This window comes from Neofelis nebulosa, chromosome 6 (genome assembly GCF_028018385.1).
Source record: "Neofelis nebulosa isolate mNeoNeb1 chromosome 6, mNeoNeb1.pri, whole genome shotgun sequence".
NCBI lineage: Eukaryota > Metazoa > Chordata > Mammalia > Carnivora > Felidae > Neofelis > Neofelis nebulosa.
The window spans coordinates 77,593,025-77,737,203 of record NC_080787.1 but is presented as its reverse complement, the minus strand read 5'-3'; the positions used below and the strand labels follow the sequence as shown (position 1 = coordinate 77,737,203).

At 37.4% G+C, this 144,179-nt stretch overlaps 1 protein-coding gene and 1 pseudogene across 6 annotated transcripts; one reads left to right on the top strand and one right to left on the bottom strand.

Moving 5' to 3' along the window:
* Positions 1-61,669: 61,669 nt before the first annotated feature.
* LOC131515436 (proto-oncogene serine/threonine-protein kinase mos-like) lies at positions 61,670-117,358 on the top strand (annotated as a pseudogene).
* TPBG (trophoblast glycoprotein) lies at positions 116,750-120,581 on the bottom strand. 6 transcript variants are annotated; one of them, XM_058734560.1, is made up of 2 exons: positions 120,123-120,581; positions 116,750-119,037 (listed from the first exon to the last, which is right to left on the bottom strand). In XM_058734560.1, the coding sequence occupies exon 2, from the start codon at positions 118,696-118,698 to the stop codon at positions 117,439-117,441; it is 1,260 nt and encodes a 419-aa protein (XP_058590543.1). In that variant the 5' UTR covers positions 118,699-119,037; positions 120,123-120,581; the 3' UTR covers positions 116,750-117,438. The 6 variants fall into 6 exon arrangements, with proteins under 6 accessions (XP_058590543.1, XP_058590544.1, XP_058590540.1 ...); XM_058734561.1 differs by lacking the exon at positions 120,123-120,581 and adding an exon at positions 119,797-119,892; XM_058734557.1 differs by lacking the exon at positions 120,123-120,581 and adding an exon at positions 119,757-119,869.
* Positions 120,582-144,179: the final 23,598 nt, after the last annotated feature.

Sequence of the window (144,179 nt, the reverse complement as noted above, 5' to 3'; positions counted from 1 at the left end):
TTTTCTTTGTTTTTTGGTCCTATAAATCAAGTTTCTGAGGCAAAATAAAATAATGGAAAGTTGCCTTTTTAGTCCGAGATCTTCACTGTGGTATTCTGTTCTTTCCAGAGGGGAGAGAAAACAAAACAAAACAAAACAAAACAAAACAAAACAAAACAAAACAAAACAAGAATAACCTGGCTGTTGTCATCAACAAAATAGATACAATTTTCCAAAAATTCAAGCACAAACTTACCTGTTACCTAAATGATGTGCACAACTGAAACCCAAAGTGAATTTGCTTCATCTTTTTCATTCTGTTCCCCTTGTGTTTTTTCTTCTCAGTTCCATCTCCCTCTTTCCTGCTCTTTCTCCAACAAACACCTAAAGTAACCTTTGTCCCTTCTCCTCGTACCCTGCTGTCAAATGTAGTAAAGAGAACAAAGAAAAACCAATTTGACTCTGACTGCTCTGAGACCTTCAATAGTCATCTCAGTCACTAGGGGAGAAGAGAAAGCCTGCCCACATATGCCAAGTCGCTCCACTCCCACGTTCCCTGGGCAGTGTATGGAGCTGCCACCACAGCCAAATTTCCGGAGTGTGCTCTCTGTGGTGGAGACAATCCAGGGTAGGAGGTCACTTCACGAGGAGAGGGCTGTTTCCTAGGTTCTGTTTTTGAGAGTAGATCAAATTCCGAGCCTTTTAATTAAAGTCAGCTATGATATTTTCCACTGTGAGGTGGAAAGCTTAAATGCCAGGCAGTGATTCTCTACAATCACTGCACACGAAAATCACCTGGGATGTTTTAAAACATACCCAGGTGTGCGTGCCAACTTAGACCAAATGAATCAGAGTCTCTGGGGGTGGCTCATGGGTACTGGTAAATCAGATGTGCAGCCAGGGTCATGCCCCCCTGGGCTGGGATCCTCATTTATTCAGTCTAGCTCTTCTACCATAAATTGAGTCAACGTGTTTAGTGTTACTGTCAGCCATCTACTGTAACAGATGTCAGGAGACTCTTATCTGTTTCTAATGAGACTGGCTTATCTGTCAGCTCTGATATTGAAAAAGAGGAGTATAGTGGTGGGATTATTTCTTTTTTAGAATGAGACCTTATTATTCTGTTGTTAATATGGTTTAATATTGAAATGAATGAATTTGCAGGCATGAGGCACCCTTTTATTTTATATTGCTAATCAAAACTACGTGAAAATCCCCCACAGTATATCTTACTAAAACACAAAGCTGATCAGGATATTTCTAAAAACTGATTCTCTAGAACGCTTTCCGAAAGGTAAGACAGTCAGTAATAAGAGTGTAAATAAATATTACTTTCAGAGTTTAACTTAGAAAAGATGTCAGATTTTGATCTCAATTACATGCTTCTCCCCGGTTGTATTAAGTAATTAATTTAGAGAGACTGGAGAGCAGTGACTCAGAAGGAAGGCTGGATACTCTTCTTTCATGGGTACAAACATGCTATATCTCCCATCTTTAAAAAAAACAAAAACAAAACTTCTCATCAATCCTATATCCTTTCCAGGTAACATCCTGTATCTGTATCCCTTTAGAAAGAGTAGTTTATAATAGCTGTTTTTCATTTTCATATTTTCTGTACCTGTTCTCACTTTAACTCTTTTGAGCCAGGTTTTATTCTTATTTTTCCATTAAAGTGTCTTTTGGAAAGGCCACTAATAACTTCCTTGCTTTCAAAAACAACGGTTACATCTCAGTCCATATCTTACTCATCTCATCAGTGTAATGTAACAAGGTTGTTACTCCCTTGATCCTTTGCTTGGCATCTGGGATGCCACTTTCTCTTGATTCCCTTCCCATCTCCCTGAATGCTCCTCTGTGTCCTGTGCTGGTTCCTCCTCATCTCCTTCAACATTCATATCAGATTGCCCCAGGGTTCCTTCCCCTGCCCTCTCTATCCTCTTCCTCTAGAGCCTAGATTTCCTATCTCCTAAAATTCCACACATATGTTAATGTCTACCCATTTATATTTCTGTCTTCTGTCTTTTTCCTCAAGCATAGACTCCTTTGTCAACATGTCCTCTTGGACATTAATAATCATCCCTAGTTTAATACATACAAAATGAACTCTTGGATTTTTCTCCTCCAGTCTATTCCTCCCACAATCCTCCCAATCTTAGTAAAAGGCAACTTCATTCTACCAGTTGCTTGGTCAAAAATCTTGCCTCCATCCTTGATTTCTTTCTTCTATACTCCATATCCAACTTATTAGCTAATCCTGACAGCTCTACCTTTGCTCTACCTTTGAAGTTATCCAGAATGCTACCTCCTCCATTGCTACCACCCCATCCCTGATTACCATCACCTCCCATCTGTAGATTGCTGGCTGTTCTTTATGTTCCCATTCTTGCCAGTGCCTCTCCTCCAGTCCTCTCACCCCTACTGCACACAGCAGCGCACAAATCCACACGTAAGCCAGGTGTATCATTCCTTGTTCAAAACCCTGGCAAGCCTCCCACATGGTTCAGGATAAAGAGCAAATCCTCACAGTGACCTCCGAGGCCCCACATGGCTGGGCCCTACCACCTCCTTGGCCTCTTCTCTTAGCACGGTCATGCATGCTCACTGGTCACAGCACACTAGTCTCCTTTCTGTTCCCAAACACCCCTAGCATGTGTCTTTCTTTATGGAATGTTCTGCTTCCGTGCTCTTTCCTTTCCAGAATGCTGTATTTCTAGGAGCCACATAACTTACATCCTTGCTTCCTTTTCTGCAAGTGTCACCTCCAGAGAAGACCACTCTGACCACCTTGTGTAAAATAGCAATATTTTTCTACTTCCCTCCCTTATCTCATTCTTGACCACTTTGCCTTTTCTCCCCAGCGCTTATTATCAGCCGACATTAAAAATTTTTGTAAACATTTTTTGTCTGTTCCCCCCACTATGTTGTAAGCTCCACAAGGCTATTTTGTTCACTGCTTCATCCATAACACCAAGAACAATGCATGGCAAATGGTAAGCGTTCAGTAAATATATACTGTTTGAATTGTAACTCTGATTTCTTTAATTTCTAGAAAAATTTCTTTCCCATCCCATGTTCTGAATTTCTATTATTTGATCACTTACTCTTTGTATTTTTAACCAAATTACATTGATAGATTCCCCAAAACTCTGTGTATCTCTTAATAGGTACATTTCAGCACCATATTTCACTGAATATAAGACCTTATCAATTATAAGATACATGATTATTTTTATGCCACTAAGAAAAAAAATTGCTGCTGCCTATATAACATGAACTTATTGTAAGAAACATCTTTATGATTTATTAAAATTTAAGAAGTAAATGTCTCTTAGAATTAGTGAAATATGAAATTAAGCATTTATCATGTGGCAGATATTACCCCTCTGTATATCAAGAGTTATAGAGGCTAGTAAGAGGAGAAACAGGTGTGTGTGTGTGTGTGTGTGTGTGTGTGTGTGTGTGTGTGTGTGTTCTAATAATGTGGGCCATGGTGAGTGTATTAAAGAAAGGAGGAGGGTAGCCATAGAGATTATTTTGTTGTGTGTGCTTGGTATACTGGAAGACAGAGTGAAAACTGATTTTATCTTAACAAGTTTCTTATTTTGTGCTTTTTTTAAATCTCATTTTGTGGCTATTGAGAAGCGTCTACTTTTTAAGGGATAGGCATAGGTGATAAAAATAGCACAAAACACAAAGACCAAGACAAATAATTTCCAAATTAATCCAACAAATTTATTTTTAAACAAATAAACAAAGTCTGGTGATATCTTTTGCAAAAGTACCAATTTCATTTGCTTTCATTTCAAAAGCATTTAAGCTTTCCCAAAAGGATGTTTCTGGTGAATAAAATGGAAATCCCAGGTGAAAAACTGCCAGCTCAGTTATCAGAGCGTTTGATTTAAAATTGCTGAGAGGCAGTTGACTTCAACTCTGCATGTCTGCAAGACATTGTATCATCAGTAGAGCTTCTCTTGAAATTACTTGTACATAGATACTGAATCACTTTACATGGCAGCTGGTCATAAAGGATCCAGGGCTTAAGACACCATGCAATATTAGATTAGCAGTAGTGTTTTACAGGGACATTATCACTGAGACCAAACAACAACATTGAAGGACAAAGAACAATTCCATCCTAAGCTACACATTGGATTCCTACCCAATAAGAAGTGCTTTCAATGACTAAAAAGAACATCTTTTCTCATAAGGCAGACCATTTTCCATAGTGATTTGTTCATGCGTAACTCTAACCTCACATTTAATATTTTTAGATTCATTTCCATCCCGAAAGGCCTAAATTATGTACACTGAAAACTTGGGAGAAAGCAAGAAAGAAACATTAAAGTAAACAGTATGTGTAAATTTCCCTTCTCTCCTACCTCTTGAATCTTTTGTTGGACTCTTTACTAGGTCTTTATTGGACTTATCAGTATACTGTACTGTGGGAAGGAAAAGTTTCAAAACAAGTGGAGTATAAGGTTTTATGTAAGAATGGGCTTAAACTAACTGGAAAGGGACATCCAAGATCGGGGAGGAAACTGAAGGCTCACAGAGAAAGAAGAAATGAGTTAGAATTTGACAGCTGGTGCCTGAGAGAAGGTTTAAGCAGTTTCCATGAGAAGTTGACCTTTGGGGAGGGGGATAGCACTAAAAGAAGGGGGATGCTTTGCTATGTTGTATGTGCTACACACTCACCTGTATGCCGCTCTGCCTCTTGAAACTTTACTGAAAGTGTGTAATCTTTTCAGTGCTTTTTGAAGTTAAGCTTGTAACTTTTTGGAGGGGTGTGTGTGATAGGATACTGAGATTGGCCACAGGGTGAATGCAAATCAGTGTAAAAACGCTTAGCTTTATTTGACTCACATTTACTTACCTTCCCAAGACTCGATGGAAGAGTAGGCCCATCTTGGCTAAAATGCAAAGTATGCACAGTGGGCTTGTTTTGTCCAAAGGCCTCCCCCTCACTCTGTATCAGCAGATCCACGGAGGTGCCCCTGACCCCTGAGCTGCCCACTTGTACTGGCCCATGTGCTCACATCTTCCATTCCATCCACCAGAAGTACCATGTCCTGAGTCCTTCTCCATTAGAGACACAGTAAGTGAATGGCCAGTTAAAGGGTGAGTAACTGGTAGGAGAATGTAGTGGTTAAGAACATGGAGCATGGAATCAAAGAGACCCAGGTTTGAATTAGTTCTGGCTCTTCCTAGTTATACTAAATTAGAAAAGCTTCTTAGCTTTTCACTTAGCCATTATTTTCTTCAGGTGAAAGAAAGTGAATGCCTACCTCTTGATGGGGGTGAGGGAATTAAATAAAATAGTGTCTGCACAGTGGACACAATTGTTTTGATCTCACCAGCACCCCATCTTTTTTTTCTTCTGGTGACAGAGTCTGTCTCTGGTTCAATGCCCTATATCCCGGCAGCAGTGAGTCCATCTGAGTCTATCCCAGGGTTATGTTTAATCCTGGACCTAAGGAGAGGATAACCCTTTTATGCCCTTGTCATGATCCAGACCTGCTGATGGCCATGTCTTCTGCTCTGTGGAAAGACCAGTTTGAACAAATCAAGCTGAAGACCAGTTTGGAGTAATATGGCTGGTTAGGATATTTAGATCAATTCTTACACTTAAAAAAAAATGCTGTAAACTGTTTTTTATTTTGTTACCTTAAAATCATCAAGGAGCTAAAAAGATAGTAAGGTTACAACCTAAGAATGGGAACAAGGGGAAACTGCTTAAACCCATAGAGGATCTCAAAACTGGACTTCTGTTTTGATTAAGTCAGCTGTGTGGAGGGCATAAATCCAATCCTAAAAATCCATCCAAGTTGGAATGTTTAATAGCACACTGGTCCTCGTAAAGCTACAGCCCCTAAGGGCAAAGACCTTAGAACAGGATCTTGAAGTAAATCTGACTCCCCATCTCACTATCACTACCACCAGAAGAGACTGCAAAATGAGGTTCCCTCGGAACACTTTAGAACAGGAAGGGGAAAGTCCCTGGAAATGTATAACTACAAACTAGCTTTCCTGCAGTTTTGCAGCCCCAAATCATATCACTTAAACAGCCCAAAAAACCTTGAGACCAAATTTAGTTTGAAGTGGTTCTGGGCTGGTAAAGTTGTATGATAAAAGCAAAAGAAAAGCCTCACTAAAGAATTACTTTATTGTAGGCATCAAAGACTTTTCATAAATGATTTTCCAGTAAAAACATGTGGATCTCACAGTAAAAAATAACAAAGCCCAGAAGGAAACAAAGCAACATGAGTGAAACTTCCAAATAATAAGCAAGAGAAACAAAACTAAAGACATTAGATGTTAGAATTAGTAGACAAGGTTTATTTTTTAAAATGTGTAACATGGTTAAGCAAAAAAAGGCAGGCTCGTAAACATCAGAAAGCAAATTTCAACAAAGTTCAAAAGACTGAATCCATACAGTGATGTTCTTGCACTGTGATTTATAATTACATTATAAATTACATTATAATGTAATTTGTAATTACAACACAATTATAAATTTGAAATAAAAATTAAAAAGACAATAATGTCCCTATATATTTGATTTTTAAGAAACACATTTGTAAACTAATAGAAAACATATGGACATTAGAAAATATTTTTAACAGGATGATATTGTTTTCAAATGAAACAAGTAAACAACTAAAACGTGTCAGGTATATTGTAAGTCAAATTTGGAGGAAATTTATATTCTTAAAATATAAATAATTCCAAAAAATGAAGACTAAAAATTAATGAGCCAAGCATACATCCCAAGAAGTTAGAATAGAGGAAAATAAAGCCAAAGAAAGTAGAAAGAAGGAAAAATATGAAAACATAAATAAATAAAATATGAAATAAACATATGATAGACAAAGCCAAAGGATGGTTCTTAAAAATGCTAATATAAATTATAAGCCTCTGGTAAATCTTGTGAAGAAAACAGATTTCTGAGTCCAAGATGGGGCACAGAATCTATATATTTTTACGCTCTATGGCTTAACAGACACATGAAAAGATGCTCAATATCACTTATCATCAGGGAAATACCAATCAAAACTACAATGAGTTATCACCTCACACCTGCCAGAATGGCTAAAATTAACAACACAAGAAACAAGTGTTGGTGACGATGTGGAGAAAAGGGAATCTTCTTACACTGCTGGTGGGAATGCAAACTGGTGCAGCCACTCTAGAAAACAGTATGGAGGTTCCTCCATGCTAAATGTTTAGACATCCTAAATGTCTATCAACTGATGAATGGATAAAGAAGATGTGGTGTATATAATGTATTCACACAAACATACACATACACACACATATACAATGGAATACTACTCAGCCAAAAAAAAAAAAAATGAAATGTTGCCATTTGCAATGACATGGATGGAGCTAGAGGGTATTATGCTAAGCAAAATAAGTCAGTCAAAGAAAGGCAAATACCATATGATTTCACTCATATGTGGGATTGAAGAAACAAAACAAACTGTGGGGGGCGGGGATGGACAGAAGAAAACCAAGAAACAGACTAACTATAGAGAATAAACTGAGGGTTACTGGAGGGGTGTGGATGGGGGGACGGATTAAATAGGTGATGGGCTCTGGGTATTGTATGGAAGCAATGAATCACTAAATTCTACACCTGAAACTAAAATTACACTGTATGTTAACTAACTGGAATTCAAATAAAAGCTTGGTAAGAAAAAAATAAAAAGCTCTATGGCTTAACAGTTCATGTCGCTTCAAACAAAGACCAATTATAAAATTGTGACTTTACTTACCAACTTTATGAAAAGGTTATAGTTTAAATAGACATACTTACAATAAAAAAAATAAAGCCTTGGTGGTAATTATTTATACTTCTATGGTCCCTAATATCTCTTATCCCCTTACTTAGATTCTTCTTATTCTAGGGACTTCCAAGATTTGAAAGTAGAATAGCCAGTATGACTGGGCCATTCTCCCAGATTTTATCAGCTGCGTTTCAAAAAAGGCTCTCTGACTCCCTTAGAAGTCCTGGAACGGTGGGGCTCCGGCTCCCAGTCTTCTGTTCTCAGAAGTGGTAGAATTTGAAAGCAGGCAAGATTTGCCTCCAGGACCATCTCTCTTCCTTAAAGTCTCCATCTGTCCTCCACATGGAGGCCCAGCCTCCAAGATGCTGCCTCCACCTGTTAAATACCTTCTTTTTCCAACACCCTAGTCTGGACTGCTGTACTCAAATAATTTTGGGGGTTCTGAACCTCTTTCGATAGTCCAATTTCTAGAAGGATCCTAATCTCAGCTAGCTGTTGATAAGCTAATTTGTTTAAAAAGCTAATAACCAAAACGATTTAGGTGTTACTTCCTTGAGGCTGGCAGTTACTCAACTTCTAGGGAAATGAGATTGGTCTGAACATATGTAAAGTTTTATTTGGATCTTGAAAAATATAGTGTTAAATGACCCAATTTCATCTTTTTATTTATTATTTATTTTTTTTTTAGAGACAGAGTGCACACACGAGTGGGGGGAGGGGCAGATGGTGAGGGGACAATCTTAGCAGGTTCCATGCTCAGGTCATCACGGAGCCCAACATGGGCTTAATATCAGGACCATGAGATCCTGACCTGAGTTGAAATTGTCGGACACTTAACTGATTGAGCCACCCAAGCGCCCCCAACTTCATATTTCTAGATGCTTTATGGATACAGAATCTTTTCAAAATTGAGGCTTGTAAATGTTCTGTTTGCCACAATCAAGAGTGACTGAAAAAAAAAAATCTAATGAAGTTTAAAGAACCCATCTCAATGGTTTTATGAACCAGAAATGTGTAATGATTTACTTTTCTTATTTAAAATAAGCATTTGGGGGGTTATATAATCTTAGTCCCTAAAATCCCTAATCTGATATGTAAAATTATCATGACTTGAATCTTTACCAAGAACATGAAGAATATACAAATATGACAAAAATATTGTCCTAAGAAAGATTTGAAGGTTAGCATAAGTGAATAAAATAGCAAGTCTTTGCAAGAGTGCTCAAGTTAGTGATAGCAATGGATTTACTCTCACACCAAATCATACTGTTGCCTCCAGACTTTTCAGTTGCCAAAAGTGACCTTTGATGGTCAAAGTTAATACATATGCACATGACTATTTTCTCAGTTCTAAATAAAGGTTAAAAGGCTAAGGTATTTTAGTTAACACTTTTAGGTATTTTATTTATTTTTTAATTTTTTTTTGACACACACACACACACACACACACACACACAGCATGAGCAGGAGACGGGCAGAGAGAGAGAGGGAGACACAGAATCTGAAGCAGGCTCCAGGCTCTGAGCTGTTAGCACAGACCCTGGTGCAGGGCTTGAACCCACGAACCACAAGATCATGACCTGAGCTGAAGTCGGAAGCTTAACTGACTGAGCCACCCAAACACCCCTGGGTGTTTTATTTATTAGGTATTTCATTAATTAAATTAATAAAGTGAATAAGAGTCTTTTAATTTCATGAATAAGGAAATGGAGACACAGCAAGGCAAAGTGACTTTCCTGTAGTCACAAAGGAAGACAGTGGCACATTTCCAATATATTTGATCTGTCCCTTCTTGCTAGTCTATGCTTCATTTAACCAGCTGAAGCATAGCAAACTCTGGGATTTGCTCACATAATTTTTTTTCTTTTTCAAAAAGGTGTGAAAACACTCAATGTGTTAAGGTTGGGCAGTGAAGCCAGATGTGGGCAGATGGCAGACTATGTGTGAACAGCCCTGACTCTTGCAAGGTCAATAGAAGGCAATGGAGCATTCATCTGACATTATACTCAAGTCTATAATCTCTCAAGGCACAGTAGGGGGAAGAGCCTCCCTGCCTTCCCAGGACAACCCAGTGTAAGTGAAAATATGTGTTTCTGAAGGTCACTGAAGGATCTGCAAAGAGAAGATAGTTGATACTGACACATTCTCTACTTCTTGCTGTCTGTTTGATCATGATCAGGCATGTAGATTCACACATGCACAAGGCCACAATATACAAAGTTATTCAATGTAATATTGTTGTAACATGGGAAAAGGAAACAAGCTTTCTGTCCACCAGTAGGGTTGTGGACAGATTGTGCCTTTATTCATTAATGGGAAACTTTAAGGTAGTTAAAGTAAATGAATTAGATCTACAAGAATTATTAAGTCTTTTTTTTTTTTCAACGTTTTTTTTATTTTTATTTTTGGGACAGAGAGAGACAGAGCATGAACGGGGGAGTGGCAGAGAGAGAGGGAGACACAGAATCGGAAACAGGCTCCAGGCTCCGAGCCATCAGCCCAGAGCCTGACGCGGGGCTCGAACTCACGGACCGCGAGATCGTGACCTGGCTGAAGTCGGACGCTTAACCAACTGCGCCACCCAGGCGCCCCAAGAATTATTAAGTCTTAAAAGCATAATGTAGAAAGAAGTAAAATGACATGGAAGTTGCTGGTACCTTTTGACCATCTATGTCACTCCCTTTTGGTTGTGCATTCGTAATCGAAGCAAGATAAAGATTTTCTGAGAAAATCTGCATCATCAAAGTCTTTGATTTTATATTTTCTAACATATCCTTCTATAGGAAAATAATCTATAACCTATATTTATAGAGTAATTGGTTTCTTTTCTACTGTGCCTCTTAATAATACTTCCAGTTCTGATAAATTCTATGTGCAGAATTCCCATGAAGATGTAGTACTGGACCACATACCTTATATGTGTTTAGAAAGAAAACTTATTTTATTTTATATATAATTTATTGTCAAATGGGCTAACATACAGTGTGTGAACTATGCTCTTGTTTTTGGGGGTAGATTCCTGTGGTTCATTGCTTATATACAACACCCAGCACTCATCCCAACAAGTGCCCTCCTCAATGCCCATCACCCATTTTTCCCCTCTCTCCCACCCCCCATCCACCCTCAGTTTGTTCTCTGTATTTAAGAGTCTTTTGTGGTTTGCCTCCTTCCCTCTCTGTTAGAAACTATTTTTTTTCCCTTCCTCTCCCCCATGGTCTTCTGTTAAGTTTCTCAAGATCCACATATGAGTGAAAACAAATGATATCTGTCCTTCTCTGACTGACTTATTTCACTTAGCATAATACCTTCCAGTTCCATCCACATTGCTGCAAATGGCCAAATTTCATTCATTCTCATTGCCAAGTAGTATTCCATTGTATATATAGACCACCACTTCTTTATCCATTCATCAGTTGATGGACATTTAGACTCTTAGAAAGAAAACTTAAATGTAAACCCTTTATTATAAAGCATATTTTCCAATGAAAACTTATGCTTTTAAATTAGTTTTTAATAAGCAATACATGTAAATAAACATCAAAAAAGTACAAAAGGGTATATAGGAAATGTTTGCCATACCGTTTTCTGTCTACTCAATTTTCACCCCTCCAACAGGTGAAAACTGTTATTATTTTCATGTTGTAAAATATTTTTAAGCCAATCAAAGAGATGTGTAATAGCTATGTAGTCCAAGTGATTTGTTTATTAGGAAATTTATACAAACATATTTATAGAGAACTGGTATGCATAAATCAATATGCCAGTGCAAGATAAGTAAGACCCATTTTTCCCACTGCAGAGCCTATCATCTAGGAAGAAAAACTAGCAAATTCATTTGTTTTTTTATCTTTTTTATTTTTTAATGTTTATTTATTTTTGAGAGAGATAGAGGCAGAGTGTGAGTGGGGGAGGGGTAGAGAGAGAGGGAGACACAGAATCCTAAGCAGGCTCTAGCATGGAGCCCAACTCGGGGCTCCAACTTAGGCACTGTGAGATCATGACCTGAGCCGAAGTCGGATGCTTAACGGACAGAGCCACCCAGGTGCTCCATCAAATTCATTTGTAAGAAAAGCCCCAGTTTGGGATGCATCCCATTGTTATAGTCCACAACAGATCACAAGTTCTGATCTTTATTCTGGAAACATGGTCATATAAACCATAACCATAAGAATTGTATGAATAAAAGAATACAGAATTACATATGACTTGTTAAAAGACACATTTGCCATAACCTCAAATGATGAGTATGATAGCAACATTGAGAGAAAGACATTACAAAGAGAAGAAACCACATTAGCAAACACAGAGAGGTAGGAGGTTTATGGCACACTTAAGGAATTACAGGTAGCCTGTTTTGGTTGAAGGGTCATATGTAGCTGAGATTTTGTTTATATTTTGGGAAATATTGAATGGGAAGCCAGGAAAGTTTAATTTGGAGGCAGACGATGGGAAATCCCCAAATCCTGAGGTAAGCAATTTGTGTTTAAATCCACATGTATAGTGAAACCGTTGAAAGTTTTTGCACCGGCACATGGCATGATCAGGGCGGGCTGTCAGGATGAGTAATTTAGTGACAATGTAAACTCGAATTGGAGAATGTGAAAACTGTACTCAAAAAAATGAGTTAAGCATATACCGGGTTGATTATAGTTTATACCTGGTTTCCTTATATAATCATTAATAGCACATTATTTCAGTCTCAAAAAATATTTTGGCCTGGAAGATAAATTAATACATTCCTCCAGTTAGGAGAATTTTACAATATTCCAAGCATATAAAAGTTGGAACTGGAACTTGGGAAACATTTTCAAGACATGGGAATTAATATTTATGATGCTTGGTAATGAGATATGAAGGCAACAGAAGAGAACCAGTTTAAGATATTGAGTCCATTAAGCGAGAGGGAGACTTGTGGTACCAAGATACAAACTAGGATAGTTAGCGGTAGGAGCAAATTTACAGGTAATGTAAGAGATATTTTTGGTGGTCTTTCCCACGCTTTCCCTCACCTCCACTTCTTTCTTGTTAGAATAGATCCAAATTTGACTATTCACTTTTTGCTATATAACCGTATTCTTATGGTAAAGGAATCCAGGTTAGTCTAAGCTAATCATTGTAACTAATCACTGCTGTGATTGGTTTAGGAAGGGTCATGTGACCTACTTCTGGCCAATGAGATGCTGAGGGGAGGTTAATAGAAAGTAACACATCTGGAAAAGATTTATTAGTTCTTATAAAAAAGCCCAAGGAAAAATAGGGTCTGTTTTGCTACCTTCAGACATTGGTATAAAAAAAAAAAAATAGCTGCTGAAGCTGCTGTAATCATCTTGGGATCTGAAGTGTATGCCTGGTGATATGCTGAGATGGGCAGAGTGGTAACATAAAGGGGGGCGGTGATGCTACTGACCACTGAATTAATCACTTCTGGAGTCTCTCTGCCTCAGGACTTCTTGTGAGATGAGGTGACAAATCCCCTGTTTGGAACATTTTCAATTGTGTCTTCTATTAGTTATATTTCCAAAATTCTCTTAAGTGATACAAAGATAAGAGAAATCTTAATGTGGGATTTCATAATCCCACATTATGGTGGGAAATCATAATGTGACCCCGGATTAATATCTCAAGCTGAAGTAAGCCCTTCATCATTTAACCTTCCATAGAATTTCATCTATACATCTCATTTGTTTCTTTTCCCTTTCTAACCAATACTATAACCATCCGAGTAGATGTCCTGTGTCTTCCTTGAGATTGTAAACCCTTCTTCATGTTGTATCTTTGCAGCACACATACCACTGCTTATATAATGGAAGTCCTGAATAAGTAGGTCTTTAAGTAATTAATGAATACATTGAACAACTCTAAGTAAGGCACTTAGAAGGTACACTGCCCAGATGTCAAAAATAAATGTGCTATTTAGGCAATATTAGAGAGTAAGCTATTAGAGATGTTTGATAAAAGGTTATATGTATATGTACCATTTTATAGCCTGAACCATCTGGATAATTTTGGTATAGAAAATTTTTTCAGTGTAACTGATCAAAGTGTGTAAAAGTGTTTTAATAACTAGTTATATTTTCCAGGAGATGTGTAAGAAACCTGAGATTTGACCTCAAAAGAATGTGCTTTAAAATCTACTTCACTAGAAATGATAAATAATCTAATATATGTGAAACCACTTTGAGCTCTTTGGAAACTTCTATATGAATCAAATACATTGTAAATACTAATGATCCATATTTGCAATATGCAAGATTGTTAGCAGTGTTACATTGATGCCTAAGTTACAAAAATACAATTTCTTTCATCCCAGAAAGCTTTTTTTTAAAAAAGCAATGAATAGAATTACAAATAATGGTTATTGGTTCTCATAATTGTTCTTTCTAAGCATAATTGTTAATGCATTACCACAGAACTCTAACACTTCACATTATGTTGACCTTGGAGGCAATTTCATGCTTACTAACACTTGAAGCTACTAACACTAACGCTTGATGCAGTGGAAGTTTGGATTTGTCACATTATAAACATGAAGACTGACGGAGTTCCAAAAGAAACAATCTATTAGTAGTTTCATGAAGTAGAGATTTTTAGAGGCTTAGAGGGAAAGAGCTGAACTTGAAGATGACTATGGGCCAAAGGTGAGAAAGAACCATAGATAATGTGATTAATGATCTAAATCAAGAATGTGTTTTACATTAAAAGGGCTCAGTAAAAATAACTGAAAATATATCATTTTCATAATGTTTATATAGTGGACAAAAATTGATTATATAGTGGATCCAAAAATAGTTATGTTTGAAACATTTTTGAAATAAGTATATTTATTTCATTATATAAACATATATGAAGTATATTTTATGCTTATAATAAAATTTTAAGATAATTAATACTAAATTAGTATTTCATTATCAACTTATTTGTTATAATAACTGTTATATTTATTATTAAGTTGGTTTATTTTTATAAATTTAAAAATCTGTTTATAAATAAAATAAAAATATTAGCATATATTATATCCATATGCATTTAATAAAGATTTCAAAACCCTTCTTTATATCAATTACTTCAACATTAAAACTACAAAAACAGGTAATAGTACTTATAATGTATTTATATAATTTCTCCATTTCATTAATATTATTTCCTGAAAAACCATTTTTTCAATATAGTATTCTTTTCTTTTTTTCATAAAAATGCCTGAAATCTTCAGAGGTTCAAATTATGGTTAGTTGTATTTTCATTTGGTTCACTTCTATAGATCATGATCTTTTCAATAGAGAAAATACTCTTTCTTTAGGTACTGATGTAACTGATAAATTCAGAGAAAATTCTGAAAAATGGAGGACATTGCTAATGATATATTTTTACATTACGTGTCAAAATATTTCCTCAAGAACTTTTTGCTTCCATTTAGATTAGCTTCCTTCAGCAAATATTTTTGTAAGACAAAACTCACCAGTAAGCTGCCTGTACTCATTATTCATGTAGATGTTTTGCCAAATTTAAATACTATAATATGTTTAAGCTTTATTAATTTTACTTCATTCCAAGGCAAAATATAAATTTATATGATTGAAATATAAGCTACATCAAAAGTTTCTTTTTTAAGATATTCCAAAGTACAATTATGTAATTTCAAAATTATATCCTGTACACTGTGAGAACTCTCTTGGCTTACCTCATTTATTTTCTGTTTTGCTTTTGTAGGATATGTTATTTATAAATTTTGTTTATTTACTAGAATTTGCTAAAAACTTCAAAGTTAATCTTTATTTACTCCATTTGCTGATTATTTGACTAAAGATATCCAATTAATCTGAAACAAAATACAACCCCAATTAATATAGAAGATTTTGTTATCATGGTAGAATATCAGGTTGGTACATTAGGTTTACCTAAAAATCAGTCCTTTAAAGTATCAAACATTTTACAATTCCAATTTTTGATGGGAAACCAAAAGAGAAATTTCATACTACCCTGCTAATTTTTTTCAACATTAGCTCTGAACCACACCCACACCAATTCCAAGTATATTTCTGATCTATAGTTTTCTTAATTTAGTAAAAATATTGTTTTCTCCATTATGCCTTATTCACCAAAGTTTGAATTTGTATTTTTACCAGAAAAGCAATTAATTTTCCTTCAATGATGAACTTTTAAAATGATTTCACATTCACAGTAATGAGATATATATTATTTTTGACAGAATGAAATTATAAAAGACTATAATTTCATGAATTAGAGTAAAAAACAAAGTTATTACTGATTTAATTGATTTTCTATTGAAGCCTTTGATGATACTAATGTCATTCCACTATTTGTACTTCTTTTTCTAGTACTGGAACCAACATGTTAGTAATAATTCATTTCTAGGATGCCTGGGGGCCTCAGTCAATTAAGTTTCCAACTCTTGATTTTGGCTCAGGTCATGATCTCACAGTTCATGAGTCTGAGCCCCACTTTGGCTTTGCACTGACAGCATGGAGCCTGCTTCATATTCCTTGTCTCCCTCTCTCTCTGCCCCTCCCCTGCTTGTGCACGCGGTCTTTCTCTCTCTTTCTCCCTCTCTCTCTCAAAAACCAAAAGTAATAATAATAATTCATTTCTCACATGTGCACACAAATTTGGGTATATGAGTGAAGCAGTTATTGGATCTAAATGGTAAGTCATGCTTTATGAAGTTTTATGTAAACTTAACATCTGCAGCTTTGTGTGTTAAATCATTATCTTTGGGCACAGTATTTCTAAAATCCTACTAATTTTTAGGTAGATACTGAATCTTTTTCATCATATATGTATCTTCTAGTTCTGAAATAGTGATGGCATTGTGGCTTCAGTGGGGTTAAATGTTAGCAAGTGTCTTATCTAAGTTCCATATTCATCATAGTCATGAAATTTTTACTTTTGTTTTTAATGTTTATTTATTTTTGAGAGAAAGAAAGACAGAGTATGAGTGGGGGGTAGGCAGAGAGAGAGAGGAAGACACAGAATCTGAAGCAGGCTCCAGGCTCTGAGCTCTCAGCACAGAACCAGACACAAGGCTCAAACTCAAGAACCATGAGATCATGACATCAGCCTAAGTCAGATGCTTAACTGACTGAGCCACCTTAGGTACCCCCTAAGTCACAAACATTTTAAAAGTCCATTGCTTCTTTGATTTATTGCAAAAGAGAAAAGTATTAGCAAAAAATTAAATCAATACTTGTAGAACTGCTTAGCTTCTAATTTCTACACATACTTCATACTTGCCTAATCTACTTTTGTCCATGTCTCTCAGCAGCCTTGCTGGGTAGAAGTCCAGGAGCTTTGTGCTTCTTAGACTCCTCAATGCAGAACAAGGTACAACCAGCTGGTTCATCAAGTGGCCAGTAGAATTAACAATATCAAATGCTTCTCTTAGGATGCCTGGGTGGCTCCATTGGTTAAGCATCTGACTTCAGCTCAGGTCATGATCTCACAACTTGTGAGTTTGAGCCCCGCTTCGGGCTCTGTGCTGATAGCTCAGAGCCTAGAGCCTGCTTCAGATTCTGTGTCTCCATCTGTCTCTGCCCCTCCCCCACTCATGCTCTGTCTCTCTCTCCTCCAAAGATAAATAAATATTAAAAAAAAAAATTTAACTATTAAATACTTTTCTCTCCACTATTAGAGAACAGAATGAGGTAGGTGTCCCAACTACTTGTATCTAAGCATACTTCAATTCTACAGCAAGAGCTGTACGTGTTATCCTTTAAAGTAAGGTGTGGTAGATCAGTAAAACAATGGTCTCCCATGAATCCTGCCTTTCAGTGTAAAGGCCTTCTGCAATGGAATGTTGTCACTCTTCCATCAAGAGATGGAATATGTTTTTCTATTCTCTTAATATAAGTTGACCTTATGTCTTGCTTTGACAAATAGAATATGTTAGAAATAATGTTGAATGAATTCTGGAGCCTAAACCTTAATAGGAAGTCTTCCAAGTTCTACCTTGGAACCCTGAGACCATTATGCTATGAAGTCCAGCTCAGAGGCCACATGGAAGAGTATCACAGCATGCCACTGATAGCCAGCACCAAGACCACAGACATATGAGTGAAGCCATTTGGGGCCTTCCAACCTATTCCAGTTACCAACTAAATAAATATAGCCACACAAGTAACCCCGATGAGGTTAGTAGAAGAGCCACTCAGTCAATCCACAGAATTGCGAAAAATAATAAACCATTCTTATGTTTGGCCACTATATTTGGAGTGGTTTAATATGTAGCAATAGATAGCTGATACAGAAGGTGTTAATTAAATTCTGTCTGGAAAGGGTCAGCCAAGGAAAGATGAATTGTCTGTCACTGGTCATCCTTCACATTTAACTACATGTTAAGTGTGAACTGTGATCACTACATGTGTGTTTTACATGCTACTAGATGAGATTGTATCAGAAACTGAAAGTATAAAATGGAGGCCTATGAAACTCACTCTGGCTCATTTTAATGCCACCATTAATAACTTATTATTGAAAAATGCTTTAATGCATTCAGAACTAATACTAAAGCAAATGAGATACCAAGATACCAGGCACAAACCATGACTGCCCTGGGAAAATGGAATATCTGGTCATATTAACCATAGTCCAAAGTGAATTTCTGATTGTCAAAGAATTAGGGTTCTATCAATTCTATGGAAAGTCTAAATAGAAAGATCTTAAAAGTACTCAAAATTCTATTGGCCCCAATCTGGGCACACAGGAAGTTGTTTTCTTATGCTTCCTTAACAAACTAACAGTTTGTGTTAGCCTGTAAGATTTCACCTACATGGTGAGAAAAGTAAGATATTTTCTTAATAGTAAAAGTATTTAGATTTTGTTCTTCATGAGACTGATTTTGTTAATGTTTATTTATTTATTTTGAGAGAGAGAGAGAGAGCCAAGGAGGGGCAGAGAGTGAGGGATCCCAAGCAGGCACCATGCCCAGCGCTGAGCTATGACCTGAGCCGAAATCAAGAGTCAGGCACTTAACTGACTGAGCCACTGAGGTGCCCCAAGATTGATGGTTTTTAAAACCTATGATGATATGTTCTTGCAAAGAACCCCTCAGAGCACTGGAATATCTGCTAGCTGAAAATTCTCCTGCCCCCATATTGAGAACTATTTAAGACATTTTGATACACTCCTTACCACATTTTTGAAATCTTACTTTTCATATGCACTCTTTACTTATCCTAGTGTGTGGTACCAAAATGGAAGGTTAATTGACTTTTGAATGGTGGAAGGAAAAGGGTAATATCCTAAGGCTGTTTATAATTCCGTTTTCTCTAAGCATGTGATTTTTTTTTGTATTGGTGCAGTAATCAATATTCAAAGAAACTAAGGGGTTTTGAAATTACTTCTGCCTAGACACAAGTGTTAAAAAACCAGTTTTCTACAGCATGCTGGCTAAGTACATGAACCCATAGTTGCATGCACATACAACACATATTCTTCAAATAAGTATTTGTAGGGTGGTTAGTAGAATCTCACACAGGGCTAAAACTGATCTTGGGAAACATGTTGGAACTGTTAATATGGTGTGTGCATCCTAAGTGTAGTGTTTTAACAAATGTAAGTCACCAGGAAGGCAAAGGCAACACCCTGCAAGTAACAGGGTTATGCAGATGAATGCCTGCTCTGCCTGTGACTGCTTGAGCAAAGAGAGCAGGCATTCCCGGCTTAACCATTGGTTGATGATCCTCATCTACTCACAAAATGCTTCATCGTGGGTTACTTCTTTTTTTTTTTTTCCCAAAGAACTTTGTAGACTTTTATTTTCCTGATTCTTGTTAGTAATAGAATAATGTGAAAGTTTCTTTGCCACAATTCATTTGGCGAGTAGCATTTATCCCATAGGGCTGTGTCAAAATTTCTACATGGTGTAACTCCTGGCTTTTGCAATTTGAATTCTTTCTTATACTGTTGTAAATCTAAATAGTCTTTAAATATACACACACCCAGTCTCACATATGGGCGGGGGGGGGGGGGAGGAGTGGAATCCTGAACATTAAAATCGACTGATCTCATTTTTGAAATTCAGAAATCCTTAACGTTTCAAAATCCTTCATGTGACCAACTTAAATTCTTGTACAGATTATAAAATTTGACTTAAATAGGACAAAGGAAAGGGGAGGGTAAAAAGTGGGGTCTGGTGTTAACAACCCATGACTAGATCCAGTAGTTAAATTGAAAGGAGATCATCGATTAGACAGAAATCCTCACCAGGGAAAAATATGGGAATGAGTTCTTTAAGCCTAGAGGAGGAACCGGTGTGATCACAGTGATAATGACCAGACACAGTCACTCCTAGTTACTGACAGAATCAAGGGCAGCTTAAACCTTTCTTGGGAGAATGTTAGAAAATTCTTTTTTTTCTAAAGGAAACATGTTATTTCATCAACAGATTACAAATATTACAAGCTACAGTCTATTAAATAGATTGTCTCTTGGTTCTTATTCAGTTCTAGTATCAATTGCTCTGTATATCTGAACAAAGATGCAATCCCTGGTGTGTGTCTGTCCTCAGAACATGGAATTTGTGTTGTTTAGTTCACGATAATAGTCATCCTGAGCACATACCACAAGAGCAATGTTCTAATAGCCTAGTATTATACACGTACTTTTTTAAGTATTGGGTTGTTTGAAATATTAAATTGGTTTTCACTATGTATGAGATCCCTTAGTTGTAGTAGCAATAACAATTACTTTTTAGGGCTTTACATCCCACTTGTTTAGGCCACTATCTCATTTGTAGTCCCTAAACTATCATCCAAAATATTATGACTCCATTTTACACACACAGACACCAGGCTCAAATCGGAAATACATGTTGCTCTATTTTATACTAACAATGTCAATGATTGTCGGCCTACCTACATCCCTTCCTAGGGAAAATTGCCTCGTCCACTGTCCCTTTTGCATTGATGATCATGTCCTGTGCCTGGAGATCCATTCTCTACTCCCTTTCAAACCCCCTCACTCTTGGTCACACGCAGCTGCTTGGTCCCAACTTACTTAACTGACCAAGGGATCTCCAGTGAATAGGCTTGCCAGCAACCATTGAAATATCCTGAATAAATGCTATCTCTCTTGGAAATCAGAGTTAGGAAACACAGAGAGAAAGAGTCATAGGAGTAGCAAAAGTGGAAGTCACGACCAGCTTCATAGCGTATGATCTGTGTGTAGGATCCCAAGCTTAGAAAGATCCTACCTTTGGTTTAAGGCGCTGCTGTTGCTGTCTTGAAATTTCTAATAATTTTTAAACAAGGGAACTTGTATATTCATGTTGCACTGAGCCCCACAAGTTATGTAGCCAGTCCCGGTCATGACATAGAAATTCGAGCAACAATTCTCACTTGGAGGAATGGGTTCTAAGAGAAATACCAGAATCTCTGGGGGATGGAAGGAGGAGGGTTGGAGAAGGCGATTGAAAAATTTTTGAAGACCTAAGCGGTCTTGTCATTTGTTTTTATTTTAGAAAAGTATAACAAAACTATTATTTTTATAATGCCAGCTTCAGAAAACAAAACACAACCACACCCGTTTTGCTGCTAGGTTACAAAGAAAATAACAGAGATTGCAGACTAGAGTTTCCCCTCCCCTAATCCTGAGGGACATGTTTGAGTTTCTGGGGGCGGCGTGAATGAGATGTTTATATTTATAAAAAGTTGGCATTGGTTGAAAGGGTTGAAAACTGGAGTGGGGGAAGTGGGCACTCGCGATGAGTCCAGGGAGAGTGGAAGGTCCAGGAGGTGCACCTGAGGAACAGAGACCACTGGAGTGACAGGGTTAACCTGGGAATTCAGGCCTTTCCCACTGCTCTGTTTCATGGGTATATGCAGCCAGCACAATCTGCAGATATCCCAGATCCTCCCTGGCCCATCTGCTGCTCATTTAGAGAGAAGAACAAAATGACTGCTTGGTGTTTAAATAAAGAACATGGCACTCATTCCTTTATCATATACAGACATAGCAGCTTATTAGTTTTAAAAATCAAATAATTTTGTGTTAAGACCTAATTGATGTGATTAGAACGTTAATATCTCAACTCCCTCTTTTTACTTAGAGGTCTGGAAGCTCTTTCTAATCCAGATACTGGCTTGCTCCCTTCCCCAGCTCTAGGAATGGCATTAAGAGAAAAGAGGCTTTGCATGATTTGAGAAAACTTTCTTTTGCAAAAGGGCCGTGAACCACCTTCCAGATCCTCTTAGTGACACCTTTTAACATTAATTCTTAGGACATTAGGAAAACAGCTTTTCACCTCTAAATATAAAAATAGTCTCAGATTAAAGAGAAACCATCATTTAGGGCTTTCAGCCATTACAAGCAGTCTGTTAATGAGATAATTAAGAATTGCCTGAAAATATGAGGTGTTTTTTCATTTCAAAATATGTGGGGCATTTTACATTTGATTTAGATGCCCAGTCTCTGTGGGCACAGAATACAACTTTGCAATTCATTCGGGAGCCAGCACAGAATAGAAGAGTAAATAGCATATCAGCAAATTTCCTTTTTTGTTTGTTTATTTCAATTCTAAACATCCCCCTTTGTCCCTTTCACCACTCTGGAAAATTTCTATGCAGAAAATACGTGGGTTTTTTTCCATTGAAGTGACTTAAAATGTTATTTTGAGAAACTTTTCAGGATTTCATGACACCTCTTGAAATAGCTAAAGCCCCCTGGGGTGCTGCAAATGCAAATAATGAAAGCATTAAAAAATAGCAGAGAGAAGTCATCTGAAGCAATGAGGGATGAAATGTTACTTTTTTATGGAATATGTGTGCACACACACACACACACACACACACACACACACCATTTTCAAATACTCTCATGCTCACTCTCAGCCAAAAAGTTTATCTTTCCAGAATTTTGAAACCCTTTAACAATATTCTCATTACATCATACTGGTAATAATTTCTTTTACAGCATTAGATTTTTTTTTTCAAATCAGATTTCATTAATCCCAGATCCTGGGAGATAACAAGGAGAGTGTCAGAAATTGTGTAATAATGAAGAACTGAGGCAAAGAAAAGGAAATTTGCTTTTTTGTCTGCCCATTTCAAAACTATAGCGTTTTAACTACTTAAAAAAAAATAAGAAAACAGCGTTTTAAGAAAGGAGTGAGGGAAAGGTGGGCATAGTAGCCTAAGTGGTTAAATCAATTGATATTTCTAAGTGATCTGATTTTTAAAAATTATTTTGCTGTTTTCAGGTCTTATTCTGAGGGAATGAGGATCTCTGTTTCTCATGGAGAAAAGTTAAGGTAGTTATTAAAACTTTGAGTCTTTAGCATTGATGTGAAGTTGAAAATATTCAAGATCAGTCATTTTCCAGTTGTGTTTCCTGAACCAGCAGCATCAGGATTACCTGAGAACTTGTTAACAATGCAAATCCTGAGGATCTTCTCTGGACCTACTGAATTAGAAACTCTGACAGCAGGACCTAGCAATCTGCGTTTTACCAATTCATCTATACTAGAGTTTGAGAACAACCCATGTAGACCATCTTTCCAGCCACTAAAGAATTCTCTACCATGCAATTCTGACAGAAGCTCACCCATACATGTGATAACATATGTAAAGTGCCCCATCAGAGCATGACATATAGTAGACATTTAATATATTGTAATGACAAGAATTATAATTAAATATTAATAAACATCATCTTCTCCTTTCATCATCCACCCAGTGCTTGCATAATATTCCCATTATCAGTCTAGGTATGAGCCATCAACACCCCGTTCCTTTAGGATATATCCCATTGTTAGAAAGTTCTATTATGCTTTCTTAAAAATTTTACCTCTTTGTAGCAGTTACCCATTGGCTTTGATTCTGCCTTCTTCAGTAAGAGGGATCAGATGCTTTTGCCCTTTACTATAAATTTTCAAATGTTTGGGGAGATGATGAAGCATGCAATTTAAGAGATTTGGATCATAGGGGCACCTGGGTGGCTCAGTTGGTTAAGCATACAACTTCAGCTCAGGTCATGATCTCATGACTCATGAGTTCTCACCCTGCGTCAGTTTCTGTGCTGACAGAGCCTGCTTTGGATTCTGTGTCTCCCTCTCTTTCCGCCCCTCCCCCACTTGTTCTCTCTCTCTCTCTCTCTCTCTCTCTCTCTCTCAAAAATAAAACTCATTAAATGAATTTTTAAAAAAGATTGGGTTCATAAAGCCCTTTCATTTTACACAAGAAAAATCTAAGGCCCAACACAGTTAAATGACTCCAGGCCACTCTCCATGTTTAACACCGCCGTTTAGTCTCCCAACTGAAATTCCAAACTCCCTCAGCCTTCTTCTAATGGACCTGATTGCCAGGATCTTCCCCCTTTCTTCACTGTTTTCTGAACATGCTCCTCTTTGTCATCATCTCTCCTAATAGATGGTACCTAGAATCTCACAGAAAACTCAAAATATGGTTGGTTTTATTATTGAAGAGTTGGGGCTTTTTCTTCTTTTAATTCTACTTAAAGGTTGTATTTGCTTTTTATTTTTTCCCCAGCATCATGGAGACATAATTGACAAGCAAAAATTATATATAAATAGGGTACAACAAGATGAGGAGGCCAGTACCCCATTCACCTCCCAAATGGCATTCACATTCACAATGATTGATCTTCCAGGTACCAAGCTATTTAACAGGGTAACCATGTATTATTTCCTGTTCTACCATTGCATCAAGTATATTATGAAAGTCTGTTCAGTGCTTTGCTGAAATAAAGATACACTATGGTTTTTTTTAACATTTCTTGATAAACACATTAGTAAACTTATCAAAAATGTTAATGGAATGATTTTGGAGTAACTTACATTTTTTAGCAGACCCAACTTGCCTATGGTTTTTCATTATATCATTCTCTCACAAACTTCTTCTATGAGTTTCCTGGGGATTGATGTCAAGCCTACTGAGAATTTGCCATTTTTTAGCCTTTTGAAAAGTAGGGACATTTGCTCATCTCCAGTTTTTCTGGAGACATTTCCCCATACTCCATGACTTCTCAGCAATGCCAAAAGTGGCTCTGAGGTGTAACCTATGCTATTTAGTTAGGCTACAGTTTCAGTTTTCTGGGTCTAAAGAATTGACTTTATTCAATTATTTTTCAGGGTCTTTTACTATCCCTCTTTTTTGAGAGAGAGAGGGAGGGGAAGGGGCGGGGGGGGGGGGATAGAAACCCAAACAGGTTCTACACTGTCAGCATAGAGCACGAAGCAGCTTTCAAATTCACCAACAAACCGTGAGATCATGACCTGAGCCAAAATCAAGAGTTGAACACTTAACTGACTGAACCACCCAGGCACCCCACTATCCCGCTTTTTGTCTTGATTTTCAATGTTCTCTTAATTATACTTTGCCATTTCTAACTTAGTAAAATATTACATTTTCTGGAAAAAGTATCACAAAATAACCTAGTAGTTCTCTCCATCATCTGTAAGCTTTATTCCATCTTACACAAAATATATGCAAAATGATATTGCTAAGTGGTTAGGAGCTTGGGACTGAGATCATACAAAGCAAGGTTTTGTTAAGGTCTTTGAGAGGTCCATATGCTGAACAAGCGAAGAAACAGAACCTCCCCAAAATGAGGCCTTTGGGAATAAAAATACCATCTATATGATTGATAGAGCTGATATGGGAGGATTAAACATATTTGGTACCTAGTGAGCTGGAGTTTGACTGCCCAGGATTTGACTGACCTTCCCAGTTAGTCACAGGCAGCTCTAGACCACTGTGGACCTTCTCCAAGGGGGCAAGCCCTCATCTCTAAGTTGCATCAAGGCTAGAGTGAGTGTCTGAGTATTGCTCAGAGAGGCATCTCTTTCCTGAGAGCTGGAGAGAAGAAGAGGAAGAAGAGAGAGTGGGGAAGAGGCTGACTAGAACAATTTCTCCTTCTAAGCTTACTAATCATATATCTACAGTGGAGAGGCAAGAGAGATGGAGAAAGGCCAGGATTAAAGGGTGTCCCTCCACATGGAAGCAGACATGAGTAAAGAATAAGGGTTGGTCCCTCGTTGGAAATCTCTGTTCCACTGTTTAAAAGGCACATGATATCACAGAAGCTACTTTACTTCTTTGCATCTTAGTTTTATCCTCTATAAAATGGAGGAAATAACAACATACAATTCATGGTCTGCACCACTCGGCATATATCAAATGCTTTAAACAATACCACATTTTCCTCAGTGCTTTTTTTCCTCAAGTGTCTCCTCACTTCATTCTTTGACTTCCCTATCGTTCATGCTATCGTTTATACTTGCCTTTGTTTTTCTTGATTTCCTTCATACTTGACTCATGTCCTTTAAAAGCCTGAGCTTGTCAGAGGGCTCCTTATACAGCTATCCTAGTTTGTCCTGATGTCCAACTCCTCACTTCCAGCTCTTATTTGAATTGTTTGAATGTTTAGTCAGAATTTCGTTGCTCAGGATCTGTGATCTTCATGAGTCGTTTTTTCCCTTGTGTCTCTGACTGTGGGCATATGCTAATTATTCCTGGAACTTTTTGAAGTCAGCTTTTAAGTCAGTCTGCATATCCAGAATGTCCAGTACTTCTTTCCCTTTCTTTTGTGAATTCCCAGATAACATGGTCTTTTTTTCCTATTTCTGTCATTCCAATGTTGCTACCAAGTCCCTTTGTTGATTGAAATTAAGTTCTAAGAGCTACTTCATGGCTTCTCTTCCTTTATGACTTTTTGCTGGAGGGACTAGAATTTAAATGAATAATTCTGGGTGGAAGTAATTTATATGACTTTGTGCTGTTCAAGTGCCAAATATTTACTCATCTTTTAGATTTTTATCTTGCTTCTTCTTTTTATCTTGGCAGCCACCATAGTTCCTTAAAAAAAAAAAAAAAAAAACCTCTGTAAGTTTCTCATAATTCATCTCCATACTCATTCATTACTTTAATGGCCTGTTTTTTAAAATAAAGACGTGATATATAAAAGATCTGAATTTTCTGGCAAATAGGATTAGTACTCCTGAAACAGTACAATGATTGATAGAAATTTTTAACAAGGTGAATATCTCTTTTGTTTGTATTTGTGAGCATTTATATTTTTCCCAAAGTGAATATCCTTAGAAGGAAATACCATTAAGAAGGGGGGCGGGGGTGGGTGGGTAGGTGGTGGAAACCCAACCTGTTCATTGTTAAAAATGGATGAGAATTTTTTTGTCAAGCAAAATAGATAATAATGCTCAAGGATATAGTGTACTAAATTAATGTCTGCATATCTCATTTTTATTGCTTTAAATAGTCATTAAAATTATGGCAAAGACCATGTTACTTATTTAGGAAAAGTAAAAGATTGCATAATGAAATGACTAGTGCTTTAATATGTGTGTAATATTTAACACAGATTAAAAGACATGCCATACCCAACTCTGGTTGTTGCTAACCTTTTTGGGGAAAAAAGTCCATTGAAAATTAAAATAGATTCTCTCTACAGAAAAGGTATATATGAAATTATACTTATTTTTTTAAATAAAATTCTAGCTTCCTCAAAAACCATTTGAGCATTTACTGTATGCCAGATACTTAGCTTATGAATGTTGATTTTTCATTATTTGAGAAGTTGACCTATTATCTGTGGGATTCAGATTGTATACAAAAAAAGTAGCTGGTTAGTGCTATACTTTACATTTGCATAGTTATTTAATATACATGGCACACAACTATTTGAGAGTAGGCATGGGAATAATCAAAATATCTAATTCAAATTTCTCAGTTTTGCTTTTGGTTTTATGCCTTTTGTCAAACTACAAAAACTTAGTAGGTGGCAAGAATATTGGATGATTTAAAAATTATAGCTCTTTATTAACTGTATATTCACTAATAAACAACTGATCAAAATTGAAATAGACAGGGGTGCCTGGGTGGCTCAGTGGTTAAGCGTCTGACTTTGGCTCAGGTCATGATCTCACAGCTTGTGAGTTTGAGCCCCGCATCAGGCTCTGTGCTGACAGCTCAGAACCTGGAGCCTGCTTCAGATTCGGTGTCTCCCTCTCTCTCTGACCCTCCCCTACCTGCTGTCTTTCTCTCTCTCTCAAAAATAAATAAAAACATTTAAAAATAAATAAATAATAAAACAAAATAATGAAAAAAGAACAAAATTGAAATATGCAGGCAGGTTGCCACTCTGCCTGGCCACCGATAGATTTAGAAGGTGTTATATCATAGCACTTCTGTAAACTTCTCTCCTTGTCATCCTTCCTGGCTCTTTCATGCACTATTTTATCTATTAAAAAGTCTCCTGGAAAGCTATTCACTTGCTAGGTGGGGGGAGTCCACTTTGGGGTTGTCTATTTATAGAAGTAGCTTAGCACTATTCTGATCCCTCAGCATCTTTTGAGTGTGGTGAATGCTACATCAGGGCATAGGGGGTTAAAATAGGTCAGATCCCACAGAGCTGCTGGGTATCCAGAGCTGGCTGAGTAGGATAAGGGAGAACCATGGGCAGATGCCACTCCTGGTAGGGAACAAAGAGACTGCCCTGCTCCTTCATTAAAGACAGTTAACATCTGAGGCCTGAGAACCTTGGTGTGGTGTTGGGGGAAAGTTCAGTGTCTGTGCCAATTGGCAAATTTCTACATTAGAAGAGTCCTTGTGTTAAGGATGTTGGCAGTGGCTATTAGAACTTCCTCAGAAGTTCTGTCACTTCCTGTGACATTAGCTAGTGGTTTCATAATTAGACATCCTATTCCCCAGAGCTGTCCATCAAGCTTCTTGGAGGGTAAGACTTAACCAGGAGGCACTTGATGATGGAAAAGCATTCCTAGATATGGCACCTTTTGGGCCAGTGGAATCATCAGTAAATTGGAACTTTGAGAAGCTATCAATTTAATGTTGGTTGCTGTTTCTCTGTCCTGGTGGACATATATCTTTGCTCAAGAGAGTCAGGAGATTGCACCTCTGACTTTTCTCAGTGAAAGACAACTCATTTCCCTGGCACAAGGGTATATCAGGAACTTGCATAGTTCATAAAATCTTCCCCTTTTGGTACTTCTTGATTTATGAACTTAGAGGTGAGTAGGGGTTAAGGAATTTTGCAAAGATGGCAACTCCTTGGGAGAAATAGGGAGACTATGACCACCTACCTTTTGAGGTTCAGGATGATAAGATCCTGTCTGTTGGGCTGGAATATTCCTGCCTGAGGTTTGCTGGCAGGAGAGAACACAAGAGCCTCTTGGGGAGATACTTCAGGCAGTGAAGGGAGTTTAGCATAATGCACTTTCACTATGTTCTAGAGTGGAAGCTGGCCATCAATTTGCCCATCTGCAGAGGGCACAATACCCTTCTCACCTGTCAGACTGACTGTCTTAGTCCATTAGGGCTCCATAACAAAATACCATAGACTGGGTAGCTTATAAACAATAGAAATTTATTTCTAACAGTTCTGGAGGCTAGGAAATCTAAGATCATGATGCCAGCAGACTCGGTGTCTGGTGAGACCCAGCTTCCTTTTTGATGGCCGTCTTCTTCCTGTAACCTCATATGGTAGAAAGGGCAAAGGGGTTTTCTTAGGCCTCCTTAAGATTGTTTTTTAAGTAAGCTCCATGCACAACTTGGGGCTTGAACTCATGAGCTTGAAATCAAAAGTCTCTATCACCTGAGCCAGCCAAGTGCCCCTCTCAGGCCTCCTTGATAAGGGCACTAATCCCATTCATGAAGCTTGGCCCTTGTGATCTAATCACCCCAAAGGCTTCACCTCCTAATACCATCACATTGGACATTAGGATTCTGATATATGGATTTACTGGTGGCCAGGAGACACAATTATTCAGACCATAGCACTGGCAAATACTAAAATGTATATGGCAGCACATTCTGTTGGCAAGGCTATAGAAACACAGGTACTCTCACCCATGGCTGATGGGAATGCAAACTACTATAGCCATTTAGAAGAGATTTTGGCAATATCTAACACAACTACATATTCATGCATCTTTTGAGTCAGAAATCTCATTTCTATGAATTTTGTCTGAAGAGACACTTGAAACTTGGTAGAAAAATGCGTAAAAATATAGTTAGTTAGCAATATATATGGCTCTTAAACATAGGAAAAGATATTCAGTCTTACTCATACTTAGAAAAAAAGTAAATTAAAAAAATCATACAAAGATATCATCTATGACCTATTAGAAAACTAAAAAGGGGGCGCCTGGGTGGCGCAGTCGGTTGGGCGTCCGACTTCAGCCAGGTCATGATCTCGCGGTCAGTGAGTTCGAGCCCCGCGTCAGGCTCTGGGCTGATGGCTCAGAGCCTGGAGCCTGTTTCCGATTCTGTGTCTCCCTCTCTCTCTGCCCCTCCCCCGTTCATGCTCTGTCTCTCTCTGTCCCAAAAATAAATAAATGTTGAAAAAAAAATTTTTTTTAAAAAGAAAACTAAAAAGTATGGTAACACATTTGGTTGGCGTGATTGTGAAAAAAAAGGTACATGCATATATTTCTGGTAGAAATACAAATGATACAATCCTTTTGGAAGAAAATGTGGAAATATATATCAGAAATACACATAAATTTACCTTTTGGCCCAGCAATCCCATTTCTAGGACTTTACTCTTAGAATAAGCCTCCCACATGGGGCGCCTGGGTGGCGCAGTCGGTTAAGCGTCCGACTTCAGCCAGGTCACGATCTTGCGGTCCGTGAGTTCGAGCCCCGCGTCAGGCTCTGGGCTGATGGCTCGGAGCCTGGAGCCTGTTTCCGATTCTGTGTCTCCCTCTCTCTCTGCCCCTCCCCCGTTCATGCTCTGTCTCTCTCTGTCCCAAAAATAAATAAAAAATGTTGAAAAAAAAAAAATTAAAAAAAAAAAAAAGAATAAGCCTCCCACAATACACAAAACACATTGCAACATTGTAATTGCAAAATATTTGAAACAACCAAAATGTTCATGAATAGGAGAATGTTTAAATAACCTTGATGCACCCCCAAAGTTGAGTACTATGTAGCCATACAGCTATATAAAAAAAGAAAAAGGGAAATATCTATGAAATGGTATGGAGCGATTTCTAGAACATATTGTTGAATGAAAGAATCAAAGTACCAAAGAGTATAATGTGCTACTTTTTGTGTGATAAAATATGCTACATGTTGTGCAAAAAAGATACAGGGGGATAGAGGGGTGGGAATAGGGTAGAGGGAATGGGGGTAAGTATAAGGCTTTAAAAAGACCTTTTTATATAAATCAAACATTTAGAACCATGTTAATATTTCACATACTAAAAGTAAGAAAGAAGAAAATCCATAGACGAGAGTGACCCCAACTAGAATAGAAACAGAAACAAATGATCTTACTATATATTTCAGATGAGTAATACAACCACACTCAAGACAAGAGGTAGTTAGAAACTAGTTGCATTTCACTTTGGACCCATAGTTTCTACCTAGAAAGAGAGTAATATGCTGGTAGGAAGAATCCAGTCTGCAGAGCTTCAGGTATAAGGTGTTGGTATCCCTTTGTGGTCCACTCCCAAACACTAACAAGAGTACCACATGTAGGCAGAGGGCTTGAAAGGAGGGCTAGACATACCCAATTATTGTAAGGACAGTGAATTTATAGGGAAAAAGAAATGGTCTCTACCCTTTATATGGAGTCTGTTTCTTTCCATGCCCTCAAATGCCAAAATTTCATCTCTTCACTACCAAGATATTGACAATATTGTCACAATTGACACAGAAAGGGACAACATCTATATTTATGGCAGATTATTAAGGTTTTCTGAAATTGTCTTTCAGTTCTAGTGTCCCAAGTTTACCATTCACATTTTCATATTTTATAGTGTTGATGGTAACTTCTAGTTACATTATCTGGCTTTCAATGATTTTGAGCCCAACTCAGAATGGTGATAGTGTCTTCACATTTGCTTTCCATAGTCTTCAATTTAGATTAATGAGTTTCAACAGTCATTAAAGAATACTTTTTTCCTCCTTTATCCTTTTTGCTTGTTTACCTCCTCAGTTTAGCTGCTCTGTAAACACTTACTGTAAACATATTATGTGAATTTAAATCAATCCTTGAAGAATCCATTTTAGTATTTAAAAATTTTTGTTAACCTTATCCCTAAATATTTTCTGGTTTTTGCTTTATCTATTTAAGACATTACTTAACTGTGATTATCAAAAGATAGCAAGCTTGATTATCATTTGTTTGATTTTGGAGGATTAAAGCCACAGGGCAGAATCCATATCTATGTATGTATGTATCTATCCCCTATCTATCTTTCTCAGATAATACACAGAGATTAGAATGAATAAATACTATGAAGTCCTTGCCTAGGAACTAGTTCTAGTCCAGTGAGGAGACCTTAAAAAAATACTGCTTGATAAGTGTCATAATAAGGATAAACATTACAAGTGCTTTGGGGGGTGCCTGGGTGGCTCAGTTGGTTGAGTATCCCACTTCAGCTCAGGTCATGACCTCATAGCTGTGAGTTCAAGCCCACGTTGGGCTCTGTGTTGACAGCTCAGAGCCTGGAACCTGTTTCAAATTCTGTGTCTCCCTCCCTCTCTCTCTCTGCCCCTCCCCTGCTTGTCCTCTGTCTCTCCCTCCCTCTCTCTCAGAAATAAACATTAAAAAAAATTTTTTTAATAAAAAAAAGTGCTTTGGTAATACATAAGAGCATAAAAATAATAGCAATCACTTAATTATAAAAATTAAGTTCTTTGAATAGTCAGTATAATTTTTTGTCTTGATTATATATAAACATAATGAGATAATTATATTGTAAAATTTGCATAGTCTACTGAAACATATTAACATCAAATCATGATTGCATCTGTATCTTTTCCAAAGGAGAGGGGCTGTACTTCATAGATAAATATGAAATAAGCTTTAGTACATTACTTATATATAAGGCAGAAAAGTATAAATGACCATGATGATTTAAAATTATTTTAATGTAATGCAATGATTTCATGATTATTATACACAAAATAAAAGAGCAAAGGACACAGAGAGAAAAATGCTTCTTTGACAGTATGAGGATTGAACAGTTTTGAAGGGCAGATCACCTAAGATCAAGTTTATCATAATGCTTTACCCTTCAATATCTTCTACAAATGCCAAGAAACTTTTTGTCCTTAAGCATTTCAAGCATTATTTTTAAAATGCGGCTTCTTTAGAACATTGTTGTGCATTTCTCCTTTTTCTTCGTAGGTAATGGTGTCCCCATTTATTGCAGGTGGTGAGACTGTTCTGTCATGCAAAGCATTTTCAGTGTTCGCACATATTTGGTAGATGTGGCCGTGTTGGTGTAGATGTGTGTCTCTGTCTATCTGTATCTATGTGGGTTGCAGTCGGTAACTAGGGATTTGTGTCAGAAACTTTAGTCCTATAGCTAAATTGATAGACAATAGAACCATCAGCTACAGCTATAAAGGAAAGAGTAAGTTGTGAACCATTGATCTCAAGGCTACTAGATCATAAGATTTAATGACATAATAGTCAACTTATAAAACACTGTAATATTGCACAATCTGTGGGTGTGCAAATAATCATGGCACAAAATGTGACTTTTAAAATATTCAATTATAAATGTTAAATTCTCTGCAATAATAATATTGGTAAAGAAAATATATGAAAAATCACTCTGCTTCTGGAGATGTTCAGATACGCAAGTATTCAGAGACAATGAGAGCTGAACATTGTACATCAAATAAGACTATAAAATGTGGTAACTACTTTTCTTTAGGAAATGGTAGTGCCCAATGAGATAATGAACTCCAAAAGCAAAGACTGCTATTGTCACTGCTGCCCTTAAAGGAAGCTTGACGTAGACTGTGGGACAATGGAGTTGAGGATTTCGGAGGCATGTGAGACCTGGGGGCCTGAAACAACTAGACCGTTTCTGCATAGCTAGTTAAGCATGGGAAAGAGAAACTAGAACTTTGAGTTCTGGCCTATGACTGTTGTGAATTAGGATATTATTTCTCCTTTTCAGGAACTAGACATTTTTTTTTCCTCTTAAAGGATCTGAAATTGAGCTAAACTGAGAAACCAATACAAGGATTTACCTATTTTTACATAATTTTACAAAGTAACTCTCCCTTAAAAGTTTTAAGAAACGTAAGTCAAATATGGCTCCCTAAAATATATATCTGTAATATACATGAGATAATGTGCACCACGGCTTACTTGAGACTTTGCAATAATTTTTTTAAATTTCTCAACACACTAATCATAAGTAATTTTGATATTAAAATATTTAAATACAGTATTGCATGGAATTTTAAGTTTACTTCATCACATGACACATTTGATATGAAAATTGTCTTCTAGGGATTATATTTGGACAAATGAAGTTCACACTCCCACCCTTTGGAATCTAGCTGCATTTATTTAACATGAATTTTTAAAGGTAACTTAGAATTGAAAATACATGACTGGACTAATCTATAAGAGTGCATTAAAAATGGGCACATATATTATGAGTTCGAATTGTGTAATTACAGAGGAACAGATGTTAGAAAAGTAACAGCAAATCATCCTTTCTGCCAAAACAGTTTAGACACAGGTGCCTCTGTAAATTCCTTTCATTCATCCATTGACTCAATCAGCATTTATAGAATCCTCCCATGCTAAGTATTATAAGGATGCCAAGTTGGACCAAATACCTATTACTTAAGGAGCTTACATGCTATTAAGGGATAAAAGGCTCCCATCCAAATAACTTTATTAAGAGTTAAAAGGAGATTGTCTTTGGAAAGGTACAAATGGAGTGGAAGGAGAGTTCAAAGAAGAGATGGGTTTGATCTCAAGGTGTTGGAGAAGACTGTGTGAAAGGGTAACATTTGAGCTGTATCATCAAGGATGCAAGGGACTCGATCATGTAGAAACAGCAGAAAATTCCAGGAGAAGGAAACAAGAACAAAGGAGCTAAGAAATTGCAAGTGTTCCACCAGGTAGCTTTCTCTGTGTAATTTCCCTCTGGGAAATGAAGGAAAAAGTAGTAATAGAAATTTGAATCCATTTCTGTCTTATATTAAAAGGATAAATTAGTATTTGAAAAACAAATTTTAAAAAGAAGTATGGCTCTCTGAAATGCAGTGTGGATGTTACTAATGCTACTGAGGAGAGGTGATATAAGGGAAAGCACCCTGTCTTTTCGGAGTCTGTTTCTCTGCTCCGCTTGTCAATAGTGTGTGAAGTGGGCGTATCACTCAAACCCTCTCAGATTCAGCTGTTTCATTTGTAAAGTTATACATTGCAAAGTCACTGTGAGCCTAGAGATAATGATATAATATGCCTGGAACATAATTGGTGTTCAGAAAATGGTAGCTAATGATATAATTTTGTATTCATTGGGATCAGTTTTGATTACAAGTAAAGAAACAAACCCAAGCCGATTTAAGCCAAAGCGACCTTTTGGGTCTACGTTGCTGAAAAATCCAAGTGTAGAGCTGAGCTTCTGGCACAGTTTGAGTCAGTGTTGCTATGGTTTGATGTTTGTGTCTCCTAAAATTCATATGTTGCAATCCTGTACTGTTGTGATGGTGTTATAAGGTAGGGCCATTTGAGGGCGATCAGGTCATGAGGACAGGGCCCCCATAAATGGGATTAGTGCTTTATAAAAGATTAGTACCCCAGAAAGCTCTCTTGCTCCTGCTACCATTCAAGACAGTGACTGTGCACCAGGAAGTGGACCCTCATTAGCTGCTGAATTTCTAGTGTCTTGGTCTTTGACTTCCCAACCTCCAGAACTGTGAGAAGTAAATTTTTGTTTCTTAAGCCACTGTATCTACGATATTTGTGATAGCAGCCTGCCCGAACCAAAGCAAGTACGTTATGGTATGTGCACTCCTTCTCTTTCTTCATCTTTCTTAGTTACTTTCCCCTCCATGCTCCATTCTCATTCATGCTCCTCCCATGAGAAGACAAAAATGGTACTGATGGCTCTAAGATTATAACCTCACATATTGGCAATTCTGGCAGAAGAAGATCCCCCTTTTCCAACAGCTGAAGTCAGATTGTTAGTGATGCTGCTTACTGGTCATGAGCGCATCCTGGAAGCTGTCACTATAGCCAGGTTGCTGGGGTAACTCCAATGGCCAGATCCCGGTTCACACACCCCTGTGTAGGTGGAGATTTGGATTAGCCCCTGAAGCTACATGGAATAGGAATTGGAAAGGAAGGTATATCAAAGAAGGTTTAGGCAGAAAAAGACATGCCCACTATAGGTAGTGACTCAGCTATTGATTTGCAGCTTAGTCATTGGCCTGTCATCTCTTCAATGGAATTTAAGCAGAGTATGGAAGTTTGAATGCCTTCAGATGCAATTCACATAAAACCTGGCTTAAATAATGAGGAGATTTGTTACTTAATATTAATGGAAAGTTTCCAAGTGGAGGAGACCTCAAAGTTCTTTGGCTTATTGGCTCAAACATGTCGTTAAAGGCCCAAATTCCTTCATTTCTCTACTCTGCCATCTTGGTGAGGCTTTCTTCCTCAAGTGGCAAGATGGCTGCAAAAATCCCAGGCTTTCCATTCAGACCAAACCAGATGCAAAAGAGGAACTATGTCTTCTGTCTCTCTGTGAGGAACAAGCACATATTTCCTAGAATATGCACACACACCCCCACTAAACTTCTCTCACATCTCATTGGACAGAATTTTGTTACACACCCATTCCTAAACCAATCTTTGACCTGGATTAGGATACTCATCAAAATGGAATGGCAATTGGGAAAGGACCCTCAATGTCTACTACACAAGGAATTGGATATGAGAAAGAAGTTTCAGAAGCTTGGTTAAGTGAGTGTAACAAATATAATGGAAGAATGATTCTCAGAGACTATGCTTAGAATCTTGATCAAGAAATTGAAGCTCTTTTGAATAAAAAAAAAAAGAGCTTTTTTATTCAAAAAGCTCTTTTGAATAAAAGAAAAAAGTAGATAAAAATAGACTCTGTCGACCCAACTACCATAGTGACATGCATGATAGAATGTGTAATGATGTCATTTAATGTGCTGATGAAACTGTTTGCTCAGCACCCCCTGAACTATGTGCCACTCAGCAGACCATTTGTGCCACTTATCTGAAAAACAGTCTAACATTAAGTAGTGATTACTCACACTAGATAGAACTAAATCCCTACACAATACGGAGTGTCTCATAGCTATTTCTTCATTTAAAAAAATAAAAACAGGTCCAAATTTATAGCAGACATTGCAAAAATGACATCGTGGCTGCTCATGCATACTTGAGGTGGGGTGGTAAATGGAACCACCGCCCCATCCTCTCGAGAGGAGCAGACCTAAGGTGAAAGTGAATTTGATGGGAAGCACACACTCCCATTTATCCTGTCTGAAATTAGGATTAGTGGACTTTCCATTAACTCTCCTGACGAAAGCTTCTAATTTCCCCCGTGAATCTGTCTGCCTCGAATGGCTCATGTGCTATTTATCTTCATCTGCATTTGTACCACATTTCAGAATTCATGAATTACAATTACTTTATTTGAATGGAAAGGGATTCTGTGGAGAGTTAAATTCAAAAAACCAACCGGAGGCCTCTTTTTTCCTCAAAAAGGTGTAGTTTTTAAATTCAAGAACTTTTTCTTATTTTACTGAGGCTGGGGGGCAACCAAATAGAAGTTGGTACATTCATTTATTTAATTATTTGGCTTCCCAATTTCTTCTGTAGCATATTTAAAAAAAATTTTTTTAACATTTATTTCTTTTTGAGAGACAGAAAGAGACAAAGTGTGAGTGGTGGAGGGGCAGAGAGAGAGAGGGAGACACAGAATCCAAAGCAGGCTCCTGGCTCTGAGCTGTCAGCACAGAGCCTGATGCCAGGCTTGAACCCACCAACTGTGAGAGCATGACCTGAGCCGAAGCTGGAACCTTAACCCGCTGAGCCACCCAGGCACCCCCTTCTGTAGCATATTTTAACATATGGGGTAAAACTAAAGAATGTGAGTTTATTTTGTTCCATACTTGCTTGTCTTAAGTATTTGAAATGTAAATATTTTCACACAAGAACATTGTAGATTTAATAAAAATGGAAATAAGCTCTATTTCATGGGAGGTATAAAAAATACGGACAGTTTCTGGTACCTCAAAATATTTACAATCCAGAGACAGACAAGTACAGTTATAGAACAGTGTCACCTGTACTATGAGAGCGAGAGGTGGCTATACAGCAGTGGGAAGCTCTGTATGCTGGTACAGAGAAAGGTTGTTAGCACAGTCCTTGAATGTTGCCTTAGTCTGGACAGCTATAACAAAATACCATAAACTGGGTGGCTTATAAACAACAGAAATCTCTTTCTCACAGTTCTGGTGAGAGCCTGCTTCCTGGTTCCTAGACAGTAGTCTTCTCTCTGTGTCCTCACATGGTAGAAGGGGCAAGAGATCTTTCTGGGGTCTCTTAAGGGCACCAATTCCAGCCATGAGGGCTCATTGTCATGAATGATCTAATCACCTCCCCAAGTCCCCACCTCCTAATACCATTCATTACCTAAGCAGTCAATATTTCAACATATGGATTGTAGGGGGACACAGACATTCAAACTGTACAAATATTATCTGGGAAGCAAAACCAGGGGTGGCAATCCCTGAGTATAGCATTTGTATTTGTTTGTGTGTGTGTGTGTGTGTGTGTGTGTGTGTGTGTGACTGCAATAACAAAGTACCACAAACTAGATGGCTTAAAATCACAAAAATATAGTTTTTTAGATTGCTGGAAGTTAGAAGTTCAAAATCAAGGTGTTGGCAAATGATCTTTTCTCACTGAAGTCTCTAGAAAGGAATTCTTCTTTGCGTCATCTCACCTGTGGTGACTACTGGCAATCCTTGGTGGATAGCAGGATGTATAGCCACATCACTGCTTCCATTGTCACATGCCCTTTATTGTCACACAGCTTTCTTCCCTGTATGTGTCTCCAAATCTCTGTCTCCTTGTAAAGAAACCATTTGTTTGGTTTAGGACCCACCCTAATCCCATATGACCTCATCTTAATTTGATTACATCTACAAATACCCTATTTCCAAATAACACCGTCACAAGCACCTGGGGTTAAGACTTCAACATATCTTTGGGGGGGATATAATTCAACCCCCAACAATGCTGTAGAGAGAGTAGGAGTTAGGAAGGTAAAGAAGAGATGAATGTGTCCATGCGCAAAGGCACTGGGGTGAGAAGGAGTTTGGATCTGTAAAGAGTTGAAACTGGTTAGGCTTGTGGGCACCCAGTAAACTCCATCTGTTACATGTTATCTAGGTAACTCCTCCACCCTAACTGTTTTTCTCTTTCTCCTTAACTGCAATCACATTTTATTTGTCCTTAACATTTTCCCTTCAGAGACTTTGTAGGCTGATTGGGTTATTGACTGATTAACCTGATTCTTTTGTGATAGGATCTTAAAATGGATGCTAGTGGATTAATGTATTTACCCCTGTGAAGTGATGCATGTATGTTTTAATAATACTTTCTAGTCTGTTTCAGGGAGCTAAAAGAGGGATCATAATTAAATAATAGGGGAAAAGAAATTTTGCTAAAGAATTGCCATTATGTTTCTTTTTTAAAAACATGTTTATTTATTTTGAGAGAGAGAGAGAGAGCGCTCATGAGGCAAGGACAGAGAAAGAGAGGGAAAGAGAGAGAGGGAATCCCAAGAAGGCTTTGTGTTTCTAGCATAGAGCTCGATGTAGGGCTCAGTCTCACCAACCATGAGAACATGACCTGAACCGAAATCAAGGATCAGACACTTAACTGACTGAGCCGTCCAGGTGCCCTGCTACTGTGTTTCTTAAATCATTTCCTCTGCCAATTATTTCTCCCACCCCAATACTCCTTAAAGAATTTACCCCCATAACCTTCACTAAGTGGGCAACCAGCCCAATGGATGCCTGAACCAAGCTGAGTCAATTAGAATCTCTCTTCTAAGAATTTGGATTTGGGACTCAGGGGCTCTTGTGAGTCTGTGACAACCTTAGAAGAAGCAGTGATGCAAAGCTGAGGCCTGTGGCCATGTTTGGCCTGTGGATCTCAAAACATGGAAAGCCAGTCTGTAGAGAGTAAAACTAAGTAGAAACATTGACAGGAAAGATAAGAGACCATGTGGTCCTGGAGAGACAAAGATCTTTTCCAGAGGTGGTTCTTTCTTTTGTGAGACCGGAACATACCTCTTGCTCTTAAGTATTTAAATACACACACAACACACACACACGTACACACACACACACACACGTACCTTTTTCTTAAGCTCACTAGAGTGAGTTTCTCTTATAACCAAACAATCCCTAACTAACTCCTTAACTACCTATATCTAGAACTAGCTCTGAATGGGCCCCTAAAACCTGAAATCTTCAACCATCCCCCTGTTTTCTTCCTCCTCTTATGGAATGTAGACCCTCCTCTGCAGCTGCCTATTATGCTTTCTTGTTCACACCACATCTCTTCTCCCCCATTGTGTAAAATGTTAACTCACTTGGGAGAACATTCAGCCTGGCTCAGAAGTAAGAATGTCACAGATAGATAAAGGTCTCCATAGGAGAATTGAACATATTGCATTATTATTATAGGTATCATGTGTATACTTTTATTTCTTCCAGAAAACAGCCCTTTTTATAGCTAAAAAAATGACTTCCAGGGCCTACACAAGTGACTTTAGAGTGAATTATTGTCCTACTTTTTACCTTCTTTAAATGAAGCTTGCAAGATTAATTGCATCCTTGAATGTTACTATATTGAAGCACATTTACTTTGCTTTGGCCTTCTAGAAATATAATATGAGTCATGTCTTACAAACTTAAACCTAAAAGGAAACACATGAAGTGGTAAATACACAGCATCTAACAGAGAAGTAATTTATGAAGAAATGTGTGCATAGTTATCGGGACTTCTCACCTGAGACCAGAACATTGTGACACTGTAAAGGACAAATTGAGTTCTCTCTGACAGAGTTGGCTGTCGTCTGTCTTAGAACTGCAGTAGGGTGGTTAAAATAAATTATGGTTAAAATCTATCTGACAAAACTATATTTTATGCTGAGGAATCAGCGTGATTAAACCGTCATCCTGTGAATAATAGTTCAGGTCCAAAAAATTTCTTAATTTGCAGCATATTGTCCACTTCCAGATTCCTTTTTCCCCTTCTTGAACATTCTTCTCTGGATTTGCAAGTCCAAAAGTCCAATTGATTCATTATAGACTAGTTCCTTGAGGGAGTCCAGCATAGGTTAAGCTGTATCCAATTAGACAGCTCTTTTGCATGTTCCTTATCACCACAGTTCCTCAGTCAAATCCTTAAATAGTTGGGTCTGTTCCCAATCCCTTTAGGGTTGGAGTAAGAGACAGCACAGGAAGACATGCCCGTTGACCTCAGTGGTTCTCCTTCCGTCTAATTTGCAAGCCACTAGAGGAATTAAGGTAGACAGTCTTAGAGATCTAGAACTGCCTTAGGAACGATCTGAGTGGCTGTATGAACTGAGATTGAACTCGAACCTCAGTATCATGTCTATTCTATTCTCTTTACTCAGATTCAATCTATTCCCATCCTATTCCCAGTATGCAAACAAAAGTAGAATGAGAATAAGTAATGTTATTATCTCTCGTGTCCATTTCCATCTTTATTTCCAAGAATTAGTACATAGTGGCATTCAATAGTGTTTATTATATTTATGAATGGTTTTTATATAGACTTGTATGATGGTACTCACACTCTTTTGCTCTGACTATTCCTGAATATGACTGTCTTTAAGACTCCTCTGACAGCATTCTGAACTTGGCCATCCCTGCATGTCTTCCAGCTCTACCCTGTCCTTAGTCCTTAACTACTCCTGTTCCCTCAACTTAGCTAAGGAGTCCCCATTGTAGCTTGTGGCCTCACTGAATCCCATCCAAGCAAAAAGAGATTCCTATGGCTGATTTCTCAAGAGGCTTTGGTTTGCAACCAGTTTAGTTCAGGATAATTTCTTAAACTTTGGTTTAACATAACATTAGATAAGCCTTCAGGCTCAGGAATGAGAATATGAGCAGATGGTTATTCTATTCAATTCTTTTTCATGCTATTCTTCCATTCTGAGTGGACTGATGTGGTAACCAAGAGCAGAAGCTAACCATACAGTGGGAAAGGATTTTTTAAAAACCCTCAATTTTTCTAAGTTCTTTTTTGAAAAGTATACATGTTGGGGAAAATTGTAATAAGAGTTACCGTGTTGAGTTACCATCTTACTACATTCAGGCACTATGCTGAAGACTTTCCTACAATAGTCTCCCCTGTGATCTGCACAAAGCTTGATAAATTAGACACCATTATCACTCTCCAGTCTTACAAATTTAGAAGCTTAGGCTCAGAGATTAAGTAATTTACCAAAGCCTGGCCAGCTACCTCATATAACTCTTTGAATGCATTCCCACTGAGGTATAGGGAGGTGGCTACACTGCTCTACTCTAGGGGGTGCCATTCATATAGATTGTAATGTGACTGTGTTTCTGGACTTGAACAACGTGGCTGCCCTGTCCACAGCTTTAAGGAGCAGAATTAGAGCTTGAACCCTAGGTCAGCTTGACTTCAAAATCCAGGCTTGTCACCACAGAGGTACACTGAGATAAACAATTCAGTTTATATGATCTACCCTTTTATTGAGCAATTAGAGGGACAAATGAGGATGTATTATGTTACAGTTGCAGGCGTTAGCCATTTTTTGCGTGTAACACTTAACACAAAGGACCCTAGGTCTTTTGGAGCAGAGCTATTTCAGGTTTAATGACAGTCAGTGGTGGAAACATGTATTTGACCACATTGGAGGCCAGAGGAGAACAATATATGCATCCAAAAATGGTTCTTAGGTGAATTTGGGCTTATATTTATTTAGGATACGTAAGTGTGACACCTTTCTCCACCTTGCAAAAATAATGGTGATCGTATTCTATATCCATCAAGCCTTTTACAGACTCTTTTTTTTTTTTAAGTAATCTCTATGCCCATCGCAAGACTTGATTGAACTCATGACTGCAAGATCAAGAGTTGCATGCTCTCCTGACTGAGGCAGCCAGGCAGCCCTATCCACTAAGCATTTTAAAAAGGCAATGTTTACAATGGAAGATCAGAAAGAATCTAAATGTAAAACAAGAGAATGGCTTAATAAGCTATGGTATATCTACTCAATGGAATTGTATATTATTGCTGTGTAAAACATATATGTTTGAAGAAACAGTGGAAGAGAGCACACACACATAACAATTGTTATATCAGGGCAGTGCTGTTACTGTGTGTGACTCATTTTGCTGTTGGTTTTACTTTTCATTGGCTCTGTAATATATACATTTTTTAAAAAGAGAAGCAAAAATAATTTTAAGGTGTATTTGGCATATGAGGGAAATATAATTGAACATTAAACATTTGCTTAGCAGCCTTATTTCCCTCTAAAAACAAGAAAAAAATCCAGTCAGAATTGCCCATTACCTAGAGTTGTCCCACACTCCTGCAATTTAAATAATCTAGGCAACATAATGGCAAATTCTTCTAAAGATCACTGCCCTTGTAAGCACACTATAAACCATAAATAATTGTAGTTTATGAAATGGAGTAGAACTGTGAGACTGGGTGTGCCTTCCTAAACATCCATCAAAGAAAATATTGGCCATTATTTTTTAGATAATTTTTATTTGGCCTTTGAAACTGGTGCTTCATTTGATGTTTGTTTTTTGCCCTGTTTGTTAAAACCCCCACTTTGCAAATACTGTATTCTGTAGTCATAGCCAGTCATGTTCTAAAATGAACTGAATTGCCAAGAAGTTTGCCTCTGAACAAAGTTGACAATTTTAAGACTTAATTGAAAGGGACACCTGGGTGGCTCAGTGATTTTGTGTCTGACTCTTGATTTTGGCTCAGGTCATGATCTCACAGTTTGTGATATTGAGCCCCACATAGGGCTCCATGTTAACAACAAGGAGCCTGTTTAGGATTCTCTCTTTCTCCCTCCCTCCCTCCCTCCCTCTCTCCCTTCCCCTCCCCTACTTTCTCTCCCTTTCTCAAAATAAATAAGATTAGTTGATTGATTGATTGATTGATTTTTTAAAAAGATTCAATTGAAAGATAAAAGAAGGGGCGCCTGGGTGGCTCAGTCGGTTGAGCATCCAACTTCGGCTCAGGGCATGGTCTCACGGCTTGTGAGTTCGAGCCTCACGTCAGGCTCTGTGCTGACAGTTCAGAGCCTGGAACCTGCTTTAGATTCTGTGTCCCTCTCTTGTCTTTCTCTGCTCTTCCTCAGCTCATGCTCTGTCTCTCCCTCTCAAGAATATGCCTTTAAGAAAATGCTTAAAAAAATAAAAGAAAGATAAAAGAAAATTCTGTCTTATTCTGTGGTGATTGACTTCGGTGCTGGACACTTGCAGTTTTAAATTAAGAATTTTTAAAAACCTGAGTGATAAATGTAGTGATCCCAAGGCAAAATGAATTGGTCTCAGCCCTCCAACTAATAGTACATCAACTCTCCTTTCTATTCCTTTTTGGTTGCTTTTTGGGCAAATAAGCATTATTGGTGAGTAGCAAGAGCCTACTGAAGGCAAACGTTTGTTTTGGCCTAGGGGTCACAGGGAGAGGTGGGAGAGAGTAGAAAATAACAACACTACGACAGGAGGTACAACTATGGTTGAAATATCAATGTCATTTTGGGGGTTGCAGTTGTTCCCATCTCCATTTGGACTTTCCTAAACTTGGATGGAACAGAGCAACAGAACTGTTGCTTCAAAGAAATAAAAATGTAAAGTATTTTGTAAACCACTGACTGTCCTTTCCCTGCCTGCTCACTATTCTAGTACATAATGGCCTTTCTCAGTCTACTGTGCCTTTTTCAAGCAGTTTCCTCAGATTTCCAGTCTGGCTTTCATTCTCTGTGGCACTCGGACTTCTGGCTTTGGGTCCCTCTGGTTTTGGCATCCAATCATACTCTCTTTGGTCCAGAGCTCACTTCAACTTGGCTATTAGCTGTGCACACACCCCGAACCTAGGTGTCTACCTTGGGCCCAATAAACTTCTCTTCCAGGCTCCTGTTTAGCCTGGGGCTCCTTCTCCCCTTTCGCAGCCATTCTCATACCTCTAAGGGACATGTGGAGAGTATTAATCACCAAGGAAGATAGGGAATTCAAGAAGAGGAATTTTATAAAGAAAGAGGCCAAAAATATTCAAATATGGTTAGACCTTGTTGAGTTGGAGATGCCTGCGGGACCCCCAAATAGAGACATTTAGTAAGCTATTGGAACTGAAAATCAGATCAGGAAGTCACAATCTTGTTAGGGAGAGAGTATGTCAAATGAGAAGAAGAAAAGAGTGTAAGAGAGACAGCAAGTAAAATGAGAACCAAAATATTTTCATTGGGTCAACTCTGCTGGGTCATGAGCAACCTTAGCAAAAGCAATTTCCAGAAAGTAAGATAAATCCAGCTATATTGCAGTGGAATCAATAAATTGGGGGAGGAACATATCTTTAGTCAATTGCCTACAGCTATCTGTCGGTTTTATGTATCAGCCAGTCATTGTGGCAGAGCCAGGAAGACTGCATCGTGTTCTTTACAGAAAATGGAAAGGTTGTGGTGGCAAGACTTAGGACATTTGGAAAAGCTCACCTTGAGATTTAAAGGAAATTTATAATACCTGCATTATATGTATCAAACTCTAAAGCATAGCAAACCTTTTGCACACACGGTGATTTTTTTAACATGTTTGCAAGATGCAAATAATTCAGATCAAGGAAACCTTTATGGAACTTTTAACTCTGGACTTATCAGAAACTCAGAAAATCCTAACTTTTGTCATGGTTTTTATGAAGGCATCATGGTGTCTATGTATGTGTATGGATATATAGTGGATGGTATAGGTGGACAGTGGAGACATGGAATGGGTAAGTAGAAGTACTTGCCAGCTCTTCTGAGTTCAGTGACGATGCTAATTATATGTGATTTCCAAGGGAGCAGGAAATGTATTCCTAAAGGAGATGAGAATACATGGCAGAGTCTGTGATATTATCTGAAAGATACCTCTACCCAAGTTAGAGGGTTGGACAAGTGTAACTCTGTTTCTGGGTAACCCCTGAAGAGGAGGGTCCAATGCTGCCTTTCCATTAGGAATTGCTCAAAGAGGAAACTATGTCAGGGCTGTGAGAGGTTGTGTCTGAAATAACTCAGGCAGTCAGTTCTGTCTTCTCCTTTAGCTGGATGCAGTTTCCCTTAGTCATCTCTCTTGGAAATCATCAAAATAGTGACACTGATTTATAATCTAACAGTTCAGGAGATCCACTTCCCACAGTTAGGGTTTCTTGCTAATTGAACAGAGAGAACTTAGGAGGTTGAAGGCAGAAGCTGTGTTTGTTATTAAAAATAATTTTTTTTTTCTAAAGGCAAAATCAGTGATTCATTCTTTCTGGGACTCAGGGTATTCAATATTGCAGTGTTATATTTAGGGGATCACTGAGAATAATTGTTCAAATGTTTCCTGTGAGGGAAATATAGCAAAGAAGTTTCCAGCTTTTACAAAGCGCTGCCCGAGAAAGGTTTATTAAACAAATATGCTTATTTACAAGGGACCAAAATAAATTCCTAAATCAGCTGTATAGAGGAGGCATCATTAATCTCTGTCCTCACTCAGAGGCTCTGGAGTTGCTCCAATCAAACTTTGCTGCTGTTGTGTGTGGGCAGCATGAGGTGCTGAGAGGGCGGCTGCCCTATCAGAGTGTGGTCTCCAAGCGTAGGGGCACAGACGAGCATCAGTCCTGGTTCGCAGCCTCTGGAGAGGTGCTAGGTGATGACACACCAATGAAAGGGACAGGAAACAATGTGTCTGGGCATAGATTGCCCATGCTTGCAGGGCCATGCTTGCAAGAATGAAGTGGTACCAGGGATGAAGGCTCCCTCCCTCCCCATTTGTTAACCCCTCAGGGTATCTTTCATGGCTTCATTTGCCTTACTTGGAGTGCAGGAGTCCCAGCAAAGTGGCCCATGGGACCACCCACCTAGAAGTTTCTCACAGTTTCTCCCTTAGGGCATTGCTGCTTTTCACTTCTCCTCGCCCCCCCACCCCACCCCTCCCCAGCAGGAGGAAATATTTTCTTGCCTGGAAGAAAACTTCCATTTCCTGTCTGCTTTTAAAAAAACATTTTGTCTGTAGGTACAAATCCCTTTTCTTTTAAGTCTTCTGGAAAAACAAACCCAGAGCCATAATCAATCAAAGCTAGTTCCCCTTTTTCATAGAGGGCAAAGACAACTTAAACTTTAAACCCTTCAAGAGCAGGGGAAAAAAAAAAACAAAGGAAAGGAAAAACAAAACTGCTAATTGCCGTATTAAAACAGCTTGTTTATATCGTGACAAAGTAGCAAAAATCTAATTTTTGTGTTTTTTCAGAGTTTAAGTTGATGGAAGACCCAAATCAACAGATTATTTAAGAAAGAAAAAAAAAAAGACACATTACTGAAAAACGTGCCAACATTTTCCCTTTATACCTCACAGGAAGGCGTTGTTCTGGCCTTCTTGAGTCTGTGAATTTGAGTTAAAGGTCTCTATTTGACTCACCCCTGTTGTCTTTTTACATCAAGATGTTAAAAGGTCAGATTTAGAGTTACTAAGCCTTCATATACCTGTTTCATTCATCGAGTCCAAAGGTTAGTGCAGGAAGGATCAAATACTTTTCATATTAAACATTAAATGTTAGTGTTTGTTGGAAGAGACCTCATCCTGGGGTCCCACCTGCTTTACTATTGATTCATTAGCAAAATTAACCTTTAATATTTAAAAGGTTGACATTTGAGGGGCACCTGGGTGGCTCAGTCAGTTAAGCAGCCGACTTTGACTCAGGTCATGATCTTGCAATCTGTGGGTTCAAAACCCACATCAGCTCAGAGCCTGGAGGCTGCTTCGGATTCTGTGTCTCCCTCTCTCTCTCTGCCCCTAACCCCCTCACATTCTGTCTTTGTCTCTCTCAAAAATAAAATAAACATTAAAAAAAATTAACATATTATCCTTTTTACTTTTGTATGTGCTTGCAATTTTCCAAAATAAAAAGGGTGGGGTTTTTTTTTGTTATTTTTAATTAGTCATAATTATGAGTGAGTGGTATTTCCCCCTTATATTCTCCTGTCTTTTCCAGATTTTTCACAATGGTAGTGATTTACTTTAAATAGTGGGAAGAATACTTTTTGGCAAGGAATAAGAAAAAATAAGTTACTGCCTAAAATATATACATACACACACATCCTATTGGTTCTGTTTCTCTGAAAAATCCTAATGCAACATCTATCTATCTATCATCTATCTATTAAAAGAGAGGAGCAAATGAATAATTGAGAGAGGTATGAAGAGATGATGGTGACATTGAGGTTATGGGTTACCAATCATGGGAATAGTTGCTCTAATGTGTGGAAGAAAATGACCAATTAAAATATTTATCTTTTCATGGTGTTCTTTTTGAATGTAGTCCCCTGTATGTAATCTAGTTAAATGACTTTATATACTGCATATGTGTTTTATATACAACCTTGCCAGATAGACATGTGTGTGTGTGCATGCGCATACACACAAACACACAATCTTGGCCAAGAATATCTGTCTGAGTCTATAGATCGAAGAGCATTGCTGACCTCTATTAGTTCTAGGGTGACATAGAATGAGAATGACAGATCAACCCAGGAAGACTTTCAATAGTAGACATTCCTTTACTGAAAACAGAGCCATGGCTGAAGGAACATTTTCTTATTTCACAACAAGTGACATCTTTGTTCTAGTGGTGGGAGGGTAAGTTGCCTCCTGCTAAGAACTTGGGAGGTTATATTGTGACGGCCCTGCTGGCTAGGCAAAACAGAGCATGGCAAACAAAAACGCATTTCATCTCTTCTAGCTCAAGTGGTTTCAGCTCTAGGATGATACGAAAGGGACTCAATAAAAGGATATTAAAAGACTGAAAATGTCATGGTGACATTATCTTTTGGAAATACCAGACCATCAGTTAAAGTGCTGTTTCCCAATAGTACAGTTTGCGAGATTTGTAGCTGGAATCTGTGGCTTGCCTATTGCAGTTTGCAGAAGATGCCTCACTGACTATTTTATGGCGAAAACTCACCCTGCCCCCAACACAGCGGGAATTGTTCTAATTGTGCATTCTATACACATCCTAGCAAAATTTTTAGTGTTGGTAAATGGCAATAAATTGGGGACATGTGACAACTAATTGCATTTAGTTATAGAAAGAAGTTTTAGAGTGAAAACACATGTGCCTCAAACTCCATGCTTCCTGTGAAGAGTACCATTGATTTTTATAGGACTACAGAGCATACTTGAAGTAGCAAAGATTTTTCTTTCTTTCTTGGAGCTTTACAAGGACTTTATCAATTGTGTAGATCCCCTAGCTACAGAATATACAGAATATAGGAATATAGGTATATTTTTGCTAAATGGTCTAGATGCCTTCCAGCAAATTCAGCTTTAGGGCTTATCACATTTCCCTTGGATGTCTTTTAAAAGTTAGACATGATTTCCCATAAGAACAAATCCTTTAACAATCTTATCTGCCAACTCTTAGTGAGACAGTGGATATCCCACTGGCATGGTAGATTATGGGTACTCCAAATATTTTGATGGTATATTGTTAGCTTCATTTCAGGAATTCACATTTTCCTTGTGTCTTCCTAGCTTTTACCTAATATTATCATTGGTTCCTTCAACTTAACTCGTTTTCTCCAATACCACAAGTATTTTTTTAATTATCATAATCAACTCTATTGTTCTTATTTTCATGTCACTTTTTATTCAATAAAGAGGTGATGATAGATAAGCAGAATGGAGGAATGTATATCAACCTATCAAGGAATGTAACCAACATATCAAGAAATAGGAGCTTACAATCTATAGAGGAACTTGCGATCTCTAATAATTTTTAACTTCCAATTCATACTGAAATTTTGTGTCATGTCACAGTCTATAAAACTTAATTCATATAAACTATCCCTTTTAAGCATTCAACAACTTCTTGCACAGTAGGTAGATTAGACATTTTTATGCATCTAAGTCTCAGAGAAATGAAATGACTCACCCAGTCCTTGCCCATGTCCTTGCTAGAGCACGCTGGCTCAAATCTTGTGTTCTTTTCACTATACTACATTATACATGGCTGTTATGGTTAATTTTGCATCAAGTTGACTGGGTCAAAGGATGCCCAGATATGTAGTTAAATATCTAGTGTGTCTATGAGAGTGTTTCTAGAAGGGATGATCATTTGAATTGGTGGGTTGAGTAAAGCAGATGGCCCTCCCCAATATAGGTGGGCATCATTCAATCCATTGAGGGCCTCAACAGAGCAAAAAGGCAGAGGATGGTTAAAATAACTCTAACCTGACTAGGCTGAGACATTGATCTCCTCTTTCTGTCACCATTCCTGAATATGAGGCTTCAGACTCAGACTGACATCTGCAGCATTGGCTTTCCTGGATCTCTAGCTTGCAGATGGAAGATCATAGGATTTCTCAGCTTCCATAACTGTGTGAGCCAACAGTTTTCAATGAATCTCTTTCTAGATATGTATTTTCTATTGGTTCTATTTCTCTAGAGAACCCTAATACACTAGCAAAGCTTTTTCTTTTTTTAACAGGACTTTGTATTTCTCTTTTGGTATGGTCCATGTCTAATAAAGCAGATATTCATATCACCTATAGCTGGTAGGTGCTATTATTTTTTAAGTTTATTTATTTATTTTGAAAGAGAAAGATCATGAGAGAGTACATGCAAGTGGGGGAAGGGCAGAGTGAGGGGGAGAGAGAGAGAATCTCAAGCAGACTCTGCACTGGCAGCACAAAGCTGGATGCAGGACACAGTATCACAGACTGTGAGATCACGATCTGAGCTGAAATCAAGAGTTGGACATTTAACCGAATGAGCCACCTACGCACCCCTGTCGGTACTATTCTATCAAAAATCTAGAGACTCTTAACTACATGTGATGGCTCACTGTTTTTCTCTCATTATTTCAACATTCTCTCTGTAGTGAAAAAAGAGATATGAGTGGAGCAAGAAAAAAAAATTCATAACAAACCTACTTAGGCACATAGGATGATGAATGATACTATCTTCTCTCAGTGTAGTACAGCAGAATACTATAAAACCAAACAAATGTTGAGAACCATCAGATTATATGGTAATTCCATCCTTACAATTCTCAAGTTTTAGAATGAAAATTATATACAATTAATTCATTCTCCACTTGCTCAATGTAGAGAAAATTGAAGTTGTCTTAACTATATCCATTCTTACCTTTCCCATTTTGTGGCTAAGGTGAGTTCAACTGTAATTGATCTCTTCACCCCCTCCCTACCCCCACAAAGATGGACTCTGATAACCTATCCAATCAGAAAATGCATGCCTTTGGTCAGTGTGATTGATAAAGGATGGCCCAATTAACTGAAAGGTCAGGACTCTTATTTCTTAGTTTGTGGAGAAAATATTCTTAATTCTGCAGTTTTCTTGCCCCTCACCCTACAAGCCACCATTGGTATGAATGAGGAAGCATGAGAGACATTGGTGTAAGAAACCATATTGAAACCATGGAGGAAGCCAGCCTAAAGATGACATCAGCATGGAGCTGGGAACATCTGAGCAAACTGCATAAAACGGGCCCAGAGTCCTGGCTGGACTATGCTTGAAGCTCACCCTACCTCTGGACTTTTCTGTTTATACATCAATCAAATTCTCTAATTATTTAAGCTTCTATCACAGATCTTCCTTGACCTATGATGGGGTTACATCCAGAAAAACCCACCGTAAGTTGAAAATGCATTTAATATACCCATCCTGCCAAACATCATAGCTTATATTAACCTCCCTTAAATGTGCTCAGAATACTTACATTAGTCTATAGTTGGGCATGGTCATCTAACACAAAGACTATTGTATAATGTGTTAAATATCTCATTTAATTTATTGAATACTGTACTGAAAGTGAAAAACAATGGTTGTATGAGTACAGAAGGGTTGTAAGTGTGTCTTTTCTTTACCCTTTGATCATGTAGCTGACTGGGAGCTGCGGCTCACTGACTGTCCAGCATGGTGACAGGATCCTACCATATATCACTGTCCCAGGAAAAGATCAAAATTCAAAACTGAAGGACAGTTTCTACTGAGTGCATATCACTGTCACACCATCATAAAATTAAAAAAAAATCATAACTGGAACCATCATAAGTCAGGGACCATTTTTATTGGGTTTGTTATCTACAATTAATAGTATCATCACAGAAATAATTCATTCAGAATATCAAGTTATGAATTAAGAATGACAGAATTGTGAAGAATGACAGATTAAATATTCCTGTACATTCATTTAAAAAACCCAGACAATGTGGATGTAGAAATTATTTATGGACATTCAAAAGTGAAAATTTCAAAAGGATTCTAACTAGGTTTTCCTTAAAAACCAACAAGATCATGTCTAAGATAATAAGGTTCTACCCAGTAGGTGACTTTACTGCTTAGCATTAGTACATCAATCCCACTGAAAAATGAATGCTTTAGGTCCATCTCAGTAGCCTAATCACTGTACAAATTGGTGTACTTATGAAGTGATTGATTTTCTGCCACCTTTGGGATAATACTCTCTAATAGCTATTCACAAACTAATGCCCTTGCACACAATGTTTATCTTTCTTATGAAAAGAGTCACTCATTAGGTTAAATAAGACTTATGATTTTCCTAAAACCTATGATTTTATAAAAATTGTTATAATGGACAGACCCTTGATTAAAAATTCAAGAAAGGTGTGGGGTGCCTGCGTGGCTCAGTCAGTTAAGCGTCTAACTTCAGCTCAGGTCACAATCTCTCAGTTTGTGGGTTCAAGCCCTGCATCGGACTCTGTGCTGACAGCTCAGAGCCCGGAGCCTGCTTCGGATTCTGTGTCTCCTCTCTCTCTGCCCCTCCCCCGCTTATGCTCTGTCTCTCTCTCTCTCTCTCTCTCTCTGTCTCACAAAAATGAAAAAATTAAAAAAAAATAATTCATAACATCACACCCTGTCTCCTCTTATCAGTCTGTAGGTGGACTTGCTCTGAGTACTACTCCTGCCTCCGTATCTTGAAGCATTAAAGACATGAGAGTAGAGACATCCTCTGACAAAAAGTTGTTTGGCTATAACTATTCTTGATATTGTCTATCTGAAAAATACATCTTACACTGCAAACCTAGGCAAGAATTTCTGTATGCAGTTAATCACAAACATTTTAACTGTGGTCTAAACTAATGCATTAAGTTTGGGGTACTTGAATCACATATATTCAAAAATAATATCCCCAAATAAAGTTAAGTTTTATCTGTTTACAGGAAGTTAGTATTTCTGTCTGGTGATATTTATGTTGGTTCTCATTATTGTATAAATTTGAAACTAACTTCGGATAAGTCTGAGACTTTGGGAGCCTCAATTTCTTCTTCTGTAAAATGAAATGTTTAGAATGATAATCACTAAGATTGTTTCCAGTTTAAAATAATAAAAATAATAATAATAATAGCATCAATAACAGAGTCCCCATCTCAATAATTCTACTAAATAAAGTGGCAGAACATATAAAGACTGATCTTCAGTCTTGCTATAACCACACCCAGCAAGTCTGCAATTACTAATAGGTTAAGATAGATTGATCATCTGAGACTGTACATCTTCTGGGTACTTAACTCAGAACCCCAGGGTCTTCCATCCTTCCTCAGAGAGAGGAACAGCAAAGGGACACCATTTCTCCTAATTACTCCTGGAACAGAAGGGAATATTCAGGACAATCCAATAAGTAAGTTAAACAGGCAGGTTACATTCCTAATCACTTTTGCTAAGGCTGTATCTGTTTGCTTGGTGATGGAAGCTGTATCCAAATGGTGGGGATAAGGAAGAAAGCATTCCAGAAGGAAAAATGAAACACATTTGTTGATTCTATTTATAGCCTCTAGCATTGCCACCAAATTGAAACCATCCAGAGACTGGTTTTTTTTTTTTTCTGGCTTTTTTTTTTTTGACTGAGGAATTATTTAGATTTCAGAGCAATTAAGTAGAAGCTTGACTTTGAAGCAGTAACAAAATCAAAACCAACACCAACTTTTAAATGAGTTGTTGAATTTCCTTTAACTACAACTACAAAGCTGCAGTGCTCCATTGTGGGGAGGGCAGTGTGGGGTAGGATGGAAACAAAGGGTTGATTGTTTTAATTGGATTTGGTTTTCACAGGGAGTCCTGGTTTGTTATACAATATTTATAAGTTTGTGGATATTGTTTGCTTAACAATAGATAATTATTCCATTATCCTTCTAAATAATAAGAAAAGTCATCTTGTATCCTTACAGAAAAAAATTCAAGGGGTGCCTGGGTGGCTCAGTCAATTAAGTATCCGACTCTTGATTTCGGCTCAGGTCATCATCTCACAGTTCATGAGTTTGAGCTCTGTATCAGGCCCTGCACTGACAGTGCGGAGCCTGCTTGGGATATTCCTCTCTCTGTCTCTCTCTGTCTCTCTCTCTCTCTCTCTCTCATTTCTCTGCCCCTCCCCTGTTTGTGCTCTCTTTCTCTCTCTCAAAATAAGTAAATAAATTTTAAAAATATCAATGACTTTAAAAAAAGGAGAAAATTCAAGCATAGAATACATTTTATATTTTTTTAAATCTTTGAATATAGCTAGCTTTTTAAAAGTGGGATGGTATTATTCATTTATTCAACAAGTATTCATTGAGCACCAATTCTGTGTACAAGCATGGTGGTAGGCATTGCAAATACAGGTGAATAATCCAGACCACATCCCTGTTCTTGTGGAATTTACAGTCTTATAGAGAAGACAGATCATTAAACAAGCAAGTCCACTCCAGAGTGGCAGGTACTATACTAAGTAATGAATATGGTGCTGCAAGAACACAAAGAAGGCACCTCTAACTCAATGTCAAGTCAGGGAGGTTTCCCTGAAAAGGTGGTATCTAATCCAAGGGGTCTGATTACTTGAGATTTGAGTTCAAATAATTTGTTCACAGTAGCAGACAACTCACTGTAAACATAGCAAAGACAGTGAGTTCCTACTATGTGCCAGGCACTGTTCTTTGTTTTTTACATGCCTTATTTCATTTAATTCTCACAAGAGGTCTTCAAGATAAATACTATTATACTTAACATAAGGCTGAAGCTCAAAGAGATTAAATGACTTTTCCAATGTTATATGACTAATAAGCAGCAAAACCAGGAATCTAATATTGGTCTGTTTGACTTTAAGGCCTGGGATATTTCCAATCTAGCCTTATAAAAGAAAACTTTTAGCTAAAATATGGGGTAAAAATTTTGAAATAGACTGACTCTTTAAAATAGCACAAAAAATAAAATAGTACAATAATTATCACTGGAAAACATTACCCCGACTGACCATTAAAGATGGTGGGCTGAGCACACACAACTGTGTCCTCTCTCTCCGGAAACTTTATTAAAATGTCAGTAAAGGAAAAAAGTCTCTAGAAAGCTACGGTGATAAAAAGAATGGTAGAGTCACCATCATTCATGAACCAGGGATGTCAATGGGTTTGTGGAGAACAAAAGGAGAAGGAGTCATGGTTGCTCATGAAACAGGGCAGAGGAAGCTGAAACCTTACTGAATTTAGAAGAAAATGACTAGGAAGGAGCAGAGTTTCCTCCTAGGACTTGGAAAAGGCTCGAGAGTGGAGTGAAGTGAGAGTGTAAGTGAAGCTTAGGACTGGAAATAATAGGGTCAATTAAAAGTACGTATTTGAAAAGTTGGGCAAATCATTCTGAAACAGAGATCATCTATAAGCAGAAATTGAGCTCCCAAGCAGAAAACTGGATGTATTTTATTTGGAGGAGCTGAATGGTTCCAGAAGCAGAACATGATAGCATCCTCAATTGAAAGGGGGCTCTCTGTCTGATTCACCTAAAGCAATGCCTAGCTGTCAACAAGCCAAATCAGTTTTTAGTGACTCATTCTTAAATATGAGGAGTCAACTAAAAATATGAGGGGTGAAAAATCCCCCAAGGTGAACAGCAGGGAAAACAAACAAACAAGGTAGATAAAGACAGAAATAAGAAGATCTAGGAGAAAACAAAGCCAGTTCGTAGAACATAAAAGAAGTTAAAAAATAAAGGAAAACACTCTAATTAGCATCTTTTGAGATATTTGAGAAGATATTGAATCCATAGAACAAAATCAGCACACATAAAAAAGGAACAATCAGGAACAAGAAAGAGTTCTTGAGAATTAAAAATGAGATTGGCAAAATATTAAATTCAATAGACAGCCTGAGAGATAATGTCTAGAAAATCTCCCATAATGCAGAACAAAACAGAGACAGACTGAGAAAGAAATGCTAAAAGATCAAATATCAATCTAGGAGGTCCAAAGAGGAATAAATAATCAAGGAATAAACAGACAAAAATTTTCCAGAGTCAAGGACAACATGAGTGTCCAGATTTAAAGGTCCCACTGATTTTTCAGTTCTCAAATGGGCAGACACCTGCACCAAGGAATTAGGAAATTCGAAATTTATGAAATTAGAAATTTCATAAATTCTAGAATGAAGAGATGATCTAAATATCTCTAGAGAGAAAAACACACATCACTTTCCAAGAAGTGAAAATCCAAATAACAGTGAACTTCTCACTAGCATTGCTAGAAGCTCAAGCTTTTAAGAAAAAAAAATGTTTTTATCTTAAAACTCTATACTCAGTCACTCATGAATTCTTTTTTTTTAACACAGTCATGCAAGGACTCAAAACTTAACCTCCCACGTACTCGTTCTTAGGAAGTTATTGGAAGATGTGTCCAACTAAACAAGGACATAAACTTAGAAAAAGAAAAAGCCAGACTAGAGGAAAAAGCAAATCCAAAATATGAAGTCCCAAGAGCACAACTGTGTATCAGGCCAACAGCATATCCAGTCCAACTTAGAGCAGGAGGAAAGGAAGCTCTGGCAACAAAAAGTAGGGACTCAAGACAATCTGTTATAATGTCTCACTTGAAATCTGAACACATGAAAATGGAAAAATATGCAGGAGAGGAAAACAACAGAGACCCAAGGAAAAAAAAGTTGTAAAAGAAAGTAAATGTAATTGGTGTATACTTCTTAGCCTTCCAGTAAATAATGTATATATTATCAACTTAATTTAAAAACCATGATATGATTGGTTTGTGAGGATAGTAGTAAGAGAGGCATCTGTGTGTAGGAACCATACCCTCATCTGACACAATAAAGAAGTTAGTACCTGATGTCTAGAATGGATAGATCAAGGAGCAGCCTGAGAGCATATTAACTGGAGGTTTGGGAATAACTACCAGGAGAAGCTAATAAAAGAGTAACAATAGTTGCCCCTGGGAAGCTGAGATGGGAAGTAAGGAAGACATGGGACCTAAGATTATTTTTGTTATTACAAGGATATTGAGGCTATTTGAATTTTTAGCTATGTGTATGTTATTAACACAAATTGAAAAGTTTATCAAAGAAAAAATATTATATGTCAGATCCTCTGTTAAGAAGTCAGCATAGGTCTCTGTTTAAATTTATTAGATGTCCCTGGTCATAACACTCAGAGTAAGGATCAATGACAAGTACACATATTCAGTAAACAATTTCAGTTCCTTGCTCACCATTCCATTCTTACGGTTTCATGTATCTCTTCTGTGTACTTTCTCACTCAGATATTGATAAGTAGGAATTATGTGTTACATAGTTATATATAGCACATAATTAAAAACAAAATATACTTAATTGTATGAGAATTTGTTGAGGACTATTCACCAGACTGGTCATTCAGTGAACTTGTTCAAACTGAAAATTACATAAGTGGATATTTTAAGGAATGAATCTCAAAAACATGGAAAATCCTTTGCCCCATTTACTTCGTGTCAATTTTCTGAGATTTGTTGGCATTTTTTTGTGTGACATTTTCCCCTCAGACTGCTTTTTGTTAAATAAATATATAAATAAACAAATGAATAAATATACAAACAAACAAACCACATAATAATTTTTCCTAGATAGGAAAACAAGTCACAGATGTATTCCTATTACCTACCTTTGAGGTCAACATTGCATTCTGGTTTTGATGAAAATAGAATAAAGTACACAACCATTATTTGATATGAATTAAAATTCCTATCATTGCCGTCTGTATTTGTTCTACTAACATCATTCACCTTACCTTTGAAATATAAAGAATGCCTGTGGCAACCAGCCTCTGCCTGTTGGTTCTGTTCTTTCCTTGAAGAGTATTTTCATTAATGATTAAAAGGGTATTTTGCTCTTACTAGACATGTGTACATTTCTCTCCATCTTGCTAGAGCTGGGAGCTGGATGCTCAGATATGATGCAGTTTGGTGGCTGAGTGCTCTGGGACCTAACTTGGGTTTGAATCGTGGCTTAGATACTTACCAGGTGTGTGGCTTTGGACAAGTTACTTACTCCTCTAAGTTTCTGTTTCCTCCCTTCAAAATGAGGTTAATTAAAGCATTAACTGAAGAGTTGTGGAAAAGATTTTTTCTTCTTATTTTTTTTTAATGTTTATTTTTGAGAGAGAGAGAGAGGCACACTGCAAACAGGGGAGGAGCAGAGACAGAGGGAGACACAGAATCTGAAGGAGGCTCCAGGCTCTGAGCTGTCAGCACAGAGCCCAATGCAGGGTTTGAACCCATGAACTGTGAGATCATGACCTGAGCTGAAGTTGGACTTTTAATCGACTGAGCCACCCATGCACTCTGAAAAGATTTTAATGTTTATTTATTTTTGAGAGAGAGAGAGAGAGAGAGAGAGAGAGAGAGAGAGAGAGAGAGAGAATGAGCCAGGGAGGGGCAGAGAGAGGGAGACACAGAATCCAAAGCAGGTTCTAGGCTCCAAGTTGTCAGCACAGAGCCCTACAAGGGGCTCAAACTCACCAACCTCAAGATCATGACCTGAGTTGAAGTCGTATGTTTAACCGACTGAGCCACCCAAGCTCCCCAAAATAATTTCATTTTTTTTATGTTTATCCATTTTTGAGAGAGAGAGGGAGAAAGAGGTAAATAGGGAGAAAGTGTAAGCAGGGGAGAGGCAGAGGATCAGAGCAGGCTCTGCAATGACAGCAGCAAGATGAACACAGGGCTCAAACTCATAAACCGTGAGATCTTACCTGAGCTGAAGTCAAAAGCTCAACTGACTGAGCCATACACGTGCCCTGAGTTGTGGAAAAGATTTAAAAGGTAATTCAAATAAAGTCCTTGGTAAAGTGCATGAAACATAGTAAACGTTCAATAAATGATAGTTATTATTGGTGTTATAAACTTTCTGTAACATGACATGATTGAAAAACTAATGGACTAGTGATCAGAAATACCAGATTTTTCCCAATGTCCCTTCCAATGGTGGCAATCTATAGGGTATGATTAGGTCCTTAATATCCATGACTTGCAAGACTATTGGGTGTATTTTAGTAATATCAAATAAAAAAATAGTTACTAAGGAGTTATCATGAATATTTATGTGTGAAGAAACACTAGATTAACCAGAAAGGTATAACTGGGAAAATGACTTTAAGAGCAAAACTATTGCTTCTTCTTAGGGGAGCAAGCAATTGTGATATAGGATTTAAGGCAAAGAAGACAGAACAAGTCATTGAATCATTATTATTGGCATTGCATGCTTCTTAGAAACTAAGCATTTCACAAAAATGCCTTCTTTGTATTTTAGAATCATAGATTAAGATGTTGCAAATTTAATTCAGCTTAACAATATTGATTATGCTCAATCATTTATTTTATTTATTTATTTATTTATTTATTTATTTATTTATTTATTTATTTTAAATGGGGAGGGAAAGGAAAAAAAGTTAGACAGGGAGAGAGCCAAACCATAAGAGACTCTTAAAAACTGAGAATAAACTGAGGGTTGATGGGGGGTGGAAGGGAGGGGAAAGTGGGTGGTGGGCATTGAGGAGGGCACCTGTTGGGATGAGCACTGGGTGTTGTATGGAAACCAATTTGGCAATAAATTTCATATCAACCATTTAGCTTCAAGGTAAATATGGTGCTGTTTTGAATGTTCTGTTGTAGTTTGGTTAGGATCCAAAGGCATCCTTCATTAGCTTCTTTATTAGTACATTTAAATACTCCCTTGGCTTAATTAAGCTTCAAATGATTTTATTCTCTGATTCAGCGGTGTTTGTGTTCAACAGATTTGCCAAGCTTCCTTATAAATCTTCCCACAGCAGATGTTGAGATGCATGTGGCATGGGGTGACTCAGGTTTTGGGTAATGGTCCATGCTTCTTGAATTTAGGGAAGTGATGACTTTTGTTGCTACCACACTTCTGTGGCCCTATGTATATATCTCTTTGTCTAAGCCACTTAGGAACAAGAGAATAGTTCCAGGTGGACTCAGTCAGATGATCTTCTATGGTGCCCACCCCTGAGGTATTACATTTGAGAGGTAACATTGGTAGCAACATATCATGAACTAATAACTCGTTAGGATTCACTCAATGCCTTCCTTCCACTAGCACTGAAAATCCCCCAAAGACTACCCCACATGTGTCCTGATACTAACCATCAAACTGATGTTAATGAATGAGATTTAAGTAGCTAATTCCAATTTCTCTCTCTAAACAGGCAAAGTAGAGGGACATCTAACTCCCTAGAATAGCACTAGAATAGAACTTTCTGTGATGGTGGAAATGTTCTATATCTATGGTAGCCACTTGCCATATGTGGATATTGAGCATTTGAAATGTAGATAGATAATTGAGAAATTGAATTCTTAAAATTTATTTCAGTTTAATTAATTTAAAAGCCCCAAAAAGTCACTGGTTACATTCATGCTTACACAATAAATGTTATAAAAATATATTTGGTCCCAAAGGAGAGGGATTTAGACTTACTAATGGGAAAATAAGTTAAAAAAAAAAAAAAGAATTCTGCCTCATCTAAGGGACTCTGAGCTGATTTTGTAGGTGGCAGGAAGGAAAGAGCCTCTAGTTTTTCATTTTTTGTTGGTTTACCTAATGGATTTGAGAAAATTCAACAAGTATTCTTTGTGAAGGACTGGAGAAACCTATAGGGAGTTATATACCATATATCTACACCCATATTTATCTATTCTCATGTGTTTAGAAGTCATTTCCATTTTATTCTGAGTACAATCTTCACAATAAAAATTAAAACAAAGGTTGACATACCTAAGATTTCTTTAATTTTATTTGTTTGGGAGAAAGAATGATTTTAGAGGTTGAGGAAAATATGTTTCTGGCCATACTCCCTCTCCCATTAAAACATATTTATTTTACTATGTATTATTTCACCCTTTTCATCATTACTATAATTTTCTCATTTTGAATCATAAGACATTTCATGTGATATGAGAAGACAATTCCCTTTGTGGAGAAAGGTCTCTTGCTCATTGTTGTATCCCCAGTGCCTAGAACAATATCTGGCAAATGATAGGTATCCCATAATATTTGTTGAATAAATGAGCGAATTAAAGACAGTGTCTTCTTTTAAAGTAGTGCTAGTTTCTGGCATCTCCTTGTTATTTTGATGTTGCTGTTTGGGCAAGGAATATGCAAACAAATAGACAAACATGAGCTTGGCTGGACAACTGAAAACTGATTAGTTCTCCGAGACTCAATTCAGCCCATGCTATTTCTCAGGCATCTGAAGTCTGGTTGTAGTTTGCTCAGAAATGTGTGTACTCATTGTGTGCAGAGGGATTTTTATATCAACTGGCATCTTCTCTTTTTGTTTAATGACTAGAAACCAAACCATGTTAAAGACTGGAAGAAATTAGCAACTGTTTAACATCTGAAGACAAAAGAGTTTCTATCTGGGGGAAATGAAAGAATTAGTCCTGGGGTCGCTCTTTCTCCTTTACCTTCCCTGTTCATTGCTAGAGGTGTCATGGTTAGTTAACAAGAGGAATTTATCAAGGTAGATCTGATACATTACATGATCTCCACCATGTATAACTCAGCACCATGGGAGTATGATTCACGAGTTTTTCATTTAGCTTTGGAGAATGTTCCATTTGTCATTTGCAGTATTTTCATGGGTTTCCTCCAGAAGTTTATTCTGCAGATGGACAATAAGACGTGTGACAGACTTGAAGAGAATGCTGCCAGCAAGAATTACCCAAACTATATCCTCTGGGGACTGACCATAAGCTCATGTCTGCAAGGAATAGAATTCTGGAGTGACTGGCCCACTAAGAGTCCCATAAACCACGCGAGAAGATGGGGGAAAGTGACAGTTGGTGGGAAAATACTTCCATTCTGCTGAGATTAAGTCTGACCTGATAGATCCTTTCAGTCTGCATGTGAATAAAAGCTGGTTCTGTTTTGCTGCAGGCCTTAAAAAGGTAAGGGACAAGAGAGTTAAAAGTAATCGTAAAAAGCCAGTTCCCAAGCACAGTAATTATGCAGTTCTAAGAATTATGACTCAATTATCATTCCCCTTGCTATACAAAGACAAAACCTTCAAGATTCGACTAATTTGGATGCCTGTAGGAAATTATGGTTTCTGAGTTACTATAGAAAGCAGCAGCTGAAATTTTGCTTGCTAAAAAACTGGTGTGAGGTAGGGTTGCTCCCAGTGGTGTTCTCTCAGTTAAAATGTGTCTGCATTTTCTGTTACTCATGTCTGATGTTTGGTTAACAAGTTGACTCTAACCAACAATGGGCCCAGCCTTATTACAATGGGTCTATCCTTAAGGTACTTTTTTTCCTGCAGCATAACCCAGAATCTTCATTTTTAAGTTTTATTATTTTTGTTTTATAAAAATAATAACTGCAGAATAACACAAATTTATTAAGGCATACAATTCCTAAGCGCAGTGTTCAGTACACTTTACACATGTACTGCATTTCAAATATCCTAGAAATTTCCCTCATGCCCCTCCTAGTCATTACCTCTGCAAAGATAACCACTACCACTATTCTGACTTCCTTCATAAAAGATTCCTTTTGCTTATTCCTGAATCTGCATTTTAATAAGAACCCCAAGGGATTCTTATGTACCTTAGAGTTTGAGAAACACCGACTTGAGGTTTTGAACATAAAGTGAAATAGAAATCTCTGATCCAGGCCCTTTAAATAAAACAAAACATAAAATCCATGTGTTTAGATTGATCTATAGTGTGGTGATCACAAATCAATATCTTCAATTTCATCACGAAAGCTCCTCAAGGAAGTAAAATACAGCTTTGTGCCTGTACTAATATTGATGCCAAATATCAGAGAGGTTCACCTGAAGCCAGGCACCTGCAAATTCCTATTATCATAAACAGACCATGATGCTCCCTGGTCTCGGAGTACACTTCATTTGCATAGGCAGGAAATTCAGATTCAGGTCATGTTTTTCCCCTGTCAGCTGTGGTTTATTTTCCTTACCCATTCTAAATCTGTCATTTTCAGTCTCAGGTGTAAACTTTATGGTTTACTGTACTGTAATTTTAATATTGAATGCAATCTTACCAAGTTGTAGGAGGTGGCACACTTTCAGTGAATCCAAATAAAGCTATAAATATTAAGATAGGAACCCTCCACATCCACTCTTTATGGTTTACAAAATCTTATTTTGGGTTGAAAAAGAAAATAATATTTTGCTTTTCTTTGGTCATCTTTCCCTATCCCTTTAGTAATATCTTATAATACTATATGATTCTTTTGACTTTCTGGGCCAGCTTCTGATGGCCTGCTTGCCCGATAGTCTATTCATCTCTTCTCGGCTAGCAGTGACTACTCAAATGCATTTAAATCTAGAGCTTGGGAGAGCATCACTTTGAATCAATATTTTCTAAGGAAATAGGCATTTGAACAAGGCTACATTAAATTTCTTTCATCTCTCATGTGGGTTGCAATAGGTCCAGCCACTCCCCAGAACATCTGAGGTGTGATGATGTTTGATAATGTTTGTCAATGTCTACAGGTGATTATCCAAATATTTTCATTGCTTGTAGTCCCCATTACCATTCTCTACAAAGGAGGTACAACTTCCATGGATAGCAGTGGCTAGAATTAAGAAGATTCACCGAATCCTATCAAAGTTTACTCTCACTCTAACTGACTCCAACAGTCTTTATGATTCATGCAAATGCAATAAGTCAGATCATGGAATCTGTGCTGTCATAATGACAAAGAGTAAAAATTTTGCACCCAAAATTTACATTTTATTCTTACCAAGTAAATCCTGTAAAGCAAAACCATGACTTATGAAGAGAGGAAATGAATAATGTTAATACCTATATTATATATTCACATGGGGTACCTGTATATCTATTTATGTATTTCTAGTTACTTTTGAACAGCATTATTCACATTATGATGCATGAAGTGAACTTGTTTTGCTGTTAATTACACCAGCTTTTTGTTCAGTAGCACTAGGCTAAATGAAGCAAGTTAGTATCAAAACACTTCTTTAAAAAGGAAAAGTGACTTATATTTTCTTATGTAAAAATAGTACAGATGTATTATAAATTATAGACTGCAGAAAAGTAGAAAGAAGTGTGGGGGGGGGGAGGGGCAGGAAGTATTTGTTTTCACCATGCCAACAACCATTGCCGTTGTGATATATTTCCTTGTAAGCTTTTCCTGCCTGTAATTTTGGCTCTGTTGTGATCACTTAGTAGTCTATTTATTTCATTTCCTATTATCGTGATATTCCACATTACTGAAACACAATTATAAACACAATTGTTATAACACAATTATAAACACAATTGTTTATAAACACAATTTTTAACAGTTAAATGCTTTACTTTGTGAATATAATATAGTTATTTATCATTTGTCTAATGTCGAGCAATTAGCCTGTTTCAAATTTTTCACCACTTAAAGTAGGTGGAGCGGGAAGAAAAAAAAAGAGGGGCACCCAGGTGGCTCAGTCGGTTAAGCATCTGACTTCAGCTCGGGTCATGATCTCATGGTCCATGGGTTCGAGCCCCACCTCAGGCTCTGTGCTGACAGCTCAGAGTCTGGAGCCTGCTTTGGATTCTGTGTCTCACTCACTCTCTGCCTCTCCCCTGCTCATGCTCTGTCTCTCTCTGTCTCAAAAATAAATAAAACATTTTTAAAAATTTTAAAAAGAATGAATAAACATTAAAAAACTTTTTTTAAAAAAAAAAGGAAAAAAGGGAAAGAAGGAAGGAAGGAAAGAAAAGAAAAAGAAAAGGGGGAAAAAAGCAGGCTGAAAGTCAATGAAGGGGAAAGGCATGCAGGAAGGCAAGGCAACACTTATCTTTATTTTTTAAGTTTATTTATTTTGAGAGAGAGCACAAAGGGGGTAGGAGGAGAGAGAGAGAGAGAGAGAGAGAGAGAGGGAGAATTCCAAGCAGGCTCTGCACAGTCATAGCCCAGAGCCCAATGCAGGGCTTGAACTCATGAACCAAACCATGAGATCATGAACTGACCCAAAAAGCAAGAGATGGACACTCAACTGAATGAGCCACCCAGGAGCCCCAGAAGGAAGGACTTTTATAAAGGAACCTGAATCTGCACCGTTTCCCCAGTCCAAAAGATAGTCCTTTACACTAGGTAGTTCTTCACCTCCTTCTTTTGATTCATGACTAGAGACTTAACTTATGCATACAACAGGTTCCAAATCTCAAAACCCTAAGCTTACGGAAACAGAAATAGATTTAAAATTAGCTCTCTTGTCCTTTTGCCAGGCCATATGAGCTTTAGCACACAGCATCTCATTTGACTCTCCAGTTAATTTTTGTGAAATAAATATTATTACCCCAAGTTTACAAATGAAAAAACAAACTCAGAGGCATTGAGTGTCTTCTCCCATGTCAGCTAGTAAGTTGTAAGGCCAGTGTTCACGTCCAGGTTTTGTGACTCCAATTTTACTTTGGTTCAAGTTTTCTATGGCTTCTTGATTTCTATTCACTTATTTGATTTCTCATGCCGGCAGTGCCCTGGCACTCTTGGATTTTGCCTGGACTTTGCTTCTTTGGTCTGGGCTTCTTGCCTAGTTCCTTCAACTCACTACTGCCCACGTCTCAATCTGTCAATCTGCCAACTTTGTTTAACTGAATTGTGTTCATTTAAGAAAACTTCCTTTGGTGTATTTTAGACAATGAGGAGACTTTATTAGAATATGTAGTAGATATATTTCTCCTTAAATGTAACCACTGCTTCCTCGTTCACTTAAAGGTCTGATATATTCCTCTGCCAATAGTCTCTTGTGTGCCTATATCACCATGCTCGGTACAGGAAAGCAGGTGTTCTTCCTGTAAATTCCCCATATTGATCCAGTTGCTATCCCATTGTGGAAGACACTACTAATTGTTTGTCAACCTCATGTCATGTTCCTGGAAACATAGAGTCCCTTTCCCATATGACTGAGTTCTGGCCATTAGAATGTGAGTGAAAGTCCTATGTGCCATTTCCAGGCCTGGAAAAGTCTTGCATGTGTATTCAATTCTTCACACTCATTTTCCCCCCACTGGCTTGAAGCAGACCTTTGAAGCCACATGTTGAAGATGGTAGAGCTACAGAAAAAAAGAACCTGGGTTCCTGCATCATCGCCTGAAAGAGAACCAGCCACCAACAAGGAAAACCCCTTTAGGACTTTACAAGAACAAGAACTTTTTTCTTGCTTGTCCCATCATACAGTTTGGGGTTTATATGGTTCACCAGTTAGCCTACTCTAACAAGTACAGCCATGAACATCTTTGTAATTGCTAATTAAGGAGAACCTCTTTAGTGTTGTGGTTTGACTAGATAGCAGAATTAAAGACATTCATTTTTTTTCTTTTTTTTTTAATTATATTAATTCAAATTCAAGTTCGTTAACATACAGTGTAGTATTGATTTCAGGAGTAGAATTTATAATTCACCACTTACATATAACACCCAGTGATCATCCCAACAGGTGCTCTCAATGCCCATCACCACTTTAGCCCATCCCTCCCACCTTCCCTCCAGCAACCCTCAGTTTGCTCTCTGTATTCAAGAGTCTCTTATGGTTTGCCTCCCTCTCTGTTTTTATCTTATTTTTCCTTCCCTTCCCCTGTGTTCATATGTTTTGTTTCTTAAATTCCACATGTACTGATATCATATATGTCTTTCTCTGCCAGACTTTTTTGCTTAGCATAATACCCTCCAGTTCACCATCCATGTTGTTGCAAATGGCAAGATTTCATTTTTAAATGGTAATTTTCAAAAGGAGTTTGTGTATGTGAGTGTGCATGTTTGTGTGTGTATATCAACTACATTTGAGGAGATAGAACTCTTACAGTTCCTTCAAGCTTTTAATCTATAAAACAAATCTCTGTATCAATATTTTGCTTTTTCAAATGGCATTTGGTCACATTCCATTAACAGAATCTACTCCCAGGGTTGGAAGGGAACAGATCCTTGTGAGAGTAAAGTTCATAACCCAGTACGCAGATGCAGCCCTAGGACAATGCCAACAATCTGCAGAGAAACACATGTGGTCACCTTTTAGGTAGGACTGCTAAGGCAGAATGGACCTGCTCCCTCTGTCCATTGTAACTGCCAGCCACAGAGTGTCATGAGCCTGACAGGTCATTCTTCAGGCTGTTGGAGATGTGATAAAGGATTATTTAAGAGGCTTGATAACTTATAAGGGTGTGAGAAGCATCAGAGGAAATTACATCAGTGTTTAAATCCAGCAGATTAGAGGATTCAAGGGTCCATTAACAGAAATCAGTCAGAAGGAGGAAGAACTTGTTTTGAGAAGAAGACTGTGTTCTACTTTGGTGGTGTTGATCCTGAGGCCAGCCAGCAGCCACTCCTGTTTCAGTTAGTAAATATCCTCTTTTCTCTCAGTAGGCCTGTCTGTTCTGTTAGATAACCTAATTCCCTTATCTCTGCCTTTGACGTGTGTTTTAGCACACTACCGAGTGATATCACATGGATTTCTAAGTATTAACATGTTTTGGAGATATCTTTCCAGAAACTGAAATTAAAAAAAAAAAAGAAAAGAAAAAGCAAAGAGAAAGAAACCAAGTATAATTTATCCATATTTTATTTCATTCCGTCCTGTTTCTTAAAGGTAGGGAAAAAAACTAAGGAAGGGAAGAAAGAGAAGGAAGGGAAACAAAGGAAAGAAGAGAATGAAGGAAGGAAGGAAAGATGGAAGGAAGAAAGGATGAGCGTAAGAGAGAAAGAGAAAAAGAAGAAAGAAAGAAAGCAAGAAAGAGAAAGAGATAGGAAAGAGAGAAGGAAGAAAAGGAAGAGAAAAAAGAAAAGAAAAGAAAAAATAAAAGAAAGGAAAAGAAAAGAAAAAAGGAGGGAGGAAGGAAGAGGGAGAGAGGGAAGCAGGAAGGAAAAGAAAGAAGGGAAGAAAAGAGAGAGTAGAGAAAGGCCAATATCCTTGATGAACATAGATGCAAAAAACCTCAACAAAATACTAGCAAACCACATTCGACAATGCATTAAAAGAAGCATACACCATGATCAAGTGGCATTTTTAGATTTATTTATCTCACCAGTTGGTCTGCCCTCCTGAGAACAACCATGAACATTTTTGCATAGCAACATCACTGAGTGAAAACACCTCACAAGTCAAAGTTAACTACCAAAAGATATTCACCAAAGTAATCCCACCATCACTTTAGCTGAGTTGTGGGAACAAATCCTCATGGTTCTGGATAAATGAAAAATTCATTTAAAATGTAATTTTAGTTTCTAAGTTACAGCCCAACTCCGAGCTTCGTATTTCTAGCGGCCTGTACCTTTGATCCTCTTCAGTCACCCTGTTCCCAGGGTCACATCCTGAACAACCATCACCTGAAACAACTGAAATATCCCGCTGATAACAGCCCTCCTCATTCCAGAAATCTCACTCCATTGCTTCTGATACATGTGATCTTTAAGCTCACTGACGTTTCTGATGCTCTGGCCACCTCTACTTTCTCACAGGCCATCATCTACTCCCCCACCCCAGTCCGACACCTCCCTGTCTGAATTCCTTCTGATCCAGCCTAGACTTCATGGCACATTGTTTCAAAAACTTTCTCATCAGAATTACTTCCCTCTGTGCCAGCTCTGCTAATTGAAGACCCTTCTCAGACCTATCACGTGCTCTCTGCTCCTGTGCCCAGACTCCTGGAGACACAAAGAATATCATGCTGCCTGTCACCTCAGCTGACCTCCCCAGGCCACTGAGTCATGCTTTGGTTAGCCCTCTTTCCTATTCCCTTCAGTGGCTGTCCCTAATGTCCATCACTCTCTCCAGGCAGCATATCCCATCCCCAACCCCTTCTCCTTCAGCAGGTAATTCTTCACAGTTTACAGGGGGAAAAAAAGAAAAAAAAATGTGTCGATCAGGAAAGATCTTTCTCACCCTCCTTTCTCCATAGAAATATGCTTAGCCATAACTGTGCCATCTTTTTCTCATGTCCTAAAGGAAGAAAACTTCTCCCTAAGCCTCTCTCCTCCATCTGTTCCTCTGTTCCTTAGATCCTATTTGCTCTGTGTTACTTAAGGTCTTTATACTACCAATGATCTCATGTCTTTCCTGCATCACCAACTTCCTCTCAACTGGATCCCTCCCTCAGCACCATATAAATATGTTCACCTTTCTCACATTTAAAGAAGAGCCTACCTTTGACCTATCCTTACTTCTTCCTTCTCAAGTACTCTGCCTGTAAAAGTTGTTTGTACTTTCTGTCTCCACATCCCTTTTAGCATCCCTCAACCTTTTGCAGCTTGCTACTACTTCAACCACACCTTGAGATTATTCTAGGGAGGATCATTTCAATGGCTTCCAAGTTTCTAAACTTAAAGTCTCGGGTTTTGTTCTCTTACTTGGCCTCCCTGCAGTATTTGATGCTCCTGGTCTATCTCACCTTTTCAAGTATTTTCTCCTGGCTCTAGAATAACATTCTCCCTTGTTCCTCCTTTTTACCTTTCTCACCAGTCTTTTTCAGTCTGCTTCCTGGACTCTTCTTCCTATACGTATCCAAAAAATATTTAAAAACGTATTACCGGCATCCCAGTGAACTTCTGGCCTGAGCTCAATCTATCAAGGCTCCGATGTGGCAATATTTTGCAGGTTGTGGCTGCCAGCACAGGCCTGTGGGCTTTAACAGTCTACACACACCATGATCATGAAGTTTGGTGGCAACGTCAGTTTACACCAAGTCATATATGGTGCTATCAGTTTCCCTGAGGAGGAGGAAGGGGCCCTCACTCCCGCACCAGAGAGCAATTAAATTTGGGAAAGTGTACACTTTCACATATCTCAGGAAATAAGCATTCCCTAGCCGTGTGAATGGCCTGGTTTTCTTTCATCATAAAGCATTGTGCACTTGTCCATGAAGCTGGTAAACATTTTGATCAGTAAGCAAGATGCCTATAAAATTGGTGACTGGTTGCTCTTAGAAGCTAGAATACCTCCTGTGCTTCCACAGACTCCTCCCTACCACCTAGATGACACACACAACCAACAAGCACCAGAGCTCCTGAGAGACCATAATGACCAAAGCTGACATCTGTTCCTTGGCCATTACTCTCTGGCAAGTGACCATCAAGGAGATGCCTCACTCAGGAGACCTGTACACTGTGATGGCCTATAATCTTCATCCATCTCTCTCAGCAGCCTCTCTTCACTGATTCTGTCTCTGGGAAAAGGCTTGGGAAGATCATCTAATGCTACTGGATGGCCAGTGCTTTCCAGCAGACAAGTGCGGCACTTATGGTTGACTTTAATTCTTCAAAAACTAAATTTGGGGGTTCCTGGCTGGTTCAGTCGGTAGAGTGTGTAACTCTTGATCTCAGGTTTGCGAGTTCAAGCTCCATGCTGAGTGTGAAACCTACTTAAAAAAATTGTTTTAAATTAAAAGCTGAATTTGGCTGACTCTAAACTGTATCAAGATAAGCTTTTGACTTTGTTTCTATTTATTTTTAAAGAAGTGAATATGTAGAAAGAAACATTTATAGGAGAGATTTTTAGAAAATAAGGTACTAAGATGTAAAGAAACATTTCCGAATTCTTGGAAACTTTATCATTTGTGATTCTACTTCCTCAAGGGAAAATTGTTTTTAAGTGGCCTTTAATTGAATTAGAAAACGAAGCCTATACCATATATATAACTTGTATGTAATTCCTATGATATGATTTATAAAGTATCTCAAGGCTTTGATTTCATCAGATAATGAGGGTGGAAGACAGACTGAGTGGGCTCACAACGTGGCATTGGAACTTGGCTGTGTGTGAGCTTGAACAAGTCACTGAATTTCACAGAGAACCTCTGTGCCCAGGTGCACGATCGCTCTCACAGCTACCCTGTGAGGACATGTCAAGTGCTCAGGACAGCACCTGGCCCATAGCAGTCACTCAGTATACAACAGGTATACTGTCTTTGTTATAGCTTTGTTATTATGCTGGCTTCTCTTGGAGCAAAAAGAAATAAAAATCTAATAATAACCAAAAAAAAAAAAAATGAATGCATCATCTTGAACCTAAAGTAAAAATTGTCTTAAAAAAATCTCAAAAAAATATCTCTGAACCACAAATTTCTATTCACCTTATATATTTATGTATGTTATGCCCCTAACACACACCCCTTAGAGTGGCCTAAATGGTTTGAAAACCCTATTATTCAAAAAGCATAAAAATGTCAGGGATCCAAAACCTATCTAGATTAAATAAATGCATTCAGGGCCCTCCAAAATTCCACATTCTCACAAAAAGGGATGAGAAAAGAGAGTAAAACCATATCTCAAATGTAGTACTGTCATTAGTCTCTCCTTATTTGTGTTCTTTATTTTTTCAATTTTTGGTGTGAAGACAAAGGTCTTATTCCTTCTAGTCTAATTCAAGAACTTTAATGGCAACAAATACACTGATTGTGCACCTATTGTGTGCCTGGCACCATTCAGGGCACTTGGAGCAGTCTCTGCTTTCATGGAGCTTGAAGTCGAATGTGGTTCTTAAAAAAAGGGCTCCAGTGCTATTTTAGCAGGTGTCGGTATTGTCTATGCTCATCTTTTAACATCGTATATTAAATTAAAATTGGCATTTTAAAGTCTAACTTATAGTAACATAAATATTAAATGCTGGAGTCAGGAATAAAATTATATCTCTTTGTGTATATTTTGATATGTATGTTTTAATTGATCAAGTGCCTACTCTGTGCTAGAAAATGTGAAATTTTAGTTTTCTTTTATGTAAAATTAGAAAGAATGCTATTATCATTATAGATCTTATTGAGCAGTTTCGGTAAGTGGCTTTTTTGGCTTTGCTGAAATTTAAATGCATTACATCCAAATTTTGGGCCAGTAGAGCAGAAAAAAAGTCCTAAACAGTTTATTCAAGGTAAAACATATCCACATGGAGTTTTTCCAAGAAGAAATCATATTTCATAATATGCATAATTGTGTTTCTTTCCGGAGCTTGAATAAACTAAATATTGACAAATTCGTCTCTAAGAAACCCATTACAAATACAATTAATAAAAGTCCCCTACTTCCCACACGTCTATCATACTATTACATGTGACACCTGATTAATATGTCATTAATAATTGCAACTATGTAATGTCCCAATCATCCAAGTGGGTACCCACTTCATTAAATTAACAATTATTTGTGTAATCCTCATAATGGTCTGGTAGGAAAAGCTGTGTACTCTTTTATTCTACACAATGGCAAAAAAGGAGGTATTTTATTTCATTTATTACTTTTTTTGTTTCAAGTTTTTATTTAAATTTCATTTAGTTAGCATATAGTGTAATATTGACTTCAGGAATAGAATTTAATGATTCATCACTTACATATGACACCCAGTGCTCATCACAACCCAGGCATCATCAAAAATGAGGTATTAAACGTGGTGTATAATATAATAATAGCTAATATTAGTTGCTTACTTAACAAAGTACTTATATAAATCTATTTAATCTTAATAAGTCTCAATGATCGGATACTATTATCCCCATTGTAAAGTTGAGGAAATTGAGACACAGAGGACAAAGAAACTCACCCACAGTGACACAGACACAGTAGAAGAAATGGAGTGGAGGCTTGACTCTGTGTAGTCTGGTTCAAGGACCTGTTCTTGTCCCCCATGCCACATTCTCATATACCAGTCTCCTTCCCAAAACAATTTGCTGCTGTCTCTTTTTACTTGCTAAAACATAAAAGTTTTCTTCCATTTTTTTTAATCCTAAGAAAAATGTTCAAAAGTATGACCTGCTTCTCTGTCTCATCTCAAGTAATAATGGTTCTGGTATTCTGGACATTGATTTAGATGCTTCTTTTTATCTCTAGGTTCTTTGAAAGCACCTATCATTATAATGCCTATGCACTCAGACAAATATATGAGACATGCTTTAAAAAAGAGAGAGAAATTTCCCCATGGTCTCTATTACATTTTAATAGTATGAAGAATAATGCAGTGGACAGATAATGGAGTAAAGCAAGGAATTGTGGGAGGAAGCTTCTTTAGTGTTTTTTGACTGAATCACCATATAAAAACTCAGACCTTGGCTACCCAGGCTTAGATTTCTGAATCTTGGACCAAAAAGAGAAGTAATGGTAACACCGTCCTGCAATAGTTTAAACCCCATGATATACATGTAATCCACGCACTGCCAGAGATTTACAGTGGAGGACAAGGCTAAATGTTAAAGCGTTTTAATTAGGTTTTCTTGTACTTCCAATAAGAACTGTCTTCGGATAAGATACACAGTGAGTCTGCCTTACAGTGAATTCTACAGTATAGTACAATCAGAGCACTGCGTGAGAAAGAATCTAAGTTGTTTGCATATCAGATATGACTGCATAAATTATTAGTGAAACAAAAATGCGACGTCTAAAGATACTAGAAACACATCAGGATAAAATCTAACTCTATGTTCTCATGTTTTCATATTCTTCTGGGCATGAGTGCCTTTTTTTCCTCATTTATTTACTTGTAAATAATGTGATTAATTTAATGATTTTAATTTTACTGGGTCTGTTTTCTCCAAGTTGGGAGTGTAACGGAGGCATATTCAGAGCCATGTTCAGGCTCTGCCCTTATGGGAGATATCTCAGATGGTAGTAATGGCCATTTGTCACTCTCACCTGTCACTATTTGTCAGGCCTCGAGTCAGCAGGCAGAGAGGTAAGGCCCTGTCTTACAAAACCCTTCTGAAATTGTTCATGCTAGTGGCAATGTGCCAAAGAGTTGCTGATGCCCTGGGGAAAGGCAGGGAACTTCCTGCTTAGAAACAGCTCTGTGGATCGCCCCAAAAGCGATTCTTGCTGTGGCTGCCAAGGGCGCAGACAGAAAACAAGGAAATCTGTTTAAATTCAGTATTGGTTCCAAATGTGACTTTTGGTGATATAATTTTGAAAGAAGAAAATTAATTATGATGGATGTTCAGTAACTTAGAAGACAAGAATTACAAAAGACAGATAATAATTTACATTACCAAAAAGACCTTTAACATTCAGAATTTAAAGTACTTTTCTTTCCTGAAAGCAGTATAGTTCCTATTGCCCAAAGAGATTTGTGGCTTAGTGGTTCCAGACTTTTTGATTTTATTTATGCTAAGTGAAATACACAGTACCTGATGCTTTAAAAAAAAACAAAACATAACAACACTTATTTTTGAATATGGTAATATTTATACAGAAATTTCTCACCCTATATTGCTTCAAAATATATATATAAGAAAAATTTACGAATTCATGGTGTGCTTACAATGAGACTTCATAAAAGGTGGATCTTTCACTTCTAAACCCATTTTCACTTACAAGGTACCTTGATCATAATTAGAATATTTTATTGTTATTTAATTTTTATTTTCTTACAGCAACTGCATTAAGCCTTTTTGAGTAACATTACATGATAATATCACATTATATTAATCTTCAAAGTGACTGCAAACAATCAGTGGTGATGGAGGTTAGTTTGTTGTATGCTGATTTCTTTTTGTTGTTGATGTTCGATTAAAAGCAACATACAGTAAAAGAAAGTTAGTAAGATAGATTTCCTGAATAAAGGATTCACCTTAGACATTGTTTTGTTGAACATCTGTGTCTTCTGTCTCTTTCTATATTGAGCCACCAGTCCTCACAGTACTGAGTTTACAAAAAGTAATTATTTATAATGTCTGTAATGTTACACTTTACTTATCATTACATCATACTTTTCAATATTATAACCACTGTACTATGGTATATTTCTCTCTATCCTTCCTTAGTCTTATTTTTACCTGAGCTTTTTAGTTACTAAAAATTTAAAACCAGTGTCTTTATTTTATTTTATTTTTTTTATTTTAGAGAGAGAGTGACAGAGCAAATGCAAGCAGGGGAGAGGGGCAAAGAGAGAGAGGAGAGAGAGAGAGAGAGAGAGAGAGAGAGAGAGAGAGAGAGAGAGAGAGAGAATCTTAAGCAGGCTCCACACTCAACATTGAGCCTGACACAGGGAGCCCACAACCCATGGAGCCCACAACCTTGGGAAATCAAGAGTTGGCCCACTCAACCCACTGAGCTACCCAGGCACCCCACAAGTATCTTTATTTCTGAAATCAAATCAATGCAGTCATAATTATCCACTATTTATATACTGTTATTTTTGAAATCTATAGCCATATTCAATGCCAAAAAAATAGTATTTTAAAAGCCACACAGCTCATGGCTGTATCTCAGTGTCTGATTTGATAGCCTTTGGTGTTCTTCCATAGTTTATGTGAAAACCTAGACAGCAAGTGATATTGGTATAAATAAAACCAAGACTCCTGAGTCAGAGAACCTGAGCTCTAATCCTGAGTTTGTCACCTCATAGCATTGCAACATTTAGAAAAATCTGTTTTTATATCCATAAAACTGGAGTAAGATATCCTGGCTCCTTGAGTTGTCTATGAGCTATGATTTATTAAGTGACCAACACCATGCATGACCTTAAATAGGTAGTCAATGCATGTTCATTTACTTTCCTTCTTTTGAGTCCCAGTTTCCTCATCTGTAAATCAGCAGTCATAACACCTTTATAGTTCAGTGGTGTACTCCAGCTGGCTTTACCAGCTCATGAGAGCTGCTTGCTAAATTTTTAGGACGTTTTCAAGCCAGTTTTTAAGCACAGCCAATAATAAAAATTAAATTCTATAAACAACTATATAAACTAAAATTCTATATACAACTAAGTAAATTATATTAAAACACTAAGGCAGTATATATTCAAAGCTTATCACTTTGTAAGTATTTTACTATTATCTATGTTCTTGAAGTTATTTAGGTATACTGTATCTACATGGTGAAAATTTTATATAAAGAACACCACATTCAGTGAGGTCATCATATTGGAAGCTTGAGATTGGCCATAGTGGGAGTATTTACACCATAGAAATTGTCAAACTCTTTACATCTGAGGGGTTTTTTTTCCCCCTAAGAGAGCTGATTGCTAACATTTATCAGCATCATAGATACCTAACTGGTTTTGAAATGGAAAAACATTCCATACATGTAGATAATTGTAGGAGTCCTTTCTAAGTTTAAAGTTCTAATATTCCTATCATGTTGAAAACATTGTGTAACACGATGAACAAATGCTGTTAGTGATCATAGAAACATCAACAGTTAACAGTAGGTTGACTATAAAGCTTGGAAGGAAGTAGTCCTGAAGATTGGGTATGAAAGATGATTGGATCCTTGGATTCAAAGAGATATTAAACATATGATCATAATCATTTGGTAGGCACATATCTCAGGAAGTAAACCTTGCAAATATCCCTGAGTATCATTTAGTCTTTCATTCTAACTATAATCTTTAATTCAGTGGCTCCACTTTTAAAATAGACATAATACTTGCATGTCCATTTTTTACAATGTTATGATGTACATTTATAAGATGCTTTGTTGATAAGAAGGTCAGTGAAAATTTTAAGTAACTTTTTCTGAAGCCATGGGTGTTTGCCCCTGAAAATATATTTTAATTATTTGAGACCATGATATCCACCAAAAAGAGGGGGGTGGTAGGTTTTACTCAAAACGTCCCATAAAAGAAAAAACAGAAACTTTTAAATATATGCTAGTGGTGAGATATTTCTGTATATATTCAATTATTATTTGAAATAATATTTTTTCTTGCTAGTATTGTAAAAAAAAAGCTCTTAAATCCCATAAAACTCTACTTTAAAGCAGCTATTTGCAACTCTTTTTCATTTTCAGTAACTAGTTGAGTCTGCTGAAAAAGCAATCTCAATATGCCACCTTTGAAAAAATAAAAAATGATAAATTGTAATGTTTGGGAAAATACTATAACTTAGCCATTTTGAAAATAAAATCTGGAAAATATAAAGAATTAAGAACAAGTTAATATTTGAATAATAATTCCAGCAATGATTTTATTTTTCTTATACTAAAATTCATTTTACTTATTCAAGAGACTAGGTTCTATTACAATTACTTTATTATAAAGAAAGTTATTCTCATCTGATCCTGTAATTTTATTCTATCTGGTTATGTAAAATAATATTTTATTGGTAAATTTTATTCCAAAATTTATTTTTTGTTTTTGAATTATAAAATTATTTTCCTATCTACATTTTTCTTATATTAATTCATAGTGTTCTTTTTTGATTGAAGTATAGTTGACATACAGTATTATATTAGTTTCAGGTATACAACCTAGTGATTCAGCATTTATATGTATTATGAAGCAATCACCTAGAGAACTCTAGCTACCATCTGTCACCATACAAAGTTGTTACATACTACTAACTGTTTTCTCTATGCTGTACATTGTATCCCCATGTCTTATTTTTTTAATAACTATAAGTTTGTACCTTTTAATTCTCTTCACCTACTTTCCCCACTCCCCCACCGTCATCCTCTCTGGCAACCACCAGATTGTTCTCTGTATTTATGAGTCTGTTTCTGTTTTGGTTTTAGATTCCACATATAAGTGAAGTCATACCATATTTGTCTTTTTCTGTCTGACTTATTTCACTCAGCATATGTTATCACAAATGGCAAGATTTAATTCTTTATATAGCTGAGTAATATTCCATTGTATACATTTACCACATCTTTTTTATCCATTCATCTGTCGAAAACGTAGGCGGTAAGCTCTCAGACATCAGGCTGAGCGATATGTTTTGGATAGGTCTCCTCAGGCAAGGACAACAATAGCAAAAATAAACAAATGGGACTATATCAAACCAAAAAGCTTATGAGCAGTGAAGGAAACCACTAACAAAATGAAAAGGCAATCTACTGAATGAGAGATTTTACAAATGATAAAACTGATCATGGGTTAATATCCAAAATATACTTTTAAAAACCCACACAACTCAATATCAAAAAACCTAACAACCCAATTTAAAAATGAGCAGAATATCTGAAAAGAAATTCCTCCAAAGAGGACACACAGGTGGCCAAATAGGCATATGAAAAGATGTTCAACATCACGAATCATCAGGGAAATGCAAACCAAAACCACAAGGTATCATGTCACATTTGTCAGAAGGACTATAATCAAAAAGACAAGAAATAACAGGTGTTGTCAAGGATATGGAGAAAAGGGAACACTTGGTGGTGGGAAAGCAAAATGGTGCAGCAAATATGGAAAACAGGAGGGAAATTCCTCAAAAATTAAAAATGGAAATACCATGTATCCAGTAATTCCATTTCTGGGTATTTTCTGCAAAGAAAATGAAAACACTGATTTGAAAAGACACATACACTCCTACATTCATTGCAGCATTACTCACAATAGCCAAGATATGGAAGCAACATAGTGTTCTTTTTAACATTGCAATTATGAGACTGAGTTTGGTCTCTATTGCTTACCAATCATGAATAAATTAATATAATTATTCTGATTACTTTCTTGCACTCATAAAAACTAGAAATAACAGGATCTAAGAAGAAGTCCTAAACATGTTTTCACCAAACAAAAGCTGATTTCTACAGATGTTCCTATTGAAGATGATATAGGACCTCTCACACTCAAGTATATATAATAGGGTAAACTACTATACCATATCACACAAGAGTTCAAAATGCCATCGAGAGAGCAGTCCTCATTAAGATCATTTTAACCTTTCACTGCATCATAGAACTTAAAAATAAATGAACATCCACAACACTAGAAACTGAAATTGGTTGTATTACCTACATGAGACTGTGTAAAGAATCTATCCAAATTGTAAGGCATGTTGTAGGTAGATTAAGGAAAATTCAGGCAGATCTCAACTCTCACATGAAATGAAGAGCATTTAGAAAATGGTACAGGATATTTAGAATGCCTCAACTCTACCCCATTTGTTACTGGCTGCAAAAAATGAGGGTCCTCACCCGTTAGAAAACGAGGCAGACAATGCCACATGCTCCTTCCACTGCACATGTGCATGCATCATATTCCAATGAGGATAGGAGTTGATGGAGACACTACCCTTTGTCCTTGGAAGACAATTCTGTGGCACATTTTACATGTTTCTCCAAAGGTCCTCAGTGGAATAAAGTCTAGCTGTCCACAGTTGTAATAAGCTCAAAAACAACCTTTATTGACTTTCTCTTCTTTCTCTGCCTCACATTCTTTCACTCTAGCTTCCGGATCATGCTGCAAATTAAGTACCTGCACCTGAGTCCTTATCACAGGCTCTGTTTTCAGTGAAACCCAAACTGAGACAAATTCCCTACTTCCCTTTCTTTCACTTCTTGATACTTTTATTCACCCTTTGAGACTTAGCTCGAATATTACCTTCTCAGAAAAGTCTTACCTGACTTCTCCACTCTGCTTTAGATGTCTCTTTTATTATAATATTATCACTTCTGATTAACTGGAGACTTTCTCCCACCATCAGATTGCAGCCCCCCTAAGAATAAATTAGGACACTTTCCTATTGCCTTTGCACCCCAGTGCCTGGTACATGCTAAGCTCTCAATGTATGTGTGTTAAATGGGTGACAAATAAATTTTAAAAAGAATAAAAGGAGATAAAAGAGGAAGATGAAGAAATAAAGATAGATTTCTCTTGCTAATATAAAATAGATTAATATTTTGTGCCTGATCCTTTCAAAATGCAGTTCCCAATAACCAAACTATATTTCCTATTTTTGGTTTACAAACTCACTTCATAAAAATAAAAAGCTTCCATATCTTAATTCCTGAATGAAATGTAAGGGACTTGGTAAAGTGAAGGTGTCTGATATTTTTTTCGACAATATCAGGAAAACAGACCTATCTTCTTAGCTAACTCCTAAAAGAAATCATTTGGTAATTCTCCTTGGTAGATAATTCTCAGGAATAAAGAAAGTTACAAGCTTACACTTGGCAAGTTATTCATATGTATAACAGGAGTGGTATCAAACCCTGGAATTGTGGATCAAATCCTAGGCCAACAGTGAATGAACCCTGTGCTGTGCCAGGTGGGACATATACAGACAAACAGGATACGAAGCAAGAGTAAAAGATGAAGGGTTTCACCAATGGGATGCAGAGCTGAAGCTGCCATGACTAATAACTGGTGATGTGGTGAGACAGATGAAAATCACTAGTTAAATGGAACTTTCAAAAAGGTTTATCCCTTTACTTTGGGGCAAAGGAAGAGAAGATGGGAATCCAGTCTTGCCTGAAATAGTCAAGGTAACTAGGGATGCAAATATGACAGCTGATTTTTTATATGACATGGAAACTCTTAAATTAGGAAAAAAGAAGGCATGCAGTGTAAGTGTAAACCTTCTAAATCAATACATTATAAACTGTAGTTTGTGACCAATTCATAAGACATGAAATTTTTCTCAGTATCTTTTAAAAAGATAGAATGGAATAGATTCAAGTAGAAAACATCAGGGGAGTTAAAACAGGATGACACAATTGAGTTTTCTTCCATCTTCCTCTCAAGAACACTAATTTTGACCATCACCCACAGATAAGATTACCATTGCAGAGGTCCAGAAATCCAGCAGAGAAGTTCTAGCATGCTGTTGAAGCCAAAAAAAAAAAAAAAAAAAGCCAAGCTTGGATGTACTGAAGAAGGTAAGAGGAACACCTTCACTTTGTAACCCTAACATTCTGCAAGTCTCACCCCCACACATCCTACTCTATGGCCAGCTGCCTGTACATGCTTCAAAGGGGGCAAGTGCAAGCCACTGCAGATGTGCACATGGCAAGCTTTGCAGGTGAGCACATGCAGAAAACAAGCCTGACACTGTAGGATTGGGAGAAAGTACAACCTGACAATTTGGCACCACCCGAAGGAAAGCAGATAGAGATTTTTCAACAACCAACCTGGCTTTGCAGGACCAAGAGAAGGCATACAATCTTAAGAACTTAAGAAGGAAAAAAACTATGGAGTAGGCATAATCGTAGAAAATGTCTAAGAAAATCTCAGAATCTCTAGCAAGAGTGACAGAAAGTGTTTCTCTTCTGAAGCCAGTCAGTAACACTGGAGGACAGGACTTCTTCAAATGTGAAGGCAGCAACTCAAGAAGTCAAGGAACATGAAAAATCAATGAAGCATGACACCATCAAAGGAACACAGTAACTTTCCAGTAACTGAACCCAAAGAAATGAAGATCTGCATTTTACCCAATAAAGAATTCGAAATAATTGTTTTAAGGAAGTTTGGCAAACTAAAAGAAAATACAAAAAGACAATCCAGTGGAATCAGAAAAACAGTACATGATCAAAGTGAAAGGTTTAACAGAGAGAGAGAGAAATCATAAAAAAAGAACCCAAGCAGAAATTCTAGAGCTGAAGAATACAATGAATGAAACAAACAAAAATTGCAATGGTGGGCTTTAATAGCAGAATTGATCAAACAGAAGAATATCTATGGACTCAACGATAGCACACTTGAAGTTATCTGGTAGGAGAACAAATTTAAAAAATGAATAGACTGAATTATGGAATATCATTTTAAAAAATGAACCAAAACAAAACAGAAACCAAAGGAATTTATGCATTGCAGGAGTCCCAGAAGGAGAAGAAAGGCATAAAGGGTCAAAAACCTTATTCGAAGACATAATGGCTGAGAACTTCCCAAATCTGGGAAGAGATTTGTACATCCAAGTTCATGAAAAGCATAGGTTCTGAACAGGTTCAATCCAAAAAGATCTTCTCCCAGATATATTATAATAAAACTCTAAAATTAAAGAGAATTTTTAAAGCAGCAAGAAAAAAATATTACATACAAAAGAACCCCCATAAGGCTGTGAGTGGATTTATTAGCAGAAACTCTGCAGGCCAGAGAGTGGGTCAATAAGTTCAAAGTACTGAAAGAAAACAAATGCCAGCCAAGAATACTTTACTCACAGCAAAACTGTCCTTTATAAATGGAAAGATAGACTTTCCCAGATAAGCAAAAGCTGAGAAAGTTCACTACTGTTAGACCTGCCTTAGAAGATGCTAAAAGTTTTTTAAGCTGAAATAAAAGGCTGCTAAATAGTAACATGAAAATATATTAAAATATAAGACACACTGATAAAGGTAAGTATATAGTCAAATTCAGAATACTGTAATACTGTAATGTGTTGTATGAATCACTTAAATAATATGAAGATTAAACAACAAAAGTATTAAAAATAACTAGAGTTTCAATCATTTTTAATGGACTCACTGTATAAACAGATGTAAATTATGATATCAAAAGTATTAAATGTGGGCAAGGAGTAACAGGACAGTTTTTGTACAAAAAGTTAAACTGTTATCACCTTAAAAGAGACTCATAACTACAAGGTAATTTATGTAAATTTCATGGTAAACACAAAGAAAACATCACTAGTAGACACCCAAAGGATAAAGAGAAGGGAATCAAAGTAAACCACTAAGAAAAATCATTAATTCACAAAGGAAAGCAGTAAGAGAGGAAGAACTACAAAACAGCTGGAAAACAATTAATAAGATGGCATTAGTCTTTACCTATAAATAATTACTTTAAATGTAAGTGGATTAAATTCTCTAATTACAAGACATAAAGTGACTGAATGGATAAAAGAAAAAGAAGGCCCAACTATATGCTGCCTACAAGAGACTTCAGCTTTAAGGACACAGGTAGGCTGAAAGTGAAGGGATGGAAAAAGGTATTCCATGCATATGGAAACCAACAGAGAACAGGAATAGCAACACTTATACCAGACAAAACAGATTTTAAGTAAAAAATTGTAACCAGAGACATAGAAGGTTATTATATAATAATAAAGGGGTCAATTCAGCAAGAAGATATGATAATTATAAATATATATGTATATCCAACATCTGAACACATAAATATATTAAGCAAAATACTAACACATCTGAAGGGAGAAATAGATAATAATACAATAATGGTAGAAGACTAGTACACCACTTTCAGTAATGCATAGACCATCCAGATAGAAAATCAATACAGAAATATTGGACTTGTACTATGCTTTAGACTGCACGGACCTAACAGACATATACAGAACATACCATCCAACAGCACCTGAATACACATTCTTTTCAAGTACACACAGAATATTCTTCAGGATATATCTTAGGTCACAAAACAAGTCTTAACAAATTTAAGAAATTTTAAATAATATCAAGTATCTTTGCAAACAACGATAGGACATTGATATCAGTAATGGGAGAAAACCTGAAAAAAATTATGAACATGTAGAATTGAACAACATAGTTCTGAACAACCAATGGATCAAAGGAGAAATCAAAAGGGAAGGCACATATATATGTTGAAACAAATGAAAACCGAAATACAACACACCAAAATTTATGGGATGCAGTAAAACAGTTCTGAGGGTAATTGATAGTGATAAATACCAACAATAAGAAAAATGTGATCTCAAATGAACAATCTAACTTTAAACTTCAAGGAAATACAAAAAGAATAAACTAAGCCTAAAGTTAACAAAAGTAAAAAATAACAAAGATCAAAGCAGAAATAAATGAAATACAGACAAGAAAAACAATTAAAAAGGTAAGTGAAGCTAAGAGTTGTTTTTGAAAACACAAAATTGACAGACCTTGGGGCACCTGGGTGGCTCAGTCGGTCAAGTGTCAGACTTCAGCACAGGTGATGATCTCACCGTTCATGGGTTCGAGTCCCGCACTGGGCTTTGTGCTGACAGCTCAGAGCCTGAAGCTGCTTTAGGTTCTATGTATTCCTGTCTCTCTCTCAAAAATAAAATAAAACATTAAAGAAATTTTTAAAAAATTGACAGACCTTTAGCTAGACTAAAAAAAAAAGACTCAAATACATAAAATTCTAAATGAAAGAGGAGACATTAAAATCAATACTACAGAAATAGAAAAGACCATAAGATATAATAACACAACAACAAATTAGATACCCTAGAAGAAAAAGTTAAATTCCTAGAAACATACAACCTACCAGGACCAAATCATGAAAAGACAAAAAATCTGAACAGATCAATAACAAGTAAGGAGATTAAATTGGTAATCAGGAATCTCCTAACAAAGAAAAACCCAGGGCTTAATGACTTCACTGGTGAACTCTACCGAACATTTCAAAAATTAACACCAATACTTCTCAAACTTTTCCAAAAAAGAAAAATGGATAGGAGAGAATATTTCTAAATTCATTTTACAAGGCCAGTGTTAGTTTGATACCAAAGCCAGACACAGACACTATAAGGAAAGAAAATTACAGGCCAATATTCCTCATGAATCTTCAACAAAATACTAGCCAATAGAATTTAACAGCACCTTAAAAGGATCATACACCATGATCAAGTGGATTTACCCTTGGGATGCAAGGATGGTTCAACATATGCAAGTCAATACATGTGATATAACACATTAACAGAATGAAGAATATTCATATGAGCATCTCAATAAATGAAGAAAAAGCATTTGATAAAGTACAATACGTTTACAATGAAAACTCTCAGTGAATTAGGCATAGAAGGAACTAACTTAATAAAATAAAACTCACAACTAACATCACACTCAATGGTGAAAACAAGATAATATCACCCATGCTCACCACTTCTATTCAACATATTACTGAAAGTCCTAGCAACAGCAGTTAAGAAACAAAGTTCATGAAGTAAAAACAAAAACAAACAACTAGGACTACATCAACTAAAGGCTTCTGCACAGCAAGGGAAACAATAAAAAAAAATGTAAAGACAACCTATCTAATGGAAAAAAAAATTCTGCAAAGCATATATCTGATAGGGGTTAATATCCAAACACACACATAAGGAACTCCTACAACTCAATAGCAAAAAGTTTGATTAAAAAATGGGCTATGGACCTGAATACACATTTTTGCAAAAAAGACATATTAATGTCCAATAAGCATATAAAAAGATGCTCAGCATCAGTAATCAACAGAGAAATGTAAGTCAAAAGCACAATGAAACATACTTGTTAGGATGGCTTTTATCAAAAGGACAAGAAATAACAAATGTTGGCAAGGACATGGAGAAAAAGGAACACTTGTACACTGTTGGTGGGAAAGTAAATTGGTACGACCATTATGGAAAACTATATGGAGGTTCCTCCAAAAATTAAAAATAGAACTACCATATAATCTAGCAATGTCATTTCTAAATATATATCCAAAGCAAACAAAATAAATAACTCAATGAGATATCTTCACTGGCACGTTCATTGCAGCATCATACACAATACCCAAGATATGGGAAAAAACTAAAAGTCCACCGATGGATGGCTGGATTAATATTGCTCAGCCATGAGAAAGAAGGAAATCCTATCATTTGCAACAACATAAAGGAACCTAAAAAACTTTATATTATGCTAACTGAAATAAGTCAGAGAAAGACCAATACTGCATGATATCACTTAATATGTGAAATTTTTTTAAAAAGTCAAACTCATAGAAACACAGTAGAATGGTGGTTGCCAGGGGATGGAGGTTGGGAAAATGGGGAGATCCTGGTCACAGGGTACAAGTCTTTTGTTATAAGATGAATAAGTTCTGGGGCTCCAATAGATAGCATGGTGACTATTATTAATAATACTGTATTGTATACTTGAAATTGCAAAGAGAGTAGATCTCAAGTGTTGTTGCCACAAAAAAAGGGTAACAGTGATTGAAAGGTGTGTTTATTAATCTGATCATGGTAATTATTTCACAAAGTATACATATGTCAAATCATCATGTTGTACATTTTAAATACATACAATTTTATTTGTCGATTATACCTCAATAAATCTGGGGGTGGGAAGGAATCATTTAAAAAATGTCAAGCAATATTTTGCCTTCTTGGAATGTAGGTTTACTTCTAGTTCTTAATCATTCTCAAAATCTGTTCTTGCATGATTTATGAAATACAGCAGCTTTTGGTTATTCCTCATGAAATTACCAACTATGAACCTCATGGTGGCATTTTGCTAAATAGTCTTGCACAGAATGGCTTTTGAACATGCAATACAAATAAAAGTAAACAATAAGAGTCAGAATTCTCACATTTTTGTGGACACATACATAAGTGCTGGGTCATGATATAAAATGTATTAAGTGAGTTGTGGTTAAAAATGTTTGAAAGTCTCAGCTCTAGATCAGTACTATCCCAAATGTGGTACAGATGCCCAAATCATAATGATCCAGATAAAAACATGGCTTCCTGGGGTTCCTGGGTGGCTCAGTCAGTTAAGTGTCCGACTTTGGCTCAGGTCATGATCTCACAGTTCTTGGGTTCCAGCCCCACGTCGGACTCTGTGTGGACAGCTCAGAGCCTGGAGGCTGTTTCAGATTCTGTGCCTCCCTCTCTCTCTGTCCCTCCCTGGCTCACAGTGTCTCTCTCTCTCTCTCTCTCAAAAATAAATTTAAAAAAACACATTAAAAAAAAAAAAAACCCATGGCTTCCTGACCTCACTCCAGAGATTCTGATTGAATACGTCTAGAGTGGAGCCCAGAAATCTGCATTTTAGAGAAACAGATGATCCTGACCAAATCACTAAAGTTACAGACACAGATGATATCACTTCTAGGGTCACAATGAATAGATGTAAAGAATTGCTAGTCATTTTACTTTATAGCATTTCAGAGGGCTTCTTCATGATTAGAATTGTGGGGAACACCTTAATTCTTTTTTCTCTGAGCAGTTCTTTAGTTTTTTATTGAAGTATAATTAACATACAGTGTTATATTAGTTTTGGGTGTCCAATATAATAATTCAACAATTCCATACATTACTCAGTGCTCATCATAATTGTACTCTTAATCCTTCACCTATTTCCCACATCCCCCTACCCACCTCCCCTCTGGTAACCACCAGTTTGTTCTCTATAGTTAAGAGTCTGCTTTTTGTGTGTGTCTCTTTAGATGAGTAAAATCATATTAGTATTTGCCTTTCTCTGTCTGACTTATTTCACTTAACATTATATTCTCTAGGTCCATGCATGTTGTAGCAAAGGGCAAGATCTTATTCTTTTTTATGGCTGTGTAATAATCCATTTGATTATTTATACACACACACACACACACACACTCACACACACACACATGCTACGCTTTCATTATCCATTCACCTATCAGTGGACATTTGGATTCCTTCCATGCTGCAATAAACATAGGGGCACATATATGTTTTGAAATTAGTGTTTTCATTTTGTTTGGGTAAATACCCAGTATCAGAATAATGCATCATATCATAATTCTACTTGTAATTCTTTTTGAAGAACCTCCATACAGTTTTCCATAATGGTTGCACCAATTTGCATTCCCACCAACAGTGCCTGAGGGTTCCTTTTTCTCCACATTCTTGCCAAAGCTTGTTATTTCCTGCCTTTTTGATTTTAGACAATCTCACTGTGGTTTTGATTTGCATTGCCCTGATGATTAGTGATGTTGAGCATCTTTCCATATGTCTGTTGGTTATTTGTATGTCTTCTTTGGAAAAATATCTATCTGGGTCTCTGCCCATTTTTAATCAGATATATTATTATTATTATTATTATTATTATTACTATTATTATTATTATTTGGTGTGCCATTGTATAAGTTCTTTATATATTTTTGGTATTAACCCCATATCAAATATATCATTTGAAAATATCTTCTCCCATTCAGTACGTTACCTTGTTGTTTTGTTGATGGTTTCATTCACTGTGTAAAAGCTTTTAATTTTGGTGTAGTCCCAATAGTTTAATTTTGCTTTTGTTTTCCTTGCTTGAGGAAACATATATAGAAAAATGTTTCTACAACTTATGTCAAAGAAATTACTACCTATGGTTTCTCCTAGGAGTTTTATGGTTTCAGGTCTCACATTTAGGAAGAAAACCTTAAATCTTGATAAGAAGTAGTATTGCATAGTGCTTAAGAGGATTTTTGTGAAATGAGACAGACCTGAGTTCTTTTTTTTTTTTTTTTTTTAAATTTTTTTTTCAACGTTTTTTATTTATTTTTGGGACAGAGAGAGACAGAGCATGAACGGGGGAGGGGCAGAGAGAGAGGGAGACACAGAATCGGAAACAGGCTCCAGGCTCCGAGCCATCAGCCCAGAGCCTGACGCGGGGCTCAAACTCACGGACCGCGAGATCGTGACCTGGCTGAAGTCGGACGCTTAACCGACTGCGCCACCCAGGCGCCCCAAGACAGACCTGAGTTCTAATCCCAGTATGCCATTTGCTAGCTGTAAGATCTTAGGACTCTCATTTACTCTGTTTGTATAAGTAGTGTTAATAACTATCTACAGCATATAGTTAAAAGGACTAAATGGGATAAAGCAACTGGTGCATAGTAATATAAGAAATATTAGCTATTGTCATCTATCCTTGAGAATTCACCAACAGTTTGAGAAAAATTTTGTACAACTTAATTTTGCAGACATTGGTTGAGTGTGCAAAGAACTATGCTAAATGTTTTTGGAAATGCAAAGATTAAAAAAAAAAAAAACAAACTGTAACTTCATGGACCTTACAATATGATGTGGTCATAGAATTTTGCAGCAGAAAACCAGATTGCCCAATCCACTTCTCATTTAACAGATAAGGAAACTGAGACTCTAGAGCCTAAGCAAGTTGCCCAGCATTGTCTATCTAGTAACTGGAGGAATAATGAATAGAGCTCGGGCACCTGAAGCCAGGCTAGTGTCCTTCTACCAGAGTGGACCCCAATTCCACCTGAGAGCTTGGTCCTAACAGTGTTGTGCCAGTAAATGTTCTTTGGTTAGGAAAATATGTGTATATATGTATATGTAATTTTATTCTGCATGTTACTCATATAAAGAATATGTAACATGGATTACAAATGATAACATACATAATACTCATTATAAATTCTATAGGACTAGTTGATTTTCACCAAATACTTTTAGTTGATTTTTGCTGAATTATATCCATAAGCCAAACTATGGCTGCAATTTAACCAGGATTTCACTAATGTACCTCAATCTACTAACTCTTCTTTTTAAATCGTGGTAAACACATATAAAATTCATCATCTTAACAATTTTTAAGTGTATAATATAATTGAAAACTGTTAAGCGTATTCAGATTGTTGTGCAACCAATCTTCAGAACTTTTTAATCTTGTACAGCTGAAGCTCTATACCCATTAAACAACAACTCTCCATTCATCCTTCCCCCCAGCTCCTGGCAACCACCATTCAACTTTCTGTTTCCATGAATTTGACCACTGAAGATACTTCATAAAAGTGGAATCATATCATATTTGTCATTTTGTGACTGGTTTATTTCACTCAGCATAATGTCCTCAAGATTCATCCATGCTATAGCATGTGACCAGATTTCCTTCCTTTTTAAGGCTAAATAATATTTCATTATAAGTATATAACAATTCTATTTATTCATTCATTTGTTGATGGATTTGGGTTGCTTCCACCTTTTGCCTATTATGAATACTGCTGTTATGAACATGGGTGTGCAAATCATCTTTTTACAACCTTGCTCATAATTCTTATGTACATACACCCAGAAATGGCATTGCCAGATCATATGGTAGTTTTATTTTAATTTTTCTGAAGAACGGCCATACTGTTTTCTATAGTGGCTACACCATTTTATATCCCCACCAACAATGCAAGAGAGCTTCAACTTCTCCACATCCTTGCCAAAATGTATTTTCTGTTTTTATGATAGTAGCCATTCTAATTGGTGTAAGGTGATCCACTGACTCCTTACCCAATAAAATTGTTGTAAGGCTGATGTGTGATCTACTGTTAAACTACTTTTCACTCCCACACAGATTATATTCATTAAACTAAAATCACTTTTAGGTTCAACATACTTATGTTGAAATTTCACTCACTCATCAACATGAGTGATTACTTTGCTGAATCAGATAATAGTTTTCCAATATAGAAGAATATTTCTTCAGTTTTCTGTGCTATTCACAATGGAACAGCTACAAACAACAACATGCTTTTGCGTTTAGTTTGCATTATTAACATTTGCCTCATCACTTTTTAAATTCTAGATGAGGGATTGACCAACTTTTTCTATAATGGGCCAGATGGTCAATATTTTAGGCTTTGTGAGCCATGCTATCTCTTTCAAAACTATTCAACTCTGCCACTGTAGTGTGAAAGTATCCATCAATAATATACATAAGTGAATGGGTATGGCTATGTTCCAATAAAACTTTATTTATAAAAGCAGATACTGGGTAGGCCCTAGTTTTCTGAACCCTGGTCTAGACAATCAACAAAACAATAAATCATTAGCTCTGCTGCTTGCCAATTTCCCTTGTGGCAATCCTCTCACCATTGTCTACTTGAGGTTACCAACAGGAAGTTACTGAAAGTGAAGTTAGAAAGAGATGCATAGAAGCATACCATTTATAGCCTTCCCACTGAACACATACAATAGACATAAATAATAAAATGTAGTAAGATAATTAGGAACTGATAACTATTAAGTACAGTCACCTATGTTTTTAACATAATTTCTTTATTTTTAAGTTTATATAATTTCATTTCATTAACGGCTGTAGTTAAAAACTGGCTCACAAAATTCCTACAAATTTAACAATTGTTTCCACGAGCCAGTGCAGGCCAGATCCAGCATCCCAGGGGTTCAATTCCAGTCTCGTGCCAGTCTTCTCAGACAGCTGAGAATGAGTCCAACTCCTTGTTCCCTTTCAAACCTCACAAAAGTGGTCTATTCAGAGGATGTCAGAAACCTGATTTCTGGGTATGTATCCTACTCATCCATAAGTTATTTTTTATTAAAACAAAACAAAGCCAACCAAAAAAGCTCCTCTTCCAGTAGTTATTTAGGCAGTCTGTCCTCAAGGTAATTAAATTTCTGGCCAAACCTGCACTCTACTGGAACTTAGAGAACTGAACAATCGCTCATGTGTTTGGATTCTGAGTCACATTTGGTCTAAGAGAGCTCATGCACTCTTTAGAAGTTTCTGAAATTACAGCACTGCCCAGTCTGGGAACCAATAACTTTGGGTAAAAGTTAAGATGGACATAAGATACGGTATGTTAGCAGAATCCAGCGGTCTGTATTTTAACTCAGCTCCAGGGTACACAGTATAATCTCAGACAGCTGAATTCTCTTACTTATTTAAGTCTCGACCTTCTCCTTTAACAAATTAACAGTGGCAGTAATGCTTGGTGCTCTTAAAGTTTGTGAGGGCTAATATTGCTAAAGGGACTTGATAACTTTGGCTAATGAGGTGTTGGAAACATAGGTCATTGTTTATCCTCTGGATGTGAATGTGAGACATTAAGGATTGTAATTCCATGAACCTGACATAAACACTTTAAGCTTTGAAAAATGTGCGTAGATTCTTAGGGCAAATTGAAACAACCCACGGAAATCAGCTTTTTAATTTTCATTTTCATTTTCTTTAGCATTCTCTCCCATTCTCTCCCATAAGTAATTGAGAGTTGATGACAATTTATTCAGACGTGGGTTTTTTTGTGTGTTGTCTTTGGATCTGGAATAGACAAGCTATGGTACCAATACCACTATTTCCCTCTTTCCTTTCTGTGCCCTTCCTTTCTTACTCTATGCTTTCCATTCTCTTTTCTTGTTTCAAGCTTCCTTTTTTCCTCTTTGCCCAATTACATGTATACCCAAACATTGTAGCCTGGTGTGACCTTTGAATGAGCTTGAAACATAAAGTTACATAACAATGTGTATGGTTCTCCTTTAAATAGGAGGCAACCTGGATTCTAATGAGCATTGAATCCATATATATCAGGCCCTTGTATTACCTCATCCTTTTTCTGTTTCCAGGTTATTTCTAGGTACTACCTCCCACTCTGCTTATGAGTTCATATACCAAAAGAAGTCCTAATATACATCATTATATGATATAATGCATCTTAATATACATCCTAATATATATCTTTCTATGATATGATATATCTCTTTACTAAAAAGACAAGAGGAAGGACATGGGTTGTGGGTACTGGAGTTCACTCTGATAAAGCATGGCCTTACCATGATACCTCTTGTTCTATGTATTCTGTAAAGCCCAGTTCAGTTTATGCTTCTGTCTCATGAGAATGCCAGCCTGGTCTATGGGTCCTTCCAGAGTTTGACCTACCTCCCTGTATGAAGAGCCACTGTGCAATCTGTATGCTTAATATCCCAGGTCTAATTATTCTTTACTAGTATTGTATGTAAAGGTAAGCATTTAAAATCATATCAAGTTAGAAAATACACTTCTCATTTTTAGTGGAATACCATATTTATACTGAAAAGCTTTTGTTAATGAGTACTTTGTTGAGGAGGGTAGTTGTAAAAGAGTTATCCAACCCTAGGTTTTATTTGCCCTTTGTATGTATATGGATTTGAAAGAGAAAATGCTTGCTTTTATATCTGCTAAGATTAGCTACAAGTAATTGTGGTTAGCTTTGCTGAAACTCCTCATCCTAATGATGCAAACAAAAATCACAAAGCACAGAGTTTTAGGTTTCAGAGGTGACTCACAAAGACTAGCAATCCATCTTGGAAGTCTTAGCAGGCCTATTTTTGGGCTGTTCTCCACACATGGCCAGGCTGAAGAATCCCAGGTGTTCTTGCTGAGAGCAAAGTGAGAGCATGAAGATTGCCCTGAGAAGGAAGAACATGCTCGTTAAAGTAGGTTTCTGGTGGGAGGTGAATCCGACTGGCAGTTCTGCGTTTCTCCTTGTGGTGACCTCTTTCCTCGTTAGAGAGGGGGTCTGATATCCAAATGCATCTGGGTTTAATGAGTTGCAGTTCACTAGGGACCCAGAGAGGGCAAAAAAAACATAGCTGCCTGGTGAACCAAGAACAGTGTATTGCTTATTTTGTGGATTCTATACCGTTTAAGCAGTGTAAAAGTTTTTCTTTTGTGAGAGCCTTCTGTCCCTTGGAAGTCTGAAATGGCATATGTGAATATAGGAACCCTAGAGCTATGGCATAAATGGACTAATCAAGTTGGCTAGATTAATGCTTCTCTTATAAGCCAATCACTAAACTCAAAAAAAACGATTTGGCAAGATCATTCATCTCTCTATCACAAATGAAAATGGAATAATACTAGAGAGACTCTTCTCATAGTTCTGCAGATGTAGGATGGCTGACCAGGTAGGTAGTTTCCCTAGAAACTAGGGAATTAGGTCACCATACTGATTGTTTTAATCTGTCAGAGACTTATTTATGGCAAGAATACTTTGTCATAAAGGGCATATTTCAACGAAATGGCAAATAAATGTGTATCTTTGTGAAATCAAAAGTAAGAAATTGTATATAACAAGATTGAGAATGGCAAAATGGCAATTTATATATGGTCAGAGAATATAATTTTGTATGAAATGAAAAGGGTGTAATGTCTAAGAAAACCCTCAAAAAGCACTGAATGTATATCAGAAGTTAAGCATTAACTTGGGCACTGTCATGAAAAAAGATCTTTTTCTCTGCAATGATATTTTGAATAACTTTTCCATCACTTAAAAGTTTTTTTTTCCCCTCTGCCAGTATTCTAGAAGCAAACTCAAATGCAATTAAAGGTATGAAAAATTTGTCTACTGTTATTAGCATAAAAATTAACTACAAAAGAAACCGTGGCTTCCAAATCAATGTATTAAATGTTCTTTTTATAGAATCAATTACATACAATTTCTTCATTATATAAATTTGCTTTCTCGTGTTCAAATCAAAGTTCCAAATCTTTGGAATTTTATTTTATAATTTTTTTTATATTTTTATTTATTTTTGAGAGACAGGGTGAGACAAAGTGAGACTGGGGGAGGGGCAGAGAGGGAGACACAGGATTGGAAACAGGCTCCAGACTCTGAGCTGTCAGCACAGAGCCTGACACGGGGCGCAAAACCAAAGATTGTGAGATCATGACCTGAGCTGCAGTCAGACGCTCAACCGACTGAGCCACCCAGGTGCCCCAAAATCTTTGGAATTTTAATAGAACTACTTCCTATTATGCTATGGAGTCTATAACTCTGGTCAATTCACTTAATTTTTCTTTGGCTTGGCATCCCAACTAAAAAATGAGGATCATGATATAGTTCTACTTCCTTATCATACTATATAGAAATAAGTTAAACTGAGCATGAGTATACTATTTTTATATGATATGATGAATGTATTTGTAAAGGTATTAATACCCTTCTAAAATTTTAAATTATTATAGCTAAGGAAAAAAATTATTACAACTGAGGAAAATTACACAATTTTCCAAATAGGTGAATGTTAGTATATGATCTAAACCATCACTGAGGATATCAGATCAGCAGAGGAAGAAATTCATATAACAACAGATATTTATTGACCACTTCCTATATGCCAAACACTTTATATGAAGTATTTCACTTGACTGTCATGACACGTTGAGGTAAATACTACTGTAAGATCTAATTTAGAAATGGGAAGATTGGGACTAGCAGAAGTTACATACCTTACCTAAATTCATCCAAATGGATAGTAAGAAAGACCAAGATTTGAACCTAGTCCTGTTTGATTCCACAGCCCCATTTTTGTTTGTTTATTTATTTTTGAGAGAGAGAGAGAGAGAGAGAGAGAGAGAGAAACCATGAGTGGGGGAGGGGCAGAGAGAGAGGGAGACAGAGGATCAAAAGTGGGCTCTGCACTGACAGCAGAGTGCCCCACACAGGGCTCGAACTTATGAACCACGAACCACATGGCTTGGACTCACCAACAGCGAGATCCTGACCTGAGCTGAAGTCAGACACTTAACAGAATGAGCCACCCAGGCACCCAACTGCAGCCCAATTTCTTAATTGCACTCCTCTGTGACTGCCTCTCCAAATTTGGATTCCCTGTTCACACAATCCAAGACTTTGCAGTATTGCATAACAGCTTATCTCAAAATATAAATGGAATGCTACAGTAGTTGAAGTCAACACATAATTTCTGAGATCTTATCCCATTCCAAATTTCACACTGAAATGCATGCCCTTTTGTCATCCGTTATTGTAGGAGAATCTGTATGAGCTAGTAGAATATGAGCTGATAGATGGGAGATGTGAAAACATTATGTCTCCTGCGTTGTTAATTGTCTGGGTTTGGTAAAGAAAAATTCATTTTCTTTGGAGATGATCAAATGTTTCCCATGAGATTCATGAAAACCTCATACAGAACATTTAGGCATATATTCATTTGCCACCTCAAGGACAAAGTGTAACCAGGCATTATTTGAAAGTTTCTTTCACCTTTGTAATTATAATAGATTTTTTTCACCTTTTCCACACAGGTAATGTGGAAAATGGTATTGTGATGATGGTTCAGGAAAATGACATATTAGATGCATAACTACTATGAATCATCACTGTGGAAGAAATAAAATAAATAAGCCACTCACTGATATCATTGGTAGTACGTTTTTTATTTGACTAAATATTTTAATTGTGGCAACTTTCCATAACAGTTATTTTACAAGGAAATATGTAAGATTAATTTTTAGAAAAAAGGAAACATATATTCTATAAATATAGAGAAGAATGATACAGTGATCATTTTTAATACTGATTTCTTTAAAGAATGTATATTTATGTTCATTGAACATAGGAAAGAGAATTTTAACAACTTATAAATGAGGGGTTCCTGGGTGGCTCAGCCATTTAAGTGTCCAATTCTTGGTTTCAGCTCAGGTCATGATCTCACAGGTTCGTGGGATAGAGCCCCATGTCTGCTATCAGCACAGACTCTGCTTGGGATTCTCCCTTTGCTCTGCTCCTCCCCTGCTCATGCGTACTCTCTCTCTCTCTCTCTCTCTCTCTCTCTCTCTCTCTCTCTCTCTCTTAAAAATAAATAAATAAACACTTAAAATAATTAAACGAATAAATAAAACTTATAAATGATATAAATTGCTATGGCTTTCAGCTAGGGAAAAAAATAATATTTTTCCTCAAAATATATTACATTTAAATGTTTGAGCATACTAGAACAGGTTAGCTCAGTTTTTTCTGGAATACATCTATTTTTCTTAATGATATATATTATAAACAAGTATCACAGTGAATTCAACTCACTTTTGAAAGTCTTAGGAGAGTACAAAATGGAGAGCTACTTAAACACCAGGGAAGAAAACTCAATTATTCAGAAAAAAACACCTTTTGTAAAAGCTTCATCTAAATAAGGAGTTTTGTGTAATGTAAATGAACTCCTTTTACTAAAGTAGACATTTACCATTGTTATTAACACTTTACCCCCAGGAGGTACACTTTTCCCAATGCTAAGTAGTAACACAAAAACGCAGGATTGTTCTTCCTAGAAAAAAAAAAAAAAACTGATGTATTCAATTTATATTTATTTTATTATTTTGCAAAAACAGAACAAAAAGAAAAAATATACCATATAAAGTTTCACTCTATATAACACTAAGCTTCAGAAAGAACTGTTTTGCAGCCTGCCAGATGTTTTCCTCCTTTTATTATAAGTTAACAGCAGTGATATATCAAGGATAGAGAGGAATTCACAAATGTATTAAGTCTCCTGCTGCCAATTTAGTGTGTGTGTATTTTTTCTTTTTGGCAAATGAATAAAATTTATACTTGGCATCTTCTAACTGAAAAGCTAGTCTTAAAGATACAGAGATTGTTTTTCCATTAGGCTAATTTGTGTTACTTCATTTGCCTCAACCTGTAACTGACAGCCAAGGAAAATGAGAAGTTTCGCTCCTGTTTGCTTCCATGAGAAAGTACTACTTAAAATGAATTTGTTAAAGTTAAATTAGTCTTATAATTTTCCAGTTCTTTTTAAGTGACTCCTAAAAAGTTATCCAAGATAAAGAGAAGAGTTGATAAAGTCTGGAAGCACAAGAGGGAACTGGCTAGGCAGGAAATCTCACGATCTCCGTGCTGCTTGGTGGGTCCGTGCTGGTTAGAGGTGGAAACACTCACACATATGCTCATATGCACAGGTGCCCTTACACACACATACAAACACACATACACAGAATATACCATCAAGCAGATTTCCCTAGTGTTATTTGGAATTTCCTTAACAGATATCATGCCACACCAAAAAGCGGCTAAATCAAATGTGTTCAGAAAAGAAGTAGAAAGAAAGGCCAGTGTCTTTCCTGGAAGGAGTCCAGTGTCTGAAACCTGTTGCAGTTCTAGCATCAGATCAGTGAAGGTTCTCTTGCCCACTCCTGCCACTCTTTCCCATTACTCCTTCTCACAATGAGGCTAATAACAGCCCCAAGCCTTCACTTTGGTTTTACACAGCATCTATTGGATTCCACTTGTAAATACTTCAGAGAGTCCTCCAGGCAGGAGCCAGTTAACTATGGGCTATTATTAAGTGGCATTAAAAGCTCAGAAAATCTCTGGACAGAGAACAGGTCAGTATCATACTCAATACAATCTTGATCTATCGATCAACACCATAAATATTGAAAGATAAATTGATGTTAAATTAAAATTAGGGAAAAACCTCATATCTTCTTAATGAAAGAAGTGAACATTTGTGACAAAACATGCTCACAATTTCAACATCCTTAATTGCTTTTCTTTTACCCTGGCTTAATCTAGGGGTAAGATGGTTATCTTAATGATGACTGCTGTTGTACACATTTTAATTAATGCTTTAAGTTTTGTATTTTTATCTGGAGGCAGTTTTATAAAGGAAACTATTTTCAACAAATACAACATGTTACCCCAGCAGGTCTTCAGCTTAGCCAGCTGCACAGGTAGAACAGAACGCAGTTCCCTCTACCCTCCAACATGCCAAGAATACGTGTTAGGAAGTGTAGCCAGGGCAACATATTAATGGATGTAGCTGACAAAGTTCTCTGGCTGATACTGTCCTTTCATATCACTGTGGCACTGAACACCAAAAGCTTGGCCTGAATTTATGGAATATAAAGGGGAGGGTCTGAGGAGGGCTTGATTGTAGAGAAGAGTCCAGAATGAAAGTTTCAGTGAGGTGTTTTTTGGATATGAATGGCACAGAGTGGACCCTCATTAAATGTTCAAATTAGGTTAAATCAGTTTGATATAGGGAGAAGGGGAGGAGAAAAGGAAAAGAGAGCCAGAGTTTAAAAAGCTGTGTACTACTGGGGCACCTGGGTAGCTCAGTCAGTTAAGCATCTGACTTCTGCTCAGGTCATAATCTTGCAGTTTGTGAGTTTGAGCCCCACATTGAGCTCTGTGCTGAAAGCTCAGAGCCTGGAGCCTGCTTCGGATTCTGTATCTCTCCCTCTCTCTCTCCCTCTGCTCCTTCCCTGCTTGTGCTCTGTCTCTCTGTCTCTCAAAAAATGAATAAATGTTAAAAAAAATGTTTTTAAATGCTGTGTACTAATGTATTAAATGTGCTATTATTTAATGAGCAGTCTATTTTGTATATCTGATAACACATCTCTTAGAACATAAGATCTCTAAGTTGTATGAAATAACTGCATCTCTGTTCTTTCTTTTTTGGAAGTTTATTTCTTATTTTATTTCATAATTAGGAAATTTGCCCTACCCTAGAAACTGAGATCTGCATGCTAATGAGGGAACAGTGAAAATTTGAGAATTTCAAGTGAAATGAAAATTTCTTTAGGCCAGGAACCAACATCAGAGTCTGGCATTCTTGTAGCTTATAATAAACGTATCACCTCTAGTTAAGATTTGTGGTGCTCATCCCTGACCTCAGACTTGATCTTTAAGGAACATCAAATATGACAAATTAACTTTGATAGAAATACAGTTAATGACTAGTTTGCTGACATCCACAGGTAAGGCAGAGAAAATTGCCAGTTAAAAAACAAACAAACAAAAAAAACCAAAAACAAAAAAACCACAAAACTATTTTGCATCTGGCTCTCCCTCCTCTGCAGCTGCCTGGAGGGCTGGGTTCCCAAATAGGAGAAGGAGTCCTTCAGGATAAGCCCTGCACCCACGCCTGGGGACCCTGAACCATCTATCTGGAGCCAACACAATGGGCCAGAGGAGTCTGCTCTTAACTTCTTAAAACGCTCTGTTTGTAACTAGGGAGATAAATATTTACTTCCTTAACCTTTACTTGTATATGATGATTTTACTCAAGCGGTGGAAAACAAATCTGCTTTGCAGAAATAGAAATTTTCTGTTAAATGAGCAGAGTTCAACATTAAAAACAAACAACAATGACAACAAACCCCACAAACTGTATATAATGAACATCTCATCTGTTATTAGTTACAGAATTAGTTCTGCTTAAATTTCTCCCATTCCTGCTTCAGGAGTGTTTGTGAAAGGCCAGTAACTAGCCTGAATGTCTATAAAATGGTATCAAACACAACCAGCATTTAAAAGACACGAGCTCCTGTGAAACACCGAACAGAGCATTAATTACTTATTAAGAGTAATTAATGAAAATGACTGAATTTCAATATGTTCAAAGACTTGGAAAAGACTCATTCCAAGTTTCCTCACAAACACGAATCCAAAATACGAACTTGTATTTGGTGTTTGATGTCTGCAGCCTAGACTCTAGTTTAAACTTGTTATGTAAGAAACGGCTATGGAGCTATTAAGTGCACATGAGAAAAACATTTTAGAAAATGTAATGAGTTAAAGTCTCCTACATTTTTGTAGTTGCGAAGAGTTCACTATTGAATGATTGCCTTTCTTGATCACAGCATTTCATGACCAATTTACATGTGATTAAGTTGATCTATCAAACAGTTGGCAGAATCCATTTTCTGGTTTGGTAACAGAAACAGTGCTTTTTTTCTGTTCCTCTAAAACCTTGTTATTCAAAATGTAATCAGTGGACCAGTTGCATCTGCACTGAGGCTGTTAGAAATGCAGACTCTCGGGCTCTACCCCAGAGCTTCTGAATCAGAAACTGCATTTTAACAAGCACTCTAGATGATTTATGTGCACACTACATTTTGGGAAGCACTGATCTAAAATACAGCTACCCATATTTCTTACAAAGGAAAGATGTTGTTGTTTTTTTAATTCTCAGACCTAATTGAAAAAGCTAAACCAAAAATGTTCTTAAAAATCCTACATTTTAAACTTTTAATTTTTAATCAATTTAATGAGTATAACAGACTTTTAATGTGACTCTAATGTTTTTTCTAGAAATCCCTCCATGCAGTTGGAAGTTGATTTTAATAGTCCCAAACAACATATAATAAACAAATCACAAGTTACAGAATAAAAGAAAAATTCTTGATGACAAATATAACAGCAACAGCTAGTTTTGTCTGATATAATATTTTTTACACTGGCCAGGTTTATTATTTTGTCCTCATTTATCAAACACTTTGTGCCTCGTATGCAGTATTTCCAGAATTCATCATAACAGAATTATGCTGTAAATCCTTCGGCAAAATTGCAAAAAGCTTTGTTCAGAACAAGAGTAACCTCTACTGGATTGTGATGGTCCTTATGGAAGTCCACAAAACAAAATTCAGGGTTTGCTCATTTTTACAGAGATAGAACAAATGCTATGTTTATTCTGACATAATCTGCCTTTACTTTCTGAAATAAACTAAAACTCCTGATGAATAATATGCTTGAATCCAGAAGAACATATTATTTAAATGATAATTGAGGGGCGCCTGGGTGGCGCAGTCGGTTAAGCGTCCGACTTCAGCCAGGTCACGATCTCGCGGTCCGTGAGTTCGAGCCCCGCGTCAGGCTCTGGGCTGATGGCTCGGAGCCTGGAGCCTGTTTCCGATTCTGTGTCTCCCTCTCTCTCTGCCCCTCCCCCGTTCATGCTCTGTCTCTCTCTGTCCAAAAATAAATAAAAAACGTTGAAAAAAAAAATTAAAAAAAAAAATGATAATTGAGAGTTGTGACATAACATTTTACTGTCAAATCATGAAATCAGGTTTATTTTGTTCACTTATATGTGCCAGTTACATATTTTCAACCTAAATTTAAATATATAATGCATCATCTTCAAGCCTTTAAAAAAAGTTTTAGGGGGGAAAAAAGCTTAAAGGACAATAGTGGACTGAGGGTTTATTGATTTATTTCTTATTCCCAATTTTCTGAATTTCCTGAATATTTAATAATAAAGAATTTATTATTTTGTAATAAAATACCTTTTATTTTATTTTATTTTATTTTTAAACGTTTTTTATTTATTTTTGGGACAGAGAGAGACAGAGCATGAACGGGGGAGGGGCAGAGAGAGAGGGAGACACAGAATCGGAAACAGGCTCCAGGCTCCGAGCCATCAGCCCAGAGCCTGACGCGGGGCTCGAACTCACGGACCGCGAGATCGTGACCTGGCTGAAGTCGGACGCTTAACCGACTGCGCCACCCATGCGCCCATAATACCTTTTATTTTAAAAAGAACAAAAAATTGTCTCAACTCTGGATAAAACTACAAGATAATTGCATATTAAAATATAATGTACATTTCTGATTAGGGTTCTTCTCATCTGCCAACTGTCCATAATATCAAATATTTTAAATCTAGAGATGCTTAAATGAGAGTTAATCAGAGGGAACTGCCTCTTGTAATTAAACATGTTAAGCGGTTATGTAAAGTTTAACCAGCAGTGGTATACAATGTAGAACAGTCCGTCCCCTCTTTTTGACTTTGTACATTATATATTCTTGATGATAGGATGAAGAAAATTCAAAAGGAGGCAAGTGTAGCCACATTATATATATACATATATATAAAACGTGTAGCCATATATATATATATATGTATATATATATATAAAATGAACACACACACACACATATGGAGATAGATTCTTCAAACAAGAAACATAGTTTTGATTATAGTTCCCCTCACAGACCTTCAACTGTTACTATTTCCTACTGAATAAATTCTAAACCCTAAGTTCAGCTTACAAAGTCTTCAAACTATCTTACCAGGTGAGTCTCATTATTTGCCATCCTCTCTTTTCTCCAACTAAACCAAACCATTTGCTATTTCCCTATATAATCTGAGTTTTTAAATTTCATATTTATCTTCACACTGTTCCTGTTGATTGGCATATTCTTTCTCCAATACCACTTCACCACTCCCCAACCCCCTACCATACCCCAAACTGCCAGGAAAAATCCTACTCTGTCAGTTAGGAGGCTCATAGTCTCCTGTAACAGAATACTCAACTGTGCCTTAAATAATACAGACATTTATTACCTTACATAGCAACAACTACTTCGCTATCTTCATGTTGGCCATTGTCTTCATGTTTGTTTTCAAATAGTCACAAGATAGCTGCCACTGCTCCACACATGTCACACCTCATATATCTATGTAAAAAGGAATAGGGAAGGGAGTTCCTCTCATATGCCTCATATGGAAAACTCTTCCCAGACCTCTGCTAAGTTGCTAATTGAAAGGAATTATGTCATTCTCTAGTTTCAAAGAAGGTGGAAATGTTAACATGTACATTTTCAGGCTCCAACATGGGAAGTGGACTATACTGTCCAGGCAGAGGATCAAGGGAAGTGATGGGTATTATGTAAGCAACCAACAATTGCCTCTAGTTCTCCAAAGCCCAGATCTAATGACATTTACTCCATTAAGCCTTCTCCAAGTCATCCAGTAAAAGTTATCTCTCCTTTGTTTTCACACAACACCGTGTATCTTTTATATTCACATTTTACTTTGTATTATAATGATTTGTGTGCTTGTCTAATTTCAACTATGAGAACACATGGACTCTATATTCTTCATATTTTATTCTTCATATCCTCCAGCATAGTCCTTGACCCTTAGAAGGTCTTGAATAAATATTTCCTGAACTGAAAACCTCACTAATTTGAACCACAGATGATTCACTTTAGCTCCAGGGGAAAAGAACCCAAAAGGAAACAGGGCTTTCACCATATTGGCAATTAACATAAACTTTGCTTTTCAGTAAGCAAACTACATGGGGAAAAGTCAGAAACAAAAATACAGAGGGGTTGATCTTACTCCATTGACAAAAAAAAAAAAAAAAAAAATCCTGGAAAAAGTGCTATTTTCTCAAGACCGGTCCACTTGCTACTGGGTGGATGAAATATGGCTCCCAAGGGCTCATCCTAATGGGGTCCCAGAGTCAAGCCAACTGAGACCAAAAGGTTTGCCCACTAGAAATGGAGGACCAATGAGCTAGAAGCATCCTGAGTTGCTGAGGACTTCATAGAGAAAGGCTGCCATAGCACTTCTGAACTTTAATAATTTTTTTAATGTTTATTTATTTTGGGGAGATAGAGAGATAGAATGGGGGAGGGGCATAGATAGAAGGAGACACAGAATCTGAAGCACGCTCCAGGCTCTGAGCTGTCAGCACAGAGCCCGATGAGGGACCCAAACCCACAAAGTACGGTATCATGACCTGGGCTGAAGTCAGACACTCAACCAACTGAGCCATTCAGGTGCCCCAGCACTTCTGAACTTTAAATCTTCAATTTTTTAAGAGAAATAAATTTGCTTCCACTGAGTTTTCTGCCACTCACGGCAGAACTTAATCCAAATTAATGCACTTGGTCTCTCCTGGAGACTATTTTACTTGTCAGAGTCTTTGAAGCTGGTTATGGAGTCATTGCCAGTAGGAGGGTCCTCTTGAGTCCAGCCTCAATCCAGCTTGGAACTCAACTCAACTTGAAGATTGGCCAAAACTAGTTCCATCTAGTCAAGTAGTACCATATACTGTCTGCACTGACTGCTGTTGATGAAACTGGCTGTATCTCTAGTTTCTCAAGCAAAACAAAGGACATTAACAAATTGTCAGATATCCTAAACATCAACATTGCTGATTATGTTTAGTAAAATGCCATTTTTTTCTACCTCAGAACTGAAAGAATTAAGTCAGGCCTTCCCAATGCCAAAGCAACTAACCTCTAACCAAGGGGTAGATGAGATACATGGAAAAATCTGACTTAATTGTTCTTTGCTTTTTATTTGTACTGCTACATCTTTTACCAAAGATCCTCAGACTAAAATTATGGTGACCTGCACAAGCAAAACAGTCAAGTGGAGGGGAAGAAAAGTCAAGTCAATCTAAAAATGCATTTTGTATTTTATCCTAAAAGTCAAGATAATTGAAACAGTTATTTCTTTAGACTGAGCAGTGATTTTGCTAATATGACCAATGAAGTCAGTTAAAATAGTAAGTTAGCTTGTAAATAAAGATGTAAGTTGTTGAAAAATATCCTTATTGCAGTTAACATAGGTAGCAGAGGAATCCCTAAAGCAACGCCTTTCTACAGACACTAGGATTACCACCCTGGCAGACAGGAAGGGCAGGAGCACTTGTTCTCAGCTTCTCCCCCCCAGAAGGCAATTGTCCAGCCAAGATTAAGTTAAAAGACATGAGAAATTATTCTGAACTCTAGCAGGGAGAATTTCACAACCATCTGATTCAAATGGAAATGCAGAACTCAGATCAGATAACTAAGGTCAAAACATTCAAGAAAAGGCTTGAAATGTCTGATATATCTGGTTCAAATTGTTCAAAACGAAGTTTCACTTTGTGGAAAGCACTTCTCAAAAATTGATGGCAGCCAAAGGATCGCATAAAACTGATCATTTAAAGTCACGAAGGAGGGGCCCCTGGGTGGTTCAGTTGGTTAAGAGTCCAACTTAGGCTCAGGTCATGATTTCGCAGCTCATGAGTTCAAACCCTGCATCTGGCTCAGTGCTGAAGCTCAGAGCCTGGAGCCTGCTTCAGATTCTGTGGCTCCCTCTCTCTCTGCCCCTCCCCTGCTCGTGCTCTGTCTCTCTCAAAAAAAAAAAAAAATGAATAAACATTAAATAAAAATTTTAAGGGGCGCCTGGGTGGCTCAGTCAGTTGAGCACCTGACTCCGGCTCAGGTCATGATCTCACAGTCCAGTCCGTGAGTTCGAGCCCTGCGTCAGGCTCTGTGCTGACAGCTCAGAACCTGGAGCCTCCTTCAGATTCTGTGTCTCCTTCTCTCTCTGCCCCCCACCTCTCTCTCTCTCTCTCTCTCTCTCTCTCTCTCTCTGTCTTTCTCTCTCAAAAATAAATAAACATTAAAAAAAAATTTTAAGTCACAAAGGAAATCCTTGAACCCATGTAGATATTGAAAGTAAAATAGTTACACTACTCTTTTATAAGCTGTGATTTTTTTTTAATTTTAGTTTTTCAAATGAAATTAATTGGTGCTCTTTTCCATATACAGTATCTTATTCAGGACCTTATATTATTACCATTTTTCACATACAGTAAATACCACTGTAATGTAGTGATTTTGTGTTTATGGTTTAACATCAAAAAATTAAAAAACTAAAGATTTTGAAATTGAAATTAAATCATTTGGTTCACTTACCCCAAAATCCCATATACCATCCTTGTTATAAAGAAACCTGTTTTATTCTTAATTTCTCTAAGAATATAAAGCATTGTGGTTAGCATGCTACCTGTGAGAAACAATATAGCACAGTGGTTGAATGTGGACTCTAGAGCCAGATTTAAACTTTAAGACCTGGGGTTCATATCCTAGCCGTCCCACTTACTAGTTGTATGAATTTAAGCAGGTTGTTTAACCTCCAATGTGCCTCACTTTCCTCATCTATATCACATTGTCCCATATGTCCCATTAAAAGGACAAAATGATTTAATATTAATATAGCACTTAGAATGGTACCTGGGGCATATTAATATTACATAATGAATTATGAAATATGTCACTTATTAAATAAGAATCACTTCCTTAAATAATACAAAATGTCTCTAGAGTATGTAGTATAAACGTAATTTAAAACTACCCTAGCTATATGTGACCAATTTGCTCTAAGGACCATTAGGGAACATAATACCACCCAAAGTTTAATTTGATTAGCCAGCATTAAATTATTAAGATTGCAGATTTGTTCAAGCAATCTCTCTGGTGAATTCATTCTCATTAGAACATCTGTCAAAGATGGAACAGTTGGGGGGGGGGGTCCTTAAAAAAAAAAGATGGAACAGAAAAAGAAGGGATAGATTATGGAATGCTCTGACTGTTACACAGAGTCACTCTCCATTTATTCTTTCAGAGGTCAGAAAAACTGGCCCTAAGAACTGACCTGCTCAACAGCAGCAGCATCTTTAGATTTGACCAGGGAAACTTTTAAATTTTCTTTTTAAAAATCTGAGTGAAAAGCCAGTATAAAGGACCATTTTACCTAACTACTGAAATCATCACTTGTCTCCTCTCTCTCCTTTCATACTGTCAGATTATTCTTCCTGGAGCAAAAGGGTAGTAAAAAGACTCCATTTTTTTTTTTTTAACTTTTGACCTCTAACAATTTCAAGCCCCACTTCTCACTCTTACTTTCTTGCCCCACATCTGGATAAACCAATAAGAAGGCCCCAGCGCTCCTCTCCTTGGTATGGTGGAGAAAGAGTTCAAACCAAAGAAACCCTGGGAACCCATACCTTGGCCCCACCCCCTCATTGCAATAAAAATCAGAGACATTCTCTGCTTAGGCCATTCTAAGAGACTTGGATGTCTCTTCTCTCCAGGAAGTCCCACTATGTAAGTTATAAACCTGTTCATACTCTTGAGGGGCGGGGGGGGGGGGGGGACGGGACGGGGGGTGGTGGTGTCATCAATCTTAAAATCTAAACCAATTTTATAGGGAGTTTGATCCCAGCCTTCATGGGGCAACCAAAAACAATTGGAACAGCAAGCAGTGACCACATGACCACCTTTGAAGCGAGTATTTCTTCTCTTGCTCTTGGCTTGCTCACTGGCTCTGATGCAAGTTGGGAAGCATGTACTTGGAAACATGCTGCTGCCTGTTGTCAGACTTGTGCTTTGGGTTGTGCTGTGGCAGTGCTGCATCTGCCAAGTCTACAGCTTCTTTTTATAGATTTAACTTAAATTGGAAGTTTCAATAATTGGAGTTTAGGTACAGGATTATGGGGTTGGCGGGGTGTGTGAGGGGTCGCAGATCTCCTTAAAGTGCCCCTAAGTCATGTGTCTTGGCCCAGACAAGTATGTCTCACAGAGTTATTTCCCAATTCTAGCATAAGCTATGACCTACACTAGGCTCAGGGGACAGCTCTTACCCTGTGACCATTGATTGTATATACCCCACTCTAGAGTACTCAGAGGAAAGACTGATCCTGTATGCAATATACAAGCCCATCATGTGGCCAATTGTGTGAGGCATGCCAGACTCCATGTTCCTAAAAGCAGATGGTTCACTAGGACCCTTTGCCTAAAGTATCTCTGGTTCTATTGCCATCCATGATTCTGTCACCAAAAAGATCTTGATCATTAGGCTATTAAGAAAAATACACATGGCACACCCATAAGGCACTGAACATTATGAAAAGCAGCCTCCTTAAGGAACAGAGAATTCCATCACCCTATTGGATAACTTTAAAACGGACTGACAGATAATCTGGATTCTATTGAGTACACAGATTTATCAGCCTGCCAAAGAGTTATTTCAAAACTGACTTAAACCCAGACTCCCTAAACCCTAGAAAGCAACAATCACTATGGTAGAGGTTCCTAACCCTGACAATACTGAGCGGGGACTCTCTATAAGAAGAAACTTACAAATATGAACAGAGTAAAGAGAATCCCCCAAAGTATATCCAGTAACCACCAAGTGGAGGTAGGGCTGACTTGGATACAGGAAGAGGAATTAGAAACTGAAATAGTGTTTGTCAATTTGACCCAATTATAAATCTAAAATATACTAAAATAACTTATGAAACAGTACACAGATTGGCTTTTGTGCCTCTACAACATAGATTCTAAATTAATTTTAACATCAGCTAAGATGCCCCCATTGGCCTTCATGACTTTAATCAATATTGGTGTCCACCTTACATTTATAGTTGGAGATCCCAATAAATTTAAACAAGGCACTCCCTATGATCTTAGAGGAGTTACCAACAAATAGGGATGCCTCACCTTCACCACCAGAACTACCGTCTTTCCTAAATTTTCCATAGTCATAGGGCCCACTGACCTAAAATATCCCATGGTGAACATGTATGCTTTAACCCAACAAGTAATAAGCTGAAATGAAAGTGAGTTTTGGGCACTTACAATTTGTCTAACACAATGGGATTTCATGGACCTTTCCCCAACAACTAATATAGTTAGTTAATACAGCCCAGTTTAGATTAAAACAAGACCTATAGGAATTATGACCCACCAAATAAGACCTACAAAAGGAAGGAGCCATTATGCCTTCTGCCTTCCTCTTATTTGCCCAATTTGGACAATGCTCAAACCTGATAAAAAATTAATGGTACTAACAGTGGATTATTACAACCTTAATGCCATCATACCAACAATTAAGACCCTTGTACTCAATATTATTAAAATTTCTGACTCTGTCCAATCAACAACTGGAAAATACTTTGCTATTATACATTTGGCAAACTATTAGGTTTCTGTTTCAACAGCCTCTCAGCCACAATTTGCCTTCACCTTGGATGGGTTATAAGACTTTTCCCTGGCTGTCCATGGGGTATCTCAAGAGCCCTGCTCTCCCATGGTCTCTGTAAGCAAGATCTTCATCACATCCACCTTCCTCCAGGAACACAGGTATGATATTACACTGACGACATCCTATTCTTCTGAGATTCATGTGACACATTCATTCAAGACGTACAAATACTCACAAAGGAGCTCACCAAGAGGGATGGATCATTGCATTACAAAAAGTGCCTCAGTTAAATTCCTAGGAATTATGTTGTCAGTCAAGGGTGGCTCCATCCCTGACACTCAGAAAATAATCACTGACCCAATACCTTTTCAAACTTTTTGGTTTCCAAAAATTTTACTTCAGTTCATTTATGCTGTTACTTGCAAATTGGCTTGCCTTTTGCAACAAAAGTATATTATAATAGGTACCAACAACAAAAGTATATTATAATAGGTACTCCCACTAATGCTCTCCAGCATTAATTAGAGGCTTTAGCAACCTCCTCTCATGCCTTCTAGAGTCTCTGAGCCACTTATGATAGCCAAAAGTTGCCCTTGAGTCTCTCACATAAGAAGCTGCCCATCTTAACTCCATGTTACACACCACTTGAATATCAACGGGTAGGTGCATATGGGGCCTTTCTGGAAACAGATGCCCTCAGTTCAGGACTCTCCACACCCAGCTGTTCCTTATGCCTTGGATCACTGAGGCAGCACCCAGTAGACTGGGCACAGTCACAGAGGCCCCCTTATTAAAATGGAAATGGTACTTACAAGATAAAGCCAAATCTTGGCTTTCTAGAATATCCCACCTGTAGGATAAATTGATTTCCCCTGTCCTTAGTCCCTTGCCAGATATAATGGTGCTTAGAAGAAGTCACCCCTCTCCCAGACCCACTGGCCACCTAGAGAAAGTGTGTTTGTGTTTAATTACTCAGGATGAACTGAATAATCAAAAAGGGATTTCATTTATTTTACCTATGGTGAAATCACCTTTTTTTTATCTATGGTGAGGTCACCATAACATGTGATGGAGCCCTCCAGTAAGCTGCTGTTATCCATCCTTTAGGCAGGACAAACTTGATTAAGGGCAAGACTCAAGGGTCCACAGAATTGGCCAAACTTCATGCAATCATCTTAGCAATAGAAGATGCTTAACCAAAAACTGGTCCAGTGTGCCTGTTTTTACAGAATCTTGGGACACTACCAATTATCTGGCCACTTAGTCTGACCAATGTCAATAACAATCCCTTATCCAAGGTTAACTTCTTTGGGTTAAAAAACTATGGGAATTTCTTGCCTCAGATACCCAAAATAAAAATCAAGGTCATACATGTCTGTCTATTCTAAAGCCAAAATAAAAGGCTTCATCTTATCCCTTTTGGAGTTCTAGACATTACTGATGGTCACCAAAGCATGTACTTAATCTTCTCAAAATACACACCATGGACTCTTGAACAAGATATCCAGTGAAACCTCAATGAAACTTCAATGGCCACATGCTCTAAGCCTCATAGAGTCATAATGGCTTACTTCATAAGTTCAAAATCAACTAACTGACACATAGCACATTTCAGTCTTCAAACATCAGTAATGAATTATAACTGAGTCCACCTCCATTTGTGATGTCTGAGTACTGACAACTTTCAAGCCCCATACCTTCCCTTCCCACTTTTTGCCCCACATCTGGGCAAGCCCATAAAAATACTATGAGTTTCATCCTTGGCATCTGGTGGGTAGTTAAAACCACAAAAACCTAGAACCCTCACTCTGGCCCCACCCCCTAATCACAGTGAAAAGAAAGCCAAGCCCTATTCTCCCAGAAAATCCCATTATGGGAGTTATAAACCTTTTCATACTTGCTTGATGCATGTGTTATCATCACTCCTGATATTCAAACTAATTTGAGGAGAAGGTGCTTTCTTACCCTCTGAAGGAAAACCACGGTTGTGGGTATCACTCTTCTGCTCATAGACCTCCAATAGCTCTCCCACTGTCCACTGAACTAAATAGAAACTATTTATCATAGATACAGACTTGTCCTTCTGTGGAGGTTCACTCTCCACGATACTCGTTATAAACATAATCCTTCAAATGTTATTGTTGCCAGAACACACTAAGTCTTTAATTGCCTCCATTCTATTTGCTTATGCTGTTCCCTCTGTCTTGAGTTTCCTTTTCCACCCCCCATCTCTATTTGCCCCTTCTTCAAGACCATCTTAAAAGTTAGTTCTTCCATAAACCCTTTTCTGAGTGTCTCAACCAGACAAACTATCTTCCTGCTTTGAACCCTGTACCATACCGTTTGACTCTCTGGAAGTGCTTTGTCGTGTTCTACCCTATAATATAGTTATTCACATCTTATTGGTCCTAAAGTTCAAGGGTTCAGGCCATGGGCCTTGGAAACAGACACGAATGAATGAATGAATGAATATCCACATCTGATTCTTGCTACTTAGTTCCCGTGGGTAATTCACCTCTCCTAAGCCTCAAGTCCTTCCTAAATGAGAAGAAATAAAATCTTACATGTGAAAGGTTTTGCCTACTGTCTGATTCATACTCAACACTCAATAAAATGTTAGCTGCTATCATACTTATCCTCTTCTGGATCAGAAACAATTTTACATCATAAACTGTTTTATCAATCCAAAACTATTTTCTTCAATCCAATGCATCAATAGTGTTTGGTAGATAGAAAACATTTAATAAATATTTATTGAATGAACTAAATAAATGATTCACAGGACTTCACTGAAATTTTAAAGCAAATTAACAGTAAGATTAGGACAATTAAATCACGTGCATGGAATCTAAATTAATTCTAAGTACGCACACACAAATTATCTAAAAAGATTAGAATTCAGGCAAAGATATAGGTTTGTCTTGAAATTGCTTGCTAGCATGTAACTAGCTAAGTTAATTTTCCAGATGTTCCTCCATATCCCACACAGCCTCTCCCACCCTTGTAGTGCACACACTCATACTCATACACACACACACACACACACACACACTTTTAACTGGATAATGGGCTTGCTTAGCTATTCCCTAATTTTGTTATTTTAACAAAAAGTAGACATTTGTGGATTAAAAACAGTGACAAGTTAACTAGCCACTTAAGGTTTCTTTCTGTTCAAAATCCTATTCACAGACCATTCAACATCCTGTAAAAAGTTTGATGTGAGATTTAAAATATATAATGAACTCTGCTGGTCTATGATTAATATTCCTAATTTAAATAGACATCAAAAATATTTTTAAAAGTTAGAAAAAAGACATTATACCTTCTGATGCAGTAATTTTCCTTCAAAGATCTATTTTAAGGGAAAAATGAAAGATGTAGAAACACAGGCAGGTACAACAATGCTCATTAGAACATTACTTAAAATTGCAACAAGTATCGTATATGTGTAAAATATGTGACTTACTGTGTACTTTAAAACCAGATATAAAATTGTTTTCAATGATACCAGGGAATGTTCACAACATTGTAAGTGAAAAGACAAGATACCATGTGATATAAACAGAAGGCAGTTTATCTCAATATTGAAGCATTTTTAAATGTTTAATACCTACGTGTTTGCCGTGGTCTATAAGAATAGTGGCAGAATGTGTCCAAGTGAAAGATAGTCCTCTTTGAAAACAGTTCACTAACTGTATTATAAAACTTGGAGAAACTGTTTCATACAGAGAAATGTATATTTGTAAATTGACCCACCTAATGTTTCAGTCAGTCCAATTCTCCTGTGTGCAAACAGTCACCTTGAAATGTTGTGTATCATAGTTTTCCTTGGGAGAAGATACAGGAGTAGAAATAGGGATTCTAGGTGTAGAGAAGTAGGGAAATCTATCAAATTCAATTTATTTAAAAAGCCTATGTTGATAACATCCTCAGGATTTTTAAAACATATTATTTTAAATATTTACTTTTCACACAAAGTATTATAGTCATATTTTAAGACTCTACTCCCTTAAAAACAACTGTACCCTTACATTCATGACCTTAAATTGTGAATCACAAATAAACCCTACCATCATAAAATGTCAGCTAAACATAAACTACGTTTGTTTTTTATAAACATCCACATACAAGTTTGTGATATAGTAATCGTGATCCTGAATCTTAAACCACATTTTCATTTCAAATAGCAAAGCAAACCCATTTCCCTTGTGATGTAGTAAAAGGCACTCATGAGAGATTTTTCTTAAAGGTCACATAAACGAGAAACCTTTTGTGATCTGTGGCATACATACTACAGCAAGGGCATGGGGACGGTCATGTTTGGTCCTGCGTAGGTAAAGACGGTAAACTAACACAGCAGCAGTACAGCTGCCGGGGTTTGGCCCATCAGTCCACTGGTTGTCCTGGGTGACACAAATTTGCATTGATTTAGAGTCCCTTTAGGTCCAGGCCCTCAAAGGAAGGGTTGCAGCATGCACCTGGAACAGGCACAGACCTGAGCATGCAAAACGGACTGTCTCCATGGTCATGAACTTGGTCTCATTTGTTTAGTGTTCTCACCAGCTGAGCTAACTCATTTTTTAAGATAGAATTACACAAGCTAGCACAGCTTTCCAGTTTTATTTTTCTTTTCAAAAGAAACACCACTATTACATTTCCAAAATATTTCCTATCATAGACTCAAGGAGTTTTAAAAGTAATAAGATTCCTGTGAAAAAATTATCTCAAAATGTATTTAAGGCATATTCAGGGGCCTGAAACATAGTAATTTTTAACACAGTGGAAGTGAAATTTAGACCAAACCAAAACATATTTAATAAGTGCAAAGCAAAAACAATGAGACAAATTCATAGCAATTGCCTTTTTATGTTAAACATGGGAATTCCAAAGGTCTAAAGGTAGGTAATTAGTAATGCCATCATGTAACAAAAAGAATATTAGAAGGGGAGTCAGGAACCCTGATATCTAATCCTAGTTGTCAATATATAACATAATGATATATCACAATTATTAGTTTCTTCATTTATAGAATAGGAAATTGGGCTTCACACATCTAAAACTCCTCCCATTTTGAAATACTAGGAGTTCTTACTCTTGTCAAAATTGCATCAACACAAATTAAATATTTTTTAAACTCTAGATTTTTTTTAACCATGACCATGTTTCAAGATAAAAAACAAATGAAGCCAGCTTGAGTTTCTGAATCATTTGTAAGGATAAGAACGGATAAGAATGGGTAAGGATAAGAACTGTACAAAACATCCTCGAGGAGCTGTTTTTCTCCAGCTAAAAGAAGACAGGATCACCTGACAATACAGAATATGTTTTCTTAATTATTTCTAATGCAGCACTGCAATATTACTGAAAGATTTTAAAAAGGCATTCTCAAGGTATTTTTCATTTATTATCTAGAAATATAATTTCCTCTCTTCCCTCTCCTTTACTGTGAAAAATACACAAATATAAAAGTGAAACCTGAATCTCATCTAAAAAATGTCAGTCTTCACTTTATGGTGCTGCTCTATGAAGGCTGGATGACTAAACGGATTTGGGAGCAAGAAGAAAGCACGTGCCAAATTGTTTTTAACCTTGCACATCCTCATGGTTGTCTCTTTTAGTGTACTCTTTGGAGAAAAACTTAAGTGGAAAGCAGAAATGATACGAAAAAACTCCAACCTAGAGCTGCAAAGGCTGGAATGTCCTCAAGAAGGTAAGCCCATATTGGAACATTATTAGCCAAAAGGGACAGAGTAAAACGGAATCCATAAGGAAACAATCACAGTTCATTTGGACCTTCCTTCCTTCTTTCTTTTTTTCTAACATCTAATTTATGTTGAAAGACAGAGAACAAAGGTATGTTATTTCTAATTAAATATTGAGCATAATCCAAATTTTCTGCCAATCAAGATAATTTAAAGGATTTACCATTTGTGATTTGCTCATTTATTTCAACCAAGCCTTTCCTCACTTCTGGGAAAAAAAAGAAAGAAAGAAAATCTTGTCTATTATTGATAGTATCAATTTATGTAGCTCCTTTTCCTTAAAATTTTTTATTGACTATGCTTCAAATTCTCCTGGTTTTGTGGGAAAAATCCTTCAGCCATAAGGTACAAATGTGCCTTACAGGTCACCATCGAATCACACCAGGCAGCAAAACTGATGATGTATACACATATTAATGTATCAAACTGAATGATTACATTGAAAGGAGGCGGCTCCAATTCAGGGTCAAATGGTGTATTATCCTAAAATCTTGCACTTTAAATAGAAATGTATTGGACATTTTAATAGCTTTTTAAATTGAGGAATTTATCAAGTGCTTAAATTTTTAAGTATTTTCTAACTTCCTTCAAAAGAAACTTGTAAAGGATAAATGAAGGATGGTTTTGCTGAAACAGCTTTGTTTCAAGCTGAGTAATAAAATATAATACCAGCCAAAATAGTTTCTTTTAAATGGATCACTTACAGGTTTCTAGGATTAGTAATGCATAATGGTACTAAAGATCAGCTTTTAAAACAAGTACGCTTAAATAAAGTGATGATACTTTTATTTCATTTTTCTATTCACTTATACATATTGGATTTATCTCAGACTACCTTAGAAGTTATAGACTTCGAGTATTATGACTGCACAATAGCAATTGTTTCCAAAGAGTAATATTTTTTGTCAGAAGAATGTTCTATTGCCACGTATTGGAGAATAGCAAGGAGTGATGTGACAGAAAAGGGAGCAGTAGCAAATTGGGAAGTTCACACAAAGGAAGAAACAAGGGGATGAAAAAGAAGCAAGAAATCGTTAACTTCAAAAAAGCCATCCACCTAAAGTGAAAACAGCTTCACTTTATTCCAGATCTTGCTTCAGTGAGTAGATGAGAAAAACTAATGAATTTACTGCTTCCCTGGATCTTAGATATAGCTCAGTTTTTAACAGGTTATTATATGAGGACTAAATAATTCTTCTAAATAGACTATAAGTATTACAATTTGTTTTCCACAGTAGCAGCAGACTTCCCAGTGAAAGTCCATCAGTAGTCTACTTCTAACATGGTGTGTGTGCCCTTATTTATTAGATGCTTTCACTATTTTTGGCAGGCTAATATCTTCATCATTCCTAGGAAATAATGGCAGCCAGCCAGTTTATGAATTCCTGGTGAACACTTAAAATGTTTAATGGAATATTTAGTACCGTATATTTAACCTTTTCTCGGGTGATTAGTTATAGGATCTGAAATAGAACCTGTAAGTAATAAATACTGTAATATTTCATAAAATGAGCCTTATGAAAGTTAATATAGTTAAAACTTCATATTCCAACTAGAGTCTAAACAAGGAACAGATTCATAAATCTTTAGCCCTATTTTGAAAACTTCTCAGCTTAACTCAGAGAAGAAATAGGCAAAGACCACTAGAACCTAAAGTTCTACATTCCAATTTCATTTATAAAAATATGGAAATGGAAATTTTATTTCAAATATAATACACTGTAAAACATAATCAATTTAAAGAGAAAGAAGGCCCTGAGACTTACTGATACAAGTTTACCTACACTGTATGTAAAGTAATAACTAAATTTAAGTCACTGTATATAATAGCTTGGAGATTAATGGAATTTACTTTTAAGTTTAATTGGCTCATAACAAACTGAGCAAAAGAAAATCTTGTCTATTATTGAGAGTGTCAATTGATTAACCAATTGCTTTCATTTACTCTTAAATGTGATTTATTCTTCACAAAGGTGTATGTAGAGCTTAGGCAAAATCGGAATATCCCCAAATTCTTAAATACTGAACTGAACATAACCTATGATTAGTTGAGACACTTGTTTATGGACATAGACATTTATCTGTGGTTATTGCCTCAAATTCATAGCCTATCATGACAGTTTTCTAAACATACAAGCAGGATCTCTGATAAACTATTGACCATGTATATTCCATTTTAAATGTTTTTTTAAAAATATTCTCAAGAAAATCTAAGTTCCAATTTACATTATGATCTTAGGAAATGTTTTTTAATTTACATTTTTAAGTCTTTTATTTTAGGATATTCTGTTTCTTTAAGACACTTCATTTGGAAACATTTATTTGCATTAGATGTTTCCTGGTCTGCTCTAAAAACCCACAGAACAATTTCATATAGAAAGTTTTATTAAGCAAATAATTTTGTTCCATTCTAACAACGTAGTCTAGAAAAAGCTCCAAACTGTGAGCTGTTTAAGATGCAGAACTCTTCCCTCTTACCTTACCAACTTTATAACACTCTTACAAAATTGCTTCATGAATAGCATTAACTTTGGGACCATGAGATGTCTATCACATGAATATTCAACTCTGTTTAAATCCTGAATGGATCCACCATCTCAAAACTATTCCCAAAATCTATTTATAGAAGACATTACTCCTACTCCTTTTTATTTCAAATAGCAAACCTGAACACAACTGTAGTTCTTTTAAGAATCTTTATTGAAGTTTTTCTTAACAATTTAGTCTGTTGGATTTCAATGCAGTTTATTAAAAAACTTCAGTTTCATATAAACTGCAACCAAAAAAGTAATTTGCTTTGCCAAAGAAGTTATCTGAAGTTGCAAGTTATTCTCTGTAATAAGTAGAACAGTAAAATGTAAGCATGCTCTCGGATGCAGGTGCTCCTGTGTACTATGGAGTTAACTTTGAAGAGCTTGCTAAGATCTGCAGGCAGTCTATGGAATGCATTTATTTTCTCCACAATTTATGTACATGAGAATAAAACTGATATTTATGAATAAAGTATTTTTCTCAAAAAAGTTGAGGCAGCTCTTGTTGAATGCTATCCGTGTTACGGGTACACTGGCTACCCCTCGAACTGTACTAAGAGAAACAGACAGCCGGGAGTCCATGTTCATGCTGAAACTTGAAAATCCGTCCACACGAGTTGAGTTCCAAGAAAAGGAAGAGGATAAAACACTACGCACAGCTTTTCATCGTCTTACATTAACAGGACACACCAAGAAACTTCACATGACAAGGGAGCAAATTCCCTTCACTGCTTTCAGTCAAGGTCAGTGGTGTCCATAGTGGAGAGTGGAAGTGGAGCAAGCTTAGGACAGAATAAAGCTTAAGTCTACATCTCATGCATAGCTGTCCTCGAATGTTTCTCAGACATCCGAATTAGAACTGAGGTTTGTTAACCTAGGGTCCGCGTTGATTTCATATCTGTAGTGATACCCTTCCATGTGATCCCTGCAGGCATCTCTGATGTTATGCATCCACTTTTTTATCCCCTTGCGGTTCAAGTACAAAACCAGTAAGAAAATGGCACCTATCAGGGCTAAAACAATACCTAGAAAGACATAAGAAGTCTGCAGGGATGGAGGGAGGATAGGGTCACACTCCAGGTGGGAACTGTTGAGTTCCAAAAGGGCCCGATTCCTCATTTTTTCCGGGAATGCACAGGCGAGCCTGGCTTTGCCCTGCACTACCTCTGTCTCCTTGAGCCAGGCCACCATGTCCACCATGTGACAGTCACAGACCCAGGGATTGTTGTCCAGGAAGACCCTGACGTGGGGCAGGCTCTGCAACTCCGCCAGGGTGCCGTTGTGAAGGACCTTGAGGGCGTTGTCTTCCAGGTGGAGGCTTTGTAGGTGTGTCAGGTTGCGGAAGGACACGTAAGTTAGGCTCACCAGCGAGTTGTTGCGCAGGTCCAGGTGCCTGAGGCCGGGTAGGTGGGCCAGTACGTCCCGAGGCAAGAAGAGGAAGTGGTTGCTGGCCAGTTCGAGGCGCTGGAGCCCGCGAAGCGCATGGCCGGCGCGAAGGGACGCCGCCACCATACCCTCGAAGCTCCGGTTCTGCCGGTAGTCCTCAGGGGGCACGATGTGGTTCAGCATCAGTTCCACCAGGGGGCTGGGGGCCGAGAAGCTGGCGTTGCTGCCCGAGAAGGTGAAGGGGCTGAGGTGGGCCAGCGGGTTGTGGCTGAGGTCGAGCTGCCGCAGGCTGGGCAGATGCTCGAAGGCGCTGGCGCGCACCTCCTGCAGGCGGCTGCCGCTGAGGTTGAGCGCGGCCAGCTCCGCCAGCGGCGGCCGGCGGGCGAAGGCGCCGGCGGGGAGCACGGCCAGCTGATTGCCGGTGAGGAAGAGGTTGCGCACGTAGGGGGGCAGGTCCGCGGGCACCTCGGTCAGGTTGCGGTTAACGCACTTGACAGTGCGCGCCGCCTCGGAGCACTCGCAAAGCTGGGGGCATTGGCCCGGCAGCGGGGGCTGGGCGGACACCGCGGAGGCCAGGAACGACGCGGAGGAGGTGGAGGGCGCCGAGGAAGTGAGAGAGGACGAAGAGACCCAGCCCAGGAGGACCAGCGCCAGCCGCGCCAGCCGCAGCCGCCCGTCTCCGGCGGCGGGGCCCCGGGAGCACCCCCCAGGCATCGCGGCGCGGCTTTCCCCGGAGCTGGGCTGGGACGGCGCCCGCTCCGAAGGCTCGGGAGCTGGTCCGGAGGGCGCCGGCCGGCCGGAAGCGTCTGGAGAAAACTTTCCTCTCGTGGGAGCAGAGGAGGGACGCCGCAGCCGGAACTTGGCTAAACCCCTCGTCACCCGGCGTCCCCCTCCCGGGGCCGATTCCCCCGCCCCTTCCCTCCAAAAAGTACGCACGGAGGCTCGGGACGTTCAGCTCCGCGCTCTTCCTCCCGCTCCTCTTCCTGCCGCCGCCCCCGGGTGGCACCCTCTAGCCTCTTTTGTTGGCGCCTCGCGCTCGATCCGCTTCAGGACCTGGGACAGGCGGGAGAGAAGCGTGAGGAGCGGCGGCGGCCGCAGCTCCCCGAGTGCGGGAGCCGGACTCCCCAAGCCAAGTCGTCCCCACTCGGTCCCCAGGACCTCCCTCCGAAACACCGTCCAGGCTTCGCCTCCCCCACTCCCACGCACATCTTTCCCCGGGAGAGGGGCGCGCGTCCCGAGACACCGAGCGTAAAGTCTTCCTTCTGCCCAGGCCCACACTATATATACACTCTTCCAGCCCCCCGCCCTCCTCTTTCCCGATCAGATTCGTCCCCCAAGTCTAACTTCTTAATCCCCAGCGTCTTCCTGACCAAACTTCTCACTCTCTCCTAGCTCCGTCCCCCACCGCCTCGGCTGGCGACCCGCCTTCCGGGGTCTCCGCCCCCGCCCGAACCTCACCTCCCGGTCCAGGTTTGGAACGGAGGGAAGTTTCAGGTTACAGGAGTCTTTTCATCTCTTTTGGTACCTTCCCGGATTAGCAGGAAATGGAGGACATAACAGCTGTCGCTCCCCGCCCCCCCCCCCCCCGCCCCAGCCAGACCCTCGGATCCCAGAGGGGGTTCAAGTCATCTCCAAAGAGTACCTTAGGGAGAGGCTGCGAACAAAGCGGCGGTGGGACCCTGGACCTATGCTACTATCCCTTCAAAAGATGGTAAGGAGCCACGGCGCAGCCTCCGCGTTTTCGCCGTCGCCGCTTGCTCCCCACCGCTCACCTCCGCGCCCGTCACCTCCGGAGACAACTCTGAGTCTCACCGGAGTCGCGGCGACTTCCCGGCTCCGCGCAGCGGGCGCCGACTCGCCTCGCACCCCTGCCCCTGGCCCAACCTCCGCAGCTGGGAAAAACCAACCCTGGGGGCGGGGGAGAGCCAGGCCTGCTAGAGGGACTTCTCCCGCCGCGGCGCCAACCTTTGCAGCCCTCGGTTGGGGGATTTAAGAAAGGAGACTGGGGGGGATCTGGGCCGCGCGCCTCCTTCCGGTGGAAATTAACGAGGGATGTGCCAGGAAAGGTGAGGGAATCCCTTTCTCTCCCCCTTAGCTTGCATCCTTTGGTGGTTCCTCATTTTGCATAATGTATTTACCTTGGACAGGAAGAAAACCGCTGGTGAATCTCGTGGAATTCACCCTGATTTGGGCATCTTGGGCCGTAGAGATAGATTTAGGGGTGACAGAAGCACACGAAGCAGCAGCATTAAGAAATGAGCAGAAAATGTACAGCGGCAGCAGCAAAATGCCCAGCAAGCTGCAAGGGAGCTTCAGAAAGTCTTCCCACCCGAGTGATAACGTTACATGCCAATTTAAGGTTTAGGTGTAATTAATGCATCCCCACCTGTCCCGCCCCCGCACTTCTAGGATAGTTACGGAACTTGAGAGCCAACTTTAAGGGGGAAAAGGATTCGTGGAGAGGAGATTCGTTCTTGGTTCATTAGCTTTTCTCCTCCCCAAATTAAAAGCAGAGGGAAGAAAACAGCAGCCAAAGCATGCTAGAAAGAAAAGGCAAATAGCAATGACTTGAGTCACCCAGAAAGCGGATGTGGCAGCGGTGTGTCAGTGCAAGTCCCTTAAGATGGGAGAGCCCACGAGATGGGGGATGGGACGTGGGCGGCCCTTGGAGGACGGAAGTTTGGTCCAGATGTCTGTCCTCCGTGGGAGTGCCTGGCAGGCTGGGGAGGTGGAGAGGATGGAAAAGGGATAGATTGTTACCTGGAGAATCTGTTATATCCCAGAGGTTTAGGGTCCTGAGGGGTCCAGCGTTTCTCTCTGAATAACTCTGTCCAATAATTGTCCTGAAGGGATGAGAAGGTGCTGGTATTCCAGGCTTCTTCATTTTAGAGAGAAAATGGCAATTAGAGGAAATAGTTGGGAAAAATTAAGATCTGGAAGATAATATAAAAAGGAACAAATAGGGAATGCTGAAGTTTGGGCCTGTGACATGTGCCTTTAGCCGGAGGAAATGCCCCAATTCTCAAGCTGATTCCTGATTACTTTGGTGGAAACAGTCTGCAGAGTCAACAGCAAAAATGGCCCAGACAAGGCCTAGAGGTGTTGGAGACTGCAGTGATTTGTACAAAAATCCAGTCTTGTTAATTCGTATCTTCACAGTCATCTAAATTCTTTTTTTTTCTTCTTTTTAAAACTGTTTTGCAACAAGAATGTGAAATACTTTGAAAAAAGAATCTCAAAAGCTAGAGTCATGTTCTGTATCTGGACTGTGGTGGTGGTTACACGAATCTGTACATGGTTTAAAATTCATAAAACTTTATATACCGAAAAGAGTTGATTTTACTGTATGATAATTTTTAAAACAAAATGAATTACTCAGGGGAAACATTGTAATAATGTTCTGGCATGACATTGATTCTGATTCTGATCTGAAGAGCAAGTACTCTGTTGAGGAGAAAGAGAAGCCCTTTAGAATTTAGAGAGATAATATACATTTCTCATCTGATCCTCAAATCAGCTTGGCAATATTGATATTATTCATATCGCTGTCTTTTTATTGATGTTGTTATTCTGTTTTGGGGGGTTTTTTAAATGAAAAAACTGGGGTTCTGGGCCAAGAATAACTAGCATTGACTTAGTGTTCTTTCACTGGCCAAGCCCTGTGCTGATCACTTTACAGAAATTATCTCCTTTATTCATCGTGTCAGTACTCAGGTATTCTTACTCCAGTTGTACGGACAAGAAAATTGAGGCAAAAATAAATTATGTAACTTGTTCTAATGCGTGGTGGATATGGGGACAAGGCCCAGATTTATCTGCCTCTCCTACATATCCCACATTCCACCTCTAGCAAGGTTAAAGACTTTGTGTAGGCCTGCTCAGCTACACTTAGGCAAAATCAAAGCCTCGCCCCTGGTTCTTTTTCCCCTTCTTTTCTCTCTTTTCCTCCCTGCAGCTGGCACTTGGTTATGGCTGCTGAATCAGGACCCAGAAACTTGGGGTCATTTCTAGCTCCTCCATTTACTGTGTGACTTTTGTATACCTCTGTTCCTTAATCTGTAAAATATGACCACTAAGAAAACTTTAAGGCATTTCCATTAGAATTGAGATAATGTATGTAACACACTTAGCAAAATTGCCTTTATTATTGTGCTCTCCTTAATTATTCTCCCTCTCGTGATTTATTGTGCAACCACTATATATCTGTAAATATGCTAATGATAGGAGTACAAGGATGAATGGTTTATGGTCTCCTTAAAGTAGAAATGCCAGCATTCACAAATAAAAAAATAAAAATTTGAATTTCAGATAAATAATGAATAATTTTTTAGTATTAAGTATGTCCTGTGTAATATTTGGGATGTACTTAAAAAAAATCCATTCCACTTGAAATTCTAAGTTAACTGGGGGGCGCCTGGGTGGTTTAGTTGGTTGAGCACCCCCCTTCGGCTCAGGTCATAATCTCATGGTTTGTGGGTTGGAGCCCCACATCAGGCTCTGTGCTGACAGCTCAGAGCCTGGAGCCTGGTTCAGATTCTATATCTCCCCTTCTCTCTGTCTCTTTGCTGCTCACACTGTCTCTCTCTCAAAAATAAAAAAAACAGTAAAAAAAAAAAAATCTAACTGGGCATCCATTTACTTGATCTGGTAACCAAGGAACACATAACCTGGTGGAAGAAACAGACATAGAAACTAAAGCTTTCAATGCACAACATTGACTGCAGTTTGATGTATGTGTATCTTTCCAATCTCCTCTCCTTTGTATATATTTCACTTGTGATTCTGCTATTTTTTATATGAATGGGATCACAGTATATGCATTATTCATAATTTTTCTAATTTAGGACAACCATGTATATCATTCTATATCCATACATATAGGTTTGCTTTCTTCTTTTTTAAAGACTGCAAAATATTCCATGGCTTGAATTGTTATACCACATTTTTTAATTGCCTTATTGAAAGACATTTAGATCAGTAACTACATTTTAAAGAAGTTTCCTTTGAGTGAGAAAAGCTTACTAGAATCCATTCTATTTTGCTCATCTTAAGAATTTTAATTATCTTAAATTATCATACTTGCCTTGTTCCTGACATCTTGGAAATTTTTTGTGTGAGATGCTATTTATATGCTCTAGAGCAGGACAGAGGATCTCAGAGCATATTCGTTCCCGGTTTATTCTTTCATTCCAAAATGAAATAAAAGGAGGATCTGAATGTCCTAATGGAGAAGAACAATTTAGTGTATTTCAATAGGTCACTTTGTAGCCTCCAGGAAAATGTCTCTGCACTATCATTTATTTAAATTGTTTCCACAGGAACCATTTTTCTTCTAATGACCCAAAGGAAAGTCATTAGTAAATTTTTGAAATATTGCTGTTAAGTCCTAGGAAGGCAAAGAATAATGTAATATTAAAAAAAGGGCGGGGGGGGGGGGGTGCGGTGACTGATTATGGCCACTCTCATGAAAACCAGCAGAGGGAAGCCAAGCAGTCCAACATGGACAAACATCAACATTATGTAAAACTATTAAATTTTGGTCTCTGCCTTAAATTAGCAAAGAAATTGATAAACACTTTCAAATCTGAAAAATATAAAACAAAATCAAGTATTGGTGAATAACATCAAGCGCTAATGTCATAAAACCATGAAACAACACTTAAAACCACAACAGTCAACCTGAGGTCATATGTATCCACTCACAGAGAAAACAATTTTTAAAAATTGTTGATGAAAGGAACAATGAGCTGATTGTTTCTTGAGCAATCAAGAGCTGATTTCGAATTCTTTTAGAAAGAAATGGGCTTCTTGTCTGAGATATATAAAGAAGTAAATTAAATAAAAATTAAATTAAGTAAAGTAAATTAAATAAGTAAAGTTAACTTATTTAACTTTATTTAAATAAAATATAAACCAGGGTTGGGTCAAAAAGGACATATTTTTTTCATGAGTCAGTATAGTGGAGGGGTTGAGCTAGTAAAAGGAAAATATAACTAAGATGTTTCAAAATTTATTGGAGTTTAAAGAAATACTAAAGAAAGAACATGAACAAGATAAAAAGCTGTAATAGATGGAAAGATTAAACTGGGTGCAAATATGTGATTCTTCAGGAGTGAGAAAATATTGAAAGGTAAATAAAAATGATCACATGGTAATCTGCAGAACTCCAAATAGTTAACATTACAAGATCATTCAATTTTAAACGTGTTTAACTTTTTAAGACCTTACCATATGGCCTCCACCCTCTTGATGTTCTTGGGACACAAAGGTAGATAGCATAAAAATTGCTGCTGTCAGATTAAATTCACAGTCTAGTGGTAGAGACAGACTAATAGTTGTAGAACATGATAAGCGCCTGGGTCAGGGGTAGAGTGGGGAGCTGACTGGAGAGGGCTTCACTGGGGAAGCAATACTTGAGTTGCATTTTGAATTATTAGGAAGAACTCACCAGACCAAAGATGGCCAACTTGGTGGAAAGAGAGAACTTGTTCAGTTCTAGAGACTACATGGGGAAGACCACAACACACATTCAAGAGAGTGGTAAAAATTTGAAATATCATGTGAACAGATTGCTACCCTCCGTTCTAAAAAGTTTGACTTCATTCTATAGTGCTGGGGAGCCTCTGACCATATTCAGCTATGAAATGACATGATCAGACATGCATTTTAGAAAGATACTTTTGCTATCTGTCAGAAGGGTGAAATACAAGCAGAGAAGACTGAGGGTAGGGAGAGAAGGTAGGAGGTCCAAGTGTTTAGTTGTTGCAGAACCAAAGTAGCTGTGAAACATTGGCAAGGCAGGAACAGATTGTATAGACCAGTGGTTCTCAACAGGGTGACACTGCCCCTGGTGGGCATTTTGGATATTTGTGGAGTCATTTTCTGGTTGTCCCAGTGATTGACATTTAGCGCATAGATGCCAGGGATATTAGAACTCCTGTAATTAGAGGGCAGTAATACACAATGAAAAATTATTCTGCTTCCCACATATATATCAAATATCCCTCTAGCCATTCTTATAGATGAAAAACCAGATTATAATCATCCTAGAAACAACTCCATCTTACATTTAAACTGCAAATACTTATAGTATGGTTTTAATATACACTGAATTTTCCAGGAATGCAGCTACAGTATTTATTGAAAGGAAAATATATGTTGTTTTGTTTGGAACTTTACAAAAATTTTTTTCTGACAGCTATGCTGCTCATGCTATTTGAATCACCAATACAACCCAACTGTATCAGTTTGCATTTTTAGTTATTGCATCCAAAGTGAATCTTTCTTCAAAATGTCTAATAAAGGGGTGCCTGGGTGGCTCAGTCAGTTAAGCATCCGACTCTTGATTTTTTGTTTTAATATTTTGTTTCTTTTTAATAGAGACAGAGCACAAGTGGGGGAGGGGCAGAGAGAGAAGGAGACACAGAATCCCAAGCAGGCTCCAGGCTCTGAGCTGTCAGCACAGAGCCTGATGTGGGGCTCGAACTCACAAACTGGGAGATCATGACCTGAGCCAAAGTCGGCCGCTTAACTGACCGAGCCACCCAGTCACCCCTCAACTCTTGCTTTTGGCTCAAGTAATGATCTGCTCATGAGTTCAAGACCCCCATCAGGCTCTGCTCTGACAGCCCAGAGCCTGCTTGGGATTCTCTCTTCTCCTTGTTCTGCCCCTCCCTGCTAGTGCTGTCTTTCACTCTCAAAATAAATAAAAATAAATGGTTTTTAAAAAATATTCAAAATATCTAATGTAAAGGAAAAATATTTTCACTATTTATTTGAATATTGGTCTACTTTCTCTTAAATACTAGCCTGTTTATAAATAGGTGGAAGTATATTACCACAGCACTGTGTCTTCTAATATAGTTATGCCCAAATATTTATATGTTATTAATGTTATGTAATATATAATTATTCTTTTGTAACTCCTTTATATTATAGTTAATAATAAAATGTATGTGTGAAGGTTAATTTTATGTACTGAGGAGGTTTTATAAAATATTCATTTTAAAAAGGAAACACTAGTTTCAAAAGGGTTGAAAACAGATATTTAAGAGCTAGAATCTATACACTGTAGTGACTTATTCAGTATGGAGGGGAGACATTTATAATTCTAAAACTTATAAAATCATAGATAATTTTTGCATTTTCCATGATGTCCGGGGGAAATTCTAATAATTCTAGGTTGAAGAGTCAAATTTGACTGTAAGAAGTTGAGACATACATAAAGGCTAGAATAGTGAACTTTATGTGAAGAAAAATCTGACTAATTTGGTTGAAATTATTTTTTTCCAAAGGAAATTATGATAAACATTTAAATCAGCAATATTACCTAATACTCTTTTTCTAATGTAAAGTAATTCAACTTTGAAGGTGACATTGAAGATTTTCCACTTCTCTAGTCCTTGCTCAAACTGAGTTCTAAACCAAAACGAATTCAGCCAAGAAATGGGAGCAGTTGCAATTGTAGCCACCATCCAAATGCAATTAATTTCAATTAAATTTAATACAGTTCAATAAATGTTTATTAATGTGCCTTTTTTTGTGGTACTCACTTTGTCTTCCAAACAGAGCCACCTCCAAAGCCAGAAATTTTCCTTTAAAAAATTTCTAACCCTGGCAAATTGACAGGCGATCTATTGCATGTCCATGGCAGAAGTTCAGCACACAGACTTGGGCCAAAACTTGGATACAGGACCCAAGTATTTTGTATTTCTAATGTATTTCATAAGTCTTATTCAGTGAGCTAAAGTTCATAGGTTAATAAGTTGCCTGCCAAAACTCTTTGAAATATTTGAAGTCAATAAGTGAACATGTACCAGATTTAGTTTAGAATCCCATATAAAAGCTCAGGAAGAGGGGACTAAATGTATTAGTCTATTTTGGAATTGGGATTTATCACATCACTTGGCAGTGAAAAAAAAATGGAAGTTAGAGTTTAACTAGGGGGACAAAATCAAACCAGTGTCAAATCATTTGGCCTGAGCAGTGTGAGTGATGGTAAAGGAGTTAGGTGCAGAGTGCATGCCAAAGGATGCCTATACAGAACTTGAACAAAAACCTGTTGGAAGTATGTGTAGCATCAGGAGTGCTTGAACCCAAGAATATTGATGTGATGACATTTGCAAAGGGATGACATTAAAAATAGTTTATAATCAGTAGGTTGCAGACACTAATAAATGTTCAATAATCAAGCAGAACGCCACCTGTAGGCAACCAATAGGACTTTGTTGTACAACCTGCCTGAATACATATATATATAGGATTTGTGATTAGACAGATTATAGATAGGTAGATAGATAGGTAGATAAGTAGATAGATAAGAATTTCTGACAATCTCATCAACTACTCTCCACAGTATGGGCAATCACTCTAAAATTGTCCCATAACTTCCAAGCTTTACCATAAGGAACTAGAAGCTTCTTTAAAATAAGAAAATAACCAGTAGTTATGAATAAGCTGAATTTATTCATAATTTATTAAATAAATAATTTTGGAGTGTATGATGAGTGCCTCTAGGCACTGTGCTGAGAACTGAGATACAATGGTGAATAAAACAGACAAGGGCCCTGTTTTCATGAAAACTTATTGTTTCCACTAGTTTATTGAGTAAGCTATCTGAAGTGTGGGAAATCTAGTTTTCTTTTTTAATTGAATGTAAATGTTTTGTTATTAAATCCAGAAAACACATAGTGTAATAGAAACCTGTGTAGTTATTGCTCAGCTTTACAAATCCTAACACTTGGTTTCTTTTTCAAGTTTCTTTTGCATATAATTAAAGCATATAACTTAGTAAGTTTTGACTTCTGTATACACCTTTGAAACCATTATTACAATCAAGAAAATGAACATATTTATCACCCTCAAAAGTTTCCTCATGACTTAATAATCCCTCCATCTACATGTCACCTCCATACAAACCTATCCCCAGGCAACCACTGATTTCACTTCTGTCACTATAAATGGGTTTGAATTTTCTAGAATTTTATTTAAATGGAATTATATAGTATGTGTTCTTTTTTATCTGGCTTTTTTCACTCAGCATTCTTAATTTGAGATTCATCAATGTTGTTATGATTATCAATAATTTATTCTCTTTCTTTTAACTGAATAGTATTCCATGGTACAGGTATATGATATTTTGTTTATCTCTTTACCTGTTGATGGATATTCAGTCTGTTTTCAGTTGGGGGCTATCACATATAAAGCTCTGATGAACAACCGTGTTCAAGTCTTTGTGTGGACATATGCTATCATTTCTCTTGCGTAAATAACAAGAGATGGAATCATTAGGTCATATGGTACATGCATTTTTAACTTTGCCAGGAATTGCCAAACTGGTTTCCAAAATGTTTATACTAGTTTATATCACCACCAGCAGTGAAGAAGAGTTCCAGTTGGTCCACATCTTTCCAACACATACTTAACATGGTTTTAGACTTTTTAATTTTAGATATTCTAAAAAGTGTGTAGTAGTATCTCATTTTACTTTTAATTGGTCAGTGATGTTGTGCACCTTTTTAATGCTCTTATTTGCCACTGGTATTTCTTCTTTCATGAAGTGTCTGATCAATTCATTTGCCCATTTTCTACATTGGGCTGTTTGTTTTCATATGATTGAGTTTCAGTTAAGAGTTCTTCACACATATATTCCAACTACCAAGAAATAATAATAAACTAGAGTTGTGCACCTAGACAGATGCTGATACTCATGATTTAAGGGAGAAGTAAAGAATCCAGTAATCACCTAAGCAAAAAAAAAATTGGCATTTGTAAAGAAAGAAAAATCTAACTGATTTCAGATATTTTTTCTGCTCTATTACTTGCTAGAAGAATTTGAAGCACCAGAAATAGCCTGAGTTTTAAAAAATAATTTAACTTATTTTTTAATGTACATAATCCATTTAAACAGCTGAAATTTTAAAAATGACAAAAAGGTATACAAGGGAAAAGTCTCTTTCCACTCCTCCTGTCCCTCAACTATCCAGCTAACCTTTCCACAGACAACCAACTTTTATCAGCTTTTCTTGTGTATCCTTCTTGTCATATCTTATGCATATGTAAGCAAATTTATTTTCACAAATGATGGGATGCTTTACATTTTTCTGCACTTAATTGAACTGTAAAATAAATTTCAGAGACTATTGCTTATTAATATAATAATGAACTCTTTTCTGGGTAGATGGTATCGATTACATAGTGTATCAACTATCTATTGCTGTGTAATATACCATCTCAGAACTCAGTGGCTTGAAACAATAATTCTTTGTATGTATAGTGTATGCATCTGCAGGATTGGATAATCTGGGTTGGACTTGGTTGGCAAGCACTGCTAATCTGGACTTAGTTGTGCTTCTAGAAATTGACTGGTGTTCTCTATTCTAGGCTGGGCCTGACTGGGACACCTTATTTGAACACAGTTCTCCAAATGGCTACTACCTTCCTCCTAAGATAAACAGAACAGCCTAGGCATGTTCTTCTTTTAATAACTATAGAAGCACTTACCTAAAACAGGTAAGTCCCTTTAAAAATATTGCCTGTATCACATCTGTCAACATACTATCAACCAAAGCAAATCGCATGCTAAGTAAGGCCAAACAGTAGAGAATTACACCCCACCCACACTGGGAGAGCACAGCAAAATGATGGAGCAAAGGGCTTGGATAGAGGAAAATCTGAAGAAATGTGGCTATTTTGCAGTCTACCACAAACTGATGTGACATAATTTATTTAAACAATCCTATATTACTGTTTCAGAATTGCTTTGGTCATTTGGGGTCTTTTGTGGTTCCATACAAATTTTAGGGTTATTTATTCGAGCTCTGTGAAAAATGATCGTGGTATTTTGATAGGAATTTCATTAAATGTGTAAGTGTGTAGATTGCTTTGGGTAGTATGGACATTTTAACAATCTTTGTTCTTCCAATTCATGAGCATGAAATGCTTTTCCATTTCCTATGTCTTCTTTGATTTCTTGAATAAGTGTTCTATAGTTTTCAGAATACAGATCTTTTACCTCTTGAGTCAGGTTTATTCCTAAGTATCTTATTGTTTTTGGTGCAATTGCAAATGGAATCAATTCCTTTATTTCTTTTTCTGCTGCTTCATTATTGGTGTATAGGAATGCAACAGATTTCTGCACATTGATTTTATATTCTGCAACTTTGCTGAATTCATGTATTATCTCTAGCAATTTTTTGGTGGAGTCTTTCAGGTTTTCTAAATAGAGTATTATGTTGCCTGTATATAGTGAAAGTTTGACTTCTTCATTGCCAATTTGGATGCCTTTTATTTCTTTTTGTTGTCTGATTGCTGAAGCTGAGATTTCCAGTACTATGTTAAATAGTAGTGGTGAAAGTGGCCATCTTTGTCTTTTTCTTGGTGTTAGGGGAAAGGCTCTCAGGTTTCCCCATTGAGGATGATATTAGCTGTAGGTCTTTCATATATGGCTTTTATGATGTTGAGGTATATTCCATCTATCCTTACTTTGTTGAGGCTTTTTATCAAAAATTCATGGTGTATTTTGTCAAATAGTTTTTCTGCATCTATTGACAGGATCATATGGTTCTTATCCTTTCTTTTATTATTGTGTTGTACCACGTTGATTGATCTGTGAATATTGAACCAGCCCTGCCACCCAGGAATGAATCCCACTTGATTATGGTGAATAATTCTTTAAATGTACTGTTGTATTTGATTTCCTAGTAGTATCTTGTTGAGACATCACGATTCCAGATTTCAAACTATATTACAAAGCTATAGTCATTAGGACAGTATGGCATTGTCATAAAAACAGACACATAGCTCAATGGACAAGATAGAAAACCCAAAAATGGACCTGCAAATATATGGTCAACTAATATTTGACCAAAAACAGGAAAGAATATCCAATGGAAAAAAAAGACAGTCTCTTTAACAAATGGTGCTGGGAGAACTGGACAGCAACATGCAGAAGAATGAAACTAGACCACTTTCTTACACCATTCACAAAAATAAACTCAAAATGGATAAAGGAGCTGAATGTGAGACAGGAAACCACCAAAACCCTAGAGGGGAAAGTAGGGAAAAACCTCTCTGACTTCAGCCGCAGCAATTTCTTACTTGACACATCCCCAAAGGCAAGGGAATTGAAAGCAAAAATGAACTACTGGGACCTCATGAAAATAAAAAGCTTCTGCACTACAAAGGAAATAATCAACAAAACTAAAAGGCAAACAACGGAATGGGAAAAGATATTTGCAAATGACATACCGGACAAAGGGCTAGTATCCAAAATCTATAAAGAACTCACCAAACTCCACACCTGAAAAACAAATAATCCAGTGAAAAAATGGGCAGAAAACATGAATAGACACTTCTCTAAAGAAGACATCCAGATGGCCAACAGGTACATGAAAAGATGTTCAACATCACTCCTCATCAGGGAAATACAGATCAAAACCACACTGAGATATCATCTCACGCCAGTCAGAGTGGCCAAAATGAACAAATCAGGAGACTATAGATGTTGGTAAGGATGTGGAGAAACGGGAACCCTCTTGCACTGTTGGTAGGAATGCAAACTGGTGCAGCTGCTCTGGAAAACAGTGTGGAAGTTCCTCAAAAAGTTAAAAATAGATCTACCCTATGACCCAGCAATAGCACTGCTAGGAATTTACCCAAGGGATACAGGAGTGCTGATGCATAGGGGCACTTGTACCCCAATGTTTATAGTGGCACTTTCAACAATAGCCAAATTATGGAAAGAGCCTAAATGTCCATCAACTGATGAATGGATAAAGACATTGTGATTTATATACACAATGGAATACTACTTGGCAATGAGAAAGAATGAAATATGGCCTTTTGTAGCAATGTGGATGGAACTGGAGAGTGTTATGCTAAGTGAAATAAGCCATACAGAGAAAGGCAGATACCATATATCTTCGCTCTTATGTGGATTCTGAGAAACTTAACAGAAACCCATGGGGGAGCGGAAGGAAAAAAAAAGTTAGGGAGGGAGGCAAACCATAAGAGACTCTTAAAAACTGAGAATAAACTGAGGGTTGATGGGGGGTGGGAGAGAGGGGAGGGTGGGGGATGGGTATTGAGGAGGGCACCTGTTGGGATGAGCACTGGGTGTTGTATGGAAACCAATTTGACAATAAATTTCATATTAAAAAAAAAAGGAAAATAGTTTGGCAACTCCTTAAAATGTTAAATAAAAGGTTACCATATGACTCAACAGTCACACCTTTAGGTATATATCGAAGAGAAATGAAAACATATGTCCACACCAAAACTTGTAAATGAATGTTCATAACATTATTCATACCAGCCAAAAACTGTTTCCACTCTTTGGACATTGTTTGAACAGTGTTTGGACATTGTCCCAAAGGTCCATCAATTGATGGATGGATAAACGAATATGGTATATTCATACAATGGTATGTTATTTGCCAATAAAAAGGAATGAAGTACTAATACATGCTATAACATGAATGAATCTTGAAAACATGGTATATGACAAAAGCCAGTCAAAATAGGCCACATTTTGTATAACTCCATTTACAGGAAATACAAAGAATAGGCAAATTTGTAGACACAGAAAGTAAATTACTGGTTGCCCTGTGCTGGAATTGGTAGTGGATAAAATAGGGAGTATCTGCTAATGGACATGGATTCTTCTGGGGCTGATAGAAATGTTCTAAAATTGATTATGGTAATGGTTGCATAACTGGGAATATACTAAAAAACTGTTGACTTGTATACTTTAAATGAATGAATTATATGTAAATTATATCTCAATAAAACTGTTAAAACTAATAACCAAAATTTTTGAATTAAAAAAATCCGGACAAATGAGTTTTAAACATAATAATGACCATAATTAAGAAAGTCCTGAGAGAGAGCTGTTTAAAAGTATTAAACTTTACCTCTCCCAGATTAAAGAACTTCACATGAATATAGGCTGATATGGAAGGACAGAACACATTCTATATGAAGAACAGAAATATGTGTACAAAACCCAGTATCTCCAGTTCCTCCTTTTTCTAATTCATCTTCCATACTGTCACTGGTGAGATCTTTTTAAAGGCAAAATTCTGAGCAATTCATTCTCTGCCCAAAGCCTTAATAATACCTCATCTTAAAATAAGATCTATTTTTTAAGACAGGGTGAGTTACCCTGTCTTAAAAAAAATGTTAAAAAATAATACACTTTTCATGATATAGATTCATATTCACTGCATCAAACAACAGAATTTAGCTTGGTACTTCAGCAGCTTGGTGTTATGAGAAGTTTTGAAATTTCAACAAAGCTTATCAAGCTCACATAAAAAATATAAATATATTAATTTGGTATAACATTACTTTTTTGTTTTATTTATTTATTTTTGAAAGAGAGTATGCAAGCAGTGGGGGCAGAGAGAGAGAGGTCAGAGGATCTGAAGCAGGCTCTGCTTTGACAGCACTGAGCCCATGTGGGTGCCAAACTCATGAACTGTGAGATCATGACCTGAGCCAAAGTCAGACACTCAACTGACTGAGCCACCCAGGCACCCCATAAATACTAATTTGGAGTAGTGACTGAAATGTTTTTAAAGAGTTATCTAAATAGCCAAAACAATCTTGAGAAAGAACAAAGCTGGAGGTATCATGATGCTAGATTTCAAGATAAACTACAAAGCTATAGTAATCAAAAAAGTATAGTACTGGCACAAAAATAGATGCTTAAATCAATGAACAGGATGGAAATAAACCCATGAATATATGGTCAATTAATCTATGACAGAGGAGGCAAGAGTATACAATGGGGAAAAGATGGTTTCTTCAATAAATGATGTTGCAAAAACTGGATGGCTACATGCAAAAGAATGAAACTGGACCACTTTCTTACACCATACACAAATAAACTCAAAATGGATTAAGGACCTAAGTGTGAGACCCAAAACCATAAAACTCCTAAAAGAAAGCAGGCAGTAATCTTTTGGACATCGGCCTTAGCAACATATGTACAGATCTGTGTCCTCAGGCAAAGGAAATAAAAGCAAATTAAACTATCGGGACTATACCAAACTAAAAAGATTTTGCATAGCAAAGGAAGGCATCTACAAAACAAAAAGGCAACTTACTGAATGAAGAAGATATTTGCAAATGACATATTCGATAAAGAGTTAATATCTAGGGTCGCCAGGGTGGCTCAGTCAGTTAAGCATCCGACTTTGGCTCAAGTCATGATTTCGTAGTCCGTAAGTTGGAGCCCCATATCAGGTTCTATGCTGACAGCTCTCAAAGCCCAGAGTCTGCTTTGGATTCTCCCTCTCTCTCTGCCCCTCCCCAACTGGCAGTATGTCTCTCTCTTAAAAATAAACATTAAAAGAAGAGTTAATACCTAAAATATATAAAGAGTGGATACAACAACTCACAAACACACATGCACACACATGCACAATCCGATTTAAAAATGAGCAGGGGAGGGGCGCCTGGGTGGCTCAGTCGGTTAAGCATCCGACTTCAGCTCAGGTCATGATCTCTCGGTCCGTGAGTTCAAGCCCCGCGTCGGGCTCTGGGCTGATGGCTCAGAGCCTGGAGCCTGCTTCGGATTCTGTGTCTCCCTCTCTCTCTGCCCCTCCCCCATTCATGCTCTGTCTCTCTCTGTCTCAAAAATAAATAAAACGTTAAAAAAAATTTTTTTAAAAAATGAGCAGGGGACTTGAGTAGACATTTTTTCAAAAAATACATACAGATGGCCAGCAGACACATGAAAAGATGCTCAACATCACTAATCATCAGGGAAATGCAAATCAAAACTACAGTGAGATACCACCTCACACCAGTCAGAATGGCTAGTATCAAAAAAGAAAGAAATAAGTGTCGGTGAGTACGTGGAGGATATGGGAAACTTCATGCACTGTTGGTGGGAATATAAATGGGTGTAACCACTGTGGAAAACAGTATGGAGCGTTCCCAAAAATTTAAAAATAGAAATAACCTATAATCTAGTGATTTCACTACTGGGTATTTACTCAAGGAAAACAAAAACACAAATTCAAAAAGTTTTGCACCCCTATGTTTATTGCAGCTTTATTTACAACAGCCAAAATTGGGAAGCAACCCAAGTGATCATGAATAGATGAATGGATAAAGAAGATGTGGTGTGTATATGTATATAATGGTATATTACTCCGTCATTAAAAAGAATGAGATCTTGACATTTGCAACAATATGGATGGATCTAGAGGGTCCTATGTGAAGTGCAATAAGCCAGACAGAGAAAGACAAACACCGTATGATTTCACTTACAACAAAGATAGACAGAATCATAAATACAGAGAACAAACTGGTGGTTGCCAGAAGGCTTGGGGGGATGGGTGAAATGGGTGAAAGAGATTAAGAAGTACAAACTTCCAGTTGTAAAATAAATACATCACACGGATGAAAAGTACAGCTAGGGAATATAATCAATAATATTGTAATAACATTTTATGGTGACTACACTTATCCTAGTGAGCATTGAATAATGTATAGAATTGTCAAATCACTATGTTGTACACCTAAAACTAATATAACATTGTATGTCAACTATATTTCAATATGTTTAAATACTAATAATAAATAAATAAGAAGTTGCCAAATATATGTTCCATATAGCCAATGTGACAAATACATTTTATTGTAAGCAATTCATTATAACATTTTTTTCATCTTTGGAAAGAATGGAAAAATGTACTTATTAGATCTCAAGTTGTACCTAATATGAAAAGTATAGAATTCCTAGTTACTTGAGCATGAAATATTATTTATTACAATTCTGAATAGCTTTACTAAACTTGATTTTCTATTAAAATATCTGTTATAAATTTTTTCATGTGTATAATCTCATTATAAATTGATTTCTAGCTAAGAAAAAAATACACCTAACGTATCAGGTTCCATTTTTTGATGAGAAAATATTGAGAAAATATTTTCATGCTCAAGAAAACTGCAACAACGTATTGTCAGTACAAATATTGCACAATTTTTTCCATTGTTTGCTTTTGTATTCCTAAAAGCTTATGTCTTAAAAACAGACCACAAAACATTAGATTTTTTTATATAATTAGGAACCAGATAAGTATTCTGTTTTGTCTCTTAAGGACAATTTTAGAGCCTATGGCAGTTATCACTTAGTTAAAAACCCATCTCAGACTTCTCTGTCTTTTCTAATCCCAAGGCTGCTTATTATTAAACTTTAGCTGGTGGGCTCACAAGTGGATCATGTATAAGGAAATTTCCAAGGCATGGAATTTGGACTGAGCTTAGCTGTTATCAAAAGAAATAATAAATTGCTTGGCACACAAATAGTGTTTTTATCTTAGAATTTTTGCAGCTCTTGGTATTTTTCTTGCAGTTTGTCTATTTCTACCTTGCTTTATGGTTACCTATATACAATGCTTATTCCCCTACTGTATTGCAGGTAAGACACTGACTTTTACTCAACTTTTTATAACTCACACTACTTTTTACAGGTATTTAGCAAATAAGAGTTACCGAATCAATGTCATTTGAACGTCAAATTGTCCAATTAATTTGTTTAACTTCATGTATAGAATTGTGATAATGCCAAAGCTATGTTTACAGAAAATGTTGGCTCCACCACGATTGCAAACATCGATGATACGATAATTAAACCTGTTCCATAGATCAGCTTATATGCAGATAGATGTCGTTTTCTTCCTTCTTCTAGTTCATTTTCTTGAATAGGCAGCCACACACTTAAGTGCTTCCTGTAAGAGGACTCTGATATTTTAGCACCCTCCAGAAGCTTCCACGGTATTCCAGCACTTGTCCTTGGAGAGTATGCTGGTGCGCTGCTAGCAGAAGTCCACAATTGTGCGTTAGAGACATAAAAGTTGCCAGGATCTGCAACAGCCGGCATGTCTTCCCGGACTGAAGCAACCTTCTCAGAAGGCGCATCTCAGCAGCTTAAGGAGCCTGGCTGGCACTTGGGTCGCCCACTCTAGGAAGCTGATCATAAATCAGAGGTAGGCCCCTAAGAGATATACAAAATGACCTTCAAAATGTGGAAAGAAAATATTAGGGCCTCCACTTACATATTTTGTCTAAAAATATGAAAAAAATATATACTTGATTATTACTGTTTAATAACCAAATTGCCAAAATATGGAACTCAATATATCCTGAGGAAAGAAGGGGAGAGGTAGATGCCAATCCTTTCTTTGCCTCAGTTTATCATGGTTCACTGATCCTAACCTTAATCCTAATCCTCACCATCATCAGGTGTAGCAGACAGACACTGTAGACACCATGCCCCATACTTGCTGGGCCCACCTAATTCACCTAAGGTGCAGTAAACAGTTTGCATCACGCTGAAAACCTTCCATCTCTAGCACCAGCATCTCTCCTCTCTGTCTGATTCTCCAGCACCATGGGAGTTTGGAGTTTTCTCTGCCCAAAATAAGTGTAACCCAAAAGCGAAGGGGAGTTAAAGCCACTGGCAAAAACCATCAACCAATGGGGGATGAACGTTGGCGGATAAATGCCCTCATCATCCAGGGAAAGGATGATTCTGAGGTATGTCCAACATGGCTTCTGAGAGGTCACTATTGGGATTGAGCCCACAGCAGCAATGTGGTTCATAGCACACCCTGTGTATCACTGTACCCTCATGCTTCTGAATATCACCTCCCAAGAAAATGACCTGCACTTAGTCCTTCACACAGGGGCTGCTATTGAGGCAATCCAAAACGTCAGGTGAAATGGATTTATGTAATGTTGTCTAGTTAAAAGAACAATGCTTACATAATGGAAACATGTTTTTAAAAGATTCCTTCAAAGAAACTTCATAATGAAGATAATACTGATATGGAAGAGCGAGTGAACAAGAAACTGACATTGTTGACACTTCTCTAAAACCAAGAAGGAGTTTGTTGTCAACCAAACTGCGATATAAAATAATGAAAATCTAATCAGATCTAACAAGAAGTGGGCCAAAAATAAAAATTGTCTAGGGCTATTTAAAATAGGCATTTATATCCATTATAATGGTAAACCTCACCCTATTTGTATACTGTGCCTTGAGATACTAGTTAATGATTGTATGATACATCACAATTGACAAGACATTTAACTGTGTTGTTTAAACTTACTATGTTTCTATTTTTGTGTTTCCTAACATACTTAATGTTAGTAAATTAATAAAGTAGTGCTTGTACAAGTTAGTGCATTTACAAGTAATTCACAAATTTGTCCTTCTAGCACTTTCCTAAATGGGGGTACTTACTCAGATTTCTTTGCTAATAAGAGTCCATGATCAAAAATTGTTAAGACCATTGTGTAAAGGATAGTAGATTTTGTAACTATGTAACTATCAGAGATTACCTTCTTGAAATTTGATTTTACATACAAGAGAAGTGAGTTCCAGACAGTTCATTGCTTTTATAGGGTCCCCCCTGATTGATGGTAGAATAAAATTATAAGCAAGTCTTCTGATGTTCAGTTCAAAAATCCACCACAGAGTGTAAGACATCTGAAGTGACTTTACCCTCATTTCGAAGGCCTGCTCATCCTGGCACACATTCTCTCCTGCTGTCTGCTCTTTGCTCCTCTTTCACCCATGACCCACCTTGGCTCTCAGTGTCTTTGTATTTTTGACTCCTTTACATTTATTGACATTAATCCATTCCTCCATGTGGACCATGTGCCCTCTCTAGCGCATCTACTCACTTTGTCCTAAATGACAGCTCCATACTATGTTTTGTCTTGCCTCATAGTCTTATCTTTCCAACCCAATGCTACCTGTTGTCCAACATGACAGGGCTAATACTCACCAAGAGGTCCAGATAAAGCTGCTGAGGTCTAATTTGGCTTTGGGTTATATGAACCATGCTAGTTGTTTGCATCTCTACTTGTTGTTGGGCCAGTGGACAGTACTTTAATCTCAAGTTTCCCTTTTAACTCTGAACTGATTTGATTCTCAATTGCTCTAGGATTAGTTGAGAAGTTGGGGGAAGCTGAGATTATTAATTTACTTCCAGATATGTATCTGTAAGTTTGTAACTTGAGTAACTATTGTATTCTCATAGCTATAATGGAAAAATAATTAGGACCTCAGCGTAATACACAGAAGCAGAGCAAAAGGAAATGTAAGGAAGTACAATGATTTGAGAGCATGGATTTAAAACCAAATTGTGGTCTAATCCAGCTCTGTCATTTATTAGCTGCATAAACTTGAAGTCAGTTCACTTCTCTGTGTCTGTCTCTCCATCTATAAAAGGAGAGTAATAATTGTACCCACTTCAAAAGAAATTTGTAAATATTAAATAGGGCAATACAGCTAACACACTTAGAGTAATGTCTGCTGAACAACAAGTGCTGTATTAGTATTAGACAGTAGAGTAATCTTCATGAAATATAAGTGTTAGGTAGATCTTCATCTATTCACTTAACAAGTGTCTGATGCCCAAAATTGGGCTAGGGAATTGTATTATAGGGAATACAATAAAGTAAAATACATGGCACTTAACCTCAAAAGAAATGAGATAGGATGCAGGTCTGAGTTACAGCAGCAGAAATGGTCATGGAGATAAATAGAAAATGTTTTAAATTTAAAAATTAGAATACACAGGATAGAGTGACCGATTAAATGCAGGAATAAATGAAAAAGATGTTTAAAAAAAGACATTTTTACCCATCCTCAGGCTTGTATGTTTATATAAACTACGTTTTAGAATGAGTGAGGTAATGCAGAGGGACTGAAAGGCTTTAGATGAAAGATAATGTGGTTGATTTAGATATTTCTAGTTTGTGGTGCCTATAAGTAGAGATGAAACTGAAGTCCAGGAGAAAGGAAGACTGGAATTTGAGTTGGGATGATTGTTGAGGACATAGTCATTGAGGTCACCCAGAGAAGACATTTAAAGGAAGAAGAAAATTCAAATTAGCCCAATATGTAAAAAAGAACAGAGGAAGAATAAATCAGCAAAGTCAAAAAGTAGAATGTAGAAGAACTAACAAAGTGTAATATAGTGGAAACAAAGGATGGAGAAAGGTCTAAAGATCCAACTTTGGCAACTGCTATGCGAAGATTGAGAAGATCGAGTAGGATGAAACTGAACACAAAGCCTTGGGTATGATGATTAGGCAACAACTGATTACAGTGAGTGGGTACAGACAGTACATAATAGCAGTGGTATAGAGAGCATTTACAAGCCAAACCTGGAGTTTTATTCTGCCATCCAATCAACTGTCTGATTTACTGAGCAACATACTAACACCCTCTAAGCCTGTGTTCTCATGTGTATAAATAAGGCTACTGCTGATACCTACACTTCATTGGATTCGTGGAAGACTTAAATGAGATAATACATGTAAACTGTACAGTGCCTGGCACTCATTATTCACTCAATAAAAATTAGCTATTATTAATAATAACAATATTATAATCAGTTTAAAGAGCAAAAGGGAGGTTAGGTCACGGAGGCTTCTCAAGAAATCTACAAGAGGAGAGACATGAAACAATCACTTGATTAGTAAACTGTGTCCAAGAAGGGATTTTTAAAATTCTACGATGGAGAAAGCCTTGAGCATGTTTTTAGGCAGAAGAGAAAGAACCAGTAATAGAATAAAAATATTATTATAAGAAGTGGGGAGCTCTTTATTTAGAGAGAATTTTCTCATAACAGATAAATTTCATAAAGAGATAATATGACAAGTTCAATAAATCAATAACAGAGAACAATATTTGAGTTGAAACATCTATGGATAAATCTAATTTATGAAACCACTTACAATTCGTTTGCTGTTCTCAAACAAAAAAAGTGTTTCCTCTATGGAGCACTTTCAATTTACAATTCTTTTCTGCTTCTGAAATGAATGTGAATTCTTGAAAGATGTGGCTAAGAGTCTGGACAGCTTTATCTAGATGAGATATCACCTCTTTCCAATAGTTTTTCTACTCATGTGAGAATTGGAAATGATGGGGAGGTGGGGAGAGAGAGGAGAGAGAGAAGGAAGTGCCCAACAGACCAGGCATTCAATCCCCCAGACAGATCTTGGGATGCAGGGATTAACTTCAGTGGGTAAGACACGTGGAGAATATTAACTAGATTTTGTTAGTCATAAATATTCAGCAAAGAAGTCAAATAGCCTTTTCCAAAATGTATGGAGATCAGTGGCCCCACAATAGTGAGAGAAATGGGGAAAAGGGAAAACAGAGGGGAGTACAGAGTACTTTCATCTCAGTTAAGTAGTTTGGTTCAAAAAAATGAGTGTTGAATGTTAGGAGTTAAAGAAGTGTGATAAACCGTTTTGACTGCCAGATACCATTTAGCTTTTCCAGAATCATACTTCTACTTGTCATACTTAGAGTTCAGAAAGACTTAACAGCGACATCTTCACGATTTTGCCTACAGTTGATCCTGCAGGCAAGTGAAGATGATCCTTTTAGCTCAGTTCTCTAGATGGCTCCAATCCTCCCTCCAAAGGAGTTCTGGTTTCTAGGTGAGTGAAAAGACTGATGGAAGAAAAGTGCCTCTCCAGATTTTCCTCTCATGGAGGCAGCAGCAGCAGCAGCAACCAACTCACATTGGTGAAAGCTTCTCTGTTAAATTCTCACTTTCTTCTTGGCCATCTATTGTTAGTAGGAAAAGAATCTAATAGACCAATTCATGCTGAGTTGCTGATGACTGATAATGGTTATTATGATATCCCTTCAGGGTATTTACATTTGAGCAAAAGAAAGCATTGACTCTGAAGGTAGGAATTTTAAGTACTTTGGAATGCTCTAGGGGAGATGTGTGAAGGCTCAGGGCTCTTCCCAGCACTTCAACAATTATATCATATAAACAACAGCCTGCTTTCAGCTCTGACTATTCTTGGCAGGCTACAAGGCTGAGGATCCTAAGAATCATAACCATGTGACTAGAGTCTCAATGCTAAACCCTGCCTAGAAAGAAAAGTCTTGGTGATTTAGGAAGACAGGTGAAACTACCTCCTTTGTGTATGGATTAGCTGTAACAATTAAATGTATCTTCTGTGGATTGTTTTCACTCCATTGGTTACAAAATATATCCCCAACAGTTATTTTAATCTGAAAAAAGAGAGAGAAAGAATGTAGTTCATAGGAACTGTATTTCTAGAAAAAGAAAACCTCAGGCTACCTTCAGGAAGTAGAGAATTTTCATTGATGAAAAACTTAGCATGCATAAGCACTGGATATGTATTTATTAGTCAGGAAGTAACATTTGTAGAAAAGACAGTATAGTAACTATTGTGGGCAAATATAAAGAAGACAGTAACAAACTACTAAATATTTGAAAACAAATGTGAGAAACAGATATATAACCCAGAGCAACTGTGTGTGTGTGTGTGCGTGTGTGTGTGTGTGTGTGTAGAATGTGGATGAAGAGCATAATAAAGTTATCAAGCATTGCTTTAAGGCAAAGACAATAGTACTTCCTGTCTTTATGTGGGGCAATTCCTTTCACAATTTTTTAATGTTTACTTACAGAGGAAGAGAGAAAGAGAGTGTGCATATGTGCAAAGGGGAGAGGCAGGGAGAGAGGGAGAAAGAGAATCCCAAGCAGGCCCCACACTTTCAGTGCAGAGCCCAATGCAGGGCTTGATCCCATGGACCCATGAGATCGTGACCTGAGCCAAAATCCAGAGTCAGATACTTAACTGACTGAATCACCCAGGTACCCCGCTCACAATTTGTTCTCATTTGATCCTTACAACCATCCTAAGAACTGAAGTATTAAAACACTAAAAACTCAAGTATAGCAGAGATCCAGAGAAAAAAAAGAGAGGTTTTTTTAAAGGTCATGTAGCAGGTGGACAGTTAGAAAGAGGGATGAAAAAGGACCCAAAACAAAGTCCTGCCATTAGCATCATTATTGCCTTGAGCATAATTTTATTATTATCCTCTGTTTGTGGAAACTTAAGGTTACTCAAGTTATAATAATTTCTCACTTGTTCATGTATAAAACATCTTATTTCAATTTGGTTACCACTCCTGTATATTTAGCCGAAGATATTTCACACAGATATGAAATGACATATATGAGGCTATTCATTTTGCATTGCTTCTAGTGGGAAATGTTTAAAAACAACTTAAATGTCCATCAATAGAAGACCGAGTAAATAAATTATGCTTCAGCCATACAACAGAATATTCTGCAGCTATCAAATAGAATGAAGCAGCTCTCTAAATATGGAAATATCTTTGTATCGGTTTTCCTCGAATTGCCAAAAAAAAAAAAAAGTGTCACAAACTGTGTGACATAAACTAACAATTTATTGTATCATAGTCCTGGAGACTAGAAGTCCAATATCAAGGTGTTGGGATAGTCGGGCTCCCTCTGAAACTTGTAAGGGATAGCCTTTTGTTGCCTCTTCCTACCTCTGATGATTTGCCAGCAAGATTTAGCGTTCCGTGGCTTACACTTGCATCGTCTCAATCTCTGCCTCTGTTGTCTGCGGCCATACGGCATTCTCACTGTATGCCCCCCTGTGTCTTCTTCTGATAAGAACACCAGTCATATTGGATTAGGGTACTGCCCTACTCCAACATGATGTCATCCTAACACACCTACGATGATCTTGTCTTCTTTCTCTCTTTTTTTTTTTTAATGTTTATTTTCGAGAGGGAGAGAGAACAGGGAAGGGACCTAGAGAGAGAGGGAGACACAGAATCCAAAGCGGGCTCCAGGTTCCAAGCTGTCAGGACAGAGGCCAACACAGGGCTCTAACTCATGGACCATGAAATCAAGACCTGAGCCGAAGTGGGATGCTTAACCCACTGAGCCACCCAGGCACCCCTACAATGACCTTATTTTCTTTTTTTTTTTCTAAAAACTTTTTTAGTGTTTATTTATTTTTGAGACAGAGAGAGACAGAGCATGAACGGGGGAGGGGCAGAGAGAGAGAGAGGGAGACACAGAATCGGAAGCAGGCTCCAGGTTCTGAGCCATCAGCCCAGAGCCCGACGCGGGGCTGGAATTCACGGACCGCGAGATAGTGACCTGAGCTGAAGTCGGACGCTTAACCGACTGAGCCACCCAGGCACCCCCAATGACCTTATTTTCAAATAATGTTACCTTTTGAGATACTGGGGATTAGGACTTCAACATATTTTGGGGGTGACAAAATTCAATCTATAACAATCTCCAAGATAAATTAGGTGAAAAAAGCAAGCAGCAAAACAGGGCATGTAGCAT

Excerpts from the sequence above, each read along its gene's own strand:
- TPBG (XM_058734560.1), bottom strand. The coding sequence starts at position 118,698 with ATGCCTGGGGGGTGCTCCCGGGGCCCCGCCGCCGGAGACGGGCGGCTG.